Raw genomic sequence first — 144,179 nt, 5'->3', positions numbered from 1 at the left:
GAGAGAGAGAGAGAGAGAGAGAGAGAGGAGTCTCGTGGTATTACCATCTTGACATAAACAACCACCCACCCACCCAGCCTCTAAACTAAAACTATCCCCCATTCAGCCCCTCTTTTTAGCCTTCTCCAGAACCACTTCCTCAAACAGTCACAGGCTGATTTTGGGAATTTGTGAGCAATCACAGGAATTCTCAGCAACTCGGGGGTTCTTCCAGGAATTAAGATCCATTGAGCACACATACCTCCTCACACACTGACTCCCCCACACACCACTTGGCAGGCCCCACAGTAAGTAAGCGACCCACACACTAAGAACACAGCCGAGAGGCCTCATTGGCAGGAGGTGTGGAGGCGGGATTCTTCCTCTGTGCAGTCCACCAATCATGTCACAGAGTGTGATAAACATGCATGTAACTGGATCCCTGCAGCACATTGTGTTCCCTGCTCTACTGCGAAAATACCCACCCTCCTCCTCCTCCTCCTCTCCTCCCCCTCTCCTCTCTCTCTCTCCCTCCCTCCTTCTCCTCACTCCCCTCCTCTCCCCCTTCATCCTCTTCTCCCACCCATCTTGTCCTCCTCTCTCCCTCCTCTCTTCGCTACTCCTCACTCCCTCTCTGCAAACAGTTAATCTTCTTGTTTATTCAATTCCGAATTTACTGGAACTAAACATCTTCTTCTTCGAGCATAAATAAAATCCTGGATTCCTCTGTCCCATGTGTATGTGAAAGGAACAGTCTATAAATCCAACAACAACAGGACCAGAGAAAATTAGCTGAACAGAAGAGTGAGTCATATATATTGGGGACTGAGTACAAGGTCTTCAGGTCACCCATCCTACTTCCTTTAGCCAGACCAGGGACAGGCAACTTCGATGGGGGTGGGGGCAACAAAAAAATCGGAACTCATCATGAGGGGACACAGTGGCTCGCGGGTTTGCAAACACACATCCATACCCACACATGCAGTCAGGGCTGCACCTTTTGCCCACTTTGGCCTTTTGGGGGTCCAAAGTGAAATTCTGTTGGGCCCCACCTTGTGAGAAAAACACTTTAGCGTCCCCCCTCTTGACAGCGGAGAGAAAAAAATAAGTTTTAAAGTTAATTTCCTGCAATTCTACACAGTTTGCCATAGGGTGGAGAGAAACATTTGCAGTTTTTTTATATAATATCTTAGTGAGAGTGACTAACAAAATCAATGGGGGCCCCCCGGTCGGTAATCAGACCATGTTTACTACAAGTTTAGATAGCTTGCCACTAGACTGACTTACTAATATAAAAAATGTTAGCAGACATAGGCTAATTTGGTGACTGTCAGTGACTGACAGAAAATGTTGAAATTGTTGAAACTGTAGCTTGTGTATTCTACTATTCTAACTCTCAACAGTAAGTTGAGACCACGACTGAGTTTATTCGTGGGCCTACAAAAGGGGGGCTGCGGCGGCCGCCAGTTGCCCATCCCTGAGCTAGACGACTTAAGGGGGCCATTGGGCCAGACTAGGCCTACATTGGGTTATAGACTAGGCCTACATTACACTAACATACAGTACCAGTCAAAAGTTTGGACACACTTACTCATTAACTGGCTTTTCTTTATTTTTAATATTTTCTACATTGTAGAATAATAGCGAAGACATCACAACTATGAAATAACACATAAGGAATCATGTAATAACCAACAAAAAGTGTTAAACAAATCTAAATATATTTTATATTTGAGATTCTTCAAAGTAGCCACCCTTTGCCTTGACGAACTACAAAAATCTCTAAAACTGGAAACACTTATCTCCCTCACTAGCTTTAAGCACCAGCTGTCAGAGCAGCTCACAGATTACTGCACCTGTACATAGCCCATCTGTAATTTAGCCCAAACAACTACCTCTTCCCCTACTGTATTTATTTATTTATTTTGCTCCTTTGCACCCCATTATTTCTATTTCTACTTTGCACTTTCTTCCACTGCAAATCTACTATTCCAGTGTTTTACTTGCTATATTGTATTTACTTCGACACCGTGGCCTTTTTTGCCTTTACCTCCCTTATCTCACCTCATTTGCTCACTTTGTATATAGACTTATTTTTCTACTATATTATTGACTGTGTGTTTGTTTTACTCCATGTGTAACTCTGTGTTGTTGTATGTGTCAAACTGCTTTGCTTTATCTTGGCCAGGTCGCAATTGTAAATGAGAACTTGTTCTCAACTTGCCTACCTGTGTAACAAGGGTCGTCTAAAGGAGACCAAGGCGCAGCGTGTATAGTGCTCATTCTTTTCTTTAATGAAAAAAACACTTCAACAAAACAACAAACGACCGACAACAGTTCCGTAAGGTACAATTGACAAAACAGAAAACAACTACCCACACCCACACATGAAAAACAGGCTGCCTAAGTATGGCTTCCAATCAGAGACAACGATAGACAGCTGCCTCTGATTGGAAACCATACCTGGCCAAAACATAAGGAAACAAAAACATAGAAATAGAAATCTAGAAAACACATAGAAACAGAAAACCAAAACCACCCAAAACACCCACCTGTCACGCCCTGACGACTCTACTATGGAAAATGACCTCTTACAAGGGTCAGGACATGACAACCTGGTTAAATAAAGGTGAAATAAATAAATAAATAAAAATTACAGCTTTGCACACTTTTGGCATTCTCTCAACCAGCTTCACAAGGAATGCTTTTCCAACAGTCTGAAGGAGTTCCCACATATGCTGAGCACTTGTTGGCTGATTTTCCTTCACTCTGTGGTCCAACTCATCCCAAACCATATAAATTGGGTTGAGGTCGGGTGATTGTGGAGGCCAGGTCATCTGATGCAGCACTCCATCGCTCTCCTTGGTCAAATAGCCCTTACACAGCCTGGAGGTGTGTTTTGGGTCATTGTCCTGTTGAAAAACAAATGATATTCCTACTAAGCACAAACCAGATAGGATGGTGTATCGCTGTAGAAGACTGTGGTAGCCATGCTGGTTAAGTGTGCCTTGAATTCTAAATAAATCACTGACAGTGTCACCAGCAAAGCACCATCACACCTCCTCCTCCATGATTCACGGTGGGAACCACACATGCGGAGATCATCCGTTCACGTACTCTGCATCTCACAAAAACACTGCAGTTGGAACCAAAAATCTCAAATTTGGACTCATCAGACCATGGACAGATTTCCACCGGTCTAATGTCCATTGCTCGTGTTTCTTGAACCAAGCAAGTCTCTTCTTATTATTGGTGTCCTTTAGAAGTGGTTTCATTGCAGTATTTTGACCATGAAGGCCTGATTCACGCAGTCTCCTCTGAACAGTTGATGTTGAGATGTGCCTGTTACTTAAACTCCGTGAAGCATTTATTTGGACTGCAACCTGAGGTGCAGTTAACTCTAATGAACTTATCCTCTGCAGCAGAGGTAACTCTGGGTCTTCCTTTCCTGTGGCGGTCCTCATGAGAGCCAGTTTCATCGTAGTGCTGCATTGGTTTTTGCAACTGCACTTGAAGAAACTGTTACATTTCTTTAAATTTTCCAGATTGACTGACCTTCATGTGTTAAAGTAATGATGTGCTGTCGTTTCTCTTTGCTTATTTGTCCTGTTCTTGGTTTTTTATGAAATAGGGCTATCTTCTCTATACCATTCCTACCTTGTCACAACATAGCTGATAAGCTCAAACGCATTAAGAAGGAAAGAAATTCCACAAACTAACTTTTAACAAGGCACACCTGTTAATTGAAATGCATTCCAGGTGACTACCTTATGAAGCTGGTCGAGAGAATGCCAAGAGTGTGCAAAGCTGTCATCAAGGCAAAGGGTGGCTACTTTGAAGAATCTCAAATATAACATATATTTTGACTTGTTTAACACTTTTTTGGTTACTACATGATTCCATATGTGTTATTTCAAAGTGTTGATGTCTTCACTATTATTCTACAATGTAGAAAATAGTAAAAATAAAGAAAAACCCTTGAATGAGTAGGTGTGTCCAAACTTTTGACTGGTACTGTATATTAAAAAATATATATACTCCGCTCCCAATCCATCAATAACGATTTCTTAAAACAAACACTAAATAAAAAAACAGAACCAAGAGTCCTTCAAATATTGCATTACTACACCCAAAAAACACATGACAACATTATCATTTCAGTTGACCAAATGGAAACAATATTTTCAAATTGGGCAAATTCCTATTACTCAACACTGGACACTGGATAACAGGCTCAAGCAGAGAGGCAGACAGGCAGGGGTTTAATCTGAAATCCCAGACCTCAATGCCATATCCCATATCCTTGACCCCCCCACCTGAGCCAGCTCAATCTGGTTGTGGACTAGTGAGGCTGAAGCCTGTGCATTGTGTTCCAATATGTGCGTGCTTGTGCCTGTGTGTGTGTGTTTCCTTTGAGAGGAGGTGTTTGTTTATCAGCGGTAGCAGCATGGCAGGAGCAGAGGTGTCAAATTATTACTGCCGGTCAGGTGACAGCTTAGTCAGCTGACCGGGACTCTCCCCTTCCTTATACCCTAACATACCACTCCAGTCCTCACGTGTGCCTCACTGTGTTCCCAACGCACAGACACACAGACACCCCGCCCCAAAAACCACAGTCGTACTTTTCAGCAGCAGGATAGAACAAAAACAACAGGCCAGGGGAGGGCCAGGGAAGGGAACAAAAGGTCATATACTACATGCATGCGTAAGGCAGGCAGGCCAGGGTTGGGCTGAAGTGTGCTAGTGTGTTCATTAACCAACACGACAAGACTTTAAAGTCATTGGGAGTACTAAAAGTAATAAAGCATGGTAGCGATTCAACAATATGACTCCTAAACAAACATAATACTGCAAATGGCAGAAGCCATGCTCTCAAATCCCAGCACTTTATTCCTTCCAGTGCAATTTGTATATATATATACTGTAGATGTATGGTTTTTATGTTTGTTTTAAAACTGCTGCAAGCCATTTCCCATTGTGGGATAATAAAGTGAACTACAACTAGTACTTTTAACGACCATCCCTTCCATCTTGAGCTCCAGTCCAGGGTCCATATTCAGGCAACTGTCAAGCCTGCCTAAAATAAAACAATAAAAAGCTATCCCCTAAAGCAAATACCCATTGCTTTCTGAACAACGGAATTAAATGGACATATGGGGGAGTAATGAGATAGCCGATGTGTTAGACGATTCTCTTCTCATCACTCATCTTGAAAAAAAGTGTAATAAAATGTGGAAATCAATTAATCCACCATCATTAACACAATGGAAAAATCAAATTATTTATTATTTAAATATTGAAAGTGCCTGGACTACGAAGAGAAACAAAATGGTGCAGTTTCAGGCCATGTGGCAAACAATAATGCAGGCACTAGGGATGGGGGTGTGAGCCTGCGGGTCTGGGCAGATGAGAAGTAGTCGTGTGTATGCGTCTGTAAGTTGTTGTTTGTTTGTATTTGGTATGATTTAAAAAAAATAAAACCAAAAACAATAAAACATTATAAAAATCAATAAATGGAAATTGGTTTCATGTAGGCTGCCATTTAATCAAAGGTTAGAGTGGGCAATACTGGGCATCCCCTCCCTCATCTCTGGGATGCTGCAGCCCAGCCAGGCCTCAACGGGACCCTCCCTAGAGCTCCACAACACAGCATGCTGTCTTTAGTTCCAGAGAATTGGCCTGGTGGAGCACGACTCACAGCACAGCAGGGCTGGATTAAATTAGAAATGTTTGTGTCCTTTGTCAAGCAATGCCATATGGCTGGAGAGTGGAGACAGAGAGAGCCCTCTGTGGAGGGGGTCTGTTCAGCTAACAAAAGCTAGAAACTTAACTGGGGCACATGTTGCCACCAAGGAGAGGCAACTGTCAGAAGGCAGAGAAACTTGCTGCAGAAAATAATCATTGAGGGCAGGGTTACACATTTTGGGGAATATTCAGAGGTGGAAACTTTCCATAGGAATTAACGAGAATACATGGGAACATGTGGGAATTAACGGGAATATATGCAAATTAATATTATTACCATTTAAATGTAGATGTTTTTTGCATTGGATATATTTACCATATCATATGGAGACAGAAACATAAACCTTTTACCTTATCATAAGTAGACATAATTGCAAATGATTAAATCCTTCCAATATACATTTTAAAAACAATTTAGTTACAAATTGAACTTTAATTAAATGAGTTGACTCTTCACATGGGATGATTTCACTGAGCAATAAAAGAAAGGGAATATTGAATGATCCCCAATGATGCATCGCATCTCCCAAAAACGTTATCAACATACATCTGTAAAATGATAGTCTAGGAACTAAAGCTTTGGTTGTCTTCCTCTCAGGCTTCCATGTCTTCTCCCTGGACCTCCTCAATGTCCAACTCTTGAAAATCAGACTCTGAGGCCTCATCTTCACTGTCACTTTCCAACCTTGTTGAGGATGGCTCGTTGTCAGGCTAAAAAAGCCAAAAATTTGCCCGGATGGCCACCAATTTTTCAACCCTTGTATTGGTCAGCCTTTTGCGTGCTTTGGTGTGTGTGTGTTCCCAAACATGGACCAGTTGCACTCTGAAACAGCTGATGTTGGTGGGATTTGGAAGATGATGGAAGCAACAGGGGAAAGAGCCTCAGATCCACAAAGTCCCTTCCACCAGGTGGCTGATGAGATATGTTGGCACGACTGCCATTTTGCATCTCCATCCCAAAGCCCGTGCTTGGAAGTGTACTTCGCCAGACTGCCAAGAAAGTTGCCCTCATCCAGGCCAAGGTGGCGAGACACGGTAGTGATGACACCATAGGCCTTGTTGATCTCTGCACCAGACAGGATGCTCTTGCCAGCATAGTCGGGGTCCAACATGTACGCTGCGGCATGTATGGGCTTCAGGCAGAAGTCTTCACGCTTTTTGATGTACTTCAGAACTGCAGTTTCCTCTGCTTGGAGCAACAATGAAGTTGGCAGGGCAGTACGTATTTCTTCTCTTACATCTGCAAGCAGAGTCTGAACATCAGACAGGATGGCATTGTCTCCCTCAATCCGTGCAATGGCTACTGCTATACTGCCCTACCAAGCAAAAAGGCAGTAACTGCTCATTTGGTCGAAAATTTGTTAATGTTTAGTAGGGCAGTATAGGTTTCAGGAGTTTCAGGCTGCTTACCACTCTCTCCCAAAATACATCATCCTGGAGGATCCTCTTGATGAGGCTGTCCATATCGGCAGACTGTGATATGGCCATTTCTTGGAGAGACTCCTTCCCCTATATGAGACTGTCAAACATGACAACACCACCCCAACGGGTGTTGCTCGGCAGCTTCAATGTGGTGCTCTTATTCTTCTCACTTTGCTTTGGTGAGGTAGATTGCTGCTATAACTTGATTACTCTTCACATACTTAACCATTTCCTTGGCTCTCTTGTAGAGTGTATCCATTGTTTTCAGTGCCATGATGTCCTTGAGGAGCAGATTCAATGCATGAGCAGCACAGCCAATGGGTGTGATGTGAGGGTAGGACTCCTCCACTTTAGACCAAGCAGCCTTCATGTTCACAGCATTGTCTGTCACCAGTGCAAATATCTTCTGTGGTCCAAGGTAGAGGTCGACCGATTAATCGGACTGGCCGATTAATTAGGACCGATTTCAAGTTTTCATAACAATCGGTAATCGGTATTTTTGGCCACCGATTATTATTATTATTATTTTAACTAGGCAAGTCAGTTAATGACGGCCTAGGAACGGTGGGTTAACTGCCTTGTTCAGGGGCAGAACGACAGATTTGTACCTTGTCAGCTTGGTGATTCAATCTTGCAACCTTACGGTTAACTAGTCCAACGCTCTAACCACCTGCTTTACATTGCACTCCACGAGGAGCCTGCCTGTTACGCGAATGGAGTAAGAAGCCAAGGTAAGTTGCTAGCTAGCATTAAACTTATCTTATAAAAAACAATCAATCAATCAATCATAATCACTAGTTAACGACACATAGTTGATGATATTACTAGTTTATCTAGCCTGTCCTGCGTTGCATATAATCGATGCGGTGCGCATTCACGAAAAAGGACTGTCGTTGCTCCAACTTGTACTTAACCATAAACATCAATGTCTTTCTTAAAATCAATACACAAGTATATATTTTTAAACCTGCATATTTAGTTAATATTGCCTGCTAACATGTATTTCTTTTAACTAGGGAAAATGTGTCACCTCTGCAACAGAGTCAGGGTATATGCAGCAGTATGGGCCGCCTGGCTCGTTGTGAACTGTGTGAATACTATTTCTTCCTAACAAAGACAGCCAACTTCGCCAAACGGGGGATGATTTAACAAAAGCGCATTTGCGAAAAAAGCACAAACGTTGTACGACTGTACCTAACCATAAACATCAATGCCTTTCTTAAAATCAATACACAGAAGCATATATTTTTAAACCTGCATATTTAGCTAAAAGAAATCCAGGTTAGCAGGCAATATTAACCAGGTGAAATTGTGTCACTTCTCTTCCGTTCATTGCACGCAGTCAGGGTATATGCAACCGTTTGGGCCGCCTGGCTCGTTGCGAACTAATTTGCCAGAATTTTATGTAATTATGACATAACATTGAAGGTTGTGCAATGTAACAGGAATATTTAGACTTATGGATGCCACCCGTTAGATAAAATACGTAACGGTTTGTAACAACTGTCGATGAAGAGAGTGGACCAAGGTGCAGCGGAGTTAGTGTTCATCATATTTAATATTTAAACGGAACACTATACAACTACAAAACAAGAAACTGACAGCCAAACAGTCCTGTCAGGTGAAACACAATGACAGAAACAATTACCCACAAAACCCCAACGGAAAAATATGCACTTATGTGTGACTCCCAATCAACAACAACGAACTTCAGCTGTGCCTGATTGGGAGCCACACACGGCCCAAAATAAAGAAATACAAAAACATAGAAAAAGAACATAGAATGCCCACCCAATGTAATACCCTGGCCTAACCAAAATAAAGAACAAAAAACCCCTCTCTATGGCCAGGGCATTACAGTACCCCCCCCCCAAGGTGCGGACTCCGGCCGCAAAACCTGACACTGAAGGGGAGGGTTCGGGTGGGCCTTCTTACGGCGGCGGCTCAGGTGCGGGACGTGGTCTCTGCCACACCCTTGGCCTCGCCCTCTTAGGTGGCGCACCTGGCCGCGCCGAAGGTCTGGTGGGCGACCCTGACTTCGCCCGGCTGGCGGGCGACCCTTGTTGCGCCCGGCTGGCGGGCGGCGATGGCTGCGCCCGGCTGGCGGGTGTCCCTTGCTGCGCCCGGCTGGCGGGTGACCCTTGCTGCGCCTGACTGGCGGATGACCCTGGCTGCGCCCGGCTGGCGGGCGGTGATGGCTGCGCCCGGCTGGCGGGCGGCGATGGCAGATCCGGACAGGCGGGCTACTCTGGCAGATCCGGACCGGCGGGCCACTCTGGCAGATCCGGACCGGCGGGCCACTCTGGCAGCTTCGGGTAGACGGGCCACTCTGGCAGCTTCGGGCAGACGGGCAACTCTGGCAGCTCCGGGCATACGGGCCACTCTGGCAGCTCCGGTCAGACGGGCCACTCTGGCAGCTCCGGGCAGACGGGCCACTCTGGCAGCTCCGGGCAGACGGGCCTCTGGGCAGACGGGCCACTCTAGCAGCTCTGGGCAGACGGGCCACTCTGGCAGCTCTGGGCAGACGGGCCACTCTGGCAGCTCCTGACTAGCGGGCCACTCTGGCAGCTCCGGGCAGACGGGCCACTCTGGCAGCTCCTGACTAGCGGGCGGCTCTGGCAGCTCCTGACTAGCGGGCGGCTCTGGCAGCTCCTGACTAGCGGGCGGCTCTGGCAGCTCCTGACTGGCGGGCGGCTCTGGCGACTCCTGACTGGCGGGCGGCTCTGGCGACTCCTGACTGGCGGGCAGCTCTGGCAGCTCCTGACTGGCCGGCGGCTCTGGTGACTCCTGACTGGCGGGCGGCTCTGGCGACTCCTGACTGGCGGGCGGCTCTGGCAGCTCCTGACTGGCGGGCGGCTCTGGCAGCTCCTGACTGGCGGGCGGCTCTGGCGACTCCTGACTGGCGGGCGGCTCTGGCGGCACCATACTAGCGAGGCTGGGCTGACGCACTAGATGCCTGATGCGTGGGGCTGGTACAGGATGTGCCAGTCTGGGCACACGCACCTTAGGGCTAGTGCAGGGAGCGGGAACAGGCCGAGTCAGACTGGGCTGACGCACCTCAGGGCTAGTGCGGGGAGCTGGCCTGGGGCTCCATCCTCGCCCTGCAAAACTGCCCTTGTGCCCCCCCCAAAAAAATTATTGGAGCTGCCTCTCGGGTTTACTTAACTCATCCATAGCCCTGGAAATGCTCATCCTCATCTCCGCCCACGTCCATCCTTCTTCCTCGTTCCTCCGCTGCTTGGTCCGAGTTTGGTGGGTAGTTCTGTAACAGCTGTCGTGAGAGAGAGTGGACCAAGATGCAGCGGAGTTAGTGTTCATCATATTTAATATTTAAACGGAACACTATACAACTACAAAACAAGAAACTGACAGCCAAACAGTCCTGTCAGGTGAAACGCAATGACAGAAACAATTACCCACAAAACCCCAATGGAAAAACATGCACTTATGTGTGACTCCCAATCAACAACAACGAACTTCAGCTGTGCCTGATTGGGAGCCACACCCGGCCCAAAACAAAGAAATACAAAAACATAGAAAAAGAACATAGAACGCCCACCCAATGTAACACCCTGGCCTAACCAAAATAAAGAACAAAAAACCCCTCTCTATGGCCAGGGCGTTACACGGTTCCGTATTTCACTGAACGAATAAACATGATAGTTTCTGGATTCGACCATATTAATGACCTAAGGCTCGTGTTTCTGTGTGTTATTATGTTATAATTAAGTCTATGATTTGATAGAGCAGTCTGACTGAGCGATGGTAGACACCAGCAGGCTCGTAAGTATTCATTCAAACAGCACTTTCGTGCGTTTTGCCAGCAGCCCTCCGCAATGCATTGCGCTGTTTGACTTCAAGCCTGTCAACTCCCAAGATTAGGCTGGTGTAACCAATGTGAAATGGCTAGCTAGTTAGCGGGTGCGCAGTAATAGCGTTTCAAACGTCACTCGCTCTGAGACTTGGCGTAGTTGTTCCCCTTGCTCTGCATGGGTAACACCGCTTCGAGGGTGGCTGTTGTCGATGTGTTCCTGGTTTGAGCCCAGGTAGGAGCGAGGAGAGGGACGGAAGCTATACTGTTACACTGGCAATACTAAAATGCCCATAAGAACATCCAATAGTCAAAGGTATATGAAATACAAATCGTATAGAGAGAAATAGTCCTATAATTCCTATAATAACTACAACCTAAAACTTCTTACCTGGGAATATTGAAGACTCATGTTAAAAGGAACCACCAGCTTTCATATGTTCTCATGTTCTGAGCAAGGAACTTAAACATTAGCTTTCTTACATGGCACATATTGCACTTTTGCTTTCTTCTCCAACACTTTGTTTTTGCATTATTTAAACCAAATTGAACATGTTTCATTATTTATTTGAGGCTAAATAGATTTTATTGATGTATTATATTAAGTTAAAACAAGTGTTCATTCAGTATTGTTGTAATTGTCATTATTACAAATAAATAAAATAAAAAACGATTAATTGGTATCGGCTTTTTTTGGTCCTGCAATAATCGGTATCGGTATCGGCGTTGAAAAATCAAAATCGGTCGACCTCTAGTCCAAGGTCATTGATGACTGCCTTCAGCTCATCTGCAATATAGAGACCGGTGCGTATGTTGTCCCTTGTGTCTGTGCTCTTGTAGAATACTGGTTGAGGGGTGGAGATGATGTAGTTAATTATTCCTTGCCCATGAACATTCGACCACCCATCAGAGATGATTGCAATACAGTCTGCTTTCTCTATGATTTGCTTGACCTTCACTTGAACTCTGTTGAACTCTGCATCCAGCAAATTAGTAGCTAAACCATGTCTGGTTGGAGGGGTGTATGCTGGGCAAAGAACATTCAGAAATTTCTTCCAATACACATTGCCTGTGAGCATCAAAGGTGAACCAGTTGCATACACAGCTCGAGCAAGACATACATCAGCATTTCTCTGACTAGGTTCCTCCATTGAGTCAAAAAAACTTCTGATTCCAGGAGGACAATGAGCTGTTGCTATCGATAAGGTGTCTGATTCATCATTTTCACCTCGAATAGAAGTAGAGGGACTTTTGGCAGAGGTTGCTTGTTGTCAGCGCTGAGGGAACTTGGCACTTGGCCAGATGATTCTGCATCTTTGTTGCATTCTTCACATAGGATTTGGCACAGTATTTGCAAATGTACACAGCTTTTCCTTCTACATTAGCTCTACACATCATTAGCTCTACACATCAGATAGTGCCCGTGGTATTTTCCTGTAAAGATTAGAAAAAAATGAGTACAAATACAATTCCATGTACAGATAAATAATTAAGCAGTTAGATTAGACAACTCCTTTGTAAGATAAATGTTTTTAAATGAAACGTGTCACGTCTGCTCCCTCTCCAGCCCCTAGGTCACCAGGTTGCTCGTTATGGCGCACACCTGTCACCATCGTTACGCGCATCTGTGCATAATGACACTCACCCGGACTCCATCACCTCCTTGATTACCTGCCCTTTATATGTCACTCCCTTTGGTTCCTTCCCCAGGCGTCACTGTTTCTGTTTCATGTCTGTGCGTTGTTTGTGTTTCTTGTTTTGTATTATGTTTCATTTATTGATTAAATGATTCACTCCCTGAACTTGCTTCCCTACTCCCAGCGCACACGTTACAAAATGTATGGAAACAATTAACACTCCTCAGTTAGCAGGCTCAAGCAAGCTAAAACCCACATGATAGCAAAAACAAACTAGCAGAAATTGTTAACAAGTTAGAAATGATTTAAACACACTTTGCTGTAGGCTACTATTTACTAGTTAACAAAAAATCATGTATGTCATATAAAATACACTGCTCAAAAATATAAAGGGAACACTTAAACAACACAATGTAACTCCAAGTCAATCACACTTCTGTGAAATCAAACTGTCCACTTAGGAAGCAACACTGATTGACAATACATTTCACATGCTGTTGTGCAAATGGAATAGACAACAGGTGGAAATTATAGGCAATTAGCAAGACACCCCCAATAAAGGAGTGGTTCTGCAGGTGGGGACCACAGACCACTTCTCAGTTCCTTTGCTTCCTGGCTGATGTTTTGGTCACTTTTGAATGCTGGCGGTGCTTTCACTCTAGTGGTAGCATGAGACGGAGTCTACAACCCACACAAGTGGCTCAGGTAGTGCAGCTCATCCAGGATGGCACATCAATGCGAGCTGTGGCAAGAAGGTTTGCTGTGTCTGTCAGCGTAGTGTCCAGAGCATGGAGGCGCTACCAGGAGACAGCCCAGTACATCAGGAGACGTGGAGGAGGCCGTAGGAGGGCAACAACCCAGCAGCAGGACCGCTACCTCCTCCTTTGTGCAAGGAGGAGCAGGAGAAGCACTGCCAGAGCCCTGCAAAATGACCTCCAGCAGGCCACAAATGTGCATGTGTCTGCTCAAACGGTCAGAAACAGACTCCATGAGGGTGGTATGAGGGCCCGACGTCCACAGGTGGGGGTTGTGCTTACAGCCCAACACTGTGCAGGACGTTTGGCATTTGCCAGAGAACACCAAAATTGGCAAATTCGCCACTGGCGCCCTGTGCTCTTCAACGATGAAAGCAGGTTCACATTGAGCACGTGACAGACGTGACAGAGTCTGGAGACACCGTGGAGAACGTTCTGCTGCCTGCAACATCCTCCAGCATGACCGGTTTGGCGGTGGGTCAGTCATGGTGTGGGGTGGCATTTCTTTGGGGGGCTGCACAGCCCTCCATGTGCTCGCCAGAGGTAGCCTGACTGCCATTAGGTACCGAGATGAGATCCTCAGACCCCTTGTGAGACCATATGCTGGTGTGGTTGGCCCTGGGTTCCTCCTAATGCAAGACAATGCTAGACCTCATGTGGCTGGAGTGTGTCAGCAGTTCCTGCAAGAGGAAGGCATTGATGCTATGGACTGGCCCGCCCGTTCCCCAGACCTGAATCCAATTGAGCACATCTGGGACATCATGTCTCGCTCCATCCACCAACGCCACGTTGCACCACAGACTGTCCAGGAGTTGGCGGATGCTTTAGTCCAGGTCTGGGAGGAGATCCCTCAGGAGACCATCCGCCACCTCATCAGGAGCATGCCCAGGCGTTGTAGGGAGGTCATACAGGCACGTGGAGGCCACACACACTACTGAGCCTCATTTTGACTTGTTTTAAGGACATTACATCAAAGTTGGATCAGCCTGTAGTGTGGTTTTCCACTTTAATTTTGAGTGTGACTCCAAATCCAGACCTCCATGGGTTGATAAATTGGATTTCCATTGATTATTTTTGAGTGATTTTGTTGTCAGCACATTCAACTATGTAAAGAAAAAAGTATTTAATAAGATGATTTCTTTCATTCAGATCTAGGATGTGTTGTTTAAGTGTTCCCTTTATTTTTTTGAGCAGTATATATTCACCCCACCCAGTATTGTAATCAAAACTCACCAGAAAGCATGTAGTCCTTGGCTCAGACAGTGTAGTCGTGTGGGCTCAATAGCATCTCATTAGTGTGCAAGATCTTGATTATCAGCTGTACATGTGATGGAAGAATGCTCTGTGCATTCAGAGGGTTACAATTCCATTAAATGGGGATAGTTTAACCAAAATATGCCACAAGACCTAGAATTGCTTTATGTGTATCCCACAAAAAAGGTTCACTGTTGTAAGCTAAATTTTGATGAATTTAAGAAAAATTCCCGGGCTTAACTTTCCTTGGAAAATTTCCAGAAGGTTTCCGACCCTTTGCAACCCTACTTGAGGGCATAAACTTTGCATGTGATCGAAAACCAAACTGATATTATACAGTTAAATTCAATCAAATTCAGAGGAGGAAGTACATGGCCTTCATGGGTAACACACAGTTTGGTTCTTCAGTAACAAGAGCACCAGATCTCAAAAAAATAAAAGATCAGATGGGAGATCATTGGTTCAAATCCGTCTCAAAAGACCATTAAAAAGAGCTGGATGGGTTTTGTACAACAAGATAAGATGTGACGTCTATACTCTACCTGCTTTTGCCTTTATGGAGCGGGAACTGCCAGGGGTAACGTAAACCCTCTGGACTACCATCTGCACCAACCTAGCCTGGCCCTTCTATGGCCTCCAGGAGGGAGTCACACCCGATGCTTTGTGAAGTGCAGGGCAGACCATCAAAAGGATATGATAAATCAAACCTAGGTTCACAGCAATAGAATAGAAAATAATAGAACTGAATAGAACTTTATTGTCCATCCAAGGTCAGATATCTGCCAGTAAATGTAATGAAACCCAACCTACCTGGTTGACTGTGCTGTCTCCCTCTGGTGAGTTCTTGTTGATCTCCAGCTTGCCAAATGACCTGGTCAGACAGTATGGGATGCATCTCTCTCCACTGGGACCAGGGCCCTGGTGAGGGACATGCTGGCTTGTTTGGTGTCAGAGTAGACCTTCTGGCTGAAGTGTGTTTTGAGAATAACGGTATTAGGTTCACCCTCGATCATGAGACTTTGACTGCAAAGAGTGGAGGGGGGATCTGTTTGAAATACAGAACATAATTCCAAACTGACATAAAACTACAAAAGGAATTTAAGGTAGAGTATCTGTAAAATAAGCAATATTGAGGTTTTAAGGGGTGTGGAAAGGGTTGAGTAAACGTATAGAGGGGACTAGGGGAGTTCTGCTCTTGCATAAGACTGCAGGCAGAGGCAGGAAGCCTGAAGAAGATGTATGATATCAAATGTAGATAGATTGATAAGAAGGCAGCCACCTCCACCTCCATTGGCCTCCTCACTCTCTAAACACCCTCCCACAGGCACGTAGCAGGTTCAGGTGGGTTAAACGCCCTCATGCTCCATGGAAAAATACAACTGAACTGATAAGTTCGGGAATCTTTCACTGTATACAAAGGTGCCTTTTTATTTTTCAGAACAGTGAATTCAGACACGGGCTGCTCAGAATACTGTGAAAAGAAAAAGCCCGACCAAACGTACTTCACAGTACAATCCAAAACTCTCAGTCAGAGAAAGTCGAGCGCTGGTTCTTTGTTTCGCTGTTCTTTTGATAACACGTTCAATTCAAATTCTGAATAATAGCCTACAGTGCATTCGGAAAGTACTCAGACCCCTTGACTTTTTCCACTTTTTGTTACGTTAGAGCCTTATCCTAAAATTTATTTTAAAAATGTTTTCCACTTATCAATCTACACACAATACCCCATTTTTTAAAATGTCTTATTTATTTCACCTTTATTTAACCAGGTAGGCCAGTTTAGAACAAGTTCTCATTTACAACTGCGACCTGGCCAAGATAAAGCAAAGCAGTGTGACAAAAACAACAACACAGAGTTACACATGGGATAAACAAACGTACAGTCAATAACACAATAAAATATCGATGTACAGTGTGTGCAAATGTTGTAAAATTAGGGAGGTAAGGCAATAAATAGGTCATAGTGGTGAAATAATTACAATTTACCATTAACACTGGAGTGATAGATGTGCAGATGATGATGTGCAAGTAGAGATAGTGGGGTGCAAAAGAGCACAACAATTAAAATAACAATATGGGGATGAGGTAGTTGGGTGTGCTATATACAGATGGGCTGTGTACAGGTACAGTGATCGGTAAGCTGCTCTGACAGCTGATGCTTAAAGTTAGTGAGGGAGATATAAATCTCCAGCTTCAGTGATATTTGCAATTCGTTCCAGTCATTGGCAGCAGAGAACTGGATGGAAAGGCGGACAAAGGGGGTGTTGGCTTTGGGGATGACCAGTGAAATATACCTGCTGGAGCGCGTGCTATGGGTGGGTGTTGCTATGGTGACCAGTGAGCTGAGATAAGGCGGGGATTTACCTAGCAAAGAGTTATAGATTACCTGGAGCCAGTGGGTTTGGCGACGAATATATAGCGAGGGCCAGCCAACGAGAGCATTCAGGTCGCAGTGGTGGGTAGTATATGGGGCTTTGGTGACAAAACGGATGACCCGAGAATTGAACCCTGTGACACCCCCATAGAGACTGCCAGAGGTACGGACAACAGGCCCTCCGATTTGACACACTGAACTCTATCTGAGAAGTAGTTGGTGAACCAGGCAAGGCAGTCATTTGAGAAACTAAGGCTACTGAGTCTGCCGATAAGAATGCGGTGATTGACAGAGTCGAAAGCCTTGGCCAGGTCGATGAAGACGGCTGCACAGTACTGTCTTTTTTCTATGGCGGATATGATATCGTTTAGGACCTTGAGCATGTCTGAGGTGCACCCATGACCAGCTCGGAAACCAGATTGCATAGTGGAAAAGGTATTGGACAATTCAAAATGGTTATTGATATGTTTATTAATTTGGCTTTTGAAGATTTTAGAAAGGCAGGGCATGATATAGGATGGATATAGGTCTATAACAGTTTGGGTCTAGAGTGTCTCCCCCTTTGAAGAGGTGGATGATAGCGGCAGCTTTGCAATCTTTGGGGATCTCAGACGATACAAAAGAGAGGTTGAACAGGCTAGTAATAGGGGTTGCAACAATTTCGGTGGATCATTTTAGAAAGAGAGGGTCCAGATTGTTTAGCCCAGCTGATTTGTAGGGATCCAGATTTTGCAGCTCTTTCAGAATATCAGCTATCTGGATTTGGGTGAAGGAGAAGCGGGGGGTGCTTGGGGAAGTTGCTGCGGGGGGTGCAGAGTTGTTGGCCGGGGTAGGGGGAGCCAGGTAGAAATCATGGCCAGCTGTAGAAAAATGCTTATTGAAATTCTCGATTATCGTAGATTTATCGGTGGTGACAGTGTTTCCTAGCCTCAGTGCAGTAGGCAGCTGGGAGGAGGTGCTCTTATTCTCCATGGACTTTATAGTGTCCCAAAACCTTTTGGAATTAGTGTTACAGGATGCAAATTTCTGTTTGAAAAAACTAGCCTTAGCTTTCTTAACTGACTGTGTATATTGGTTCCTGATTTCCCTGTAAAGTTGCATATCGCGGGGGCTATTCGATGCTATTGCAGTACGCCACGGGATGCTTTTGTGCTGGTCAAGGGCAGTCAAGTCTAGGGTGAACCAGACTTTTTCTTAGTTCTACATTTTTTGAATGGGGCATGCTTATTTAAGATGGTGAGGAAAGCACTTTTAAAGAGCAACCAGGCATCCTCTACGGACGGGATGAGGTCAATATCCTTCCAGGATAGCCGGGCCAGGTCGATTAGAAAGGCCTGCTCGCTGAAGTGTTTTAGGGAGCATTTGACAGTGATGAGGGGTGGTCGTTTGACCCATTACGGATGCAGGCAATGAGGTAGTGATCGCTGAGATTCTGGTTGAAGACAGCAGAGGTGTATTTAGAGGGCAAGTTGGTCAGGATGATATCTATGAGGGTACCCATGTTTACGGATTTAGGGTTGTACCTGGTAGGTTCCTTGATACTTTGTGTGAGGTTGAGGGCATCTAGCTTAGATTGAGGATGGCCGCGGTGTTAAGCATATCCCAGTTTAGGTTACCTAACAGTACAAACTCTGAAGATAGATGGGGGGCAATTAATTCACATATGGTGTCCAGGGCACATCTGGGGGCTGAGGGGGGTCTATAACAAGTGGCAATGGTGAGAGACTTATTTCTGGAAAGGTGGATTTTTAAAAGTAGAAGCTCGAACTGTTTGGGCACAGACCTGGATACTATGACATTCTTCTCTGCAGATCCTCTCAAGCTCTGTAAGGTTGAATGGGGAGCCTCGCTGCACAGCTACTTTCAGGTCTCTCCAGAGATGTTCGATCGGGTTAAAGTCCGGGCTCTGTCTGGGCCACTCAAGGACATTCAGAGACTCATCCTGAAGCCACTCCTGCGTTGTCTTGGCTGTGTGCTTAGTTGTCCAGTTGGAAGGTGAATCTTCGCCCCCAGTCTGAGGTCCTGAGTGCTCTGGAGGAGGTTTTCATCAAGGATCGCTCTATGCTTTGCTCTGTTCATCTTTCCCTAGATCCTGACTAGTCTCCCAGTCCCTGCCGCTGAAAAACATTCCCACGGCATGATGCTGCTACCACCATGCTTCACCATAGGGATGGTGCCAGGTTTCCTCCAGACGTGACACATGGCATTCAGGCCAAAGAGTTCAATCTTGGTTTCATCAGACCAGAGAATATTGTTTCTCATGGTCTGAGAGTCCTTTAGGTGCCTTTTGGCAAACTCAAGCGGGCTGTCATGTGCCTTTTACTGAGGAGTGGCTTCCATCTGGCCACTCTACCATAAAGGCCTGATTGGTGGAGTGCTGCAGAGATGGTTGTCCTTCTGGAAGGTCCTCCAATCTCCACAGAGGAACTCTGGAGCTCTGTCAGTTTGGCCAGGCGGCCAGCTCTAAGAAGAGTCTTGGTGGTTCCAAACGTCTCCCATTTAAGAATGATGGAGGCCACTGAGTTCTTGGGGACCTTCAATGCTGCAGACATTTTTTCTACACAATCTACACAATCCTGTCTCGGAGCTCTACGGACAATTCCTTCGACCTCATGGCTTGGTTTTTGCTCTGACACCTTATATAGGCAGGTGTGTGCCTTTCCAAATCATGTCCAATCAATTTAATTTACCACAGGTGGACTCCAATCAAGTTGTAGAAACATCTCAACGGTGATCAATGGAAACAGGATGCATCTGAGCTCAATTTCGAGTCTCATAGCAAAGGGTCTGAATACTTATGGAAATAAGGTATTTCTGGTTTAATTGTTTAATGCATTTGCCAACATTTCTAAAATCCTGTTTTCACTTTGTCATTATGGGGTATTGTGTGTAGATTGATGAGGAAAACAACTCATTTCATCAATTTTAGGATAAGGTTATAACGTAACAAAATGTGGAAAAAGTCAAGGGGTCTGAATACTTTCCAAATGCACCATAGGTGCAATGATAGCTGCAGTGAAATGTAATTATTATATTTTTGGGGGAGGCTGATCATGGAGAAACTTGTGGTCTTGATTTTATACCAGGAGGACAAATACTCATATTAATCAAATACTGAGAGAATAAACTTTTTTTAAATCAACAGTCAAGCATTACAGCTTGTAAAGGAGATTCACTTTAAGCTTTCCTGAACGTTAATATACCAAGAAATATCCAGCCTTTAAAAACAAGCAATCTTATTTAGATCGCATCATCTCTATAATGTGGATAAGGCAATGTTCTAACTCAATATTTTTTTGGGATGTGGCACAGGTAATAACAACAATGCTTATAGTTGACTCAGAGACAACCACAGTTTCTGTGGATCCAGCTAGGCCTACATGTTCCAGCCTGCCTTTGACTGGTGATATGATAGAGGAGGCAGGATAATTAATCACACTTCATAAAAATGTAGGTTACAGTTGCTGTCAATATAACAAATTAGCAATTTCATGTAATCGAGTTCACTTAAAAAATAAGAATATGTTATCTGCTATTCAAAAGGTGTACATTTCTGTTGTGTCGAATCATCAGGAAATGATCAAGAATAGACTAATGTTTGAGATGTTGGCCGGAAGTGAACGAGTGCACACACTCTAGCTACACACGTGCAATGTTTTAGTTATAGTTTAGCCTAAGATTTCTCAATGTTAATAAACCCTCTTAATATAAAGGGTATATAGGGTGCCTCATCACACTCAATCAGTGTCAGTATTAAGGTTTCAAAGACTCCATATTCTAAATTGAATCTATACCTAAATCTCTCAACTATCAGTGATAAAGGCTTTCTTGGAGGAACAACAGTACAGGAAGTGTTACCCTGCACAGTGCAGGTGACTGTTGGGAACTAGCACATGTGTCATCAGACAGGTAGTTAGGTTAATTAAGGAGTGGCTGCTGTCATCAGAGCAAAGGTGAATAATGCTGGCAGGTATTTCCGCTCCACTGTCTCACAAGGAGTGGTAGGCGGCTAGGCGGGATGGAGGGGCCCAATCAGTGAAGGAGTATGGGGGTGGAAACCATTCACATCACACAGGAAGCTGGTAGATAAGAAATAGAAATTTAACCAGCATAGAGGATTCTATGAATTACGTGCGTTTTCCCCTTTGGACGTTCTAAATATCACTATATCTTTCTGCAATCAGCAAATAGGATATTTTGAGTAAAGTTGGGGGGGGGGGGGGTATTTAAGGAACATTTATAGGCCTATATTTTAATTTACAAAATAAGACAATGGCAAGGACAATGAGTAGAAAGAGCATTCAAATAAATAAATGAATTTGATTATAAATGCTGAAATTATTTTGCTTTCAATAACAGTCAGCGGGAGACTACTGTTCTCTACTGCTGGTGAAAATAAAACTGCTCTAATAATTCTAAATCAATGATACATTACACAGTGTGTGTGTGTGTGTGTGTGTGTGTGTGTATCTGTGTACGTGTGCGCACATTCGTTTGTGTGTGCAGCAGAGCAGCATGTGTTTTCAATCTGGTCCTTTTGGCTTCTTCTACATTGTTCCCAAATGCTCGAGAAAATAATCCCAGTGTGTTTTTTCCCAGGCCGGTTTGCTGGAAATGACCTAACTACTCTACTGCCAGGAAGAGGAATGCGAAGCGTCATTCCCTTGAGCAGCTGGTGACGTCAGAGCTTAGAGTAGGGCCCTGGGCTTCCAACAGGCCAGTCCCCAGCCTGGATATTCCAGAGCTGACAGTAGGCCCATGGGCTTCCGCCAGGCCAGGCCCCAGCCTGGATATTCCAGAGCTGACCGCTGCACTCCCAAAGTAAACCCTCAACAGCTGGAACCAGCCTCTGCCTTTCTCCTGTTCCAAAACAACCTCACACGCCCCAACTACTCTGTGTGTATAACACTACTGCACCGCACCAGAGGGCTATTGGGCCTCTCACTAGCCGAATAGTGCTTCCTGTTACGACACATTTTAAAACAGAAAAGTACTGGTAGGCCTATATAAAAACATATAAACTGGGTTCAACGTGAGATATGACCATAGCTTTACTGCATGAGGAGGATACGTGCTTGATGATAGATGACATAATGACTCTGGCATTTCCTGTGCCATTAAAATTATAACATGACACCATGGCTGTGCATTACCAATACAGTAACTACTGCAGACTGGTGCACTCTCACCATGGTGGGTACACATCGATGATGTCTCTAGGTTCAGGCATGAGCTGGGCAGCTGTCTCCTTAATAAACAGTACCAGGACCTGGGCTCTGCTGCTGGGAGTGGTGAAGGTGGAGGGAGGGGGTCTGTGGTGGTCCGTAGTGGGGGAGTGGTTCTGGTTAGCTCTGGTGGTGAGAGGGGGTCTGTGGTGGTCCGTAGTGGGGGAGTAGTTCTGGTTAGCTCTGGTGGTGAGAGGGGGTCTGTGGTGGTCCGTAGTGGGGGAGTGGTTCTGGTTAGCTCTGGCGGTGAGAGGGGGTCTGTGGTGGTCCGTAGTGGGGGAGTGGTTCTGGTTAGCTCTGGCGGTGAGAGGGGTCTGTGGTGGTCCGTAGTGGGGGAGTGGTTCTGGTTATCTCTGGTGGTGAGAGGGGGTCTGTGGTGGTCCGTAGTGGGGGAGTAGTTCTGGTTAGCTCTGGTGGTGAGAGGGGGTCTGTGGTGGTCCGTAGTGGGGGAGTGGTTCTGGTTAGCTCTGGCGGTGAGAGGGGTCTGTGGTGGTCCGTAGTGGGGGAGTGGTTCTGGTTAGCTCTGGTGGTGAGAGGGGGTCTGTGGTGGTCCGTAGTGGGGGAGTGGTTCTGGTTAGCTCTGGCGGTGAGAGGGGGTCTGTGGTGGTCCGTAGTGGGGGAGTGGTTTTAGTTAGCTCTGGCGGTGAGAGGGGGTCTGTGGTGGTCCGTAGTGGGGGAGTGGTTCTGGTTAGCTCTGGTGGTGAGAGGGGGTCTGTGGTGGTCCGTAGTGGGGGAGTGGTTCAGGTTAGCTCTGGTGGTGAGAGGGGGTCTGTGGTGGTCTGTAGTGGGGGAGTGGTTCTGGTTAGCGCTGGCGGTGAGAGGGGGTCTGTGGTGGTCCGTAGCGGGGGAGTGGTTCTGGTTAGCTCTGGTGGTGAGAGGGGATCTGTGGTGGTCCGTAGTGGGGGAGTGGTTCTGGTTAACTCTGGCTGTGAGAGGGGGTCTGCGGTGGTCCGTAGTGGGGGAGTGGTTCTGGTTAGCTCTGGCGGTGAGAGGGGGTCTGTGGTGGTCCGTAGTGGGGGAGTGGTTCTGGTTAGCTCTGGCGGTGAGAGGGGGTCTGTGGTGGTCCGTAGCAGGGGGCTGCATGCAGCTCTCCACCTGGACTGTCAGGACCTCCAGAATCCCAGGCAATGGAGGAAGGACAAGAACAGCACAGATGGTGTCAGTGTCTGTGTGGGGCACCTTGTATTGCAGGGTCGGGGTCAATTCAGTTTTCAACTGAGGAAGCTGAATAGCAATTCCAATTTCTGAATCAGAAAAATCAATTCATAACAGTTTCACTGTCAGTGTCACTCGTGATGTAATATCTCTTATGGCGAGAGATGTTGTGAATGAATAAAGTACACTACCGTTCAAAAGTTTTTGTTTTTGAAAGAAAATTAAAAAATATGTCCATTAAAATAACATCAAATTGATCAGAAATACTGTGTAGACATTGTTAATGTTGTAAATTACTATTGTAGCTGGAAACGGCTGATTTTTTAAGGAATATCTACATAGGCCTACAGAGGTCCATTATCAGCAACCATCACTCCTGTGTTCCAATGACACGCTGTGTTAGCTAATCCAAGTTTATCATTTTAAAAGGCTAATTGATCATTAGAAAACCCTTTTGCAATTATTTTAGCACAGCTGAAAACTGTTGTTCTAATTAAAGAAGGAATAAAACTGGCCTTTAGACTAGTTGAGTATCTGGAGCATCAGCATTTGTGGGTTCAATCAGAAGCACAAAACGTCCAGAAAAAAATTACTTTCTTCTGAAACTTGTCAGTCTATTCTTGTTCTGGGAAATTAAGGCTATTCCATGTGAGAAATTGCCAAGAAACTGAAGATCTGGTACAACGCTGTGTACTACTCCCTTCACAGAACAGCGCAAACTGGCCATAACCAGAATAGAAAGAGGAGTGGGAGGCCCCGGCGCACAACTGAGCAAGAGGACAAGTACATTAGAGTGTCTAGTTTGAGAAACAGACCCCTCACAAGTCCTCAACTGGCAGCTTAATTAAATAGTACCCGCAAAACACCAGTCTCAAAGTCAACAGTGAAGAGGCGACTCCGGGATGCTGGCCCTCTAGGCAGAGTTCCTCTGTCCAGTGTCTGTGTTCTTTTGCCCATCTTAATATTTTATTTTTATTGGCCAGTCTGAGATATGACTTTTTCTTTGCAACTCTGCCATTCCCCAATGTTGGAAGGTGGGCCCCGAGTGAAAAAGTTTGGGAACCCCTGCTTTATTAGACAGCAGGTCTAATACAGGAAAGAGTGAACTGAGTCCTCTTTCTGTAATGAACTAGTGAATCAATCTAATCAAGTGTGTGTGAAGAAATAACATAAATGACAGACACACACATACAGTTAATTCCTATGAGGATGAACACAAACAGGTGTCTTATAATTGCTCAAGCTAGTGGTGTTCTAATAACTGCCGGTATTATTGTTTACGAGAAGTTGCTCGTAAATCAATGCGAGAAAGTCAACAAACAAGTGCCAACAGTAGTATAGCATGATCCAGGAAGGCCAAATACTCACTAGATGTCACATGACTCTAAAAAACAGTGATGGGGGAAAAAAATCAATACAGTAACATATCGCAATATTATTTTTGTACAATATTATATTGATATGACTCCAAGCATCGATTTGTATAAAAAAATAATAGATAGCGTTAGCTAGCGCAATTTGGCTGTACCTGTGCCAAAACTCTGGTATTTGTCGTCCTATAGCTTGTTCTCCATCTTCTTTTTAAATAGTGAGCCAAAATGTTTTCAGCACTATTATTTCCCTGACTGATCGTATTCTCAGGCTCTCTTTTGTCTATCTGCAGCAGATATACATTGCATTCGGAAAGTATAAAGTGTACAGGATTATATAGAGCCATTATTGCATGGAACTCCATTCCATCTCATATTGCTCAAATGAACAGAAAACCTGGTTTAAAAAAAACAGATAAAGCAACACCTCTTCCCTATTTGAAGTAGATAGTTTGTGTGTATGTATTGGTATTGATATGTAGGCTACGTGTGCCTTTTGAAAATATTTTTAAATTGATGTAGTTCTGTCCTTGAGTGAATTGTTCTTGTCTATTAATGTTCTGTATTATGTCATGTTTCATGTTCTGTGTGGACCCCAGGAAGAGTAGCTGCTGCTTTTGCAACAGCCAATGGGGATCCTAATAAAATACCAAATACCAAGTTGGATGGGGTGCGTCGCTGCACCGCTATTTTCAGGTCTCTCCAGAGATGTTCGATCGGGTTCAAGTTTTTTATTTATTTTGTCTATCTTTATTTCAACAAGGAACACAGACTGAGACCAAGGTCTCTTTTACAGCTGGGCCCTGCGTATACATGTTTACACATACAGTTTAGGTACAATGATTAAGAAACTACACAAGACAAACAAAACGATCACAGATAACACCAAAAAATACAGCAACCGATTACATTTACACATAGGTTATTCCCCTAACAGCACAATAACTTTTATTACCCGAAACAGTTATTAGCAATACAAAAATAAAAATCCTCCAATAAATATTTAAAATGGGCAAGGGGGACAAGAGTCTCAAGTTTAAGTTTAGTCTGCAGGCTATTCCATAAGCAAAGAGCGTAACTGTCATGTTCTGACCATAGTAAGTTGTTATTTTCTATGGTAGAGTAGATCAGGGTGTGACAGGGGGTGTTTGTCTATGTTTTGTATTTCTATGTTCAGTTTCTAGTTTTGTATTTCTATGTTGGTTTTGTTTGGTATGATCTCCAATTAGAGGCAGCCGGTTGTCGTTGTCTCTAATTGGAGGTCATATTTAAGTTGATGTTTGTCCCACCTGTTTTTGTGTGTGATTAATTCTTGAGTAGTGTGTTTTCTCTCTGCATCACGGTTTGTTGTTTTGTGTATTCAAGTATTTAGTGTTGGCATTTTGTTTCACGGTAAATAAAATATGTGGAACTACGAACACGCTGCATTTTGGTCCGATCCTTTGAACAGCCGTGACAGTAACAGGAAAAGGCAGCCATACCCAACTCTGTGGAAATCGCATGGGCCTCAAGTGTAATCCATGCTTGAGACCTGGTTTTAGGAATTCTAATTCTAATATTGATGAGTGATGATAAATAAGATGGTAGCTTATTCAGAAGTGCTTTATAGACAAACACGAGAGCATGTTGTTCTCGTCTCACGGACAGCAAAGTCCAACCCACATTTTTATATAAAACACAGTGGTGAGTTCTGTAGCTAGCACCTGTAATAAACCTAAGTGCGCAATGATAAGTAGCATCCAGCGATTTAAGTGTTGATGCCGTAGCATGCATGTAAATAATATCCCCATAATCTATAACAGACATCAAAGTAGCTTGTACAATTTGTCTTCTATTTGTAGAGGACAAACATGTCCTGTTTCTATAGAGGAAGCCTAGCTTGATTTTTAGCCGTTTACAAAGTTCGTCAATATGCATTTTAAAAGACAGTTTATCATCCAACCATATCCCTAAGTATTTATATGCAGAGACCTGATTAATTTGAGAACCATCTAAGCTCGTAAGTGCAAGTGTATTTTCAACCAACTTTTTGAACCTTTTAAAAATCATAAAATGTGTTTTCTTTGCATTTAAAACAAGTTCCAGCTGTATAAAAGACCCTTGTGATATCTTAAAATCGGTCTCCAATAATGATAATGCTTGGTCAGCCGTTGAAGAGATAGAGTACATGACAGTGTCATCAGCATATAAATTAATTTGACACTTTCTTATCTCATCACTGATATTGTTTATGCGTAGAGTGAACAGTAATGGACCGAGTATAGAACCTTGTGGGACCCCTTTAACCAACTCCAATGGCTCCGACTGGATGTCGTCGAATCTAACAGCCTGACTTCTATCCTTTAGATAGTCATGAAACCAACGACAGGCATCCAATCCCAGTCCTATTGACGACAGCTTACCCAAAAGTATTGCATGGTCTACAGTGTCAAAAGCTTTCGATAAATCTATGAACAAGGCGGCACAGTACTTTCTATTATCTAGGGAATTAGTTATATAATTTACAACATGTACAGTGGCCGTAATAGTACTGTGTTTAGGTCTGAAGCCAGATCGATTACTAGAAAGAGTATTGTTAACAGTTAAAAAAGATTGTAGTTGCCTATTCACCAATGACTCTAGAATTTTAGCCAAACAGGAGAGCTTAGAGATGGGCCGATAATTATCCAATTCACTACCATAACCTCCCTTGAGGAGTGGTAAAACAAAAGCTGTTTTCCAAGATTTAGGAATCTTTCCTACGATAAATGTTTGATTAAAGATATGTTTCACTACACCAGCAATAATAAGTGCCGCACACTTGAGTAAATATGGATCCAGATTGTGAGCGCCTAATGATTACGGGGTCTGGCTGGGCCATTCAAGTACATTCAGAGACTTGTCCCGAAGCCGCTACTGCGTTGTCTTGGCTGTGTGCTTAGGGTCGTTGTCCTGTTGGAAGGTGAACCTTCGCCCCAGTCTGAGGCCCTGAGCACTCTGGAGCAGGTTTTCATCAACGATCTCTCTGTACTTTGCTCCGTTCATCTTTCCCTCGATCCTGACTAGTCTCCCAGTCCCTGCCGCTGAAAAACATTCCCACAGCTTGATGCTGTCACCACCATGCTTCACCGCAGGGATGGTGCCAGGTTTCCTCCAGACCTCATGCTTGGCATTCAGGCCAAAGAGTTCAATCTTGGTTTCATCAGACCAGAGAATCTTGTTTCTCATGGTCTGAGAGTCTTTAGGTGCCTTTTGGCAAACACCAAGCGGGCTGTCATGTGCCTTTTACTGAGGAGTGGCTTCCGTCTGGCCACTCTACCATAAAGGCCCATAGGGAAGCACAATTGGCTCAGCATTGTCCGGGTTAGGGGAGGGTTTGGCCGGAGTAGGCCATCATTGTAAATAAGAATTTGTTCTTAACTGACTTGCCTTGTTAAATAAAGGTTACATTTAAAAATGTTTAAAAAAGTGTGGAGTGCTACAGAAATGGTTGTTCTTCTGGAAGATTCTTCCATCTCCACAGAGAAACTCTGGAGCTCTGTCAGAGTGATCATTGGGTTCTTGGTCACCTCCCTGACGAAGCCCCTTCTCCGCCGATTGCTCAGTTTGGCCGGGCGGCCAGCTCTAGTAAGAGTCATGGTGGTTCCAAACTTCTTCCATTTAAGAATGATGGAGGACACTGTGTTATTGGGGACCTTCAATGCTGCAGAAATGTGTTGGTACCCTTCCCCAGATCTGTGCCTCGACACAATCCTGTCTCCGAGCTATACGGACAATTCCTTCCACCTCATGGCTTGGTTTTTGCTCTGACCTTCACTGTCAACTGTGGGAACTTATATAGATAGTTGTGTGCCTTTCCAAATCATGTCTAATCAATTGAATTTACCACAGGTGGACTCCAATCAAGGTGTAGAAACATCTCAAGGATGATCAATGGAAACAGGATGCACCTGAGCTCAATTTCGAGTCTCATAGCAAAGGATCTGAAAGTAAATAAGGTACTTCTGTTTTAGTTTTTTCTATAAATTTGCAAACATTTCTAAAACCGTCTTTCGCTTTGTCATTATGGGGTATTGTGTGTAGATTGATGGAAAAAAAATATTTAATCAATTTTAGAATAAGGCTGTAACGTAACAAAATGTGGTAAAATTCAAAGGGTCTGAATTCTTTCCGAATGCACTGTATAGTGAGCAATATGTTTGGAACATCAATCGAAGTATCAAATCCCAATACATATAGAATCGTAATACATATCGTAACAGCACCTAAGTATCGTGATAATATTGTATCGTGAAATCCCTGGCAACTCCCAGCCCTGCTAAAAACTCGGCGAAATTTGTGCAAACTCTTCACCTGAACATTCTATATTCATGTTCTTCTCTCACACTGTCAAAAGAAAACCAAGTCATCCATACTGACTGAACGTGAGTTGGAAAAGGTAGGCGTTTTTTGTGTTGTCTTTTTCCACGATCAACTGTCACGTTACAATAGTTGTTCAACCTAATTATCTAAGAGCCAATGACATTGAGTGACAAACTTGTGCTTCGGTTACACCATGGAAAGACAAAAAACAAGTCAGCAAGCAGAGCGTTTCCTGTCACCTACATACTGGCCGCGACCAAGTTCACTGTTGCCGCAACCAGCATTTCCTCCATGCGCCCTCATTCTTCATGAGACCACAGATCAGAGCAGAAAATCATGCCCGCTTGAGAGAGAGCATAAAATCAAAGTTCATTTTGAACCCTAAAAGGAGAGTAGCTACCGTATGTAGGAACGTGTGGTAAGAATGAGGACCAGTTCATAAGCACCACTAGGTTTCTTTCCCCACCCTGCACAAGGTTTTGTAATGGAAATTACAAATTGATCTCCACACTTAATGTTTGTGCTTATCTAATAACCAATTTCTGTGTTCTATTCATGTGCTGCTCTAATATCCAATTTCTGTGATCATGCAAGTGGCAAACAACAGTTTCATTTTACTTCTGTATGTTTGTTGTTTCCTTGTTTTTACATGCAAACTAAAGGTACAAAAATATTTGGGGGTTTGTCTATATTACATGTGGTTACAGTAAAGTCAGATGGACTGGTGCGTTTGGTTGGTTGTTTGTTTGTTCATTTGTTGCCTGTATTAACTGTGGCTGTAGTAGTAATGTCAGAGATGGACTGGTGCCTCCAGAAGCTGGAGCCTGTTCAGTCGCTCCGCCAGGCTGCCCCTGCAGGAAATGACACACAGCATCACACACAGACCCCACCTTCAGTATCCTCACCAATACTGTATAAATAGCACTCAATTCAGGTTGAGGTACTTTAAATGGATTTGTGAAAAGTCCACATACATGATTCTGTACATGGAACTGTAGAATTTTAAAAGAAAGTAAGTAGCTAGGCTAGTAGTCATACTCTGTGGAGAAAGGATGTCTTATCTAAGGGTCTTAACTAGGATAGTGACATTTGGCACTGACATGATGTCACCCAGGTAGCCGTTTGATCAGCAGCATCATCCTGGAAACATCTGCAGACGTTGTGTATGTTTGTGTGCGTGCCATGCAATGATGATTATTTCCCTCGCATTGTTTCTCAATATCCAAGATCTAGTTTATTATGAGAGAGATCATACAGTTGAAGTCGGAAGTTTACACACACCTTAGCCAAATACATTTAAACTCAGTTATTCACAATTCCTGACATTTAATCCTAGTAAGAATTCCCTGTCTTAGGTCAGTCAGGATCACCACTTTATTTTAAGAATGTGAAATGTCAGAATAATAGTAGAGAATGATTTATTTCAGCTTTTATTTCTTTCATCACATTCCCAGTGGGTCAGAAGTTTACATAGACTCAATTAGTATTTGGTAGCTTTGCCTTTAAATTGTTTAATTTGGGTCAAATGTTTCAGGTAGCCTTCATCAAGCTTCCCACAATAAGTTGGGTGAATTTTGGCCCATTCCTCCATGACAGAGTTGTTGTAACTGAGTCAGTTTGTAGGCCTCCTTGCTCACACATACTTTTTCAGTTCTTCCCACAAATGTTCTATAGGATTGAGGTCAGGGCTTTGTGATGGCCACTCCAGTACCTTGACTTTGTTGTCCTTACGCCATTTTGCCACAACTTTGGAAGTATGCTAGGGGTCATTGTCCATTTGGAAGACTCATTTGCGACCAAGCTTTGACTTCCTGACTGATGTCTTGAGATGTTGCTTCAATATATCCACATAATGTTCCTTCCTCATGATGCCATCTATTTTGTGAAGTGCACCAGGCCCTCCTGCAGCAAAGCACCCCCACAACATGATGCTGCCACTCCCGTGCTTCACGGTTGGGATGGTGTTCTTTGGCTTGCAAGCCTCCCTCTTTTTCCTCCAAACATATTGATGGTCATTATGGCCAAACAGTTGTATTGTTGTTTAATCAGACCAGAGGACATTTCTCCAAAAAGTATGATCTTTGTCCCCATGTGCAGTTGCAAACCGTAGTCTGGCTTTTTTATGGAGGTTTTGGACCAGTGGCTTCTTCCTTGCTGAGCGGCCTTTCAGGTTATGTCGATATAGGACTCGTTTTACTGCGGATGTAGATACTTTTGTACCTGTTTCCTCCAGCATCTTCACAAGGTCCTTTGCTGTTGTTCTGGGATTGATTTGCACTTTTCGCACCAAAGTACGTTCATCTCTACGAGACAGAACGCGTCTCCTTCCTGAGCGGAATGACAGCTGCGTGGTCCGATGGTGTTTATACTTGCTTACTATTGTTTGTACAGATGAACGTGGTACCTTCAGGCGTTTGGAAATTGCTCCCAAGGATGAACCAGACTTGTGGAGGTCTGCAGGCCTTGAAATACATCCACATGTACACCTCCAATTGACTCAAATTATGTCAATTAGCCTATCAGAAGCTTCTAAAGCCATGACATCATTTTCTGGAATTTTCCAAGCTGTTTAAAGGCACAGTCAACTTAGTGTATGTAAACTTCTGACCCACTGGAATTGTGATACAGTGAATTATAAGTGAAATAATCTGTCTGTAAACAATTGTATGAAAAATTACTTAGTTTGTTAATAAGAAATTTGTGCAGTGGTTGAAAAACTAGTTTTAATGACTCCAACCTAAGTGTATGTATGTAAAATATTAATTTTGTCTTTTTTCTCAAACCTTTGAAATGTCCTTTTCTTTTTGTTGGAGTCCTATGGGTCCTTGGAGTTCCTGTCAGTATGTTTCTGGGGTGTCTGCCGCACTGCCTGAGTGGACCTGACCCAGTCAGTGACTGACCATCTGCTGCCCTCTCCCTCACCAGTCTGCAGAGGACACTCAGCCATAACCTCAGCCTCCGGGTCTGCAGAGGACACTCAGCCATAACCTCAGCCTCCGGTCTGCATAGGACACTCAGCAACAACCCTAGCCTCCAGTCTGTATAGGACACTCAGCAACAATCCCAGCTTCCAGTCTGTATAGGACACTCAGCAACAATCCCAGCCTCCAGTCTGTATAGGACACTCAGCAACAATCCCAGCTTCCAGTCTGTATAGGACACTCAGCAACAATCCCAGCTTCCAGTCTGTATAGGACACTCAGCAACAACCCCAGTTTCCAGTCTGTATAGGACACTCAGCAACAATCCCAGCTTCCAGTCTGTATAGGACACTCAGCAACAATCCCAGCTTCCAGTCTGTATAGGACACTCAGCAACAATCCCAGCTTCCAGTCTGTATAGGACACTCAGCAACAATCCCAGCTTCCAGTCTGTATAGGACACTCAGCAACAATCCCAGCTTCCAGTCTGTATAGGACACTCAGCAACAATCCCAGCTTCCAGTCTGTATAGGACACTCAGCAACAACCCCAGCCTCCAGTCTGTATAGGACACTCAGCAACAATCCCAGCTTCCAGTCTGTATAGGACACTCAGTAACAACCCCAGCTTCCAGTCTGCTCTGGGTCAGGGTGTCATTGCTCTTTCCTTCTCCTTCCCCATCAGACGGGTAGTTGGAGATGTCAGTGTCTGCCATTAGTCTATTATTAAGAGCTTTACACATCATACCATGATATCAATGTAATATGTTCATTCCAACTGTCATTGTTTTGGCAGGTCTTTTCCTTCATTCAAATATTTGATCCAACACTTGGGTGCCTTTATGTGGCATATTATCACGTATCAAGTATTATGTACAATAGGATCAAAAACCTCTCTTAAACTGTCATCAATGAGGATTAAGGAACTCATATGGAATTATAAAGGATGGGCACAAAGGAACATGCTGTTACACTAACAATTACAGAACACTGTGTTTTACTACTGTTTTGTTGGGTACACACAGCACACCTGGATATAAGTTCTCATGTGGAAAAATCCAAGACACTCTCTCTCCACCCTGTCATGTGCAGACATGACCAGCATACCAGACCCCTTCCCTGTCAGCCACCCACCCCACCCCAGTCCAGCATACCAGCCCGCTTCCCTGTCAGCCAGCCACCCACCCCACCCCAGTCCAGCCTACCAGCCCCCTTCTCTGTCAGCCAGCCAGCCACCCCACCCCAGTCCAGCCTACCAGCCCCCTTCCCTGTCAGCCACCCACCCACCCCACCCCACCCCAGTGCAGCCTACCAGTCCCCTTCCCTGTCAGCCAGCCACCCCACCCCACCCCAGTGCAGCCTACCAGTCCCCTTCCCTGTCAGCCACCCACCCCAGTCCAGCCTTCCAGCCCCCTACCCTGTCAGCCACCCACCCCACCCCAGTGCAGCCTACCAGGCCCCTACCCTGTCAGCCACCCACCCTAGCCCACGCAGCAGCAGCCCAGCAGCACGCTTTCTTACTTGAATCAACTTGGCCCTGCTAGGCGGAGTGCCAGCAGACGTCACACTCTAACTAGCTACAGAGAGCAGGAACACGATGTTCCTGGCTTGTGCTAAAAAATGTGTTCATTTACCCTGTCTGCACTGAATGCATTGGAAGTAAGTACACAGCTCACACAGCTCTCCCTCTCTCTCGACCTATGAGCGCCAGGACCTGCCTCCTAGCTAGCATGTTGTTGCTGAACCAACAGTAGTAAAAGGCTGCTTTACAACCCTGCTGGCACGCCTAGATGTGGTACCGATAATCTTATTAACCCTGTTGGCTGCAGAAAGGCTGCAGCAGACCTGGGTTCAAATGCTATTTGAACTCTCTCTTTCAAATAGTTTGAGTGATTGCTTTAGTGCCTGGAGTGCCAGGTGGGCGGGGCTTGTACTTTTTGGACTTTTTTGGTTCCATTGCAACCGGTAAGCTCAATCAAGCAGTTATTTGAAATTATTTCAAATAGTTTTTGAACCTAGGTCTTGGCTTTGGACGATTAGGCTTGGGTGTGGATTTGCCTTCATCTGGCAAGTGGCTAACTCTCTGGCCTTGAAATACATTGTCACCATGCATGCTCCTCCTCTTATCTACCCACCACAGACTTCCAGAACAATAATACAAATGAAAGAGCACTACACTGTCATGGCAAACACAGATAAAGTGAGTCAGCCAAGTCGTGTGTTTTGTTTCAGCTTGAAATTAAACAATGAATTTGAGATCTCAAAATCTGTATCCTGTTAGATCCAATTTGATTTACTATCGGCAGTAACCATCCCATCCTCCGCAGAGAGTAGAAAACGACTAACTCTTACCCTACTGACCCAAGCTGTATTCAAAGGAAAGGGAAACTGATAGCCACTGAGTAGAGTAGGATATGGAAACACTTACTTTTAGTTTATAAATGATGGCCATAGTTATGTCTGCATCCATTCATGTCAAAAGTAGTAGTTTTCACACTAATAGAGTGCCTTCAGAAAGTAGTGACACTCCTTGACTTTTTCCACATTTTGTTGTGTTACAGCCTGAATTTAAATTGAGGTTTGTGTCACTGGACAACACACACACAATAACCCATAATGTAAAAGTGGAATTATGTTTTTAGATATTTTTACCAATTATTTAAAAATGAAAAGCTGAAATACCTTGAGTCAATAAGTATTCAACCACTTTGTTCTGAGCAAGCCTAAATAAGTTCAGGAGTAAACATTTGATTAACAAGTCACGTAATAAGTTGCATGGACTCACTCAGTGTGCAACAATAGTGTTTATTTAACATGATTTTTAATGACTACCTCATCTCTGTACCCCACACATACAATTATCTTTAAGGTCCCTCAGTCGAGCAGTGAATTTCAAACACAGATTCAACCACAAAGACCAGGGAGGTTTTCCAATGCCTTGCAAAGAATGGCACCCATTTGTAGATGTGTAAAAATGAAAAAATTCTGACAATGAATATCCCTTAGAGCAGCGGTTCCCAAACTTTTTATAGTTCCGTATAGTCCCTTCAAACATTCAACCTCCAGCTGCATACCCCCTCTAGCACCAGGGTCAGCGCACTCTCATATGTTGTTTTTTGCCATCATTGTAAGCCTTCCACACACACTATACGATACATTTATTAAACATAAGAATGAGTGTGAATTTTTGTCACAACCCGGATCGTGGGAAGTGACAAAGAGCTCTTATAGGACCATGGCACAAATAATAATATAATAATCAATAATTTTTCTCTTTATTTAACCATCTTACATATAAGACCTTATTTTTTCATCGGAAATTGTGAATAACTCACCCCAGGTTAGTGAGAAGGGTGTGCTTGAAAGGATGCACATACCTCTGCAATGTTGGGTTGTATTGGAGAGAGTCTCAATCTTAAATCATTTTACACACACAGTCTGTGCCTGTATTTAGTTTTCATGCTAGTGAGGGCCGATAATCCACTCTCACATAGGTATGTGGTTGCAAATGGCATTAGTGTCTTAACAGCGTGATTTGCCAAGGCAGGATACTCTGAACGCAGCCTAATCCAGAAATCTGGCAGTGGCTTCTGATTAAATAAAATGTTCACAGAACCGCTTGTTGCAATTTCGATGAGGGTCTTTTGTTCAGATATCGGTAAGTGGACTGGAGGCAGGGGATGAAAGAGATAACGAATCCAGTTGTTTGTGTCATCCGTTTCGGGAAAGTACCTGCGTAATTGCGCACCCAACTCACTCGCTATATCACATTTGACATTGTCCGTAAGCTTGAGTTCATTTGCACACAAAAAATCATACAATTATGGAAAGACCTGTGTGTTGTCCTTGTTAATGCAGACAGAGAAGAGCTCCAACTTCTTAATCATAGCCTCAATTCTGTCCCGCACACTGAATATATTTCCGGAGAGTCCCTGTAATTGTCATGACTTCCGCCGAAGTCGGTTCCTCTCCTTCGGGCGGCGCTCGGCAGTCGGCGTCGCCGGTCTTCTAGCCATAATCGATCCACCTTTCATTTTCCATTTGTTTTGCCTTGTCTTCTCACACACCTGGTCTCAATTCCCCTCATTACATGTTGTGTATTTAACCCTCTGTTCCCCCCATGTCTTTGTGCGGAATTGTTTATTGTAAGTGCATGTGCACGTTTTCTCTGGTGCACGACGGGTTTTGTACCCATTTGTTTGTGGTTCTAGTTACCAGTGGTTTTATGAATAAAACTGCTCCGTTGATTACCAAGTTTTGCTCTCCTGCGCCTGACTTCCCTGCTGCCAGTTAAACACTCCCTTACACTAATCCTAGATTCAGATCATTCAGGCGCGAAAAAACATCACCCAGATAGGCCAGTCGTGTGAGAAATTCATCATCATGCAAGCGGTCAGAAAAGTGAAAATTATGGTCGGTAAAGAAAACTTTAAGCTTGTCTCTCAATTTAAAAAAAACATGTCAATACTTTGCCCCTTGATAACCAGCGCACTTCTGTATGTTGTAAAAGCATTACATGGTCGCTGCCCATATCATTGCATAGTGCAGAAAATACACAACAGTTCAGGGGCCTTGCTTTAACAAAGTTAACCATTTTCACTGTAGTGACCAAAACTTCTTTCAAGCTGTCAGGCATTCCCTTGGCAGCAAGAGCCTCTCGGTGGATGCTGCAGTGTACCCAAGTGGCGTCGGGAGCAACTGCCTGTCATGGCTTTTGAGCCATCAGTACAGATACCAACATGAGCAGCAGCTATGTTTGGCTACATACGGACAGTTAGTGGAATTCCCGCGAGAGAGTAACAGTTAATGTGATTGGATGTTAATTATTTTACAAGGCTACCTGTATTTGACATTGTGTTGTTAATTCGCTGAACACTAGATGGTTTAATTTTATTTTTGTCAGTGAAACGAGGCTACTCATGCGAGAAAAAAAACTCACCCAAATGTATAGCCCTGTTGGAAAATATAAATAGATTTTTCATTTCATTTTTTAAATGTGAATCACTTTTTTATTTGGCGTACCCCCGATGGCATTGCGCATACCCCTGGGGGATGGTGTATCAATACACCCAGTCATTACAAAGATACAGGCGTCCTTCCTAACTCAGTTGCCGGAGAGGAAGGAAACCACTTAGGTGAGGCCAATGGTGACTTTAAAACAGTTCCAGAGTTTAATGGCTGTGATAGGAGAAAATTGAGGATGGATCAACAACATTAAAGTTACTCCACAATACTAACCTAAATGACAGTGAAAAGAAGGAAGCCTGTACATAATACAAATATTCCAAAACATGCATCCTGTTTGCAATAAGGCACAAAAGTAAAACTGCAAAAAATGTGGTAAAGAAATCAACTTAATGTACTGAATACAAAGTATTATGTTTGTGGAAAATCCAACACAACACTTCACTGAGTACCACTCTTCATATATTCAAGCATGGTGGTGGCTGCTTCATGTTATGGGTGTGCTTGTCATCGGCAAAGATTAGGGAGTTTTTTAGGATAAAAAGAAACGGAATAGAGCTAAGCACATGCAAAATCCTAGAGGAAAACCTGGTTCAGTCTGCTATCCAACAGACACTGGGAGACAAATTCACCTTTCAGCAGGACAATAACCTACAACACAAGGCCAAATATACACTGAATTTGCTTACCAAGATGGTTTTCTGATCCAAGCCCCTACATTTGTTTTCAAGGTATCTGTAACCAACAGATGCATATCTGTATTCCCAGTCATGTGAAATCGATAGATTAGGGTTTAATAAATGTATTTCAATTGACTGATTTCCTTAATAAATTAACTGTAAATCAGTAAAATCTTTGAAATTATTGCATTTACATTTTCTTCAGTATACTTACAGAGAGCGCCTCAAGAGGCTTGGCACATTTTGACTTGTCAACACTGTAACTGAACATACCCAAAGCCAAATAGTAGAATATTGTAACGCCCTGGCCATAGAAAGGGGTTTTTGTTCTTTATTTTGGTTAGGCCAGGGTGTTACATTGGGTGGGCGTTCTATGTTCATTTTTCTATGTTTTTGTATTTCTTTGTTTTGGGACGTGTGTGGCTCCCAATCAGGCACAGCTGTAGTTCGTTGTTGCTGATTGGGAGTCACACATAAGTAGCCTGGTTTTCCTTTGGGTTTTTGTGGGTGATTGTTTCTGTTTAGAGTATTTCCTAACAGGACTGTTTTGCTGTCGTCTTTTGTTCATTTTTGTAGTGTTCTCTTTTGTATTAAAATTCATTCACCATGAACACATCCTCCGCTGCACCTGGGTCTTTCTCTAACGACGGCCGTTACAAATATTCTAGAACTTTAGAAAACAATGGATTAGGGATTAACACCGGTAAGCATCCTGTCCCATGCCCATTCTTCACATTTTCCCCCAAAATGAAATGTCAAGACCCGGGAAATTACAAAGTTAACCCCCTAATGTCAGACTAATGCAATTTCACAAAATACACAACATGCATAGCAGCATTGTGAAAAAATAAAACAGCATATTATCCAAAAAGGTTGTTGGAAGCCTTTAGCCTACCTTATTTACTTTACACAAAGTTGCCATAAATTCAAACCACACGCATAATTGACACTGCAAGACTGCACATGAAACCCGAATGCAGTTCTTCCCACGGGGGGGGGGTATATGAGGGGTATATGGAGGGGTATTTTGAAAACACAGTATACAGTGCATTTGGAAAATATTCAGACCGTTGACATTTTCCACATTTTGTTACATTACATTCATCATCAATCCACACATAATACCCCATAACGACAAAACAAAAACAGGGTATTAAAAATTGTTGACAATTTATAAAATAAAAAAAACGGAAATATCACATTTACATAAGTATTCAGACCTTTTACTTTGTACGTTGTTGAAGCACATTTTGCAGCGATTACAGCCTCGAGTCTTCTTGGGTATGACGCTACAAGCTTGGCACACCTGTATTCAGGGAGTTTCTCCCATTCTTCTCTGCAGATCCTCTCAAACTCTGTCAGGTTGGATGGGGAGCGTTGCTGCACAGCTATTTTCAGGTCACTCCAGAGATTTTAGATCAGGTTCAAGTCCGGGCTCTGGCTGGGCCACTCAAGGACATTCAGAGACTTGTCCCGAAGCCACTACTGCGTTGTCTTGGCTGTGTGCTTAGGGCCGTTGTCCTGTTGGAAGGTGAACCTTCACCCCAGTCTGAGGTCCTGAGCACTCTGGAGCAGGTTTTCATCAAGGATCTCTCTGTACTTTGCACCATTCATCTTTTCCTCGATCCTGACTAGTCTCCCAGTCCCTGCCGCTGAAAAACATCCCCACAGCATGATACTGCCACCACTATGTTTCACTGTAGGGATGGTGCCAGGTTTCCTCCAGACATGAAGCTTGGCATTCAGGCCAAAGAGTTCAATCTTGGTTTCATTAGACCAAAGAATCTTGTTTCTCATGGTCTGAGAGTCCTTTAGGTGCCGTTTGGCAAACTCCAAGCGGGCTGTCATGTGCCTTTTACTGAGGAGTGGCTTCCGTCTGGCCACTCTACCATAAAGGCCTGATTGGTGGAGTGCTGCAAAGAAGGTTGTCCTTCTGGAAGGTTCTCCTATCTCCACAGAGGAACTCTGGAGCTCTGTCAGAGTGACCATCGGGTTTTTGGTCACCTTCTCCCCCGATTGCTCAGTTTAGCCAGGCAGCCAGCTCTAGGAAGAGTCTTGGTGGTTCCAAACTTATTCCATTTAAGAATGATGGAGGCCACTGTGTTCTTGGGGGCCTTCAATGCTGCAGAAATGTTTTGGTACCCTTCCCCAGATCTGTGCCTCAACACAATCCTGTCTCGGAGCTCTACGGAGAATTCTTTCAACCTCATGGCTTGGTTTTTGCTCTGACCTGCACTGTCAACTGTGGGACCTTATATAGACAGTGGTGAGCTTTTCCAAATCATGTCCAATGAATTGAATTTACCTGGGTTGTTCTGAATAGAATTAGCCTATTTTTGTTTATTGTGAAGAAAATGTGTCGGGCCACACACACCTGAACGCACACGACTCCTTTCTATGTGCACCAAAATGACATTATGTTTCTCTGAAATGCCTTGTGGAAGCCTAACACTGTAAGATCGTATTTTATAAATTAGCTAGTCATGTTGGCAATAGAACATGCTTTCAAATGATGCCCACCTGACCCAGATAGCGATTTATAATGGACTGTTTTTTGGATTGCGTAAACAACAACAGTAATTGTGTGATGGCAGGGATGCAGGGTTGTGTTCCAAAGGAAACAACTACAAGTGTGCTTGCTCTAGTTCCTCAACGGCACAGCTAGGAGAGGTCAAAAAGTACCTTTTAGTTGAAGACTGTTCTTTGAGTAAATAAGTGCATTGAAATGTCTTAGGAACTGTGAACACTTTGGAGAGGTGTGTGTCCACTTGGAGAGACCTGTTAGTCCTTTCACACAAATAGAAAATGATTTGTCTTGTAATTTAGTACTTTTTAAAAAAGCATTATTTGTTATGTTGCACCTACCCAAACATTTTCCAGGAATAGTCTTATCATGTTACTTAATGTATCCAGAGTATTTTCAGATTCCGTTATCAACAAATGCGACGATAAGTACAGTAAATGTAAAATGCACATAAAATGTACAGTGTAATGTTTGGATTCAGTCTTGTGTCAGGTGAACTTTTGTGTCCTCACCTTTGGTCTAATAATTTTCACATTATCTCCAAACTGTTCCCTTTCAATTGCTACCATGGTTATGCATATGCTTTTCTTAATTATTCTTTACGGAACATTTCAATGTAGCCCTATCCATATAGGCCAATTCCCACGAGTGTAAAGGGTTAAGTGGCTGGTTGCTATTTTGGAATGTGCCCTACCCTCTCCCCACATAGACAGTGCTCCATTCAGAAACACCACTGGGACAATTTAGAGCATGACCTAAAGATATAATATACAGTATGCCATTTAGCAGATGCTTTTATCCAAAGCTACATATAGTCATGCGTGCATACATTTTACGTCCAGGTGGTCCGGGGAATTGAACCCACTATCCTGGTGTTGCAAGAGCCATGCACTCCCAACTAAGCTACAAAGGAAAGTGCACTATGTTGTACTGTGTTGGTACTGGCCTGCCAGACTACGACTGCCAGTTTGTTTTTGAATAATCCACCCAATGGTAGAATATCTAAAAAGGTCTACCTCGACCCTGTTGATGTTAAGATTACAAAGTCATGTTGCCTTAAAGGTATATAACAGTGTTGTGTTGTTGTGTACATCCTTGTTTACATGTGTCTTGATATGAGCTGTGCAGGGCATATGCCAAAACTGTATCAGTTATAGCCTAATGGGGAAACCATGTGGTCTGCTGACATCTGACATGTGTTACGGGAAACCACCATGACACTAATTACATGTTGCTATACACGTGCACATGTTTACCATTACGCTCATACTGAGTGAAGGAAGGATATTTAGAAATAGATTCAACTGGGATAGATAATGATAAATCTAGCACTGTCACACTGTTATATAAACGCAGAAGGAAGAAAACAATGCACTGGAAGGTGCATAGCACCACCTAGTGTCATTGAACATGACTGAAACTTAGAATGCCATGCCTCTTCATTCACCTCTGGACATTTTTGTAGTCTGTACTGTAAAGTTTGTGTACTGTATTGTTTGTGTATCATTATGGATTTTTTGCAATAGTATATTTGTCTTAAACCACTATGTGAAATGTCTGCGTTTTTATTTATTGAAATAAACATGATTTCAAAAAAATCTAGATGTGTTTATATTTATTTTGTCTTACTGTTTTATGTAGCATTGGTAAGGTTTTTTAAGTAAAGCTCTAGTTTACTCACCGTCATAGGTTTAAGTGATGATTATTTCGGTTCCTCAGCGTAGGACTCCGACTCACAGTCAGAGATTTTCCCCACACTGTCCTCCTCCTTCTCTCTCATCTTTATCTTCAGCCTCATCACTATCCACGATAAGACTGGTGTTTTGCGGGTACTATTTAATGAAGCTGTCAGTTGAGGACTTGTGAGGCATCTGTTTCTTAAACTAGACACTCTAATGTACTTGTCCTCTTGCTCAGTTGTGCACCTGGGCCTCCCACTCATCTTTCTATTCTGGTTAGAGCCAGTGTGCGCCTTTTCTGTGAAGGGAGTAGTACACAGCGTTGTACCAGATCTTCAGTTTCTTGGCAATTTCTCGCATGGAATTGCCTTCATTTCTCAGAACAAGAATAGACGGACGAGTTTCAGAAGAAGGTTATTTGTTTCTGGCCATTTTGAGCCTGTAATCGAACGCACAAATGCTGATGCTCCAGATACTCAACTAGTCTAAAGAAGGACAGTTTTATTGCTTCTTTAATCAGAACAACAGTTTTCAGCTGTGCTAACATAATTGCAAAAGGGTTTTCTAATGATCAATTAGCCTTTTAAAATGATAAACTTGGATTAGCTAACACAACTCGCCATTGGAACACAGGAATGATGGTTGCTGACAATGGGCCTCTGTACACCTATGTAGATATTCCATACCAAATCTGCCGTTTCCAGCTACAATAGTCATAAACAACATTAACAATGTCTACACTGTATTTCTGATCAATTGTATGTTATTTTAATGGACAAAATTTGCTTTTCTTTCAATAACAAGGACATTTGTAAGTGACCCCAAACTTTTGAATGGTAGTGTATGTGAGAATGCTATTGATTGACTACAGCTCAACACCATAGTGCCCTCAAAGCTCATCAATAAGCTAAGGACCCTGGGACTAAACACCTTCCTCTGCAACTGGATCCTGGACTGCCTGACGGGCCGCCCCAGGTCGTAAGGTTAGGTAACAACACATCCGCCACGCTGATCCTCAACACAGGGGCCCCTCAGCGGTGCGTGCTCAGTCCCCTCCTGTACTCCCTGTTCACTCATTACTGCACGGCCAGGCACGACTCCAACACCATCATTAAGTTTGCCGATGACACAACAGTTGTAGGCCTGATCACCGACAACGACGAGACAGCGTATAGGGAGGAGGTCAGAGATCTGGCCATGTGGTGCCAGGACAACAGCCTCTCCTTCAACGTGATCAAGACAAAGGAGATGATTGTGGACTACAGGAAAAAGAGGACCGAGCACGCCCCCATTCTCATCGACGGGGCTGCAGTGGAGCAGGTTGAGAGCTTCCAGTTCCTCGGTGTCCACATCACCAACAAACTAACATGGTCCAAGCACACCGATGACAGTCGTGAAGAGGGCACGACAAAACCTAATCCCCCTCAGGCGAGTGATAAGATTTGGCATGGGTCCTCAGATCCTCAAAAGGTTCCACAGCTGCACCATCGAGAGCATCCTGACTGGTTGCATCAGTGCCTGGTATGGCAACTGCTCGGCCTCTGACTGCAAGGCACTACAGAGAGTAGTGCATACGGCCCAGTACATCACTGGGGCCAAGCTTCCTGCCATCCAGGACCTCTATACCAGGTGGTGTTTTCAAAGACTCCTGCCACCCTAGTCATAGACTGTTCTCTCTACTACCGCATGTCAAGCGGTACCGGAGCGCCAAGTCTAGTTCCAAAAGGCTTCTTAACAGCTTCTACTCCCAAGCCATAAGACTCCTGAACAGCTAATCAAATGGCTACCCAGACTATTCGCATTGCCCCCTCCCCCTCTTCAACACTGCTGCTACTCTCTGTTTATTATCTATGCATAGTCACTTGAACTCTACCTACATGTACATATTACCTCAATTACCTTGACTAACACTTTAGAAACTTCTTCACTTTGGTGATATAATGTCACTAAACAAAATTGATTCTCTATGAAAGAATCAGTGGAGCTTTGTTGTCGCTGCGCGATGGAACCAGAGCAAGATAAAGTTAGCTAACAGCTAGCTAGAAAGAAAGCAGAATAGTCAGAGAAAATGACCTTTCCTTGAAAAGTAATGTTGGCAAATAGCTACATGCCGTTTTGTGTGAGTGGTATAGGACATGATAGGTCTAATCATACCTCAATTTTGTGAGATACGACAGTTTAGCCAGTAGGATTATATGAAATAGTGCTGAGCGATTAATGCTTTTTGAGGTCGGTTTGGTTTCGGTTAGTTTATTAAAAAAATAAAAAATAAAGATTTCCGTATCAATTATTTGAGTTGAATGCTGTAACACAGAATAAAACAATTAATAAAAGTCCCATGATGGTTGTGACTGGCCATTACTGCTTATTACTTATTAACCATTATTTATTCACATTACTTTAATAAAATATTTCTGTCATTGTGTATATTGCATTTGTTTTATTTGATGACTTCATTATTTCATTCCAAATAATCTCATATCTACTGAGCTACTGCTTATGCTTTCTGACAAAATCCCTATTTTGTAGTTTTTCTAAATAAATAAGGCATATTTTTATGATTGCTGAATACCAACTATCAATCACTTAGATAATGTATTTTCAAGTAGGGATACAACAGAAAAAAACTATGAGATTTGTGGGGATACCTCGCAAAGCAACAGCTGTTCCCTCATGATTGCGCATTCTTCTGGCTCTTCCTATGCTGGCATAAAATAAAAACAGAAAAAGTAGATGCGCAATGGATTAAGGTCATTGTCGTTAATAACCACGTTTACTGCCCTAAACTATGTACAATATTGGTCTGTTGGAAACTACAACTCCCTACTAAATCGCAGAGTTCATGATGGATTAGATTTTTCTCTAGAGAAACCAAACTGTGCAATATGCGCATTAAATTTACATTTTTTTTTAAAAACGAACGAAACGGAATTCAAATAATTGAACCGACATCGGTCAATTAGTTGTTTAAAAACAAAAAAATAACGACAATTCGGTTAATCGCCCAGCACTAATATGAAATGACCAGCTGACGGTCCACAACTTTTCTTATTGGCGCACTGCTTTCAGGAAATGGTTACATTTCCCATCAAAGATATTTATAACTAACCCAAGACAGTTCATCTGTGTCGTTTACAGTGGGAGCAAATTAAGCATAGTGGGCAAAACAGGCATGGCAAGTTTGCGAGAACCTATTGGCGCGTTGTAGCATGTCTTTGCATATTTCCGTTAGGGAACGCCTCCTTTGTGAAGTGCGCGTGTCCACAAACGCAATTCGACCTCGCTCTCTTTCTAAACCGCGCAATTTAAAAAAAAACTTTGGCAAAGCGTCAAGTCTATAACACTTTTTACACTGTGCTGTAAATAGAAACATTTATTAAGATAAGATGTTTAATCGATGGGAAAATTCGCAGACTTTCTCTCACTACCACATTTGGTGGTGAGAAAACGTTCTGAACAGATGCGTCAGCTTTATAGCCCCTGTGACTTGTCTGGGTTACCCCTTCTGTTTGTGGTCCCACAGCCATAAACCATGGCAATTATACAGTTTCTCTTCTTAAACCTAACCTTAAACATACCCCTAACCTTATGCCTAACCTTAAATGAAGACCAATAAGCACAATTTTGTTTTCATGAATTTTTACGATATAATTATTGACTTATTGTTGACTTCTGGGAAATGTAGTACTTAAGGTTGGTGACGCACCTTGCACTCCAGTCATTTGCTTGTAGTACAGTGCTTACGTTCATTAAATAGAAAATGCTGGAAGCAGTTCGACACTGAAAAACTCCATTATTTGTTGATTTATGTTTAATTACTTAGGTAAATAGCAAGAGGCTATATATCTACCACTTGTCAGGCCTCTGAGTTTGCAGCAGAGAACTTGGTTCTAAGCTGACAAATGTTAGAGGATTCATTGAGGAAATGTAATTTCAATGACTCCAATCAACTCTACAGTGCCCTACTGTTACTGCAATACATAATTGTAAATAAGAATGTGTTAACTGCCTTGCCTAGTTAAATAAAGGTTAAATAAATAGACGAACAGAAACACTAGCCAAAGTGTACTATTTTGGTGCAAAGCAAACCCAAATGGAGTCGGTTCCTTCAGTAAACACATCAAATAGACATAGCCTGTTTTGGGCATCAATGCCTCTTCATTGACCACTGCACTGCCAAATCCAAATGAACAGTTTTCGTTCCTTACATTTAAAAAAAAAAAAATCTCAACTGTCGCAGTGAATAATATTGAAGGTTGGTTGATACAACATAATGAAAAACTCAATTTGACTGAAAAGGTGAAAGGTTTTATTACAGTAAATCCATCCAAATCTCAACAGCTTTCAAAACGCAGGTTAAACATACAAAAACACATCTCACTTAACATAGTTCTTTTTTATTATTAAATATTTAAAAAGCAGGTCAAGTTATTCACAAATAAAATGCAAACATGCAACACGTTTTGGGGAATGCATGAGTGGGACGTCAGAAAAAAATATATAATTATTGACAGCACATGTTTACATTCCTTTTCATTTACACAATATATGACTAAAGCATTATGGTGCACTGCCAAGTTCAATAAGAATAAATGCAACATTAAAAAAAGGTATACAATGTACGTACTTGGAATATAGTATGTCAAATTACTCAGTGAACTGACTCACAACTTTCCCTAAGACATGTGGTTCAAAAGTCATATGAAAACATCTGAAATATACCTGACTTCCACTGAATACGAAGGTGGTTAGTTGCTGTTAAAACTAAAGTTGAAAATAATGTTCATACTAGTCTACACTAAAATGAGCTCCCTTCCCTTATGATGAAGCCATACTGAAACAACCTTGTTTCTGTCACTGAAGCACCAAATCTGGTGCAAATTAGACATTTTTGAGTACACTGATTAATTTATCAGAATTCTTAGAATTCATGAAGATAGACAAATTATGAGTAGTATGTGACTAACTCACTACTGCTTTTCATTCATGATTCTCATGGACCGTACTGCCTCACTTCATGTAGAGGCAATATCGAGTCTTCTAAGCTTTAATTATTGTTATAGTAATTAATTTGTAATTGTGTGGACATACAGTATTATCCATTCCAGAGTCAAATGTCAGTGCAACATATGGAGGAAGGTTAAATAGGAGATACTACGAGCCCTTCAAGGCTTTTTCTTATTGCATTCTCATGATTAATATGGTTGATATGTAATAAAAAATAAAATAAACAATAACTTTGAAACAACGTACATAATGGAAGGATCACGGGACCGACCGAAGCTGGCAACATAACACTTGCTGACAGATAAAAACACTATCTGTCCACTCCATACTACAACATTTTGTCACATCTAGAATTTTGGATGACTTGTTTTTTTTCCCACTGTCCTTGGAAACTTCTGTGATGTTCTGAGCTTGTCTGCATGTGGCGGTATGTAATAACAGCCACCTGCCCACAGCATTTCGCAACAGTCACAATAACACACAGAATGTAGAACGGCAGAGGAAATAATATATATATATATATATATATATATATAAAAACTAGGGTCATGTTTCTTTGCATGAGGTTGTTTCATGTGCTCAGTCTTCAGGAGAACCAAAAAATAAACAAACCATGAGGGAAAAAATACAAATGAGAAAATAAAAAAAATAAAACCTGTAACAAAATTCTCACAAAACAAAAGGGCATGGTGTTGTGGTGGGGCCAGGGCTGTGGCCAGGGGCAAGGACAGGGAGTGATGGCAGTCAGTACTCATCCTGCTGATCATCAGGAACATCCTCTTCATGGACCCCTGGATCCACATCTTCTCCATCCACCTCTCCTGCACCTTCCTGAAGGGACACAAGCAGTAATAGCAAAATGTCAGGGCCAGAGCCACCATAGGTCTCTTCAGGTAATTAACAGCACCAACAACCTAAATCAATTGATCAATCAAACAAAGGCCTGTGATTAAAAAGAAAATTAGGTCCTTGAACGATTAGAAAAACATTTGCTATCCAATCCAGCACCAACCTTCTAGAACCTAAAACAAATGTTGCACAACAGCAACCCACACCCAATCGCCTCTGGGAAATTCCTATGAATGATCAATCAATGAAGAGCCAATCAAATACAGCCGACTGACCTGTTCGTCTGCAGAGTACAGAATCTCCATTAGCCGCTCCACGAACTGGGCGCTCTCCTGACCTTGTTCCTGTGCCAGCACTTCCACATCCCGCAACTTTCCAAAGTAAAAGTCCCTCTCCTTCTCCACACCCTCAAGTGCAAGTTTTAATGTGTTCACCTGTACACAAAATGAGGCAAAGTAGTATCAGTATTGTACAGACAAATTGATATTCCTATCATCTATTTGTTTTACTTCACACACACCACAATTCTCTTTGTGTGGAAACTTTTGTATAATGATGTGCAGTATTAATGATTTTTCCATTGTCAATAAAATACAAAATGGTCACAAAGTTGGACAGCGCACCATCTTAAAAATCTAGCTGTAATACACCACTGTTCCTCTGATCCCCAACTGCTTATTACTTGGATCGTTTTCATGTTTAGGGTTTAACAGTAATCTAATCCTTGTAAAATCAGAATTATGGAATGATCATTCAATGCAGTTTGTAATTACTTGTCATTTTGGTTTTGCCAAAAACAATAGACACTGTTTAGATTCGTAAGAAGGATGTGTGAGTCCAACTTAGATATATTAAATTGTAATGACGCTGTTGTAGTAACTTACATATATTAAATTGTAATTATGCTGTAGTAGTGACTTTATACCTGGTCGTTGAGCCCTGTGACCTGTGCTTCCAGTTCCCGCTCTCCTTTGGCCGGAGTTGTTGTTGGAGTTGCAACTGGGATTCTTTTCGCTGAAGAGGGTCTGGAGGATGGATGGGGGCTGCAGGGGTTTTGTTTCGGGGTTGTTGCACTTGCCCTGGTGGCTCCTGAACACAAAGATAGGTTAGAAAATGTAAATAATCTGGTCATGTCAGGGTGTTCACACTTGGTCCCTTTCAGCCAATTCTTATGAACTCAACGCGGTTTGTTAATTTTTTGTTCAGTGTGAACACTGACTTGCCTAGATGAATAAAGGTAAAATAAAAAAAAGGAACTCCGACCCTCAAAAGAGCCCCCGAAGCGAACCAAACTGAGACCATCGAGAGGTGGTCTGAGTTCGGTTCGCTTGAATTCCGTGGTCCGGTTCCCATTTTTAGGGCAATGCGAACACAAAGCTTCCCAGGTTCGCTTGCCATTATTACTGTACTACACTAATACAACACCGTTTCACCTGCCATAATCCCTCACATTGGTGCCACAAAAGAGAAAAAATGATAAGGTTAATGGGAAAAAAACGTGTCGTTTTTTGGATATTGATTAGCGATTGTCAAGAACGCACAAAAATTCCAAATTATGTGTGGAGTTTTGTACTGACACGACGTTCAGATTATTTGTTTGCACTATGTGATCTATAGGCTAAGAAAGTTTCATACGCTGTTTATTTCGTTTGTGGGGTTTGAATACTGTGAGAAGACAACATATTTGGCGATAATCACAACATAGGATACAAACTCAAGAGACGTGCTATCCGGGATCGTTGGGACGTTCCAACTCTGATGTTACCCCATGGAAGTTCACATTTAAAATAGTTAAGGGTTAAGGAAAGGTAATGGTTAAGTTTAGATAAGGGTTAAGGTTAGGATTTAGGGTAGGAACGTCCCAAAGAGCCTCGATAGCACTAACCATAAAATCAACGCTAGCTCTTTTTATTTATTTAACCTTTATTTAACTAGGAAAGTCACTCGTAAAGGGCCAGTGGCCTATATTGGGTGTAAAATGTTCAATTACAGCAATATTTAATATGCAGTATTCTTCTGATATTTATTCTGTTACCAATCATTTTTACATGTTAATATTATCTTCAAATTATAATTATACGTCTCATCTTTTAACTAAATAGAATCTATTAGCTTCCAAAAAGTATATCTAGATGTCCAATAACATGATCTGATAGAATTGCTTTGTAAAAACCCAGAGTGCATTGAGTGAATGTTGGAAAAAGATCTTGGTTCCTTTATAAACATAGCAATGTGAATGCAAAGAGGACTCCGACCAGGTCAAGTGAACTGGCAAAAGAGTTGAGTCCTTATTCAAAGACAAGGGCAGTGTGAATACAAAGAGAACATAGTTATTTTTCTTTTCCTTTACTCCAGAGTAAAGAGGACTGATATAGGTTCATTAAAGAGGACCCTATGTGAAAACACCCCCAGTCAGTTTCTTAATCTACATAAACAATGTCTGCTGTCCAGAGGGGTGTCCTACAAAACAGGATCAATGAGTTAGCAGGCTAACTTTGATAAACAACCAGAATTAACAAATGTTCTGGTTCATTAAGAAAGCTAAACTTATGTGTTTTTGGTTGTTGAGTCAGTTAGACCATGCTCATTTCAAGCACATCTTTAAAAAAAATAAAACATTATTTCCTAATATTTAGGCACGTTATCTGCCTAACTCATTGATCCTGCTTTCTATTAGACCCCTCAGGTAGCTGGTCTTACCTGCAGTGGGGGAGCTGGCTGCGTGGTGTTGGGACTTTTTTGGCAGGTTGAAGATCTGCTCACCGGGGTCAGGTGGGGGGATGGCATCCTGACCCTGTCTGGCCTGAAGTGGGTCGTAATCTTTACCGTCATAGTTGGCATCAAAGAACCTCTTAAACCACTGGATGAAGTCAAGGTTGTCCTGAAATCTGGCTTTCACAAGCTTCTCCACAGGAATAATCTTTAAAGAGGAGAAGTGGAAATAAATTATCAAGATGAAATAGTTGGGGTAATTGTTTAATAATCTGGACTTCATGTGACATGACAAATTAGAATAAATTTTTTTTAGGAACGTTGTGTGTGTGTGTTCTATCTAATATAGCCTTGCCAATGCAACTAACTCATTAGCAACTACGGTAGGTCCCGTCAGGACACTTTGCCTCATCCTCTCACCTTGTCCACATTCATTCTCTTGAAAGAGGCCTGCAGCAGCTTGAAGTTATGAATGTACTCATGCTCGAATTTAGCCTGGAACTTAACCTTCTTAAGATGGACGCAGCCAGGGAATAGCAAATCCATGAACTGGCAGTAGGCCGCTCCTAGAAGGGAATGAAGATGTGTGACAAAAATTACTGCTCGTTTCTCTTCTGATACAAGTGCAAACTAATTATATTTTTCAGGCATATGCTTGATGGAAGTGTTTCACGGTACTGCCATTAGCAAACCTGCGCACAACACATCCTTTCAATTAAAAGACAGACTAGAGACCATGGAATTAGTACCATTAGCACACCTTGCGACAGGACTGTGTGTGGTTCAGGAGAGATTGGATTACTTGGGGTAGCCATGGCATGGTAGGCACAGCAAGTGTGCAAACTAGTTTTATTAATAGCACAGTCCGTCTTCTCTGTCAGAGCAAGGTTAGGTTAGGAGCAAGGTTGGGGTTACACCAGGTTTCTTTGATTATACATACCACTATGCCTATTAGAGGGTCATCAGCAGAAGTTGGGCATATAAGAGAGGAAAAGTATGGCCAGGTGTTTCTCATCCAATACCTATAGTATCATCCTGCATCTCCCTTCTTATGCTAGGCCTATATCCTGAGGTCCTTGGTTCTGGGAGGAAGCACAGTTTGCAGCAGAGTTTACAGGGTAATTATTCTTACCTGAGGAGAGCTGCTCCACTTTAGTGTAGTTCAGACCGAGAAGATCGTTAACCCAGGCAGTGATATCATGCCTGCTCATAGTCTCCTGGGTTATTGAGGTAGAATATACGTTGACCGCCATCCCCCAACTGCAAAAGACAGGAAGGCATATCTCAGTCAGTTATAATTCACTTTCTACAAAACATTACCATCTCAAACTAAGGACATTGTTTTGTATCCCTTTTACATAATGGTTAGCCAACATTCTGTACACACAATGGTTGACCAACAGATAAAAACCTGCATATCATTTTCAACTACTGCCATTAAACAGAGAGATGCAGTAGCAAAGATTAAGCAAGGCAGACAACAACAATACAAACCATCAAGTGGAAACTCACTGATTTGACAGCAAGCAAGTAAACCTAGGCATATAACCACAGCCACTAGATACTGTAGGAAATTAAGCCAGACATATCCCATGTTAGGTCCGGTAATGTGATAACATGTTAGTAACGCAAATATAAAGATAAAGGATGTCCAATTTAACAGCAATGGATACACACTATCAACACTAAACATGCAAATACACCCATAACAGAAGAGGGCTCAAACATATGGAAAAAGCATTCAGGAGAGTATTGAATTTGAGCGAAGTTTGAGTATAGTTGTACTACAAAATCTACATGTGATGAGGAGACATTGCATGAGGATAAAAAAAAAATGCATCTTCATGAGGCTGGCTGTTGAGAGTGTTAAGAAACATCAATGGAGCAAAGTGAAATGAAAGTGGTGTAAGCTCTCACAGTGCAAACAAATATCATGAATAGTATAACGTGTGAAACTGTTGATCACCATAGTGATCACAGTAACTTCAAACATGGTCTTTGACGAGTGTAGCCTACATTATGCAAGAACATTGTAAAGTGCAACAAAATAGCGCTTTTCACCGCTTTGGTATTTTGAATTATTTCATTCTAAATGATGAGGCTGGAGCCCATAATGTCAAAATGTAAGACCCGAGTTGTTACTGCACCATTTCATATTCTCAGATGGGTATCAGAAATAATAAACGGGCCTACAAATGTCTAGTGGTCTATCGCTCCACCATACCAAACACTTAGCTAATAATCTTACATCCCACTGTCACAGATAACAAGGAGGGCTGGCCACTTAGCGGCAGGCGGACAATGCATTTCCATTACGGTAACAGCTAACGTTAGGCAACAATTACATCAAGCGCGTAATTTATTCAAATGACCCAAACTGACCAAATTTGGACTGAAGTTTCGGTTTCGAACTATCCTCTTTCATTGATTGCGCACTGATAAAAAGGATAGCCGTTCCCGTGTCAACAAAACGGGTGTACTGCTAGCTTTGTTAGCCAGTTAGCTCATTGGCTATACTTGACCCAGACAGAAGAGCTTATCATTTGAACAGACTGGTTTTAAAACCATGTTATATAATACAAGGAATAACTAAGACAGTAAAGGTGCCCGTTTTCCCAGAACACACGATTAGGTAGGGTAGGACCAACAAAAATATTATGGCAGCTACTTGCAATCATTAACGTTATAGTCAAGACAGTGACTGTGTATTTGATAATGAAGCAAGCTAACGGGGTAGTCGGTTTGACAACGGTCTTACTTCCAACTAGCCACATAATTTGTGCCGTTTTATCACTGTAAATGTCACGTATTTCGCTTTGGCAGAATTGTTAACTTGCAGAGGCCTCCTCAAAACGATTTAACCCATGGTTAAGAAACAGCACGTACATGTTGGATTTGATAATGACAAGTCACCAAGAAGGCAATACATGCACTATTGCACGAGCCGATTCATTGTAACGGAATCGAAATAGCGCTAGACCGTGGCATGGAAAACATTCAATGCTCGTGAAACAAATGTTCAGGGTTTTGCAGCAACCTTGTGCTCAAAGCCTTGTTATGAAACCACGCCAAATGCGGCATTTGCACTGATTTACCTGTAGGCGCGCTCTCCTCGCACTGTATTTTTTCTGTAAGGAATGCAGTTGGATCCGTCCGTTGGGATGATGTCGTTGTTATTCTCTCCATTTGGGGACAGTGCTTGGGTGGGACCAGGCATTGGGTCTCTAAAATATTGAACAGATTATCTGCTCTCTCTCTATGAAAGGACGATGCAATATAAAGTGACGCACCTCGGCTCGTTCTCTAGTCTGCTTATTCTTCACAAATCTGTCTCTGGTGACGTCACTGCACCCTAACCAACCACGTGACTGATGGGGTGGCGGTGCGCTTCTTGGAAGGTGGACGGCGAATTCCACTAATAGAAATGAAGGGACATAGGGACCCTTACTCACTCAAACGCAAAAGGTTTCGTTTATTTCGTGCCTCGTAGTCAATAGCAATAGTTGGCCTACTTGTAGACATATTTAAATGCCAGGCCTTTATTATAAAATGATGCATCTATTGTGCTTCTTGGTTTTCTATCTTCTCATTATTTGGGCAAGTGAGAATTCTATTGCTTGTTGGATTTCATTTACATAGGGTTATTATATTGCTGAAATGCAGAAGAATAATAGTGAATCTGTGACCGGGACATATGGGACCAATTCTGAACTGGAACCCGAGTTCATTTTTTATTTTGCATACTGGTAAGCAGTTTCATTAATGTTGCACTGAAAACCCAACCCTCTTCCAGTGATGGCTAGTGTTGACCATTAACCAATTCTTTTTTTTTTAATCTTTTTTTTTTTTTTAAAACAACTAATTGATTGATGTTGGTTCAATTACTTCAATTCCATTTTGTTCTTTTTTTCTGTGAGGTCAATGCTTTAGATAACAGGCCACATAATTACCACATTTTCTGAGCTGAACTAACTACAATGACCATCATCTATTGCACGCCTACTTGTCCAGTCTGTTTATTTTATGCCTGCTACATTAAGTGGGACAGACACTGAGAAGAGAAAAATGCGCGATGGGGAGGGATAGTGAGCAGTTGTTTCACGAGGTCTCTCCCTGAAAATACATTATCTAAGTATTTGATAGTTGGTATTCAGCAGTCATAAAAGTATGCCTTATTTACTTTGAAAAACTACTAAAATAGTGTTGTCAGACAGCATAGGCGGTAGCTCTATAGAGATGAGATGACTTGCAATAAAATAAAGTAATTGACAAAAACAAATGCAATATGCAGAACTGAAATATTTTATAAAGGTAATGATGGTTAATAAGCGATACGCAGAAATGGGCAGTCACTACCATCATGGGACTTGTATTAACTGTTTTATTCTGTGTTGTTACAGCATTCAACCACAATGCATAGCGCATTTCATGTTAAAAAAATAATTTAAACCAAAAACCTGATTCTTTTTTATTTTGATAATCGAACCAAAACCGAACTGACCTCAAAAAAGGACTAATCGCTCCGCACTATGGCTTAAAAGGATTGCCTTCTAAAGTGCTGTACTGCAACCACAAGTAGCAGAACAAAAGCCTTTGTTGTTAGCCATACTATAAGGTCACCATTCACCAACCTTGGTCCTGGAGAGCTACTGAGCATATGCTGGCTTCCGTTCCAACCCAGCACTAACTCTGATTCAACAAATGGTAATAAATAGATTAGTTGAAACAGAATACCTGTATATAGGCCAGTTTATCAATTATCTCAACTGAAACTTGTCATTTTGCTGAGACAGTGCACTGGCCCACTAACACACCACATGGCAGGCTGTACCCCTACTTCCGCCAGATGCCTCTTAATTCTTACGTCATTTGTAAAGTTGGTCCCCTACTGTAATCTGTCGAGACGGTGATACACTCGTGTCCCCCGGCGACCAGTTTGTTCATAAAACATCCTCCATTCAGGTTGCAAATGCGTCGGTTACTTGGTTTCCTCCTTGACTTGATTTAATGGTGCGCCGGTCTAAAAACAAAACTGGAAAAATATACATACTCTTAATAAAACCCCTTTCTCCACCACCATGCTATTGGCTAATGCCACTTCCTGATGTTGCGTACACTGTTCAGCCAGGGGTAAACAGACTGCTAGAACCTGATTAGCTGAATGCAGTACACAATATCCGGAAGCAGCATTAATCACTAACATGGTGGTGGAAATAGTGTTTTATTAAGACAGAACACATATTTTCTTTTTTTTGGGCTGGTGGCCCATTAAATCGACTTGAAGTGGAAACCGACGCCTTTCCAACCTGGTTTAAGATATGCCTTGCTCTAGGGCACAACGGTTGTACCAGAGATAGCGATGCCAGCAACCTCTGGTTGCCAGTTGACTGATTACTGTGAATCCCGCAAGATTCTCCCAGTGTCAGACATAAGCTATGATTGCAACCCTCAGATTACCAGCCATCCTCCAACTGCCGCCCTGCCAAACCCTCAGGTGTTAGTGCTGGGCTAGAACAAAAGCCTGCAAGCAGAATTTATATACCTCAGGGAATAATAGACCTTTTTATTTTTTTTGTATACAGTACCAGTCAAAAGTTTGGACACATACTCATTCAAGGGTTTCTTTATTTTTACTATTTTCTACATTGTAGAATAAAATGAAGACATCAAAACTATTAAATAACACATTTGGAATCATGTAGTAACCAAAGAAAGTGTTATTTGAGATTCTTCAAAGTAGCCACCCTTTCTTTGCCTTGACAGCTTTGCACACTCTTGGCATTCTCTCAACCAGCTTCATGAGGTAGTCACCTGGAATGCATTTCAATTAACAGGTGTGCCTTGTTAAAAGTTACATTTGTGGAATTTCTTTCGTTCCTTTAATGCATTTGAGCCAATCAGTTGTGACAAGGTAGGGGTGGTATACAGAATATAGCCCGATTTGGTAAAAGACCAAGTCCATATTATGGCAAGAACAGCTCAAATAAGCAAAGACAAACAACAGTCAATCATTACTTTAAGACATGAAGGTCAGTCAATCTGGAACATTTCAAGAACTTTTAAAGTTTATTCAAGTGCAGTCGCAAAAACCATCAAGTGCTATGATGAGAATGCCACAGGAAAGGAAGACCCATAGTTACCTCTGCTGCAGAGAAGTTCATTAAAGTTACTAGCCTCAGAAATTGCAGCCCAAATAAATGCTTCACACAGAGTTCAAGTAACAGACACATCTCAACATCAACTGTTCAGAGGAGACTGCGTGAATCAGGCCTTCATGGTCAAATTGCTGCAAATAAACCACTACTAAATGACACCAATAATAAGAAGAGACTTGCTTGTGCCAAGAAACACAAGCAATGGACATCAGACCAGTGGAAATCCGTCCATGGTCTGATGAATCCAAATTTTATAATTTTGGTTCCATCCACCGTGTGTTTGTGAGACGCAGAGTAGGTGAACGGATGATCTCCACATGTGTAGTTCCCACCGTGAAGCATGGAGGAGGAGATTTGATGGTGTGGGGGTGCTTTGCTGGTGACACTGTGTGATTTATTTAGAATTAAAGGCACACTTAACCAGCATGGCTACCATAACATTCTGCAGCGATACGCCATCCCATCTGGTTTGTGCTTAGTGGGACTATCATTTGTTTTCAACAGGACAATAACCCAACACACCTCCAGGCTGTGTAAGGGCTATTTGACCAAGAAAGAGAGTGATGAAGTGCTGCATCAGATGACCTGGCCTCCACAGTCACCTGACCTCAACCCAATTGAGATGTTTGGGATGAGTTGGACTGCAGAGTGAAGGAAAAGCAGCCAACAAGTTCTCAGCATATGTGGGAACTCCTTCAAGACTGATGGAAAAGCATTCCATGTGAAGCTGGTTGGGAGAATGCCAAGCGTGTGCAAAGCTGTCATCAAGGCAAAGGGTGGCTACTTTGAAGAATCTAAAATATATTTTGATTTGTTTAACACTTTATTGGTTACTACATGATTCCATGTGTGTTATTTCATAGTGTCTTCACTAATAATAGTCTTCACTATTATTCTACAATGTAGAAAATAGTAAAAATAAAGAAAAACCCTTGAATGAACAAGTGTGTCCAAACTGGTACTGTATATGGATGAAATATAAGCCAGCCTGAGTAGTAATCCTCTGACAGTGCACACACTGTTTATTCTTGGTACAACTAGAACACAGTGTACTCATCTGTGCACTGACTGAATAAATATTCAGTCAGTGCACATATGCCCTCAAGAAAAGCAGGAATGAAAACATTGCCAAATACACAACATGAAAACGTTCTGATGATTAAACACGTAGCTGTTCTCCATCTCAAATCAACACCGGGCAAATATGGATAATGATGACTGCAGAAATCATAACATAAGGAAAAAATGCCAAGTTGAATTGGCCATTTCAGATCTCATTTGCAGCTGCTTTGGGGCATCAGCTTTCTTGGACACCTAGCTGGCTGGTACTGAATTACTGTATTGATTTGCACTGTACCATTGTGGTGCCATGCTGTTCAATGTTGTGTTAAACCCGAGCAGCAGTCAGCACAGTGCACAAATGAAGAAGTTTCTCTCTGGTGGCTGAGACTTGTCAAAGGACTTCATAGCTGAATATTTTTTTTACAAGCATTATCTTGTTTTTTGATATCCACGTTGTTGTATAGAGTTTTGGTTGCAATTTGCTGTCCCCTTTCACGCGGGAAGTGGTTCAAATGTGCAAAATGTCACATGCTAAAAAGACACACACAAACCAAAGTGAAAGTGGAGTAGTGAGTGAAACTTCTAAACTAGGTGGTGGCTAGCTGTCAAACCAAACATAGTTAGCATGCTAGCTAGCTAGCTGGCTAATCAATGTATACCGGTAGCTAGCACCACCACGGTAACGTAGACTGCTGGACTAGCAAGCTAGCAATAATTACAAGCCCACTTTGACAGAAACCGGTAGCCAACATATACAGTTTTAACCACATTACATCGAGTACAATTCAACAAAATACTGAGGTGTACAGCCCGCCATACATGTCCTAAAACATGTTCTACAAGTTTGACAAAAAATGACACATTGCAACCGTAGATTTTTTGACTCACCAGTGAACTCAGATTTCAGGTTATTCGGTGTTCAAAAGCTGCTATTTTCCTGAGTCACCCCACCCTCTTTCCACTCATTGTAGGAGCTGATGACGCCGACAACGTACACATGCTTCATTCGACAAGGAACCAGCGTTGCTGAAGCCGATTGGCTTGATTGTAACATCTGGTGTGATTTCGACCAGTCATAACTTGATGCGTTGCTCATTGAGTACAACTGACAGCTACTGTACGTGGGCATTGAAGTTGCCTCTGCACTCTCCTTTTTTAGTAACATGATAATGCATTCCTGCATTCCTTTTAGTATTACACAATAAGACAATATGCAATGTATACAGAGAAAATGCAGTATGTCATTGAATTTCTTAATTCTTATTTTTTATATATTTCATTTTCTTTTAAATTATCCAACTAGTACTTTTGTACTTCAAATGAAGGGTTTCACCTTCAAGATTCCTAACCACATTGGATATGATAAGACTTATCTTGTTTCCAAATGTGAAAAATCAAGCTCTAAGACAAACAACTTTCATGTGCTTGTTTAAAATGTATAGTGTGAGGTTAGGAATACCATATATAGATTTTTCTCATCATAAATCAATCTCTTTGGAGAGAGAAGCTGTGGTCCAGAGCAAGAGGGCTTTCAGACACATTTAGTAGGAATCTATATTTTGAGGCTTGTAAGGAATTTGGTTTCAGGCCAAAAAGAAAACATTCACCAGAGCTGACTTGGTCAACTAATTTAATATAATATCAAAATATGTCAAACAAAACAAATGAGATATTCCCACAAGTGTGTGCAAGACGTAAGGTCCACAGTTCCTTGGTTGAGATCTTATCTACAAACTATTTCCATTATATGTGTAGGTTAATAAGCAGACTTGCTAGAGATTTGAGTCATAGAGCATATTTCATCATTCAGCATTGACTGTGCTTGACTGCAATAAGTTGTCTGCATACTGAGCTCCTTGATTTGTTTGTAAGAAGTTAACAGTTTAGCAGTTCAGATTTCCCCTTAGCATTTCCCTTAGCACACAGCAATTATATAAAGGGGCACTAAAAATATATCTCAGATATTTGGCAAGTCATGATGTATCATTATCAAAATTATGTACTCTTGGTGCCAGTTCCTAGGCACAAATTAAGCTCAATTAATCATCTCCATTAAGAATGCTTTTTAGTTGTTTTTAGAGTTTGTATTGGACCCAACAACTGGTTGGACCACTGCTTGTAGGAACAGCCTGGTCTCAAGACTAGATGAAACATAGTAAATGTAAATCCGGGACACTCAAATTAGTATGATTTGTTATGTTTGGTATGGTTAAATAAGACAGAAGGTTAAGGCAAAAACAAAAATGTTGGGTAATTAGCAACTTTGGAACTAGCAACTAAACTCAAGACCCTGTCTTTCAAAGATAATTCGTAAAAATCCAAATTACTTCACAGATCTTCATTGTAAAGGGTTTAAACACTGATTCCCATGCTTGTTCAATGAACCATAAACAATGAATGAACATGCACCTGTGGAACGGTCATTAAGACACTAACAGCTTACAGACGGTAGGCAATTAAGGTCACAGTTATGAAAACTTAGGACACTAAAGAGGCCTTTCTATGGACTCTCAAAAACATCAAAAGAAAGATGCAGAGGGTCCCTGCTCATCTGCGTGAACGTGCCTTAGGTGTGCTGGAAGGAGGCATGAGGACTGCAGATGTGGCCAGGGCAATAAATTGCAATGTCCGTACTGTGAGACGCCTAAGATAGCACTACAGGGAGAAAGGACGGACAGCTGATCGTCCTCGCAGTGGCAGACCACATGTAACAACACCTGCACAGGATCGGTACATCCGAACATCACACCTGCGGGACAGGTACAGGATGGCAACAACAACTGCCCGAGTTACACCAGGAACGCACAATCCCTCCTCAGTGCTTAGACTGTCCGCAATAAGCTGAGAAAGCCTGGACTGAGGGCTTGTAGGCCTGTTGTAAGGCAGGTCCTCACCAGACATCACCAGCAACAACGTCGCCTATGGGCACAAACCCACCATTGCTGGACCAGACAGGACTGTCAAAAAGTGCTCTCAAGTGACAAGTCGTGGTTTTGTCTCACAAGGGGTGATGGTCGGATTTGCGTTTATCGTCGAAGGAATGAGCGTTGACACCGAGGCCTGTATTCTGGAGCGGAATCGATTTGGAGGTGGAGGGTCCGTCATGGTCTGGGGCAGTGTGTCACAGCATCATCGGACTGAGCTTGTTGTCATTGTAGGCAATCTCAACGCTGTGCGTTACAGGGAAGACATCCTCCTCCCTCATGTGGTACCCTTCCTGCAGGCTCATCCTGACATGACCCTCCAGCATAACAATGCCACCAGCCATACTGCTCATTCTGTGCATGATTTCCTGCAAGACAGGAAGGTCAGTGTTCTGCCATGGCCAGCGAAAAGCCCGGATCTCAATCCCATTGAGCACATCTGGGACCTGTTGGATCGGAGGGTGAGGGCTAGGGCCATTCCCCCCAGAAATATCCGGGAACTTGCAGGTGCCTGGTGGAAGAGTGGGGTAACATCTCACAGCAAGAACTGGCAAATCTGGTGCAGTCCATGAGGAGGAGATGACCTGCAGTACTTAATGCATCTGGTGGCCACACCAGATACTGATTGTTACTTTTGATTTTGACCCCCCCTTTGTTCAGGGACACATTATTCCATTTCTGGTAGTCACATGTCTGTGGAACTTGTAAAGTTTATGTCTCACTTGTTGAATCTTGTTATGTTCATACAAATATTATAAGTTAAGTTTGCTGAAAAGAAACGCAGTTGACAGTGAGAGGACATTTCTTTTTTCGCTGAGTTTACTTAGCATGTTAGCTAACCCTTTAACCTAACTCCTAACCCTATAACCTTAAGCCGAACCTAGGCACCTAGCTAACGTTAGCAACAACACATTGGAATTCGTAGCATATCATACATTTAGCAAATTCGTAACATATTGTACAAACTGCAATTTGAATATGTTGTATGAATTGCAATTCGTAACATATATGAATTGTAATTTTTGTAAACATATACAAATTGTAATTCATAACATATCATATGAAATGAATGATGGACACCCACAAATTAATATATACCATATGGTGTATCCTGCCTGTTTGGCCCTGTCCGGGGGTATCATCGGATGGGGCCACAGTGTCTCCTGACCCCTCCTGTCTCAGCCTCCAGTATTTATGCAGCAGTAGTTTATGTGTCGGGGGCTAGGGTCAGTCTGTTGTATCTGGAGTATCTGTCTTATCCAGTGTCCTGTGTGAATTTAAGTATGCTCTCTCTAATTCTCTCTCTCTCTCTTTCTCTCTTTCTTTCTTTCTCTCTCTCGGAGGACCATGCCTCAGGACTACCTGGTATGATGACTCCTTGTTGTCCCCAGTCCACCTGGCCGTGCTGCTGCTCCAGTTTCAACTGTTCTGCCTGCGGCTATGGAACCCTGACCTGTTCACTGTGATTACTATTATTTGACCATGCTGATCATTTATGAACATTTGAACATCTTGGCCATATTCTGTTATAATCTCCACCCGGCACAGCCAGAAGAGGACTGGCCACCCCTCATAGCCTGGTTCCTCTCTAGGTTTCTTCCTAGGTCTTGGCCTTTCTAGGGAGTTTTTCCTAGCCACCGTGCTTCTACACCTGCATTGCTTGCTGTTTGGGGTTTTAGGCTGGGTTTCTGTACAGCACTTTGATATATCAGCTGATGTAAGAAGGGCTATATAAATACATTTGATTTGATTTGATATGAAACGTAACATATCATACCAATTGAAGTCCATTTCCCACTCGTAACTTAGCCTACTGTTCTGACTTGGTGGTGCACCTGTAGTCTATAGCCTGTTCTAGAGAAATGTCATCATCAAATATTATAAGAGCTTGCATTGTCTTCTTATATGCCCCCTTTATTTATCCTACAGGTCTGACATGGTGTTCATGCAGAATACTGTAAGAATGGCCCATGTTCCCATGTTCTGAAATCAGATTTACCAAATTTCTATCAGCATGTTAAATGTGCAACCAGAGGGAAAAATATATCTTGACCACCTTTACTCCACACAGAGATATGTGTACAAAACTCTTCCTCGCCCTCCATTTGGAAAATCTGACCATAATTCTATCCTCCCAATTCCTGTTCACAAGCAAAAATTTAAGCAGGAAGCACCAGTGACTTGGTCAATAAAAAAGTGGTCAGATGAAGCAGATGCTAAGCTACAGGACTGATTTGCTAGCACAGAGTGGAATATGTTCCGGGATTCTTCCGATGGCATTGAGGAGTACACCACATCAGTCATTGGCTTCATCAATAAGTGCATCGATGACGTCGCCCCCAAAGTGAACGTAAGTACATACCCCAACAAGAAGCCATGGATTACAGGCAACATCCACACTGAGCTAAAGGCTAGAGCTGCCGCTTTCAAGGAGCGGAACTCTAACCCGGAAGCTTATAAATAATCCCGCTATGCCCTCCGACGAATCATCAAACAGGCAAACATCAATACAGGACTAAGATCGAATCGTACTACACCGGCCTCGGCGCTCGTTGGATGTGGCAGTTCTTGCAAACCATTACAGACTACAAAGGGAAGCACAGCAGAGAGCTGCCCAGTGACACGAGCATATCAGACGAGCTAAACTACTTCTATGCCTGCATCGAGGCAATTAACACTGAAACATGCATGAGAGCACCAGCTGTTCCGGAGAGCTGTGTGATCACGCTCTCCACAGTCGATGTGAGTAAGACCCTAAACAGGTCAACATTCACAAGGCCGCAGGGCCAGACGGATTACCATGTACTGCGAGCATGCGCTGACCAACTGGCAAGTGTCTTTACTGACATTTTCAACCTCTCTCTGTCCAAGTCTGTAATATCAAAATGTTTTAAGCAGACCAACATAGTTCCTGTGCCCAAGAACACAAAGGTAACCTGCCTAAATGACTACCGACCCGTAGCACCCACGTCTGTAGCCATGAAGTGCTTTGAAATGCTGGTCATGGCTCACATCAACACCATCATCCCAGAAACATTAGACCCACTCCAATTTGCAGATCCACAGATGATGCAATCTCTATTGCACTCCACACTGCTCTTTCCCACCTGGACAAAAGGAACACATATGTGTGGATGCTATTCATTCATTACAGCTCAGCGTTCAACACCATAGTGCCCTCAAAGCTCATCGATAAGCTAAGGACCCTGTGACTAAACACCTCCCTCTGCAACTGGATCCTGGACTGCCTGATGGGCCGCTCCCAGGAGCTAAGGGCAGGTAACAACACATCCGCCACGCTGATCCTCAACACAGGGGACCCTCAGGGGTGTGTGCTCAGTCCCCTCCTGTACTCCCTGTTCACTCATGACTGCATGGCCAGGCACGACTCCAACACCATCATTAAGTTTGCCAATGATGCAACAGTGGTAGGCCTGATCACCTACAGCGACGAGACAGCCTATAGGGAGGAGGTCAGAGACCTGGCCGTGTGGTGCCAGGACAACAGCCTCTCCCTCAATCAAGACAAAGGAGATTATTGTGGACTACAAGAAAAGGAGGACCGAGCACGCCCCCATTCTCATCGACAGGGCTGTAGTGGAGCAGGTTGAGAGCTTCGAGTTCCTTGGTGTCCACATCACCAACAAACTAACATGGTCCCAGCACACCAAGACAGTCGTGAATAGGGCACAACACAACCTATTCCCCCTCAGGAGACTGAAAAGATTTGGCATGGGTCCTCAGATCCTCAAAAGGTTCTACAGCTGCACCATCGAGAGCATCCTGACTGGTTGCATCACTGCTTGGTATGGCAACTGCTCGGCCTCCAACCGCAAGGCACTACAGAGGGTAGTGCGTACGGCCCAGTGCATCACTGGGGTCTATTTTCCTGCTATCCAGGACCTCTATACCAGGCGGTGTCAGAGGAAGACCCTAAAAATTGTCAAAGACCCCAGTCACCGTAGTCATAGACTGCTCTCTCTGCTACTGCATGGCAAGCAGTGCCGGAGAGCCAAGTCTAGGTCCATGAGGCTTCTAAACAGCTTCTATCCCCAAGCCATAAAACTCATGAACATCTAATCAAATGGCTACCCAGACTACTTGCACTGCCCCCCCCCCCCCTCTTTTACACCGCTGCTACTCTCTGTTATTATCTATGCATAGTCACTTTAATAACTCTACCTACATGTACATATTACCTCAACTACCTGGACTAACCGGTACACCCTGTATATAGTCTCGCTATTGTTATTTTACTGCTGCTCTTTAATTACTTGTACCTTTTATTTCTTATTCTTATTCACATTTTTTAAACTGCATTGTTGGTTTAGGGCTTGTAAGTAAGCATTTCACTGTAAGGTCTATATTCGGTGCATATGACTAATAAAATTTGATTTGATTTGAATTCTGTCGCTGTACATTTCAAAAGTGCTGAACGTATAGTTATTGACTATGTCCATCCTAGCTCGCTCATTAATGTCTTAATGGAAATTACAGATTGTCTCTTATTCGCTCGTCATCCCCTTATGCCATAGTTTTACATCTCAATTGTCAGTAGAAACCACATTTGTTTAAGCAAGTCAGCCATATCAGCTATGTTTTTTTAAAAGGCAGTAAATGAGGCTGAATGAACTGTTTCGCTGCCAGACAAGGCTCCGCTGATAGTCAGGTGAAGAAGTGGTAAGGGTTAATTCAAAGGTGCTGAAAAGAAAGCTCTGCTGTTGGGACAGCTTTATGTAGGCCCTAACAGTTTGTGAGCACCATTTGTCACCATTATAGTGCAATTAATGTATTGTTCAGTGTTGTGTTGTGTAGTGGCTTTGCTGGCATGCATCTAAAAACAATTTGGGGAGTTTGCCCCACCAAGATTTACATGCTAAAATCGCTACTGTTTAGGGTAAGGGTTAAGGCTAGGGTTAGGATTTAGGGTAGGTACGTCCCAAGGATTGTAGATAACACTAACATGACCTCCGATATAAACAGAGAGGAAGAGGAAGAGAGGCCCAACTCTGGGTAAAATCTGTCTCCCTCCAGCAGGTGACTCATTGTTTCGGCCAAGCAAGAAGTATGTATGGCTTATTTGCTACATGATATTTATTTGATTGAATGGAAGTTTCGTAATGCTTAAATTGTTGCTAGTGTACTAATATAAGTAGGACACGTGATGTCCCAGAAAGTCTGATAAACATAATTTAATGTGGGAGTTGTCTAGTGATGGCTATGCATATTCATGGTATGAGGCTAGTAGCATAGCATCTCTCTCCATTGAATACAGGCGGTTGAATTGAATATTCATTGAATATTCAAAAAAGGGAGGAGAGACATGCATCTTGTCAGTATGTCCATAATCTTCGATATAAAGTGTTTCTTTCTCAAAGTCTCCAGGATGTCACGTGTCCTACTTATATCAGTACACGCATAACAACCTAAGCATTAGAAAAAGTATATTCGAGCAAATAAGCCATTACATACATAATCTCCTCGCTTGGTGAGCTAACGCTAACCCTTTTTCTAACTTTAACCTAATTGTCCTAACCTGCAAGGTAAGTAAGTACTCCTAACTTGCTACAAAAAGTCAAATCTGACTAAACCTGTATCCCATCTTGTTAAAACCCTGTTGGTCTCTCGTGGCAGACAATATTTGGTTCTGGGGGCTGAGATACTTGTTAAAAAAAATGTTTGTCCCTCTTTGGGTCTTGTCATTAAACCCACGTAATGGAGAGGCGTGGTTGACAAGATGGCAGGTACGTCCCCGAATGGTTGTCGGACTTGGGGACGGAGTCAGGGGAACCCATAGAGGTCGGTAAGAAGGCAGGCAGAAAAAAATTAAAAAAGACTACGGAGCATATTAAGAATAAATATGGAGTCCTGCAGAAAGAAATTTAACATGACAAGAGTGAGGATGAATTAACTATGGTGGCAGGTGCAGTGAAGACCGCCAAGTTCGAGCCTCGTCCCGATGGTGATAAAGATGTTTTTTTGCCTAGTGCGAGTGAGATTTTTGGAGAATATGGATCCTTGCCTTCTGGCTGATCCATATGTGGTGTCAGGTTGGGTGGAGAAGAGGTTGGGCAATGTTGGGTCAGTGAAAGTGACTCGAAGTTGAATCGGGTAGAATTTTGCATTTCTGCCATCCAGAGGGAGCAAAAAAAATTGTATTTTCTACATAATGCTTCTTATAAAAGAAGTTATGCAGTCAGTCTCTCCTCAACTCTTAGCCAATAAAGACTGGCATGCATCGTATTTATATCAGCCCTCTGATTACAATGAAGAGCAAGACATGCTGCTCTGTTCGGGCCAGCTGCAGATTAACTAGGACAGACCTCTCCCCATCTTTACAACCATTGAATCTGTATGTTTTGACCATGACAGCTTACAATCTAAGGTAACGCCAAGTAATTAAGTCTCTTCAACTTGTTCAACAGCCACACCATTCATTACCAGATTCAGCTGAGGTCTAGAACTTAGGGAATGATTTGTACCAAATACAATTATCTTAGTTTTAGAGATGTTCAGGACCAGTTTATTACTGGCCACCCATTTCAAAACAGACTGCAACTCTTTGTTAAGGGTTTCAGCGACTTTATTAGTTGTGGTTGCTGATGCGTATATGGTTAAATCATCAGCATACATGGACACACATGCTTTGTTCAATGCCAGTGGAAGGTCATTGGTAAAAATAGAAAAGAGTAGAGGGCCTAAGAGCTAATGTTTGACATTAGAGAAGCTTCCATTAAAGAAAACCCTATGAATTCTATTAGATAGATAGTTCTGGATCCACAATATGGTAGAAGTTGAAAAGCCATAACACATACATTTTTTTCAACAACAGGTTATGGTCAATAAAATCAAAGGGTGCACTGAAATCTAACAATACAGCTCCCACAATCTTCTTATTATACATTTCTTTCAACCAATTATCAGTCATTTGTGACAGTGCTGAACAAGTTGAGTGCCCTTCTCTATAAGCATGCTGAAAGTCTGTTGTTAATTTGTTTACAGAGAAAGAACAAAAAAATCCAACAGTTTGCTAAGAGCTGGTACCACGCTTATAGGTCTGCTGTTAAAATCAGTAAAGGCCTCTTTACCACTCTTGGGTAGGAATTACGTTGGCTCCCTCCAGGCCTGAGGACAAAGACTTTCCTCTAGGCTCAGATTAAAGATATGACAGATAGGAGTGGCTATAGAGTCAGCTACCATCCTCAGTCGCTTTCCATCTAAGTTGTCAATGCCAGGAGGTTTGTCATTATTGTTCGATAACAATAATTTTTCCACCTCTCCCACACTAACTTTACAAAAGTCAAACTTGCAATGCTTTTCTTTCTTATTTGTTTTTCTATGCATGAATACGACGGCCAACTGTTCATTGTTGGAATTTCCTGCCTAAGTTTGCCCACTTGAAGTAATCATTAAAATAATTGGCAACATCAAATGGTTTTGTGATGAATAAGCCATCTGATTCGATGAAAGATGGAGTTGAATTTGTCTTTCTGACCATAATTTAATTGAAATACTCCAAAGTTTTTTTCCAGCATTCATTATATCATTGATCATGGCCTCAAAATACAGTTTCTTGTTCTTTTTGTTGAGTTTAGTCACATCATTTCTCAATTTGCAGTAAGTCAGCTAGTCAGATGTGCAGCCAGACTTATTAGCCACTCTTCTTACCCCATCTCTTTCCACCATACAGTTTTTCAATTCCTCATCAATCCATGGAGCCTTAACAGTTCTAACAGTCAGTTTCTTAATAGGTGCATGTTTATCAATAATTGGAAGAAGCAATTTCATAAATACATCAAGTGCAGCGTCTGGATGCTCCTTATTAATCACATTAGACCAACAAATATTTTTAACATCATCCATGTAAGAGTCACAGCAAAATTGACTGGGGACAAGAACTGTGACATGTTTTTCTCTCCTGAGCAGCGCGCCTCTGTTGAAAGGAGTGATAACTGGACTGGTATTAAGTGTTGAGGAGGGTTTGGTGAAGTTGAAGATGAAGTTGAAGATTCCCGGTGTCCGTGACGACCACCGTTTGGTGCAACACAGACTCGGTGGAGAGCGTGGTGAAACAGAGAAGACAATGCCTGTACAACTGAATTTTGATGGTAAGTTTTTATCAGATAAAGTCAAGTTACGATGTGCGAGTTATCCCGTGAGAGCTTTTGTCCCAAACCCATTACGGTGTTTTAGATGTCAAGCTTATGGTGTTGGCGGCAGTCTGTAGGAGGGAGATTTCTAGATGTGAGAAGTGTGCAGGAGGACATGAGGCAAAGGAATTTGTAGTATCGGTGGAAAAAGTTGTGTGTGTAAACTGTAGGGTTACGCATGGTGTTGGAGATCAGAGGTGTTCGGTGAGACAAAAACATGTTGAGGTTACCAGGATCAAAGTAGTGCAGAAGGTGTCGTATGCTGAGGCAGTGATGAGAGTAGTAGAGGAAAATGGGTCCAGGGTGAGAGATCCTAAGAGGATCCCCTGTGAGTAGGCAGAGGTCAATAGAGAGTGAGAGTGATAGGAATAAAATATGCTTCAGTAAGGTTCGTATTTTTGGCTTTCATGGTTGTCAACTGTACAGCAGGAATGGAAAGTAAATCACATAGGATAGATGTTGTGATGGCAGCTGCGGAGAAGTACTTGGGTGTATGAGATTTTACTGCAGAAGAGTTACAAGGTGTTTGAACGATAGTGTCCCGTCCTCCCAGGCTGTTGGCCTGATGTAGGATCAGATAGAGCCAAAGTAGTGGAATAGTGATGAGGTTTTAATGGGTGTAGGGTTAGTCGGTAGGGCAACTTTTTCACAAAGTGTAATGAATTCATTCTCCAGAATAGTAGGCTGATATACAGCCAAGAAAGTAGGCGGAGTGACGCACCGCCTGCTTTCGGACCGCCATAATACCAAAGAAGAAGATACTTGTTGAACAGCAGGGGGCACTCAAGTCCTACGTAGAGGGAGGAAGACAGAACAATGGAGTGGCCTGTCAAGCAAGAGCAGGAGAGCAGAAACAGAGGACAGAGCAGGCAAAGCAATGAAACGATGGTGTCAGTTTCATAAATAAGTTAGGAGCAAGAAAGCATGAAATGTCATTAGCATTTAAGATTACCTTGGCTGAAATGCTTCGGCGAAGGCCTTTTCTTTGGCCCAAGGGGTTATTTGACATACTTTCAGACGTTCAGTACCCAGCTGCTGCGTGCAATTGTTCTACTGATTTAAATTCTTAGGGAATCATGTCAACTTGAAGGCTACTTCTGAATTCAACAGAGACCCTATATTATTGACAGTTGCCAAGGGATACACCTACAGTCTGTGTGAGGTTATACACAAGTAGTGATCTTATCTAGCAATGGTTGTCTGCTCTTTTGTTCTAACTGGGAGGGTGTGTGATGAATTAAATGCAGTGAGCTGGGTGCATTGAACTAGTGACAGATAATAAATTGTGGGGCAGTAAAGCAAACCTATGGGAATTCATAGTGCTATCCTGGAATCCAAACTGATATTCTCAGTTTCATCATTGCTTCAAACAGATATCAGTTTGGATTCCAGGCTATGCAGGTGCCTTTTATAAGTGATGGATAAAAAGAAGAGAAAGAGCTCATAGGCAACAACATTATCATGTTGTGTCAAATCTTTATTATGCATCATCACCACCATGCAAAATCACTTATACGAATTAGTTTGAAAATCATACTAGATATATTTCACACATTTATTGGCTTGCACCACATATTTTAAAGTGACTGGGTAACATTTACACACAATGAGCTTGGTTACCAAGTGTGTGACTGTGAGTGTCTTTGAGTGTATGTTTGTGAGAGATTTGTGTGTGAGTGAGTATAAGAACGCTAATAATTTGGTCAGAACATTTAAATGACAATGCAACTTCAAAATCTCTGGTAAAACAGAAGATATTGATTCTGAAACATGGTAAACAAACAATGTCCTCTGTTCTTGCAAGTGTAAACCTTAGAATCTGGAGTGTTATGAACAATGTTGTCCATTATATGTACTGTACTGTCCATTCTATCTACTATGTACTGTCTACGTACTGTACTCCCTACTCCAATTTCATTTATGTCGTCACATCTTCAAATCTCAAGCAGCTATAATAAAATAAACTCAACTATAACTCTTAATCAATGTATAGCTATTAGGTAACAAAATCCTTCAGTAGACAATATTACTTTCCAGCATTAGATGTATCATAGGTTCAGCTTCTTTGTCTTATACTGTCTCATTCTCTTAGTATCACCTAACGGCTTAATACTCCAGGTGGAATTAAATAAAATTTGCAATGTGGCAAACACAACATGCAGAAGGCAAATAACATTGTTCCTCGGCTGCAAAGTTGTCTTACGTAATACAGTACTATTAACTACTAGGCAATACTTGTGGGTGAAATAAACAAATTGATTTTGACAGTGAATTTATCAGTGGCTGGAACAATGTTAGCTACAGTACATGCTGCATTGAAGGTCTGACTGTACCCCATCCAAAGGTGAGCTAGACTAACCAGCTAAGGCAAATAAAATAAACTATCTGACAAGCCACTCTTTCAATAGGTCAATCAAAAAGCTAAAAGGTCAAACAACAAATACAAAAGCGATACAACACCAGTATCATTCGACTGGTGGGCCAACCAGGTCATAGCGTCAGACATACTGTAGCTACCCTCTGGATTATACAGTTGTGCCTCAGTTTACACATATACCAAGTTTACTATTTGGTTTAAAAAGCAATCTCACCAGCAATACACCTACAGCAGGGGTATCAAACATACGACCCGCAGGTCAGAGGGCGTCCAATCTGGCCCGTGGGTGGTTTGAGTAAAAATACACTTTAAAATGAAAAAAAAAGGACTAAAATCTAATCAAAACTGTGTAGAAATGATATTGGACCTATACTCATACAGTTTCTTGACAGTCCAGCTCGCTACTAAACAGTCAGAGATCATAGGCAATTCCCAAAATGATGGATAGAGGACAATTTTTTGCAAATTTTGACAGCAAGGAAATATTTTAAACAATTCAGTGCGACACTCCGGACCTCGTTGAAGACCGAATGCGGCCTCAGGGAAAAATTAACTACAGCATATATTTGCACAATTCTTCAACAACTCATACCCAAAAATAATATGATTAAATATCAAATAATTGTCAACAAAGCTATTCGATTTTATGGCACCGGTGGTATAATAGACAGCTGCTTTGTTTAATAATCCCTCCATATCGGTTCACAGTATTCACTTAGAAATGCTGTTGGTTTAAAAAATAGATCTTTACATAATATAACTATGTATTCTATTGTTGGATTTAGCAGTGTAATAACTTTGATCCTTCCTCCTTGTCACTTCTTTTTTAGCTTGACTTGCATGCATGTGGACCATCATCTCTTCACAGCCTTCTCTATATGCCTTCTCTTCTCATCCATCTTCCAGTGTTTTTCTACTTTTGTGGCTTTTCATATTGCTTACCTGTTGAGAGGACAGGGAGTTAAATACTCTGCCCATTTGTACTGGAATATAGCGTAGTGAGAAAAAATATATTCCAGGCAGTGAATCAAATAGACACAGAAGATGAATAGTTATTATTTTTGCGCAGTGAACATCAAATGGTAAGAACATGTAAAATAAATACATTCGTCTTCTTACCAGGAGACTTGTTAAACAAGGTCATTGCTGCAAAGTCACCTGTACCGCACCAAGAAAACAACCAAAATGAAGAGAGAAGAATTCAAGGAATATGTAAGGAATGTGTTTTGAAATGCACTTATTTTCCATTATAATAACTCAAACCATAGGTCACCATATGGGTTTTCTCTTGCTCCCGTCTGTGTTTTAGTTGTTCCCCCATCTTCAGCTCATCCTCCAGCACCTGAACCAAGTCATTCTCATAGCACTCCTCCTCAACTCCACCAGGGTTCCTGCCACCAACACTATGGAGGTAAATCCAACATTACCATACTGCAATCTTCTATATATGATTTGGAGCTTTTATAGAGATTCATACAGCATATCTACACACTGTGCATACTACATACTGTAGTTACCGTGGTTTAGTGCTCATCTGTGCTAGAAGATCGGAAGTGGGAGAGGAGACCAGTTCATCTGTCTGAGAGTCCATGTTGCTCCCTGATTGACTTCCAGCCTCTGGAGAAGACAAAACACACACAGCTTTAAAATGCTCGGAGGATATGAAAGGTATATTTTCAAAAGTCAGAGACACAATGAGACCATAGTATTACCTGAATTGAGCTCTTTAACCAATGAAGACATGGTGTTGGTGATGGAGTCAGCAGCAACAAGGAGGTCATTTCTCAAGTTCCTTCTGGGGCCTGGAGATAGAACAGAGGCTGGTACATAAGCCTACACACACTGTGGCATTCCAGAACCTGAGGAGGCTACTGCACTCCTAACTGTAAAGGTGTGTGAGTGTGTGTATTACCCTGAGCGAAGGCCTCCTGCACGTCCCCTCCCACACCCATGAGTGAGTCCTGAGGGGTGTGAGTGGGTGTGGTGCCGGCAGATTCTGACTGGGTTGGCATGGGGATGGGCCGACTGACTGTGTGGCTGGGAGACGAGCGGGGGGAGCCAGGTCCCTGAGTCTGAAACAGGAAACAGGAAGCATGGGTTTAGCGTGACTCTAGGTGTCACTTCCTGTCACTGTGTCAGTAGTTGCAGTAGTACACCAGTGCAGTAACAACCAGTGATCATCCACAATGATCTATCTAATGTTTGTGGAGCTATTTCTATACTGAATGACTCAGTTATTAGGATTCTCATTAGCTACAGCAGCTACTCTTCCTGGGGTACAAATACATGACGAAGTACAGAACAGTAACAGACAAGAACAACATAAGATATTACATTAAATATAAAATAAGGGGCCTCCCGAGTGGTGCAGTGGTCTAAGGCACTACATCGCAGTGTTGTGAGTCCTATAGGGCGGCGCACAATTGGCCCAGTGTCATCCAGGTTAGAGGAGGGTTTGGCCGGGGGGGCTTTACTTGGCTCATCGTACTCTAGCGACGCCTTGTGGCAGGCCGGGCTACTGCGAGCTGACAGCAGTCATCGGTTGAACGGTGTTTCCTCCGACACATTGGTGCAGCTGGCTTCTGGGTTAAGCGAGCGGGTGTTAAGAAGCGCGGCTTGGCGGGTCATGTTTTGGAGGACGCATAACTCGACCTTCGCCTCTCCCGAGCCCGTTGGGGAGTTGCAGCGATGAGACAAGATCGTAATTTGACCCCCCCAAAAAAATATGAGTTATATATAGGAAAGACAACAAGAGACAACAAACATGCTATCATATATATTAATATTATTATATACAGTACAGTTAAATTAGATCTTTAGAAAGAGGCCAGGCGCTATGGTACAATATGTTTTGTATCTGTTTTTTAAAGATAAACATCTGGTGGCAGAATATTACATGATGACATGGCTCTATATAAAACTAAATCTGTTTTTGGTTTGGTTTGGGTACCGTGAAGAAACCCATAGTGGCATGTCTGGTAGGGTATGTATGTCTGTTCAAAGTGTATGCAAATAGATTATTTAAGTGGTTAGCCATTTTCAACACACAAATGATTCTTAAAAAGACTAGAAGTGAGGTCGTCAATTTCTCCTCAACCATGAAAGACTATCATGCATGTTGTTGATGTTAGTTCAGTGTGTGCAGTTATAGGGCAAGGCGTGTTGCTTTGTTTTGAACCAGCTGCAGCTTTGCTAGGTCTTTCTTTGCTGCACCTGACCATATTACCGGACAGTAATCAAGATCGGACAAGATCAAAGCCTGAACAACTAGTACAGTTGATCTTTGTGTCAAAAACTCAAAACATCTTTTAATAACAGACATACCTCTACCATCTTCACAATAACTTTGTCAATATGACTTGATCCTGATAACTGACCATCCAATGGTACTCCTAGGAGTTCAGCTGCTTTGAACCAAATACAATGCTTTTGGTTTTAGATGTATGTAAGACCAGTTTATTGTTAATTACCCATTCTGACACTGACTATAACTCCTAAGAGTCTCATTGAGCTCACTGGCTGTAGGTGCTGATGTGTAGAGTGTGCAATCATCAGCATATATAGTAATTTTGGCTTCTTGTAAGACAAGTGGCAAATCATTTGTAAAAATAGAGTAGAGTAACGGCCCAAGGCAACTGCCCTGAGGGATACCACACTGTACATATCTGATGTTCGAGAAGCTTCCATTGAAGAATACTCTCAGAGTTCTATTGGATAAGTAACTCTCCAACCATGTGATCGCAGGTGATGTAAAGCCATAACAAGTGAGTTTTTTCAATAACAAATTATGATCAATAACATCAAAGGCTGCACTGAAATCTTACACTACAGCTCCAACTATAATCTTATTATCAGAGTCAGTGCAGTACTAGTTGAGTGCACTTCCTTATATGCATGCTGAAAGTCAGTAGTTAACTTAAAAAAAAACACAATTCTCTCCATCAGTTTACTAAGAACAGGAAGCAAACTGATTGGGCGGCTGTAAGAGACAGCAAAGTGCGCTTTACTATTGTTAGGCAGTGGAATTACTTAAGCTTCTTTTCACGCCTGTGGGCACACACTCCGTTAGGCTTTGGCAAAAGAAAGGGGTAGTAATACAGTCTGCTACCATTCTCAATATTTTCCCATTTAGATTATTTATACCTGGTGGCTTATCATTATTGATGGATAACAACCGTTTTTCCACCTCTTTCACACAAACTTGACCAAATTCAAAACAGCAATCATTATTAGATCTTCAGTAGACAAATATGATGGCTCACTGTTCAATATTGTCATTTCACTTCTCAGTTTGTCCACTTTACCGGTTAAATAGTAACTGAAATGATTGTCTATATCAAAAGGTTTTGTGATAAATGACCCATCAACTTCAACAAACGATTATTTGGGTTTTCTGCCCATAATGTCATGTTTTTTATTTGTATCATTTATTTTGTTTTGGTAAAATATACAGTACCAGTCAAAAGTTTGAACACACCTACTGATTTAAGGGTTTTTCTTAATTTTTTACTATTTTCTACATGGTAGAATGATAGTGAATAAATAAAAACTATGAAATAACACATTTAGACTCATGTTGTAACCAAAAAAGTGTAAAACAAATTACATTTTAGATTCTTCAAAGTAGCCACCCTTTGCCTTGATGACAGCTTTGCACACTCTTGACATTCTCTCAACCAGCTTCACCTGGAATGCTGGGATGGGATGGCATATTGCTTCAGAATGCTGTGGTAGCCATGCTGGTAAAATGTGCCTTGAATTCTAAATAAATTACATACAATCTCACCAGCAAAGCACCCCCACACCATCACACCTCCTGCTCCATGCTTCACGGTGGGAACGACATATGCGGAGATCATCCATTGACCTACTCTGCGTCTCACAAAGACACGGCGGATGGAACCAAAAATCTCAAATTTGGACTCATCAGACCAAAGGACAGATTTCCACCGGTCTAATGTCCATTGCTCGTGTTTCTTGGCCCAAGCAAGTCTCTTCATATTATTGGTGTCCTTTAGTAGTGGTTTCTTTGCAGCAATTCAACCATAAAGGCCTGATTCACGCAGTCTCCTCTGAACAGTTGATGTTGAGATGTGTCTGTTACTTGAACTCTGTGAAGCATTTATTTGGCCTACAATTTCTGAGGCTAGTAACTCTAATGAACTTATCCTCTGCAGCAGAGGTAACTCTGGGTCTTCCTTTCCTGTGGCGGTCCTCATGAGAGCCAGTTTCATCATAGCGCTGCAATGGTTTTTGCGACTGCACTTTCAAAGTTCTTTGAATGTTCTGCATTGACTGACCTTCATGTCTTAAAGTAATGACTGACTGTCGTTTCCTTTTGCTTATTTGAGCTGTTCTTGTGGCCTTGGTCTTTTGCAAAATAGGGCTATCTTCTGTATACCACCCCTACCTTGTCACAACACAACTGATTGGCTCAAACACATTAAGAAGGAAATTCCACAAATTAACATTTAACAAGGCACACTTGTTAATTGAAATTCATTCCAGGTGACTACCTCATGAAGCTGGTTGAGAGAATGCCAAAAGTGTGCAAAGCTGCCATCAAGTCAAAGGGTGGCTACTTTGAAGAATCTTGTCACGCCCTGACCTGAGAGAGACGGTTTATTTCTATATTTTGTTAGGACAGGGTGTGGGGTGGGCATTCTATGTTTTATATTTCTATGTTTTGGCCAGGTATGGTTTCCAATCAGAGGCAGCTGCCTATCGTTGTCTCTGATTGGGAACCATACTTAGGCAGCCCTTTTTCCCTCCTTGAGTTGTGGGATGTTATTTTTGTACTGCTCGGTAAGCCTGCAAGACGTGACGGTCGTTTACCATTGTTTATTATTTTGTTTAAGTATTCTGAGTAACAATAAATATCAAGATGAACACTTACAACGCTGCACCTTGGTCTACTCCTTTGGACAACCGTTACAAATCTAAAATATATTTTGATTTGTTTAACACTTTTTTGGTTACTACATGATTCAATGTGTTATTTCATAGTTTTCATGGCTTCACTATTATTCTACAATGTTGAAAATAGTAAAAATAAAGAAAAACCTATGAATGTGTAGGTGTGTCCACATTTTTTTTACCCCTTTTCTCCCCAATTTCGTGGTATCCAATTGGTAGTGACAGTCTTGTCCCATGGCTGCAACTCCCGAACGGACTCGGGAGAGGCAAAGGTCGAGAGCCGTGCGTTCTCTGAAACACAACCCAGCCAAGCTGCACTGCTTCTAGACACACTGCTCGCTTAACCCGGAAGCCAGCTGCACCAATGTGACGGAGAAAACACTGTACACCTGGCGACCGTACACGTCAGCATGCATTGTACCCAGCCCACCACAGGAGTCGCTAGTGCACGATGGGACAAGAACATCCCTGCTGGCCAAACCCTCCCCTAACCCGGACGACGCTGGGCCAATTGTGCGCCGACCCATGGGTCTCCCTGGCACGGCCGGCTGCGACAGAGCCTGGACTCGAACCAGGATCTCTAGTGGCACAGCTAGCACTGCGATGCAGTGCCTTTGACCACTGCGCCACTCGGGAGGTCCGTGTCCAAACTTTTGACTGGTACTGTATATACAGTTGAAGTCGGAAGTTTACATATACTTAGGTTGGAGTCATTAAAACTCATTTTTCAACCACTCCACAAATTTCTTGTTAACAAACTATAGTTTTGGTAAGTCGGTTAGGACATCTACATTGTGCATGACACAAGTCATTTTACTAACAATTGTTTACAGACAGATTATTTCACTTATAATTCACTGTATCACAATTCCAGTGGGTCAGAAGTGTACATACACTAAGTTGACTGTGCCTTTAAACAGCTTGGAAAATTCCATAAAATAATGTCATGGCTCTAGAAGCTTCTGATAGGCTAATTGATATCATTTGAGTCAATTGGAGGTGTACCTGTGCATGTATTTCAATGCCTACCTTCAAACTCAGTGCCTCTTTGCTTGACATCATGGGAAAATCAAAAGAAATAAGCCAAGACCTCAGAAAAATATTGTAGACCTCCACAAGTCTGATTCATCCTTGGGAGCAATTTCAAAACACCAGAAGGTACCACGTTCATCTGTAAAAACAATAGTACGCAAGTATATACACCATGGGACCACGCAGCCGTCATACCACTCAGGAAGGAGACGCGTTCTGTCTCCTAGATGAACGTACTTTGGTGCGAAAAGTGCAAATCAATCCCAGAACAACAGCAAAGGACCTTGTGAAGATGATGGAGGAAACAGGTACAGAAGTATCTATCCACAGTAAAACAAGTCATATATCGTCATAACCTGAAAGGCCGCTCAGCAAGGAAGAAGCCACTGCTTCAAAACCGCCATAAAAAAGCCACATTATGGGTTGCAACTGCACATGGGGACAAAGATTGTACTTTTTGTAGGAATATCCTCTGATCTGATGAAACAAAAATATGTTTTGAGGAAAAAGGGGGAGGCTTGCAAGCCAAAGAACACCATCCCAACCGTGAAGCATGGGGGTGGCAGCATCATGTTGTGGGGGTGCTTTGCTGCAGGAGGGACTGGTGCACTTCACAAAATAGATGGCATCATGAGGTAGGAACATTATGTGGACATATTGAAGCAACATCTCAAGACATCAGGAAGTTAAAGCTTAGTCGCAAATGGGTCTTCCAAATGGAAAATGACCCCAAGCATACTTCCAAAGTTGTGGCAAAATGGCTTAAGGACAACAAAGTCAAGGTATTGGAGTAGCCATCACAAAGCCCTGACCTCAATCGTATAGAAAATATGTGGGCAGAACTGAAAAAGTGTGTGCGAGCAAGGAAGCCTACAAACCTGACTCAGTTACACCAGCTCTGTCAGGAGGAATGGGCCAAAATTCACCCAACTTATTGTGGGAAGCTTGTGGAAGGCTACCCGAAACGTTTGACCCAAGTTAAACAATTTAAAGGCAATGCTACCAAATACTAATTGAATGTATGTAAACTTCTGACCCACTGGGAATGCAATGAAAGAAATAAAAGCTGAAATAAATCATTCTCTCTACTATTATTCTGACATTTCACACTCTTAAAATAAAGTGGTGATCCTGACTGACCTAAGACAGGACATTTTTACTAAGATTAAATGTCAGGAATTGTGAAAAACTCAGTTTAAATGTATTTGGCTAAGGTGTATGTAAACGTCCGACTTCAACTGTATATATTTAGTCACAACATTTCTCAATTGACAGTATAAAAAACCAATCAGCTGAGCAGCCAGACTTGTTTGCCACCTTTTTTGCATCATTTCTTTGAACCATAACATTTTCAATTCACCATCTTTCCAGAGGGCTCTAACAGTTCTCATAGTTAGTTTCTTAACAGTTGCATGTTTGTCAACAATTGGCAAGAACAATATAACAAATACTGCAAGTGCTGTATCTGGATTCTCTTCCTTATACACATCAGACCAACATACCAACATACACTACTGTTCAAAAGTTTGGGGTCACTTAGAAATGTCCTTGTTTTTGAAAGAAAAGCACATTTTTTGGCCATTAAAATAACATCAAATTGATCAGACATACAGTGTAGACATTGTTAATGCTGTAAATGACAATTGTAGCCGGAAACGGCAGATGTTTTAATGGAATATCTACATAGGTGTACAGAGGCCCATTATCAGCAACCATCACTCCTGTGATCCAATGGCACGCTGTGTTAGCTAATCGAAGTTTATAATTTTAAAAGGCTAATTGATCATTAGAAAACCCTTTTGCAATTATGTTAGCACCGCTGAAAAACTGGCCTTCTTTAGACTAGTTGAGTATCTGGAGCATCAGCATTTGTGGGTTCGATTACAGGCTCAAAATGGCCAGAAACAAAGACCTTTCTTCTGAAACTTGTCAGTCTTTTCTTGTTCTGAGAAATGAAGGCAATTCCATGTGAGAAATTGGCAAGAAACTGAAGATCTCGTACAATGCTGTGTACTACTACCTTCACAGAACAGCGCAAACTGGCCCTAACCAGAATAGAAAGATTGAGAGGCCCCGGTGCACAACTGAGCAAGAGGACAAGTATATTAGAGTGCCTAGATTGAGAAACAGACGCCTCACAAGTCTTCAACTGGCAGCTTCATTAAATAGTACCCGCAAAACACCAGTCTCAATGTCAATAGTGAAGAGGCGACTCCGGGATGCTGGCCTTCTAGGCAGAGTTCCTCCTGAGAAAACATTTTGTATGATCTCTTATAAATAACTTTAGGCCCTTCCTTGTTATTGCCACAATGTTATGGTCACTACAGCCAATGGGAACTTATATTGCTTTGGACCAAATCTCTGCAGCATTGGTGAAGATATATTCAATGCAAGTGGATGTCACAGATCCACCACTATTGGACAACACTCTAGTTGGTTGAGTGATAACCTGGGTTATGTTACAGTCATTACTCACAGTAAGAAGCTTCCTCTTGAGAGGACAACTAGATGATTACCAGTCAATGTTCAGGTCACCAGTAAAATACATTTCTCTGATAGCATCAGGGTCCTTATCTAACATCACACACATATTCTCCAGATACTTACAGTTTGCATTTGGTGACCTATAGCAGCACCTTAAAAGAAGAGGCTTCAGATGAGGCAGGTGAACCTGCAACCACAGCACTTCTACTTCACATGTCATGAGATCCTCTCTGAGCTCCCCCGTAGACATTCCTGTCTTTTCAATAGATGTTATATCATTGTATTCCTACTGCTGTATCAAAGGTGTGTTCTAAGCGAGCCTCAGAAATTGCTAATATATTCATATTATCTAAGATAAGTAAATTACTAATGTCATGAACTTTGTTACTGAGGTTACATATATTTATAAGAGCTAACTTTAACCCTTTTCCTGGGTATCTTATGTAAAACTCATAATGATAATAGGTTGTATTTTTAATTATTCTATGTCTGATAATAAGAAAGAAGTAATTCATGGATTCTTTTGCAGATTATGTTCAGCAGATGCCTTGTCTGGTTTAGCTCGGCTGCAGCAGGGTGCTCTATTCTTTGTGTCGCTTCTGCATAGCTGTCTTGCTGGACTGTTGGTCTCTTCTGATTGGGGTGTTGTCCTGTTAGCATGGGAGGGTAGTTGGAATTCATGAAGTTATGAATATCCATAGGTCTGTATGGGGAACGTAAAGTAGGGATTGTAGTTTTGGTCAGGAAAAGCTCATGGCCCTACTCCTCATCACTGCGTGAAACCTCCAAGAGTTGTGTCAGTAATAGCATAATTCCCATATTGTTAATTATAATGTTATAAGACCCAGTAATGGATCAAAAATTGCTAAAGTTCAGGCCAGCAGAGTTTTCTGCTGAAAACACATCCATGGTTGGTGAGCAACAAACATTGAGCACGTGCCATAATGCATTTTAGGCCCATTTAGCAGCACTTTACATTAAGTCAATATTATTTAAATATCTAACATGCTGTTAGTTCATCTGACTGACGCATTTTCAGTTCCCATGAGAACTGATAAAATATTGTCAGCAAAACCACAAACATCACATTCAGAAGTTTCTTTGTAAGAAGCATTAGTTATTTTAGGTTTCACAGACGAACTTACAGCTTGCTTCCTTTCCTCCTCCTGTTGAGAAAAACGTTATTCATGTACTGTCCCAAAAGCACACAATAGTATAATCAATCAATGAAGACAATTTCTTTCATATGTAAAAACTTATTGGGATTTTCTCCCATATAGTAGGCTTTAGCAAGTCTGATGCTAGCATAGTTATGCTAGGTAGGGCTAACTGGATTAGCATTGATCCCTTCATTGGAGTAATTAGATTGATAGCCTTACCACTTAATTCAGTACAGTAAGCAGTTTATGTGAGGCTTCTTAAACCCCTTTCCCCATTGACTGTTGTTGTGTCCGACTAACTGAATTGTATCCTATATATCCATTATGTGAGTTATGTTGTTTGTATGTTGCCAGTGGTCATAACATATGATCAAAACACTGTTCTTAGTAGAATGACCAGTAGAAGGTCTGGAAAAGGTTATATCTCAAACATTTTAACATGAAGAAACTGGGGAACACAAACACCTTTTTTTGTAAAGAGACGTTTGGATTATGGTAAGAAGATGAGAAAGGAAGACTTGTCAAACAAGAGCAACTCAGGATTTACTGAAGATATGGAAACTTCCTTATGATGAAGCCCCAGTGAGATTTGAAGAAGTGCTCTCTCTAGTGGTGGGATAATGAAAAGTGTGTTGGATTTTCTACCCGTCTCATTAGCAGGCCTACATTACAGTAGAAATGAAACTGTATGGCTTTCTCACGCACCTTCAGCAGCAGCATCAGCTGCTCCAGCTGTACCATGAGTTCCCTGCGACTCTCCTGCAGAGCAGACATCCTCTGCTCCAGCTCATCTTTGCGTTGCCTGGTAGAGGAAAAACAACCATAATAAACTCAGCAAAAAAATAAATGTCCCTTTTTCAGGACCCTATCTTTCAAAGATAATTCGTAAAAAACTAAAATAACTTCACAGATCTTCATTGTAAAGGGTTTAAACACCGTTTCCCATGCTTGTTCAATGAACCATAAACAATTCATGAACATGCACCTGTGGAACGGTCGTTAAGACACTAACAGCTTACAGACGGTAGGCAATTAATGTCACAGTTATGGAAACTTAGGACACTAAAGAGGCCTTTCCACTGACTCTCAAAAACACCAAAAGAAAGATACCCAGGGTCCCTGCTCATCTGCATGAACATGCCTTAGGCATGCTGCAAGGAGGCACGAGGACTGCAGATGTGGCCAGGGCAATAAATTGCAATGTCCGTACTGTGAGACGCCTAAGACAGCGCTACAGGGAGACAGGACGGACAGCTGATCGTCCTCGCAGTGGCAGAGCACGTGTAACAACACCTGCACAGGATCGGTACATCCGAACACCTGTGGGACAGGTACAGGATGGCAACAACAACTGCCCGAGTTACACCAGGAACGCACAATCCCTCCATCAGTGTTCAGACTGTCTACAAGACTGTCAGACTGTCTACAGGCTGAGAGAGGCTGGACTGAGGGCTTGTAGGCCTGTTGTAAGGCAGGTCCTCACCAGACATCACCAGAAACAACGTCGCCTATGGGCACAAACCCACCGTTGCTGGACCAGACAGGACTGGCAAAAGGTGCTCTTCACTGACGACTCGCGGTTTTGTCTCACCAGGGGTGATGGTCGGATTTGCGTTTATTGTCGAAGGAATGAGCATTACACCGAGGCCTGTACTCTGGAGTGGGATCGATTTGGAGGTGGAGGGTCCGTCATGGTCTGGGGCGGTGTTTCACAGCATCATCGGACTGAGCTTGTTGTCATTGCAGGCAATCTCAACGCTGTGCGTTACAGGGAAGACATCCTCCTCCCTCATGTGGTACCCTGGTGGCATGACAATGCCATACTGCTTGTTCTGTGCGTGATTTCCTGCAAGACAGGAATGTCAGTGTTCTGCCATGGCCAGTGAAGAGCCCGGATCTCAATCCCATTGAGCACATCTGGGACCTGTGGGATCGGAGGGTGAGGGCTAGGGCCATTCCCCCAGAAATGTCCGGGAACTTGCAGATGCCTCGGTGGAAGAGTGGGGTAACATCTCACAGCATGAACTGGCAAATCTGGTGCAGTCCATGAGGAGGAGATGCACTGCAGTACTTAATGTAGCTAGTGGCCACACCAGATACTGACTGTTATTTTTGATTTTGACCCTCCCTTTGTTCAGGGACACATTATTCCATTTCTGTTTGTCACATGTCTGTGGAACTTGTTCAGTTTATGTCTCAGTTGTTGAATCTTGTTATGTTCATACAAATATTTACACATGTTAAGTTTTCTGAAAATAAACGCAGTTGACAGTGAGAGGACGTTTCTTTTTTTGCTGAGTTTATATACAAATGTAATTGTCCATTTAAATGGTCACAGATTGTTTTGTAGAAGAATTTGAGATGGGTCGGTCTACCTGAGAAGCCGTAACTCGGCCAGCAGAGTGGGGTTCTGTTGGGACGTGCATGTGGGAGGCTGGGAGGCCTGCTCGTGCTGCACTTTCAGACGCTGGATCTCCTGCAAGATCTCTCTGTGACACACATAAACACAGGCCAGTTGAAGCTAGTATGTCACATATGTAGGCTTTCTGAAGTAGTTTTGTTTGTGTGATTTAGATGGTGTGATGGATTACAGGGGGTTCTACCAGCTAGCTTGACGACATTAAGACTTGAGTTGCTTTTGTATTTTTCTGGTACTACCATGCAAACAGGGCTACAGCCCATTTGAATAACTACCAACCACAGTTGTGTGGGAAGCACATTAAGTACCACATTAAATAACCTATCACATTCCTTTCATGTAATTTGGCACGATGGCAGGGCTGGAAAGAATAGGTGAACAGAGAGAGAAAAGCAAATTCAGATGGAAACCATCCCTGACCTGTTTTTGCTCTCTAGCTCAGCAATAAGCTGCCTCTGCTGCTTGTTGGCATCCAGAGAGAAAGAGATATCGTTGGGGACCCTCTGCTGCTGTTGCTGTAAGACACATGACATTATCATTACACACAGGGACACATGATATTATCATTACACACAGGGACACATACCATTATCATTACAAATGGGGACATTATGACATCATCATTACACACAGGGACACATGACATCATTACACACAGAGACACATTACATTATCTACAGTACTGATGTCATCTGGCTGATGTTATTTCCTTATACACTACTACATAGCAGTGACATAATCAGCCACAGCGAACACTGATGGGTCAAGATTACAGGCACAAGCTCTTCCTGAATGGGAAACCTGACTAAGGAAAACAGGCATTTGCAATCAATGTGAATTCGTGCTGAGCACATGTCAGGATGCTATTCATGGTATTTCCTACTACTATGACCACCGATAGCATGTGTGTCTCACCGCGGCGTCTGCGTCAGAGGCCAGTCTAGCAGCGTAGTGGGCGATGAGACTGTGCTCTTCCTCCTGGTGGTAACTGCTCTCCAGCAAACTAAACAGGTGGAGAGAGGAGGGGAGACAGTCATCTGTCATCTACATATCTACATATTTACTGCAGTTAGGTAACTAGACACACAGACACAAAATACTGCTGCCAAATATAAAGAGTAGTTCTGCACTTACTTACATTACTGTACATCAATTTCAAATGATAATTGCAACAGTATCTGTATGATTGGTTAGTTAATTATAATGTATTTACATGCAAACACTGGAGAGTAGTTTGTATTGACTTCCATGTCAATTGTTGACGCTATTTTACAGATAAAACTATTAAAAGGTTCTCGGCTGCACATTTTTGGGACAAAATCAAAGCCATTTTGCTGAAGCCTTATAGCAGCTACATACCAATGCGCGCGCGCACACACACACACACACACACACACACACACACACACACACACACACACACACACACACACACACACACACACTATAAGCACTAAGGAACAACATTCAGCTTATACAAATGCTAAGGAAAGTTACATGCAGTTGAATCTGTAAGTATTTTCCATCTGCAGAAAGATCTCTAAGATGATGCTACTACAGAGTCCACAGAGGCGGAGCGAAGCAGGAGAGAAGAACAGCAAGGACCGAAGCAGATGATTCCTACTAATCTTAGCACCCTCACAAAATAGTCCTTTCAGATGGATACTTCAGGAAACGGTCAGTAGCTTCCATTGGATAATTTTGTAAGGATCTGAGTTTCCTTTCAGCGAAATGAACAACATTACAGGTAGAAATAGTTGAGATTTATCATACAGCATTTATTGAAACTTATAAAGACGCATTAAAGTCCAAGAAACAAAATCCAATCAAAGTACTTACTGTAACAGTCCAAGATGTTATAATAAAGGACAAACATAAACACAGATATTCTCTACAAATAACTGATTACTGCCACAGCAAAGAAGTAAACGCAGCAAAGTCTAATCTGTCATCATAAGCACATTAAAATGACAATTCTAGGGCAAGAAACTAGGTTTTTACTATATGAAGAGCAAAACAAATGCAAATTTGTACAGCCCTGTAACAACTTCATAAGCAAAACAGCATTGATTTAGCCTTCAAAACCTATTGCTTAGTAACAGCTGGTGAAAGCAGTATGGTTTATGAAAAGTGTTTAGCTACATTACTGTATGCCAACTTTTAAAAAACAAGTCAATGGTTTGTGAATGCACATACAGTGGCTTGCGAAAGTATTCACCCCCTTGGCATTTTTCCTATTTTGTTTCCTTACAACATGGAATTAAAATGAATATTTGGGGGTTTTCACCCCCCTCCCCACCTTTTGCAGCATTTATAGCTGCAAGTCTCTTGGGGTATGTCTCTATAAGCTTGGCATATCTAGCCACTGGGATTTTTGCCCATTCTACAAGGCAAAACTGCTCCAGCTCCTTCAAGTTGGATGGGTTACGCTGGTGTACAGCAATCTTTAAGTCATACCACATATTCTCAATTGGATTGAGGTCTGGGCTTTGACTAGGCCATTCCATGACATTTAAATGTTTCGCCTTAAATCACTCAAGTGTTGCTTTCGCAGTCTGCTTAGGGTCATTGTCCTGCTGGAAGGTGAACCTCCGTCCCAGTCTCAAATCTCTGGAAAACTGAAACAGGTTTCCCTCAAGAATCTCCCTGTATTTAGCTCCATCCATCATTCCTTCATTTCTGACCAGTTTCCCAGTCCCTGTCGATGAAAAACATCCCCACAGCAGGATGCTGCTGTTCTCGGGGTGATGAGAGGTGTTGGGTTTGAGCCAGAAATAGCGTTTTCCTTGATGGCCAAAAAGCTATATTTTTGTCTTATCTGACCAGAGTACCTTCTTCCATATGTTTGGGGAGTCTCCCACATGCCTTTTAGCGAACACCAAACGTATTTGCTTATTTTTTTTATTCAAAAAAGCAATGGCTTTTTTCTGGCCACTCTTCTGTAAAGCCCAGCTCTGTGGCGTGTACAGCTTATGTCCTATGGACAGATACTCCAATCTCCGCTGTGGAGCTTTGCAGCTCCTTCAGGGATATCTTTGGTCTCTTTGTTGCCTCTCTGATTAATGCACTCCTTGCCTGGTCCGTGAGTTTTGGTGGGCGGCCCTCTCCTTGAAGGTTTGTTGTGGTGCCATATTCTTTCCATTTATAATAATGGATTTAATGGTGCTCCGTGGGATGTTCAAAGTTTCTGATATTTTTTTATAACCCAACCCTGATCTGTACTTCTCCACAACTTTGTCCCTGACCTGTTTGGAGAGCTCCTTGCTCTTCATGGTGCCGCTTGCTTAGTGGTGCCCCTTGCTTAGTGGTGTTGCAGACTCTGGGGCCTTTCAGAACAGGTGTATATATACTGAGATCATGTGACAGATCATGTGCGCACAGGTGGACTTTATTTAACTAATTATGTGACTTCTGAAGGTAATCATCAAGGCTGTAGTTTAACCTGGAACAGTGTAGGGTTTCAGAACACAAATGACACACATGATGAGAACAGGGAGGGGAAGAGAGTACTGGGCAAGGACAGGCAATATGCCTTGTCTCAGTCATTGAACAAGTCAAAAGATGAAAACAAAGTTGTGTTATGCTATCCCTTTGGGATACGTCTTTTGAATTCTCCTATGAAACAAATAGTATAGATATGAATGTGATACTGAACCTGTACTGCAGTTTCAAATAGTCTACAGTACACAGACAGAAAAAAATATGCATTTATATCTTGTATCATAATCTCCTTATGGGAATTTGATCTAAATAGTCAGTGTTTGGGTTTTCAACAGTGAAAGTATTGTAAGTAAATTAATGTCAAAACTTTAATATGTCATTGGTTTGACATTTAGAAAAATTCCCAAGTAACCTAGATACAAAGCCTAGTCATGCACTAACTGCCACTCTGTCTAATAAGGCTAATGATTTCAATAAGCATTTCAAGATTGATTGAGTGATTTTTGCTAAGTACTGTTTGCTTTCTAGAGACTCCCAAGACCAAAACCCAACGTTAACCACGTTGTCAATAGCCCTGAAATGCCAGAAGAAGAGAACATGCCCCCATTCAACCTCTAGTAATCATCACATCCACGCAAGGTACTATGGATCAGCATGATTAGGGCTGTGGCGGTCATGACATTTTTTCAGTCGGTGATTGTCAAGCAAATAACTGTCGGTCTCATGGTAATTTCCGTTAATTAACATAAACACATTCAGCATCTTCTGTCTTCCACACACAGCCTACAAGCCTCTGATGATGACCTTTGGAACATCTACATTTTTAAAAGGATAATAAATCCATGTAATATAGCCTACACCATCACAATAAATCTATTATTCATTTTAGACAGGTCTAAAGAAACATCATATGAAGAAAATGTAGTCTGTTTCAGAAGAACAGAATAGCATACCCTGCATTGTCCTTATGTTAGGCCTGATCTGGCTATGCCAAATGGCTGTGGGCTACACTAGTTCATTTAGCAGACAAGATTTGCTTAGAATTCTGTAGCATTATTTTATTGTATGAAGAATACAACTGAACATAGCTGAATAAAATAGAAAGTATATTTTTTCCAAACGATTTGAGGGAGTGCTCACATGCGGCTGTTCTGTGTTTAGCGGTTAACAAAGAAACAGGTACTCCTATATGCTTAATTTAGAGTTTTTTATGTAACTTTAGTTGTTCTACAAACATTGGGTTATATGTTTAGATTAGTAATACATTCTAAGGCTGCATGATGCGACTAATGATGATTTGAAAAAAGTTGCATGAAAGGCATGAGCTCTGCTTTGTTTTTTTACGCCGGCTTTACACACTTCAACAGTCTCTCATTCACAATTTGAAAAGCACTTAATAATGCCTCGAATTTCCCAGCTGCATCCCCTTTGTGTGGCCATAACCCCCCTAAAAAAAACATGCCTTTTGCAGCCAGTAGCTGTTATGCCCTTGGGCTGAATATATTAATTGTAATTCCCTTCTCCCTGCTGTGTGCCGAAGCACATCTCACTCACATGGCTCTCAGTCATGTGATCAGGTCTTTCTCACAGGCTACAAGTGAAGACAGACACATCAGGGACGCAACTGCGCGCGTCCTTATCTAATACCGAGGCGCCTATTGAAGATGTTGGAAGAACTGTCCACATTTACTTTTCGTCAGCCAACAAGATGAGTAGTCCTAACGAACAGCAAAAGCACTAGCCTATGTCAATCTATTATCCCCCATAGTACAACAGTTGACCTATTCTATTCTGTGCGAGAAATAAATATTCGAAACTTAGTCCGGGACAGTTGTGGGATGCGATAGATCCCAAATTAATACAACCACTAGCATAAAAAAACTGTTTTAAGCAATGAGCCTGACACAACAGATGAGAACGTTTAGCTTAAAATGTTGATAAACTATTAGGCTATTTCTTCACATTATAAGCGTAGCAATGCGCACAAGGCAGTAGCCTATAAGCGTGAATGTTCCATTAGCAGGAAAACACCATTCTCAAAAGTGACCACAAATGCGATTATACATGTAATACTTTTATTAAAATTAGCATTTTTATGGTGAAAATTAACTTCCCCAAACTTGAAACTCACACGCTGTATATGTATGCCAGTTAGGCTCTACACCCATTGTAAAGTGGATTAATGTGCTTCATTTTAAGAAGTTATTTGGACACTTTAGTTGTGATACAAACCTTATCAAAACGTATAGGTCTATGGGCTAGGCTACATGAGGTGTATGACTATGATTTGAAAAAGTAGAGAGAAAAAAGCATGCGCTGTTTGCCTGTGATAATATATAATTCACAAGTGATAGGCTAATATTGCCACCCATCACACTATTCTTAATTTAATCTTGTCTTTACATATACTAAATAATATATGTGTGAAATTTGTTTTGATTTAGAATGGACCATTATCATGGACCTGTCTCCTGCCAGCCAGGTAGGCTATACTCCTGTTTTAAAGAGAAGCAATGTGCTTAATATTAGGAAGGTTGATAAATAAATATAGTAGGCCTAGCCTATAGAAAGCTGATGGGATCCTCCTCTTTTTAATAGAGGCCATCACTCTGTTTCCTCACACAATTGCATAGACTATAGAAATGTTGCGCATCAGGAGCTCATCGGCTCTCATGAAGTGTTTGATTCGATTTTCGATTACTTTGCATTGATGTCAGAGTGATTAGAGGGACAAGAGTGCCGAGTACCAGTGGTGATTAGTACTTAAGTAAAAATACTTTAAAGTACTACTTTTTGGGGGTACCTGTACTTTACTATTTATATATTTGACTACTTTTACTTCACTACATTCCTTAAGAAAATATTGTACTTTTTACTCCCTATCACCCAAAATTACTCGTTACATTTTCAATGCTTAGCAAGACAGGAAATTGTCAAATTCACACACTTATCAACTGGTCATCCCTATGGCCTCTTATCTGGTGGACTCACTAAACCGACATGCTTTGTTTGTAAATGATGTTGCAGTGTGCCCCTGGCTTTCCGTAAATAAATAAAAAACTAGAAAATGGTGCCATCTGGTTTGCTTAATATAAGGAATTTGAAATTATTTATACTTTTACTTTTGTTATTTAAGTATATTTTAAACCAAATACTTTTAGACTTTTACACAAGTAGAATTTTACTGGGTGACTTTTACTTGAGTCATTTTCTATTAAGGTATCTTTACTTTTACTCAAGTATGACAGTTGGGTACTTTTTCCACCACTGCTGAGTACCAGGCAGTTAGCAAGTTTGGTATGCTACTAATGACCATCAGCAGCATCAGAGCTTGGAGAAACCTAATTACCATGACTAAACGGTCACATGGAATTTGACTGCCATTATGACTTGTGACCGCCGGTGTGGCGGTAATACGGTCACCGTAACAGCCCTAGGAATGAGTACTCGAGTATTCGAACGGACGTCAAAGCTCCATCTTTAACCAGAGATCACGTTTTTGTACTGTAAAACTATTTTTTATAAAAAAAATATTTAACTAGGCAAGTCAGGTAAGAATACATTCTTATTTACAATGACGTCCTACACCGGCCAAACTCGGACGACACTGGGCCAATTGTGCGCTGCCCTATGGGACTCTCAATCATGGCCAGTTGTGATATAGCCTGGATTCAAACAAGGGTGTCTGTAGTGACGCCTCAAGCACTAAGATGCAGTACCTTAGACCGCTGCGCCACTGGTGGAATGTGCTTTGTGGCAGCCTGAACTGGTAAGTACAATTTGGTCCAGATATTTTTTTTTTTTGTAGAACTGCAAAAGTGTGGCTCCCACTTTCTGGAGGACCGAGTTTTGCAATCAATCGAATGCCTGGTGTAATTAAAGTATGATAGCTAAGGAGATTAAGAAAAGTCTGCCGTTTGATTGCAAATATGCAGAGGGAGTCGAAAAGAGAACACACTGAAGAATGGTTGTATAAAACAACTGTCTCCGGATTACATCTTCAAACATCCGTGACTGAGAGGGAGAAGCCTCCATCCATGTATACGGGTAAGAAAGTCTAGCTAGCTACATTTTCAGATATTATACATTTCTAATTTTGTCAGAAAGTCATTTTAATTTAAAGTTAAATAATTGGTTAGCCTAGGCTATAACCCCCCTAAACATAGAGAGGTTCTGCAAAAGCATTAGCTTGATAAAGACATAAAAAATTATTAAAACTAGGCCTATACACGAAAAAGATGTAGATGTAATTCATCACCAATGCAGTATTCAATGTGGAACTGTTAATCCATTTATTAAATTCCTAAGAACAGGCAAAATAAACTAATTTGAAAGTTTGTATATCGAAAAGAAGACAGATTTAGTTTTGTAACCCTGAAAAAATTTGTCTTTCAACTTCGCAAATTGAGCCCCGTTTCAAATGATCACTCTTTGAGAATAACTTTTCCAGACGGGAGATGCGCATCACTTCGCAGTGGCATCTTTTTTCCCTTTGAAAAATATATGTTCTATTACATCAAGTTTTTTTTACTATAAAATAGGTGTGTTGACTGTGATAAGGGCTCGGGAAATAAAGCAAGGCTATGCCATTGCACGGTCACAGGCTTCTACATGCAAGCGCCCCTGCTGCGCTTACTGCCTTTTTGCATATTGTGTTCAACGATATAATATAACTAGTTGATATCAAGGATTCAATAAATGTATTTTAAATGGCACTTGCTTTTTTATTGACTGAATATATAAGGAGCAATTTAGCAAGTAGGATTTGATATTTGTAATGGTCATGATAAATTTGGCATCGTCGAGCACTATTGGCATAGGCCTACATGAATTATGTGTGTAACTTCTCCTGTAACTTTCCTTGGTTCTACCTGGCTCGCTCAGTCAAATCAAATCTAATCAAATGTTATTGGTCACATACACATATTTAGCAGATGTTATTGCGGGTGTAGCAATATGCTTGTGTTCCTAGCTCCAAAAGTGCAGTAATATCTAACAATTCACAACAATACACCCAAATCTAAAGTGTGTGTGTGTGTATATCTACCGTGTACTTATATTATTCCTGAGTCCAAAGCTGACATTACGAGCCAGCAAAACAGAAAATTAAAGAACTTACAAGTATGTAAAAAAGGACTGTAGTTGTATGTCAATCATTGTCCCATGTGGCTCAGTTGGTAGAGCATGGTGTTTGCAATGCCAGGGTTGTGGGTTCGATTCCCACGGGGGACCAGTACGGAGAAAAAATGTATGAAATGTATGCATTCACTGTAAGTTGCTCTGGATAAGAGTGTCTGCTAAATGACTAAAATGTAAAAATTACAGAGAGTGATTAAGTTAAGTACATGTTCAGTACACTGAGAACAGAAAAAAGGAACTTGAGAGAGACTCAAAGCTAATATTAGTGTCTTGCAGCAGTTAGTTTAACTCTCCCAGGTAATGTGGGACGCCTATGAAAAGTATTGTAATAGATACTCTACCCTAATGAACGGTTAATGGTCTTTACTATGCATGCACCATCTAGCATATTTCAGATATATCCTTGAGTATCACTTTGTATACACATAGGAAATCAGAAGAGTGACTGCTTCCACTGCAGTGTATGCTCTATAATGACTCTGTCTGCATCTGAAGAAGCACCATATTCCCTACAATAGAGCACTACTTGAGACCATTTACATTTACGTCATTTAGCAGACGCTCTTATCCACAGCGACTTACAAATTGGTGCATTCACCTTATGATATCCAGTGGAACAACCACTTTACAATAGTACATCTATATCTTTCTTGGGGGGGAGGGTAGGGGGGGAGGGTTAGAAGGATTACTTAATCCTATCCCAGGTATTCCTTAAAGAGGTGGGGTTTCAGGTGTCTCCGGAATGTGGTGATTGACTCCGCTGTCCTGGCGTCGTGAGGGAGCTTGTTCCACCATTGGGGTGCCAGAGCAGCGAACAGTTTTGACTGGGCTGAGCGGGAACTGTGCTTCCGCAGAGGTAGGGAGGCGAGCAGGCCAGAGGTGGATGAACGCAGTGCCCTTCTTTGGGCGTAGGGACTGATCAGAGCCTGAAGGTACGGAGGTACTGAGGAGACCAGTCCTGGCCATGGTCAAAAGTAGTGCACTATATGTAGGGAATAGCATGTCATTTCGGACCCAGCCTCTATCCATTTGAATTAGTTCACGTACGCATTTGAGCCACCTGTCACGCCCTGATCTGTTTCACCTGTCCTTGTGCTTGTCTCCACCCCCTCAGGTGTCGCCCATCTCTCCCACTTATCCTCTGGGTATTTATACCTGTGTTTTCTGTCTGTCTGTGCCAGTTCGTCTTGTTTGTCAAGCTTACCAGCATTTGTCCTGTCAGCTCCTGTCTTTCCCAGCCTATATTTTTCTCGTCCTCCTGGTTGTTGACCCTTGCCTGTCCTAACCCTGTACCCGCCCGCCTGACCACTCTGCCTGTCCCTGACCCTGCCTGCCGTCCTGTACCTTTGTTCCTACTCTGGATTATCGACCCCTGCCTGCCTTGACCTGTCGTTTGCCTGCCCCTGTTGTTACAATAAACATTGTTACCTCACACAGTCTGCACTTGGTCTTACCTTGATCCCTGATACCACCAAACCATTCTCCAAGGCAGTACGCCCACTTGGGTCACTTACCCCCTTTCCTTTGAACAGATCTGAAGCAGCCCTAGCCAATGTTTTTTTTCTGCTCAACTTCATTATTCTTGGTACTATAAGGCAAGCTATTTACACCAGACAAAAGAGTGAGACAACACAAACCTCCACAAGTTAGCTGCATACATCCAAACACGTTTAGAAAAATAAAGATTGCTTAGTAGGATTCATACTGACGTGTGGATTTTAAGGGGGCTTAGAGGTGTTCATTTTCATGACAAATGAATCTGTCTTTGAAAATTCTGCATACCCGGCATTATTGCAGTCTTTCTGACTGATTTCATATCAGATACTCACTTCTTAGTGGAGTAAGGGTTCCCTGACGTGGGCATGGAGTGGGAGAGCATGAAGTCATTGGTGCTATTCATTGGTCTGGGAGGCCTGTAGTGCAGGAGACAAACATGATCATGTTCAAACAGCCATCATCATATGGAAGAGAAGCAACTGTCGCATAACTCTGTGTGTGTGTGTGTGTGTGTGTGTGTGTGTGTGTGTGTGTGTGTGTGTGTGTGTGTGTGTGTGTGTGTGTGTGTGTGTGTGTGTGTGTGTGTGTGTGTGTGTGTGTGTGTGTGTGTCGAGATCTTAGAGGGCCGAAAGAGCATTGAATGGGGCTGGGGAGTCGGGACACAATAGCTGCAGTTTCTGATTGTGACACGTCACATAAAGAATGTGTGGGTGTGGATTTCCTCCTCACTCATCCGAAGGTCATTAACTCCTCATAATCTTATTGTTTACATGACCTAAAAAGGTATTCACATGTGGCGCAAAGGAGGGACGGGATAATTGATGCAGAAACCTGTAGTGAACTGCACACAAGTTGGTTGTACTAAAATTAAGGTGCCACTTTGAGGAACTACAGGGCATAGTATATAAGGCTTGACCCTGGAGGATTAACATGATCTGATTAAACAACAGACAAAAGAATATGGCACTAGCTACTAGTAATATAATACTGTCACGTCCTGACCAGGTAAAAGGGTCATTTGCCATAGTAGAATGGTCAGGGCGTGGCAGGGGGGTTGTTTTGTGTGTTTTGGGGTTTGTTGGTTTCTAGGGGAATGTGTTCTAGTTTTCGTTTTCTATGTTTCGTTTTCCAGGTTTGGCCGAGTATGGTTTCCAATCAGAGGCAGGTGTCTTTCGTTGTCTCTGATTGGAAGCCATACTTAGGCAGCCTGTTTTTCTTTGGGTTTTGTGGGTGGTTGTTTTCCGTATTAGTCTGTGTACCTTACGGAACTGTTTTGTCGTTTGGTTATTTTGTTCAAGTGTTCTCTTTAAATAAACGACGATGAGCACTATACACGCTGTGCCTTGGTCTGTTCAAAACGACGCCTGTGACAAATACACTACCTTCTATAGTACTTGAGTTGATCTAATTAAAAGGAATAGCAGCATATTCTACATATTCTAGCAAGTATTCAAAGCAAACTTACCAAGTGTCTCTATTTTGCAGCAAGAAAAGAACAAAGAGATTTGTTACAATCACCCATGCATGCACTTCAACGGCCACAGTGAGTGGTACAACTGAATTCACTTTCACATGAAAATAATCTACGTAGGTGTCAAAATCAATATTTGTCTCAGATTCTCAGCCCTTAGAATGCATTGCCACTCTTTTCCACACTACAGATTAGACATCTGACTAGGGTTGCTAAATTCTTGGAACTTTCAATAAATTCCCTGGTTTTACAGAAATCCTGGTTGGAGGCTTACATTTCCTGCTTATTCTCTCCTGATTCCGGGTATCTTCAAACAGGGATTTCGGGAAAACCAGGACATTTACTGAAAGTTCCCGGAATTTAGCAACCCTACATTTGACTTGGCTTAGCTGTTAAGGGTTGGAAAAGTAATGCATCAAAGATATACTGTAGCACTACAAGACCTTGGCTTCATATTGTCATTGTTGATTTCCAGAACACACACAAAGAAAAATGGAGCAAAGATGAAACATCTGTTTTACCAATTGTGGTTATTACTTTGGGGATACAGGGCTGTAGTATGGGATTATGGGATGGATCTGAAATTGACTGGAATTTAAAAGGATGACTGTGGTCTTGAATACAAGTGATACTGTATGAATAGAATAGCCCCATACTTACACAATGTGGGCTAGGTTCAGAGGTTTTTCTGGCATGTCAGGAAACATGGGGTGTAAAGGTTCTCTGCTGGATGCACAGCTCAGTGACTTGCTGAGAGCATTAGATAACTTCTTAGCAGGCGATTTCTGGGAGAAACACAAACATATGCTATGTATGATTTCAGAGGGCAAGAAGAGGTACTTAAAGCAGAGTAATTACTTTCAAAATATAATATAGGATGAGATGCCACTGACCAAAATGTCACAGCACAAACAGTACAATCCATATCTAAAATGCATTTCTCCACTGCCCATCCATATCATTTAAATGTATCTGGCCACATGTAGAACATCAGAGATCAAGGGAAATACACTGCATGTAATATTCATTGCCACAGGTAAGGGAATCAAATCACCATCTCATCATCATCCCCATAGTACTGTATTGTGTTGGGTGAAGCTGAGCAGAAATCGCTGGCTGGCTGGCGTCCCCCTTACCCATGACGTGTACTCCTTCATTTGGTGTTGGTTGCTATGGGAACCGCTGGCATGCCCCCTCCAGAAGCAGTCCTGACAGAGCTGGTAATTATGACATTGTTGGCAGCGGTAGCGGAAGCCCATTATACTCTCACTGTGGCAGTAGGAGCACTCGACCGGGTGGAACACTGCAGGGGCGGAGGGGGCAAGGTGGGGGGGCACACACACCAACATGTGCATGCATGTCCACATACACACATACCACAAAAGTTGTTAATACAAACACAAATTGGTTTGCAACTGATATCTTCATATAGGACAACAGCACTGGGATGTTTTGCAGGTCTCTCAGACAGCGTTCTTCAAATAAAGGAGGGTGTTCTGTGAATATCAGTGTGTGTGTGTGAGACTAATGACTAATTCTGTACCTTGTCAATCACGAGGGATTGGGCAGGGTGATGTGATGGTGGAAGTGAGTGTATGTATGTGTGTGTGTGTTTGAGCAAGTGTGTCTACTGTGTGGTGACTCAATGTGATGGTGTGAGACAAAATTCATACCCAGTGCTACCCAAGAACGTGTTAAATATGCCGTGGTAGCGGTGGTGGCTCACCATTCTCCACATTAGCCAAGCGATGCATGAGTGGTAACCACACCAGACACTGAGGAGGAGGATCTGACATCATCGTGTCCAGGAATGTGTTGAGGGAGACCTTTTTCTGTCGACATGCAGTAGAGGACAGGGTTACACATCACATACAGGTTATGCATATGGGGTAGCTAGTACTACAAAGAAATATAGTTTTATAAAGGATGTTTTATACACAATTACAACAGCCATCCAGTCTCTATACCTATAGTGTGTTATTCATTCATTCATTCATTGATTTACTTGAAAATGTATGTTAATTTTCAGTGTAGTTGGGGACTCTTACCTGCTGTGCAAAGCAGGTTCTTGTGGCTTGCTCAGTATAGCCAAAGGAAGGCCCCTCAAAAACAGTCATTGGCAATTTGAGAACCTCCCTCAGAAACTGGTCGAATTGGGAGTACACCATTATGCCACCAGGGTCTGATATCTGTGAAAAAATATCTGGGCAGAAAATGGGAGGGGAGGCATTACTGCAAAATATATATAAATAATTTATCAAATTAATTGTCAGCTGTCACCATTGTTAGCTAATTGCAGCATTAGACAGTGCAATCATGCTGTGTATTGCATTTACAAAGAACAAAAACAAATTAAAGCTGTGTAGCAATACACAGTAATTACCACAAAACATAAGCTAAAATACCCTAACCTTCCATTTACTTTCCCCATGAGTTGCTGCGGCTGTCTGATGCACTAGATTTGGCGGATTATGTAATAAACCCTATCCTTCAGATTATAAACAATGACTTCTCCCAGCAGTGGAGAGTTAAGGGCCACTGTTCTCTTTTTCATCTAGGAACAATAGTGCAGGCAGACAGACTTCAAGGAAAAAACCCACTGGAACCAAAATGTGTTGTATCACTAAATTCCTCGATAGAGAGACTTCACTGACTAAACACATTTTAAATTGTGCAGGATAACTATTAAGAAGTTAACAAAAAGCTAACATTGACAATTAACTCTCTGCAAATGGTTAATTCTCTCTCTAATGTATTATTCTTAACAAAGATGAACGGGTGAGCTTACATCTTAATTTATCCAAAATCTTTCCTCCGCAGATGGTTGCCAGGGCCATCTTCACAACAAAGACAGACATTTTTCCGAGGCCTTCCCTAAAAGAGGAAATGTGTTTAGTATTTGTATACTTGTATAATTTGAACAGGTCAAGAATATACAGTTTGAGAATAATACTTGCAATGATTTAAACATTTTAACATTAAAATGATACTTCAGGATTTTATCTAGTTCCCCAGAGTCAGATTAACTCGTCAATACCATTTTTATATCTCTGCGTGCAGTTTGGATGAAGTTGCTAACTAGCGTTAGCATAATTGCTAACTACAATATATAAACAAAAGTACGTGGACAACCCTTCAAATTTGTGGATTCAGCTATATCAGCCACACCCGTTGCTGACAGGTGTATAAAATCGAGCACACAGCCATGCAATATCTATAGACAAACATACTGAAGAGCGCAGTAACTTTCAACCTGGCACAGTTTTAGGATTATATATATATATATATATATATATATATATATATATATATATATATATATATATATATATATATATATATATTAAATCGTCTGTCCTTGGTTCCAAACTTCCTCTGGAAGCAACATCAGCACAAGAACTGTTCGTCGGGAGCTTCATGAAATGGGTTTCCATGGCAGAGCACCCCACACAAGCCTAAGATCACCATGCGCAATGCCAAGCGAAGGGCTGGAGTGGTGTAAAGCTCGCAGCCATTGGACTCTGGAGCAGTGGAAACGTGTTCTATGAAGTGATGAATTACGCTTCACAATCTGACAGTCCAATGACAAATCTGGGTTAGGCAGATGCCAGGAGAACACTACCTGCCCCAATGCATAGTGGCAACTGTAAAGTTTGGTGGGAGGAGGAATAATGGTCTGGGATTGTTTTTCATGGTTTGGGCTAGGCCCCTTAGTTCCAGTGAAGGGAAATCTTAACGCTACAGCATAAAATGACATTCTAGATGATTCTATGCTTCCAACTTTGTGGCAACAGTTTGGGAAAGGCCCTTTCCTGTTTCAGCATGACAATGCCCCCGTGCACAAAGTCCATACAGAAATGGTTTATCGAGATCGGTGTGGAAGAACTTGACTGGCCTGTACAGAGCCCTGACCTCAACCCCATCGAACACCTTTGGGATGAATTGGAACGCTGACTGTGAGCCAGGCCTAATCACCCAGCATCATTGCCTGACCTCACTAATGCTCTTGTGGCTGAATGGAAGCAAGTCTCTATAGCAATGTTCCAACATCTAGTGGAAAGCCTTCCCAGAAGAGTGGAGGCTGTTATAGCAGCAAAGGGGGACCAACTCCATATTAATGCCCATCATTTTGGAATGAGATATTCGACGAGCAGCTGTCCACAAACTTTTGGTCATGTAGTGTAGCATTAGAGCAATGACTGGAAGTCTATGGTAACTGCTAGCATGCTAGTACATACCATAGACTTCCAGTCATTGCACTAACCGTAGTTAGCATTGGTTCACAAAACGATATTTAACTTCCTTCATACTGGATTCAGAGACATAAACATGGTATCCATGAGTTCATCTGACTCTGGGGAAGTAAATAAAGGGCTTCATTGCCAAAATCCTGAAGTATCCCTTTAAGTTGCTCTTATACCTGTGCAACCTGCCTGGGGCGGCAGGTAGCATAGTGGTTAGAGTGTTGGGCTGGTAACTGAAAGGTTGCTACATCAAATCCCTGAGCTGACAAGGTAAAAATCTGTTGTTCTGCCCCTGAACAAGGCAATTAACCCACTGTCCTAGGCTGTAAATAAGACTTTGTTCTTAACTGACTTGCTTAGTTAAATAAATAAAAAATAATGCTTAAAACAAGCAAAAAGGGCCCAATTGGATTTATCTTCACTATATAATTTTTATTGTTTACTTTCTCTTGTCTTTCATCAGAAGTAAAGATGAACCAATGGCACAAGAACATTGTAAGACCATTGCATCGTTATAACATCAGTCAGTCTGGACTTCCATTCTCCCATGAAAGACTGTGTGTACTGCTCTTTCGGCCCTCTGAGATCTCGAGACACACACACACACACACACACACACACACACACACACACACACACACACACACACACACACACACACACACACACACACACACACACACACACACACAGAAAAAAAACGTCCCATCATCATGCTCAGTGAACGTCCCACAGTAATGAGGGGATGGTGGATACTCACGGGTCATAGGCAGCCAGGAGAAAGTTGAGTAGCAGACTGATGGACTGTTCCACATTGATCTGGTGTGTGGTGGGCATGCGCTTGTTGAGCTGGTAGAAGATGGTCGATAGTATTGCTTCCAGGCGAGCCACAGTGAACTCTGTGTTGAGGTCCATGGTGTTCAGGCCGTTCTCTCTGAACGCCTCGATCACGTTCCAGATGTCCACCAAATGGACTGTAAAATAACAGAATGGAATAGAATCCAATAGAAATGCATGGACACTGTTCTCTTTTAGCAGTCATTTTTTAAAGACAACTTTATTAATATTACTATCAAACTATCAACTTTATTACTATCAAACACAGGATATCACACCATACTCACGACTATTACTATCAAACACAGGATATGACACCATACTCACTACTATAACTATCAAACACAGGATATGACACCATACTCACTACTATAACTATCAAACACAGGATATGACACCATACTCACTACTATAACTATCAAACACAGGATATCACACCATACTCACGACTATAACTATCAAACACAGGATATTCTACCATACTCACGACTATTACTATCAAACACAGGATATTCTACCATACTCACGACTATAACTATCAAACACAGGATATTCTACCATACTCACGACTATAACTATCAAACACAGGATATTCTACCATACTCACGACTATTACTATCAAACACAGGATATCACACCATACTCACGACTATTACTATCAAACATAGGATATTCTACCATACTCACGACTATAACCATCAAACACAGGATATTCTACCATACTCACGACTATTACTATCAAACACAGGATATCACACCATACTCACGACTATTACTATCAAACACAGGATATTCTACCATACTCACGACTATAACTATCAAACACAGGATATTCTACCATACTCACGACTATTACTATCAAACACAGGATATTCTACCATACTCACGACTATAACTATCAAACACAGGATATTCTACCATACTCACGACTATAACTATCAAACACAGGATATTCTACCATACTCACGACTATTACTATCAAACACAGGATATCACACCATACTCACGACTATTACTATCAAACATAGGATATTCTACCATACTCACGACTATAACTATCAAACACAGGATATTCTACCATACTCACGACTATTACTATCAAACACAGGATATCACACCATACTCACGACTATTACTATCAAACATAGGATATCACACCATACTCACGATTGCATTTCTTCTGAACGAATCTGAGTTTGGAAGCAGTTCTATACGTGGACAATCTTATGGAATCCAACTCTTGCGCCCCTGTAGGAAAAATACATTAATTGTGAAAGGCAATATGACAGACAGTAACACAGGAATGCTGCTGAGGATAGACTGTGCGGAGCTCTTGGGAGAAAAGTGTTGCTCATAGGCTATTCATGTGGACATTAACACTAGATGTCTGTCTAGTTTTCCCAATGAACGCTGTTCTTCTGTATAGGCCTATACTGGATGCTAACGATATTAATATTTTGTAGAAGTAGCCTAGTAAATGACTTGGTAAATGTCATTAATAACATTATTATGTATACTATAGTTATAATAGTTTGAATGTGTGTCTCTCTTTAGAGATGGCCCTGGACACTTACGCATCTCTGCGAACAGTTGTCGTCTCTCCGCCATGATGTCGCCACTCCTCCCACGATCTTCAATCATTCTGATCAGAAGGAGAGGAAAACAGACTGACTATTCATTAGTAATGACTTAGCAGGATTACACCTACTGGGCCATGACAGTTTACTTTCTAATAGTGATACCTTTGTAATGAATGAATGTGTGCAGCAAAAAATTGTGTGCAGCAAAATATAGTGCTTCCCAGGTAATCAATTTGCCACTAGAATACATGAATGTGACACTACTAACTCAACAACTTGTTAGTAGTTGTAGTATTATTCACATAGTAGTGCTACTGCTCAGCTGCAACTTCTATCATGTAATGTACGTCCTACGGTCCTACTGACTCGATGCATTTAGTGAGCTCTCAGTACAGAGTTAAACACACTATTCAACAAGCGCAACACTATCCCCTTGGCTATCACCACCATTACACTCTACATACTGTATCATCATCCACTTGATGTCACTATCCACACACTATTTTCTAAATTCACTTCCTTGCCTGAATCCGCACAGGATACTGTATCAGTAGTTCCTAGAGGCCATCACCAAACATCATCTGTAAAATTACTGACACTTAGGGTCATTCTTTTCATCAATGCTGAGCATTTTTGACCTCCTCACACTGCCCATCTTCACTTGAATAAATGGTGGCATGCATGACCAGTGTTTCCTCTATATTTATTTAAATTGTGGCCGCCACTCCAAAAAAAGATGATGTAAAATGTTTTCATTGTAAACTTAAACAACTAAAACCAGATATACTGTACAGTATGTAGAAAAAAGTATGGAGCTATGCATTTTTAAATAAGGTCATCTTTGAGAACTAACAAAACTGTCCAGTGTTTCCAGATTCCTATGAAATATGACCTATAATTACCTACAATATGAGTGAAATAGTTTTCCTTCCAAAAACTGGTAAAGTATGTTAAAAAGCAGATTTTCTATGTCGGAATGGTATGGGTGTACCCCAACAACAGAATGGTGTGGGCATATATTGGTCATTAAAAATATTAACACAGTAGACCACTGATTGGCCAGCTCATTCTCCCCAAGACCACTGATTGGCCAGTTTATCTTCCTCAGGAGTATGACATCATATTCTATAGCCTTAGTCACACTGCAGGACTTAATGCTCAAATCCGTTTTGTTTTTCAAATCCATTTTGGAATATCGACTGTCCAAATGGCAAATTACAAGTGACAAATGGGATTTGTGTGTGTTCAGACAACAGTTATTTGCTGACATGGCTACGCTAGTTGTCAGAGTAATGGCGGGTGTGTGCGCAGTGTTGTAAGCTGATTGGTGGTGGTGCTCGTGTTTCCTATCACTCAGAAGTTCTGTAGCAAACTAAGGTGACGACAATGCCTGCCATGGACGAGTCCCAGTTGCTTGAATGTTCAAAATCAAAGTATAAGAACACTTTTAAAGCCTCAAAGCATAAGATGATCCAACTTTCAAAATGAGTCATTTTTGTCTAGCCACAGCAGTCAAGTAGCTAGCTAGGTAGCTGTTTAGCTTTCTAGCACATTAACTAATTTGTTTGTAAACAATGAACAAGCTAGTTAGCTACCACATGTTCTTGTCAAACTGTCAACAGAGTAACTAGCAAGCAACAAGATATGCCAAATAACAGTCTAAAACCCACTTTAGGGCAAATAAATCAGATTTGACCATTCAGACACAAGCCGTATGGCCAAGAATCAAATTTGTATCTGATTTCAAAAGAACCTATGAAAGTGGTTTGAAATGTGGCTTGAAATATACAATTCCATGTGCTTTTTGGTTGTTCGGAATGCAGGAAAAAGAACAGATTCAAGTCGGATATGCCAAAAAATTGGATTTGAGTCACTTTAAACTGCCAATGTGAACAAGGCTTAAGAGGAAATAGCATGCATTTTTTAAACGGTCTGTTTGAGATACAAGTTTGAGATGGGGTTCGTCTCCAAGTTATGCTTTGGCCACAAATGCGAGTATAGGTCAACAACGTTATTTGGATATGAGTTAACAGAATATTAACTTTTAAAAGTTAGATTTTCACTGGACAGTTACTTCAAAAGTCCAAATGTGTAGAATTGCAGGAAATTAGCTTTAACTGAAAATGTTCTCTCAGCACCATGATTTTTTGTTGTTGTAGAATTACAGGAAACTAGCTTTAAAACTGTAAAATATTATCTCTGCCCCATGGTAATATGTGTAGAATTGCAGGAAATTAGCTTTAAAACAGCAAAAAACAGTCTGTGCAGCCAAGAGGGACTAGGGGAAATCCTAGGGGAAACACTGATGACAGATAAGTTCTTACTGGTTGACCTTCAGGACACAAAACAAATGTAAGTATGTAAACATAAGTCAGGCCATTGAAAAACTTGAGTGAGACAAGGAAGAGTGTTTCACAGGGGCAGGGGCAGAGTGGCAGAGCTAGCGAACGCTCACACCATGCCTCGCTGCACTGTCCAAGGCTGCACTGTCCAAGGGGTCCAAGTTTGTGGAGCAATGTTTTTCACCACCCTCTCGTCATGCATCTTCTCTTGAAGATCTAACAGGCACCATTCATGTTTGAATCAGGATTTGAATACATTGGAATTACAAATCGAATAAAACTAGAATAGAACTTGTCAATTATAAAATGAGAACAGAAATTATAAACAACTTTGACTCATTACACTCGTTCTACTAAAACTGGCCACTTTTCAACAAATAAGGCTTTAGAATTTATATAATTGAAAGGGATAAATATGCAAATATTATGCAGTGGCCTCAGGTTACATGCAGGAACTTCCAAATGTTTCATTACAAATTCTAATTCAAGGTACTGTATACAAACAAAAATGACAACAATTTTTCTGCACACAGATCCTTTTCTGCAGAGTTACGCCCTCTATGGTAACACTGGGTAAACTTGGTTAAAAAAATACTGCATTCACTAGACACTATATTTATACAATAAAGATGACTGTAAACAAAAATGATCTGTCTGTAATGTAGTTTTAGTTGAAGTAAGATACAACAATGTAAAACACTTTTCAGTTAATAATTAATGAATCATCCAAGAACAATCTACTGTAGATGTCTCATATACAGTAGTGCAGAAACACATAACTAACTAATAATAACATGTTAACATACTCAAACTCCCTTTTCATATCACAAAAGTAACAGAGACAAGTTCTTGTGCCAAGTATTTGACCTTACAAAGGCTATTTTTAAACTGTGAAATAAATAGCTAAGATTGACACAAACTACTATTCCCCTGGTGAAGATTGAAAACTACAAGCAACACAAATCAGGAGATGACAAACTTGTCAACGTTGAACGTACCCTTCAGAATGTACCATGTTCCTCTGTTTCCTTCTCCTTGTCTGTCTGTGTGCTACTCCAAAGGTTTGTCCTTCTTAACAACTGTAGAGTATAAAGCCCTCTCTACCAGGCAAGCACGACAACAAAAGCAGCCAGCCTCAGTTGGACGGTGGTTAGCTTAGCTACAGTCAGATATCTGAAATTAGAAACTGTCAGGACACAGCTTGTGCTGCTGCCTCTATCTTTAACTTCAAATGAGCAGGCTCCACATTCTTGTACAGATTTTCTGGCTCTCCAGTTGCAGTCCCTTCCAACCTCTCGCTTGGCGCCTGCCCAGCAAGCATTACTCTTGCTCTGTGCCAGTGTCAAATACACTCGCAGTATTAGAAAATAACTGCCCTGAAACGAGCAAATCATCGTACACCATAAACTAAACATTGCAGATGACTTGTAACTCTCCACCTCTGCCAGAATCAAACTGAGGCTATAAAGTCAGTTTCTCTCAGTGTTATTAAAATGATCACAATTATTGCTGCAGTGGATAGATAGACTCTCTTGCCCAGTTATTAACTGAGTTCCAGGCCCACTGAACCATTCCCTTATAAGTCCCTTATTTATATTATGGCTCTATTTTTACCACAGCCGAAGAAAGAAAAGCACAGGAGACTGTGGTGTTTTTCATTTATAGTCTTAAACTACTTGGATCAGGTTGTCATACAGTATTTCCGGGACACGAGCAGTTGCTTGAGTTGTGACCCTGCATTTCCCCATTGCAGACTGAGTCATAAGCTACATATTGCAGCTGTTCATGTATTTACTTTCATCCACTGATTGCCCAGTGTTATTTTTACATCATTAGAATATAATTGATGTTGGCATCTGATTTCCAACCACAGTGTAGAGCTGGGTGTAGAGCTGTCTACTTTGTTCAGTTATGAAGTTAACTGTATAGAAATCACCAATAACAACACCCATCACATATTGAAATTGTGTATTTATAGCAGCCTATATAGTCAGTTAATAAGAAGTCTAAACAGTCTTATGTTGTCTGTCTGGGAGTCTATTACACTGGACAGTGTACTGTCTCTGAGTTGCACCAGTCAGTTATCTGCTTATGGGGCCTCTGGCCTGGGCAGACAGCACTGAACTGGTACAACTCAGAGACATTGCAAAGAGGCCATGGGTCATTGCTCCACAAGACAAAAACTCATGAGTGTTCTTGACGTGTTTATGGTTGTTGTTCCTGAATAGAACTGTGTGGTTCCTGAACTGACACTGTGTTCCAACGTGAACTCCTTGGTGGAGGAAAAAAAAAAACTCTGATACTGGCAGCTTTACAGTGGTGATTAGTGAAGCTGCTTCAGGTAATCTCCGCAACAACAGAAACAACTGGATGGGTAGGAAATGTATGCGCTATATACCAAACTGTTGGTTAATGATGCCATTACAGTTTTACAACAAGCCATGATGGCCATGTCAATGACTAGATTATTTTATCTAGAATGGATCATGCTCAGCACTAGTGTATTTCAGAAAGAATTGAGAAACAGTATGATATTTCATTGTTTTTTGTCAAACACACATGGTGAGTGAAGAAAGGCAACAGATGACAGATTTATATGCACAACGATTGCAAAATAACCTGTATCCCTGTAACGACAGAAGCATCTCTACAAATGAGCGATATAACGGTGTCATTTTTACAACATCCAAATAGTCAATAGTTTAACCCTATTAATTGGCATGCATTTTGCCTCGTGATACATTTTTTTCTCGATCTCACTAGTTCCCACTACACAGTAACTTGGATTTTAAACGAGTGATAATGTCGTTTCACTACCGATGTAGCAGTGCATTTGTGCTGTCTATACTTACCAGGACATCGAGGCATGGTCATAAAACTGCATTGTTTACATCCAGGAATTGAACTGTCAGCCGTATCTATATATATGATTACGATTCATTTAGATCAATTCACCATTACACCTAGAACGCTGCTAATCCTGTTATTACTAACGCTTTTTGCAGTGGTGCTGTATTAGAAATGTTCGCGTAACGTTAGCACTACCCAACATTTGCTTCGAGTATGTGGCCTCTGCCGATGACGTAATGCGGAATCTCTTAACTTGCGTCAGTGTACTCTTAACAAATGTTGAAGTTGACAAAAGAAACATATAAACACGTAATGATTCAATCCACCATGACTACAATGCACAGGAAGTATACGTGCGTGTCTGGAAACAATCCCCATCAAATTGTTTTATTATTATCATTATAAATACACCAAACTAAAAGTTTGGGGAGACATAGAAATGTCCTTGTTTTTTAAATGAAAGCGCAATTTTTGTCCATTAAAATAACATCAAATTGATCAGAAATACAGACATTGTTAATGTTGTAAATGACTATTGTAGCCGGAAACGGCAGATTTTTTTATGGAATATATATGCTTACAGAGGCCCATTATCAGCAACCATCACTCCTGTGTTCCAATGGCACGTTGTGTTAGCTAATCCAAGTTTCTAATTTTAAAAGGCTAATTGATCATTTGAAAACCCTTTTGCAATTATGTTAGCACAGCTGAAAACTGTTGTTCTGATTAAAGAAGCAATAAAATTGCCCTTTTTTAAACTGGTTGAGTATCTGGAGCATCAGCATTTGTGGGTTCGATTACAGGCTCAAAACGGCCAGAAACAAAGACCTTTCTTCTGAACCTAGTCAGTTTATTCTTGTTCTGAGTTATGAAGGCTATTCCATGTGAGAAATTGCCAAGAAACTGAAGATCTCGAACAACGCTGTGTACTACTCCCTTCACAGAACAGCATAAACAGCGTAAACTGGCTCTAACCAGAATAGAAAGAGGAGTGGGAGGCCCCGGTGCACAACTGAGCAAGAGGACAAGTACATTAGAGTGTCTAGTTTGAGAAACAGACACCTCACAAATTCTCATCTGGCAGCTTCATTAAATAGTACACGCAAAACACCAGTCTCAACGTCAACAGTGATGAGGCAACTCCGGGATGCTGGCCTTCTAGGCAGAGTTGCAAATAAAAATCCATATCTCAGACTGGCCAATATAAATAAAAGATTAAGATGGGCAAAATAACACAGACACTGGACAGAAGAACTCTTCTCAAACTAGACACTCTAATGTACTTGTCCTCTTGCTCAGTTGTGCACTGGGGCCTCCCACTGACTGCTTCTTTAATCAGAACAACAGTTTTCAGCTGTGCTAACCTAACTGCAAAAGGGTTTTCTAATGATCAATTAGCGTTTAAAATGATAAACTTGGATTAGCTAACACAACGTGCCATTGGAACACAGGAGTGATGGTTGCTGGTAATGGGCCTCTGTACGCCTATGTAGATATAAACATAAAAAATCAGCCGTTTCCAGCTACACTAGTCATTTACAACATTAACGATGTCTACACTGTATGTCTGATCAATTTTATGTTATTTTAATGGACAATAAATGTGCTTTTCTTTCAAAAACAAGGACATTTCTATGTCAAGGGCATTGAAGATGAAACGTGGCTGGGTCTTTCAGCTTGACAATGATCCCAAACACACCGCCCGGGCAACGAAGGAGTGGCTTCGTAAGAAGCATTTCAAGGTCCTGGAGTGGCCTAGCCAGTCTCCAGATCTCAACCCCATAGAAAATCTTTGGAGGGAGTTGAAAGTCCGTGTTGCCCAGCAACAGCCCCAAAACATCACTGCTCTAGAGGAGATCTGCATGGAGGAATGGGCCAAAATACCAGCAACAGTGTGTGAAAACCTTGTGAAGACTTACAGAAAACGTTTGACCTGGTCATTGCCAACAAAGGGTATATAACAAAGTATTGAGATAAACTTTTGTTATTGACCAAATACTTATTTTCCACCATAATTTGCAAATAAATTCATAAAAAATCCTACAATGTGATTTTCTGGAATTTTTTCTCATTTTGTCTGTCATAGTTGACGTGTACCTATGATGAAAATTACAGGCCTCTCTCATCTTTTTAAGTGGGAGAACTTGCACAATATTGGTGGCTGACTAAATACTTTTTTGCCCCACTGTTGTCACGCCCTGACCAGGTGAACTCGGGTATTTTGGGTCAGGGTGTGTCATGTTGGGTATTTTTCCTTGGTTTGCTTTCTATGTTTGCGTTATAGCCTTGTGTTAGCTCTATGTGGGTTATTTCTATGTTGGGTTCTGTCGATTCCCAATCAGAGACAGCTGTCGCTAGTTGTCTCTGATTGGGATCACATTTAAGTTCCTTTTTCCCCACGCTGTTTGTGGGGTGTTGTCTCTTTGTTTGAGCAAGTTAACGTATCGGCCTTGTCTTGTTTTTGTGTACGTGTTTATTTCGGTGTAAGAATAAACATGTGTTCGCTCCCAGCTGCGTTTTGGTCCGCTTCCTCAGCACCCGACGACGATCGTTACAACTGTATATATATATAAATATATATACATGTAATGCTTTTCTTAGAGAAGTGGAGGAGTCAGGCGCAGGACACAGGGATAAAGGTAAACAAAACGTGTTTACTAAAATTATCCATTAATCTTCTCATCAAAATACATAGTTTGGAAAAAACACCTCCAACTACATAAAACAGACAAACAATCACCGACAAGACAAACAGGAAATGCAGAGGTTTAAATAATGAACATAATTAGGGAAAATCAAAACAGGTGTACACAATAAAGACAAAACCAAACAAACAGTGAAACATCGATCGGTGGCAACTAGTAAGCCGGTGAAGTCGACCGCCGAACGCCGCCCGAACAAGGAGAGGGGTCGACTTCGGCGGGAGTCGTGACAGTACCCCCCCCCCGACGCGCGGCTCCAGCAGCGCGCCGACACCGGCCTCGGGGACGACCCGGAGGACGAGGAGCAGGGCGATCCGGACGGAAGCGGTGAAAATCCTGGATTAACGACGGATCCAGGATGTCTTCCGCCGATACCCAGCTTCGCTCCTCCGGGCCGTACCCCTCCCACTCCACGAGGTACTGAAGGCCCCCCGCCCGACGTCTGGAGTCCATAATGGCTCGTACGGTATATGCCGGGGCCCCCTCGATGTCCAGAGGGGGCGGAGGAACCTCCCGTACCTCCGACTGCTGGAGCGGACCAGTCACCACCGGCCTGAGGAGAGACACATGGAACGAGGGGTTAATATGATAATCAGGGGGAAGTTGTAACCTATAACAAACCTCGTTCAATCTCCTCAGGACTTTAAATGGCCCCACAAACCGCGGACCCAGCTTCCAGCAGGGCAGGTGAAGGGGCAGGTTTCGGGTCGAGAGCCAGACCCGATCCCCCGGTGCATAAACCGGGGCCTCACTGCGGTGGCTGTCGGCACTCGCCTTTTGCCGCCTGATGGCTCGTTGAAGACGTACATGGGCAGCGTTCCATGTCTCCTCCGAGTGCCGAAACCATTCATCCACCGCAGGAGCCTCGATCTGGCTCTGATGCCATGGTGCCAGGACCGGCTGATACCCTAGCACACGCTGAAAAGGGGTAAGGTTAGTGGAAGAGTGGCGTAGGGAATTTTGGGCCATCCACGCCCAAGGGATAAATGATGCCCACTCTCCCGGCCGGTCCTGGCAATAGGACCGCAGAAACCTACCCACCTCTTGGTTGACTCTTTCCACATGCCCGTTACTCTCGGGGTGGAACCCTGAGGTAAGACTGACCGAGACCCCCAGGCGTTCCATAAACGCCCTCCAGACTCTAGACGTAAATTGGGGACCCCGATCAGACTATATCCTCAGGCACCCCGTAGTGCCGGAATACATGGGTGAATAGGGCCTCCGCAGTCTGTAGGGCCGTAGGGAGACCGGGCAAAGGAAGGAGACGGCAGGACTTAGAAAACCGATCCACAACGACCAGGATCGTGGTGTTACCCCGTGACGGGGGAAGATCCGTCACGAAATCCACCGATAGGTGTGACCACGGTCATTGCGGAACGGGAAGGGGTTGTAATTTCCCTCTGGGCAGATGTCTAGGTGCCTTGCACTGTGCGCATACCGAACAGGAGGAGACATAAACCCTCATGTCCTTGGCTAACGTGGGCCACCAGTACTTCCCCGTAAGGCAGCGCACCGTCCGACCTATACCAGGATGACCAGAGGAGGGTGATGTGTGGGCCCAACAGATCAAACGATCGCGAACATCAAACGGCACGTACACGCGCCCAACGGGACACTGGGAGGGAGTGGGTTCTGCACGTGACGCCCGTTCGATGTCCGCGTCCACCTCCCATACCACCGGTGCCACCAGGCATGAGGCTGGAATTATGGGAGTGGGCTCTGTGGACCGCTCCTCTGTATCATACAGCCGGGACAGTGCGTCTGCCTTGACGTTCTGGGAACCTGGTTTATAGGAAAGAGTGAAAGAAAAGCGTGTGAAAAACATAGCCCACCTAGCCTGGCGAGGGTTCAGTCTCCTCGCTGCCCGAATATACTCCAGATTTCGGTGGTCAGTCCAAATGAGGAAAGGGTGTCTAGCCCCCTCAAGCCAATGTCTCCACGCTTTCAGAGCCCCGACAACAGCTAACAACTCCCTATCCCCCACGTCATAGTTTCGCTCCGCCGGGCTGAGCTTCTTCGAAAAGAAAGCACAGGGGCGGAGTTTTGGTGGGTTACCCGAGCGCTGAGATAGCACAGCCCCTATTCCAGCCCCTATTCCAGCCTCGGATGCATCCACCTCAACTATGAACGCTAAGGAGGGATCAGGATGCGCCAGCACTGGAGCCGTGGTAAACAGAGCCTTCAGGTTACCAAAAGCTCTGTCCGCCTCAGCCGACCACCGCAACCGCACCGGTCCCCCCTTCAGTAAGGAGGTAATGGGAGCTGGCACCTGGCCAAAGCCCCGGATAAACCTCCAGTACTAGTTGGTAAACCCTAAAAACCGCTGCACCTCCTTTACCGTGGTTGGAGTTGGCCAATTACGCACGGCTGAAATGCGGTCAGTCTCCATCTCCACCCCTGACGCAGACAAACGGTACCCAAGGAAGGAGACGGACTGTTGAAAGAACAGACATTTCTCCGCCTTGACATAAAGGTCATGCTCCAACAGTCGACCAAGCACCGTACGCACAAGGGACACATGCTCAGTGCGGGTGGTGGAGTATATGAGAATATCATCTATATACACCACTACACCCCGCCCGTGCAGGTCCCTGAAGATCTCATCCACAAATGATTGGAAGACGGATGGAGCATTCATTAACCCATACGGCATGACGAGGTACTCATAGTGCCCAGATGTAGTGCTAAATGCCGTCTTCCACTCATCCCCTACCCTGATACGCACCAGGTTGTACGCGCTCCTGAGGTCCAATTTTGTGAAGAAGCGCGCCCCAAGCAATGACTCTGTCATACTGGCGATCAGAGGTAGCGGGTAACTGTATTTCACAGTAATCTGGTTCAAACCTCGATAGTCAATGCACGGGCGTAAACCTCCATCCTTTTTCTTCACAAAAAATAAGCTCGAGGAGACAGGTGAAATGGAGGGCCGAATGTATCCCTGTCCCAGAGATTCAGCGACATATGTTTCCATAGCCGCCGTCTCCTCCTGTGACAGAGGATACACGTGACTCCTGGGAAGTGCAGCACCCTCCAGGAGATTTATCGCACAATCCCCCGGTCGATGGGGTGGTAATTGAGTCGCCTTGATTTTACAGAAGGCGATTGCCAAATCGGCATATTCGGGAGGAATGTGCATGGTGGAAACCTGGTTTGGACTTTCCACCGTAGTGGCACCTAAGGAAACACCTAAACACCTCCCTGAACACTGACAGGACCATCCCTTGAGAACCCTCTGTTGCCACGAAATAATAGGATCATGAGAAGCCAACCAGGGAAGCCCCAACACAACGGGAAACGCAGGAGCGTCAATCAGAAAGAGACTAATACTCTCTTCATGACTCTCCTGCGTCACCATAGCAATGGGAACTGTGACCTCCCTAATCAGCCCAGACCCCAAAGGACGACTATCTATGGCATGTATAGGGAAGGGAACATCAACGGGAACAATAGGAATCCCTAATCTATTGGCCAAAGACCGATCTATAAAGTTCCCAGCTGCGCCTGAATCTACTAGCGCCTTATGCTGGGAATGCGGGGAAAACCCGGAAAGCTTATAGATAACCACGTAAGCAACAGGGGGGTCTGGGTGAGTCGTGTGCCTACTCACCTGAGATGAACCACCAGTGTTCCGCCTACCACCTCGACTACCTGGAAAACCTCCCCAGCACCGACCAGCAGTGTGTCCTCTGCGGTCACCTCTGGTGCATGGAACGGTTTCCCCTCCGGTCTCCCTAGTACCAGCCCCGCCCAACTCCATCGGTGTTGGGTCTAAGGGACTGGAGGATGGAACCAACGGACCCCGATCCGGACGTCCGCGGGAGGCCAGCAGGTTATCCAGCTGGATCGATAAGTCCACCAGCTGGTCCAGGTGGAGGGTGGTGTCCCTGCATGCTAGCTCCCTACGAACATCCTCTCGCAAACCACACTTGTAGTGATCGATCAGGGCCCGCTCATTCCATCCTGCACCAGCCGCCAGAGTTCTAAAATCCAGTGCAAACTCCCGAGCGCTCCTCATCTCCTGCTTTAAATGGAACAAGCGCTCTCCCGCCGCTTTTCCTTCTGGTGGATGATCAACTACTGCCCGAAAGCGGCGGTAGAAGTCCTCGTAGTTATCCCGAGTCGGGTCTTCCACCTCCCAGATGGCGTTGGCCCACTCTAGGGCTTTACCAGTCAAACAGGAGATGAGGGCGCTCACTCTCTCGCGTCCCGAGGGCGGCGGCCGGACAGCCGCCAGGTAGAGCTCCAGCTGGAGTAGGAACCCCTGACACCCGGCAGCTGCTCCGTCATACGCTCCCGGGAGCGAGAGCCGAATCCCACCGGATCCAGACGGCGGTTGGATAGTTAAGATCCAGAGGTGTGCTGGGCGGTGGTGTGGCTGGGTCGACGGGACATGCTTTCCTCTCCACTCTCTCCATGGTCAGCAGCACGCAATCCATGGCAGTCATTAGATCCTGGATCATATTCGCCTGCTGCTGAACGCGCTCCTCTATATGACTAGGAGAACTGGCTGCTCCTGCTGACTCCATTTCAGGTCGGTGATTCTGTAATGCTTTTCTTAGAGAAGTGGAGGAGTCAGGCGCAGGACACAGGGATAAAGGTAAACAAAACGTGTTTACTAAAATTATCCATTAATCTTCTCATCAAAATACATAGTTTGGAAAAAACACCTCCAACTACATAAAACAGACAAACAATCACCGACAAGACAAACAGGAAATGCAGAGGTTTAAATAATGAACATAATTAGGGAAAATCAAAACAGGTGTACACAATAAAGACAAAACCAAACGAACAGTGAAACATCGATCGGTGGCAACTAGTAAGCCGGTGAAGTCGACCGCCGAACGCCGCCCGAACAAGGAGAGGGGTCGACTTCGGCAGGAGTCGTGACAATACAGTACCAGTCAAAAGTTTGGACACACCTACTCATTCAAGGGTTTTTCTTTATTTTTACTATTTTCTACATTGTAGAATAATAGTGAAGACATCAAAACTATGAAATAACACATATAGAATCAGGGAGTAACCAAAAAAAGTGTTAAACAAATCAAAAAATATTTTATATTTGAGATTCTTCAAAGTAGCCTCCCTTTGCCTTGATGGCAGCTTTGCACACTCTTGGCACACTCTTTTGTTGTTGTTGTTGTTGAAATGGTGAGTACTGATGAGAGAAATCTGCATATCACATCAAAATCAGATAAGAACAGAAATAGCAGCTTGGTTTATGTTCATCAGTGGCCACTGTCAGAGTAAGCTTTGCCTCTTTTTTAAAAGACAGAACATCCCCCTCAGATACACAGATAGAGAGGATGCAAAGGACAACAACATTGTGTTTTCCTCTGAAAGACCTGGTTATAGTGGTTCTGTTTGTCTTCTTTGATTGGTTGCAGGTGTGACTCTGGATGCACCTCCACCTGGGGTGTATTCACTAGAACCCTAATCCTAATTCTTACCCTGACCATAACCCTTACCTAACTTCACCCTAACCTTAACCCTTACCTTAACCGTTTAAAATCAAATCAAAATCAAATCAAATCAAATTGTATTTGTCACATACACATGGTTAGCAGATGTTTATGCGAGTGTAGCTAAATGCTTGTGCTTCTAGTTCCGACAATGCAGTAATATCTAACGAGTAATCTAACCTAACAATTTCAAAACAATTACCTTATACACACAAGTGTAAAGGAATGAATAAGAATATGTACATAAAAAAATATATGAATGAGTGATGGTATAAAACGGCATAGGCAAGATGCAGTGGGCATAGGCAATTTGCAGTTTACATTATAACTTCAATAGGGTGATGTCAGAGTTGGGTCCACGTATAGACTTTTCTGTATTCATTAGGAACCAAACGAAAGCCAACAGAAGCAAACAGAATCAAACAAGGAAACAAGGAGGGACCTACCTGAATTTGTCCAATAGAAACTCTCGTTTTCGTTGCAAAACGTTTTCCGTTTGGAGTAAACAATTTCCATTGCAAAACGTTTTGCAACTGTTTTGTTGGCTTGCAACTGTTTGCTATGGTGTTCTTCTAAATGAAGTTTGCTCCTTGAGATAGTGGCAAACTTCAGTCACATTTGATAATCCTTTTCCAGTCTCTCTGCTTGTAAAGTGGTAATTGTATGTATTCTCAGTACAACTTGTAGTACAGAACACAGTGTGTATTTACTGATGTGTTTAATCAGGTTTTCTGGACATGACACTGGGATCAATTTTTGGTCCGGTTCTTTTCACTATTTACATCAACAATATTGGTTTATCTGTACAAAATAAATACAAATGAACCTGTATGCAGATGACACTGTGATGTATGCTAGTGCCCCCGCAGCTGACCAGGCTCTGTCAGAGCGTGAATCTGCCTTTATTACCTTACAGAAAGCCTTTGTTGAACTGAAATTGGTACTTAGTGCAGGTAAAACCAAGTATATGTTATTTTCCAAATCAAGTAAACATGTATCTGATGATTTATGCATGGGTACTTTGGATGGTGCCTTCATTGATCGCCCTGCTTATAAATATCTGGGTATCTGGATTGACGAAAAGCTATCTTTTAAAAAGCATGTTGATGAGTTAGTTAAGAAATTAATCATTAAAATAGGCTTCTTCTATAGTAACAGGTCCTGTCTTTTCTTAAATAGTAGGAAACAAATAATTTAGTCAACATTAATTCTGGTTATTATTATATGGCGATATCGTCTATATGAATGCTATATTGAAGCCATTTGAAGCATTTTATTATAACGCATTGCGCTTTATTACGGCCGATAGGTTCAGTGCACATAATTATGTTTTGTATCAGAAAGTAGGCTGGTCCTCCTTGAAGTCTCGTAGATCGATGCATTGCAGTATTCTTGTCTATAAAGCCCTCTTGCATAAACTTCTACCATATCTTACCTCATTGTTAACCTTCAAACATAAGTTACCAGACTCAGGGATGGAAAACCCTGGAGATCCTTTCAATCTCCACTGAGTTAGGTATATCTGCTTTTAGTTTTTTTGCGCCCCTCATATGGAATGAACTCCAAAAGTCCTTAAAGTTGGTGGAGTTGGTGCCTGTAGGTCAATTCCAGCTTGGTCTTATAGACCAGACATAACATAGTAAATGTACATCCGGGATACTCAAAATAGTATGATATTTTAAGTTTGGTATGGTTACATAAGACAATTGGTTACTTAAGCCAAAACCTAAAGTAGGGTGGTTGGGTGGATGTATAACACAAATGTCTAGTTACCCAAAGGTTGTGAGTTCGAATCTCATCATGGACAACTTTTGCATTTGAGCTAATTAACAACTGGGTGGGCGTATAACACAAACGTCTAACAACCCAAAGGTTGTGAGTTCAAATCTCATCATGGACAACTTTTGCATTCGAGCTAATTAGCAACTGGGTGGGCGTATAACACAAACGTCTAACAACCCAAAGGTTGTGAGTTTGAATCTCATCACGGACAACTTTAGCATTTTAGCTAATTAGCTACTTTTCAACTACTTACTACTCTTTAGCTACTTTGCAACTACTTAGCATGTTAGCTAACCCTTCCCCTAACCCTAACCTTAACCCTTTTAGCTAATCCTTCCCCTAACCCTAACCTTAACCTTTTAGCTAACCCTAACCCTTTAACCTAACTCCTAAACTTAGCCCAAATGTCTAAGATTTACGTACAGAATAACACAAAATGCTCTGAGACCAGGTTTCCAATTTAGGCAGATGTTAGAGGGCCTCTGCTTCAGCACAGGAACCGGTACATCAAGTCACCAACAGGCTCCTGAACAGCTTCTATCCCCAAGCCATAAGACTGCTAAATAGCTAACAAAATGGCTACACGAACTTTTTTCACCTTTATTTAACCAGGTAGGTCAATTGAGAACAAGTTCTCATTTACAACTGCAGCCTGGTCAAGATAAAGCAAAGCAGTGCGACACACAATAGAGTTACACGTGGGATTGTTGACCCTTGTATTTTATTCTCTATGCACACTCACAGGACTCTACACACTCATGCACACTGACACTCCAACACACACACAAAACACACTTAATTTGCTCACGTGCATGTTACCCACACACACACTTCATTTGCTCACACACACGCACACACACTCACATACAATCATCATAAACGCTGCTGCTACTTTGTTTATCATATATCCTGATGTCTATTACTCCAGTATCCCTGCAATGGGATTGGAACTGACCCTGTATATAGCTTACTTACTTATTGTGTTCTTCTTATTTCTTTGTATGTGTGTGTTTTTGTTCTGCCTTATGTTATTTTTAGTACTACATTGATTGTTACGTGCCTCCTAAGAGAGGTAGGTGCAAGAGTCAGGAGCAGGGGTGCAAGGATTTCCAGAAGCACAAACGTTTATTAGAACGTCCCAAACACGACAACAACAGGTGGGGAAACACACCCAACGAAGTCGCCACACACAGGGAAATAAACGTAGCACATGGAGGAGAAACCTCTACTCCTAAATAAACTACAACGGTACAACACGACCGTGAGGAAAAAAAACCTGTGGCGCAAACACGCACCCCTAGCAGAGCAACAACAGCACATAATCCCGCACAAAGAATAGCAGGCAGAGGGGGTTAATAAACCCACCGAAATTAACTAATAGGACACAGGTGTAAAACAAAACAGACAGACACAAACGAAAAGGAAAAATGAATCGGTGGCAGCTAGTAGGCCGGCGACGACGACCGCCGAGCACCGCCCGAACAGGGAGAGGAGCCACCTTCGGTGGAAGTCGATTGATTACTGCATTGTTGGGTTTAGAAAGGCATTTCATTGTACTTGAGCACGACAACTTGAAACTTTACTGAAGAATGTGTTTGTTTCATATGGTTGTTTTGCTTTTCATCTTTTGTCCCACTGGGCACACACTGGTTGAATCAACGTTGTTTCCACGTCATTTCAAGGAAATTATGTTGAACCAACGTGGAATAGACGTTGAATTGACATCTGTGCCAGTGAGGTGTAATTGATGTGTTTATAGATATGTATAGTGTAATTGTTGTTTATTGATGTGTTCATGCAGAGCTCATGTGCGAAAGAGACCGCGGTCTCAGCATGACTCCCTGCTTAAATGAAGGTTAAAAAACAACCTAAATAATAAATGGTGGCTGTGTCGAGTGGAGTGGACTTGAGACAGCTGAGGCAGCAGGGGTATGTATTGTGTTTAATAGCTTACTGTTTTTTGGGGGGGAGATTGAGAGAGAGTGCAGTTTTATGCACGTAACACTTTAATCTATTAGACCTTTGATATTGAATCCCTGTTGAATATTGTGTTTGCTGTGTTGCACTGAAAATCAGTTTGCTGAGCTTCAACTTAAAATTTGCTGTGTTTTGTTTCAGGCCTTTGTTAAACTGTAAATTACCTTTGGTGACATCCAAATTACGCCTGCCCAGTAACTGGCGTACTGTACCATATTTGTAATAAAATCTATATATTTTGTGATAGTCCTGTCTTCCATACCAGTATCCAGTTAAGGTCTTATTGACCCTGCCCTATCCTAGAACCTGTCTCACAGATCTAAGAATAGTAGGCATATAATGTCTGCTCCTTATTTTGTTTAACTTCTAGAGCATTCAATTGTGCTTTAAGTGGAAATGGCATTGATTGCCAGTAGGAAGTGACATTTATTGTGTTGGTATCTCATCAATTAATGATCAACAAACAGATCATTTTTATGTTGTACTTGTAATGAATGCATGTGCAATTGCTTCTTAAGCACAAATGTGATGCCCCATTGTCCTTTCATTCATAGGCCAACTTGTTTCATGACTCATTTCTACAACAAGCCTTACTTACCCTAGTATAATTACATTTGCTATTCCTCTAGTCAGACACACAGTTTTACTGGGAAACTTCCTGCAACGTATCATCCTAAAATGTTGTTATAGTGTCTCAAAATGTCTAGACTTTAGCCTAACCTTGGTGAAAACGTTCCTCTGAATTAATACAATGCATAATATGTCCCTCTAACTTAGATGGCAGACGAGCAATGCCTGTGCCATGCAAACGGCCTCGAGAAGCCGTGAAAAACTACAAAAGGGGTTATTATTTGTCATTTTATAAAGTACAGTGAACAAACCTCTGCTACTGCTCTTGAATGCAGCCCTTTGCTTGTTGCTTAGCAACCATGTGACACGGGTAGTTTACGCAGCCATTCAAGACGGAATAGAGTCATACGGGGCATTACAACTACTTTTTTGTAACTTTCTGGTCATAAAATAAAGTTTTTTGAAAATTTCACCGGATATATTGTTTCCAGATAACGTATCGGTGGTAGTTACAGTAGCGCCGGAATCAGGATGTTATAATTTTAAAAGAACGAAGGCCTATCCATTCTGGGAACAAGTAAGTTGATAGCCAACTCGCTCACGCTTCGACTTTCTTCCATGGCATAACATAAGACATGACACACAGCTAGCCTGCTTTTTGCCATTAGTTTGCACAGTGGCAAGATGTAAAGGTAGCAAATAAGTGATTTAATTTCACCAACATTGATCTAACTAACAATAATTGGTTTTTTTGCACAGTATTGTGGAGATTGCATATTGCGACAATGCCTGAAGTTGAACCACTCAGATTTCCATCAAGGGAGGACGGGCCAAGTTTACAAGGTTTGAATGAAATTTTGCACAAATAATAAGCCCCTCACACACCTAAACACTTGAAAGACAATTGAAACAGAACAGAGATACAGGTGGTAGCATTGTTATACAATGGGGATACTGTCTGTCATCACACATTGTCTTGCTTCTAAAGAGACACATGAGACAGATTTCCACAACAAGCAGGTAATGTACTCTCACATTACAGTCCATGACAAAAGGTGAAAGTCGCCAACTTGCTTAATCATATTTCGTATGAGCGCTCCAGCTGCAGCATCATCTTACATAGAGTAGGCTATGTTGTGCCTTGAAAGCACTGGCCTAAAGTGTATGTTAGCCTGGGTAGGATATCTGTTTCAATATTGTGCATTTAGGCCAGGAGCCATACTGCAGCCAGATGGCACCCTTCCACCGCTAAGCCTATATTGCCCTTGAGTCTGCCACAGGAGCCTCAAATTAGGCTTCCCTGGCCCTTGGCCTATTCACTGATGCTTACAATATAGTGATTGGTTATATGGACATTTATGGGTGATAGTGAAAATGACATAAGATCATTGTCGTATTGTCATAACACTGTGTACAGTAAGTCTCTTTCACACAAAGTGGAATACGTGTCCGATATACTATATCTTTGTGTCGGATTTTAAGGGATACAAATGTCATATTAATTATTCCTTATGTTATACTGTCATACTGTTGTTTGTATGTATCATATTTATGGAAAGCAGTTATGTGTTTTTGGCTTTTCATCAAGCCAACACAAAATTATCATGAATCGGGGCATATGTCTAACACTTAATTTTGATTTACGGCTGGTCATTTCTGATATCTTTTAAGATCAGGTAGATCTTCAAGCAGTGTGCCCCAGCAGACGTCGCAGTTGTGCCCTGGTTAACACCCCCTCACCGTGCGTCAACAAAGCTGTTTGCCATATTCAGGAGCTGAAGAGGAAAGTGGAGAACTGGTGTCAACAGGTAAGATTCTGATGTCAAAGTGTGATCATGCAAAAAAGCTTTTTGAGTTAATTATTATGGGCCAAAAATATGAAAAAATAAATAAATACATTTCTGTCATTTGTCTGCCTGTCTCCTCTACCAGTCAGGAAATGTTCAGCATCAGATGTCTCATGAAGAACAGCAAAAAAGAAAAACTTTTAGGCAAGATGTATCTTTTTGTCCTATGTTATGTCCTATGTGTCACCTCCAACCCTTACACACACACACACACACACACAATCTTGTTTAACTAACCTTATGGGGACAAACAATTGATTCCCATTCAAAGTCCTATTTTCCCTAACCCCAAAATCTAACCTTAACCCTAACTCCTAACCCTAACCTTTAACCCCTAACCCTAATTCTAACCCCAGCACTAATTCTAACCTAAATGCCCTAGAAATAGCCTTTTTACTTGTGGGGACCAAAAAAATGTCCCCTGTTGGTCACATTTTTGTTAGTTTACTATTCTTGTGGGGTATAGTTTAACACGTCCACAACCACCCATAAACAAACCATTGACTCACACACAAATATACACACACAACCACACACACACAGTCAACGCTGGTGTTCTATTATATACTATTGTCAACTGCGTGACCAAGACACGATATTTGTAAGTACAGACATACTGGACATAGCACATTCATGATCTATACTGATCTATGCATACAACCTCTTCTATTACTTGCTATTTTTGACTTGACTCTTATTATTGATATTTATTATTGATTATTGTACTGCAATGTTGGGGGAGTTAGCACACAAGCATTTCGCTGCACCTTTCAAACCTTCTTTAAACTGTGTACCTGATGAATACAATTTGATTCCATTTTTTTTATTAGTCATCATTTAAAGCTTTACATTTACAGAAATGAATGTTCCTATTTCTTCAGGTATGTGAAGAAATGTGTTCCATGTTTTCCAGATTGAATTCCAGTGAATCTGTGTCTTCAATGATACCTACAGAGTTATACATCGAAGGCATTGGACTAAGTGCAAGAGGTGAAAGAGGTGAATATTTTATTTATTATTTTTTTTATTTTCTCAAATGAGAGGGATACAGTGCACAGCCTTGTGTCACATGATGAAGTCCATGAACACAACAGAATGTGTCTAGGAACAAAGATGTAGTGTAATGGCATCTATAACATGCGCACTATTTTGAATCAACCATATACAGTACTGCCCCTATTGTTTACAGATGCTTTCTGTACTATGAGTCCACTTGTAGTTTATTTTATTTTAGCTTAGGTCATCTGACAATAACCAATATTTTTCTATAGATAAGGCTACTGGTATACTATACGAGCATCTCTCTTCCTTCATACAGAGGGTGACCTGTTGTCTCCGCTGCGTAAGGAAACCACGGACGTCCTGGTAGAAGTAGTGTATCTGATTGAACGTCTGGAAGCTGATCGCCAGGATGCAGAGGAGGCTCTACAGTCGGAGAAGAAGAGAAGGAGAACTTTAGGGAGGAAAATGTATAGTATTTCACTGTGGAAGCAGCAGGAGTTCCCTGTAGCTGTCCAGAAAGGTCAGTCAGTGACATAAAGACAAAGATCCCTTGTTATTATCACTCTTTTATTAAGAGTATTATTCTGTAACACTTGTTGTTGAAGACAAAATAAACTGTAATCTAGTAGGTTTGGTAAGTTCTTTATATATTGCTTACAGTGCAACTTTACTTGAAACCTGGATATGTGCTGTTTCTCTCCAGAGCATGAGGCCTGTACCAGAGACATCAGTGAATTGAAATGGCATCTGAAATTGAGAAGAGATAAACTTCACCAAGTGACAGATAGAATGATCAAGACAGAGGTTCTGAATCAGCGGTTAAATGAGGACATTGATTTCATCAAGAAAAATGGGCCTCTTGTGAAGGAAAAACTGCAGCTGGAGAGCGATTTCATGATCCAAATTAATACGGCTCAACATAAGGTACTGTTCACAATGAATTTTGTTTAAGTTTTTTTTCTACACTGTTATTGTCACATATATATTGCATATAATATATTGCATATATTTATATATTTTTTTATTTTAGGCCCTTGAGACATTTTCGAAGACCTTCAGTGAACTGAAGAGTTGTCAAGAAGAGATGAGAAAGGAAGAACTGAAAGCAGATGAGGATAGAGGTTTGATGTTCAATAAGCTTAAGGGCATCAGGAATCTGCTAAATGACAGACTGTGAGTACAGTATACAGCATATTAAATAGTATTACAGTGTCACGCCTGCTCCCACTCCCCCTCTCTGGCACTCAAGGGCGCCAGGCTGCCCATCATTACGCACACCTATCACCATCATTACGCACATCAGCGCTTCATTGGACTCACCTGGACTCCTTACTTTGTTGATTGCTTCCTCTATATCTACAGTTGAAGTCGGAAGTTTACATACACCTTAGCCAAATACATTTAAACTCAGTTTTTCACAATTCCTGACATTTAATCCTAGTACAAATTCCCTGTCTTAGGTCAGTTAGATCACCACTTTATTTTAAGAATGTGAAATGTCAGAATAATCGTGGAGAGAATGATTTATTTCAGCATTTATTTTTTTCATCAGATTCCCAAGTTTACATACACTCAATTAGTATTTGGTAGCATTGCCTTTAAATTGTTTATCTTGGGTCAAACATTTTGGGTAGCCTTCCACAAGTTTCCCACAATAAATTGGGTGAATTTTGGCCCATTCCTCCTGATAGAGCTGGTGTAACTGAGTCAGGTTTATAGGCCTCCTTGCTCGCACACGCTTTTTCAGTTTTGCCAACAAAACGTCTTACATCAGCTGATATCTCAAAGTGCTGTACAGAAACCCAGCCTAAAACCCCAAACAGCAAGCAATGCAGGTGTAGAAGCACGGTGGCTAGGAAAAGCTCCCTAGAAAGGCCAAAACCTAGGAAGAAACCTAGAGAGGAACCAGGCTATGAGGGGTGGCCAGTCCTCTTCTGGCTGTGCCGGGTGGAGATTATAACAGAACATGGCCAAGATGTTCAAATGTTCATAAATGACCAGCATGGTCAAATAATAATAATCACAGTAGTTGTTGAGGGTGCAACAAGTCAGCACCTCAAGAGTAAATGTCAGTTGGCTTTTCATAGCCGATCATTGAGATCAACAGATTTTCTATAGGATGAGGTCAGGGCTTTGTGATGGCCACTCCAATAGCTTGACTTTGTTGTCCTTAAGCCATTTTCCCACAACTTTGGAAGTATGCTTGGGGTCATTGTCCAGTTGGAAGACCCATTTGCGACCGAGCTTTAACTTCCTGACTGATGTCTTGAGATGTTGCTTCAATATATCCACATAATTTTCCTACCTCATGATACCATCTATTTTGTGAAGTGCACCAGTCCCTCCTGCAGCAAAACACCCCCACAACATGATGCTGTCACCCCCGTGCTTCACGGTTGGGATGGTGTTCTTTGGCTTGCAAGCCTCCCCCATTTTCCTCGAAACATAACGATGATCATTATGGCCAAACAGTTCTATTTTTGTTTCAACAGACCAGAGGACAATTCTCCAAAAAGGCTTTTTTATGGTGGTTTTGGAGCAGTGGCTTCTTCCTTGCTGAGCGGCCTTTCAGGTTATGTTGATAGAGTACTCATTTTACTGTGGACATAGATACTTTCGTACCTGTTTCCACTAGCATCTTCACAAGGTCCTTTGCTGTTGTTCTGGGATTGATTTGCACTTTTCGCACCAAAGTACGTTCATCTCTAGGAGACAAAACGTGTCTCCTTCCTGAGCGGTATGACTGCTATGTGGTCCCATGGTGTTTATACTTGCGTACTATTGTTTGTATAGATGAACGTGGTACCTTCAGGCGTTTGGAAATTGCTCCCAAGGATGAACCAGACTTGTGGAGGTCTACAATTTGCTTTCTGAGGTTTGGGCTGATTACTATTGATGTTCCCATGATGTCAAACAAAGAAGCACTGAGTTTGAAGGTAGGCCTTGAAATACATCCACAGGTACACCTCCAATTCACTCAAATGATGTCAATTAGCCTATCAGAAGCCTCTAAAGCCATAACATCATTTTCTGGAATTTTCCAAGCTGTAACTTCCGGTGAAACTGGAGGGCGCGCACTTCAAATAAATAATCATAAAAATGATTGATATTAAACATTTAGGTACATTTAAGTGTCTTCTATCAGTTGAAAGCTTAAATTCTTGTTAATCTAACTGCACTATCCAATTTACAGTAGCTATTACAGAGAAAACATGCCATGCGATTGTTTGTGGATGGCGCCCCACATCAAAATATTTTTCCACTGGCACAGGTTTCATAAATTCACAAATAGCGATTAAATATTCACTTACTTTTTGAAAATCTTCCTCTGATTTGTCATCCAAAGGGTCCCGGCTATAACATGTAGTATCGTTTTGTTAGATAAAATTCTTCTTTATATCACAAAAAGGCAGTTTAGTTGGCGCCATCGATTTGAGTAATCCACTCGTTCAACGTGCAGAGAAAGGAATCCGAAAATCTACCCCTAAACTTTGTTTCAACAAGTCAAAGTACGTTTCTATTTACTCCTCAGGTACCCTAAAATGTAATCAAACTATAATATTTCTACGGAAAGAAGTATGTTCAATAGGAAACCGATTTTAGCAGGTGCGTCCTGTCTTCATGGCACGCCCAAACACACATTTCCAAGACTGTGTCCCTGTCCTAAAACTGATATTTCTTATTCGTTTTTGAAGTTACAAGCCTGAAACCTTGAACATAGACTGCTGACACCCTGTGGAAGCCATAGGAATTGTATCCAAGGAGCTAATTGTCAGTATGACCTTATACTTGCCTTTGTAAGAGGATGGTCTCTCAAAAAACAAAAATTCTGTTTGGTTTTTCTTTGGATTTTCTCCTACCATATCTATTGTGTTATATTCTCCTACATTATTTTAACATTTCTACAAACTTCAAAGTGTTTTCTTTCCAATGGTACCAATTATATCCATATCCTGGCTTCAGGGCCTGAGCATCAGGCAGTTTACTATGGGCACGTCATTCAGGTAGAAATTGAGAAAAAAGGGGCCTAGCCCTAATTAAAGACACAGTCAACTTAGTGTATGTAAACTTCTGACCCACTAGAATTGTGATAAAGTGAAAAAGTGAAATAATCTGTCTGTAAACAATTGTTTGAAAAATTACTTGTGTCATGCACAAAGTATATGTCCTAACCGACTTGCCAAAACTATAGTTTGTTAACAAGACATTTGTGGACTGGTTGAAAAACAAGTTTTAATGACTCCAACATAAGTGTATGTAAACTTCCGACTTCAACTGTGTCTGTTCCTCAGTTTGATCCCTGTGTCAGCATTAATGTCGTTATGTTTCACCTATCCAGACGCTGTTCGTGTTTTGTTTCATGTCCGTTATTTATTAAATGTTCACTCCCTGTACCTTCTTCTCATCTCCCAGCGTCTGTCCTCACATAAAGTATCTGATAGTTAAGTTTTTTTTGGTAAAGGTTAGAAGGAACCAAAGGAATAATTGTCCAAGTAATCTGTCCTGTTAAATCTCAAATATCTCTGTAGTCACGTGGTAACTTAACCTGACAGTGTTGTTATAAAGTACTAACAACTGTTGCGCCATGCTTGCAGTTTGCGCAATTAGACATACATGCAAAGTTTATTCATAATTTCACTTCAAAAGATGATTGTATTATTTTGTCCAGAACTGAGTTCCAGCAGCTGATAGATTATTGGGATGGCTACTGCATTACATTGAAGGAGACAGAGGAGAGGGTGGCTTTGAAGGAGGAGGAGTGGGGAGACATGTCACAACGCATCCCTGTGCTAGAGGTGCAGGAGGCTGCAGTCAATGATCTGGTGAGTACTGTACTGTGCTAACTGTGTACTGTATGTTACGTCAGCACATGTGAGCCAGTCTGTAACTTAAATTATTTTCATCACTGTGAACAACTGCATTTATCATAATTTAATGAATGAACGAATGAATGAGGAATTTTACTTAAGGAATATGCTGAAACATGCACCAATGTTCCTTCCACATTGAGAATACAATGTCTAGTTATTCTTTGGCAACAGGTTGTGGAGTTGAACATATTTATTGAAGATGAAGGTAGAAAAATTGCACAATTAAAGGAAGAGATTTCAGAGCTGCAGAAAGAAGTCCATGCAACTGTAAGTGATCTCATGATAGTTATTGTTGGCATTGAATATTTCTCACAATACTTTATTTATTGCATACAACTTATTGCATATTTATTGCTTCCTAACGTTGCATCCGGGGCATATTCCAGAGACTTGCAGGTGAAGCATCGGTCTCTCACTCCGAGGAGGTGTTCTGTAAGAAACATCAGGACATCTTGGCTCTCCACGAGGAAAACAAAGAGTATGAACTAGAGACTGAGGACTACAGTAACATGATCTATGAGAGGTACTGTATGTCATTTGTGTGTGTGTGTGCATACTTACGTAGCTCTGTGTGTGTGTGTGCATACTTACGTATGTGTCTGTGTATGTCCATCAGTGAGCAGGCAGTGAAGCAGCTTCAGAAGGAGAGGAAGCGCATGCTACAGAAGATCAGTGTGAACGAGGAACAGAGAGAAGAGGCCAAGGAGGAGTTGTCCCAGGTGGCAGCAATGCACGCTAATACCAAGGTCAACCTGGAGGAGCTGGAGCAGCAGACCTTCATGGAGGAGCAGAGGATGAGGGTCCGTGTGGAAAGGGACATGCACTTAACTTGTCATCCATACACTCTTACCTGTAGTATGATCAAGGCTACAGATGTAAGATCTTAATTTGCAATGCAGGACATTTAAAACGTGTGGTGTATTTGAGGTTTAAAAAGGCTTGTGAGGTTTGTAATTTCCACTTTGAGATTTCAGACTTGATTTTCCTTATGAAAAATGTATCAAGCACTACAAAAATGTCCATGAATTATAATCCACATAATATTTACATTTCTTGTTGCTGTAGGATTAATTTCCTGCTGTAGCAAACTGGCTCAAATTAAGATCTTACATCTGTAGAGATCCATGCACTCTTACCTGTAGTACCATACACATAACTAGAGATCCATTTTATCAGAATTTATGAGGGTAAGTTAGAGAGACACTCATTTATAAATTAATCCTACATAAAGAGAAGGTTGCATCTCCTCATTGACACAAGTGTCTGATGTTTAGATTCAAATTCCGTTAGATATTGTCAATCACATAATCTGCATTAGTTGTCGGTGAGAGAAGCTCATGCTTTTAGAGATTCATCCATGCTTGGAGTCTCTATCAAGGTGGGTTTGTGAAAAGAGCCCTTGCAGATAGACATTCAGATATGCACTAGTAGATTCATGTACCATGATGAAGTGGGCTTCTTTACTAGTGTTACTGATGCAACACATACATATATCTCCTCAGAAAGTGATTGAGAATCTGAAGAAAGACATGATGAGCGAGATGAAAGCCAAAGCCATTCTGAAGGTAAATCTCTTCTGTCTGTCTTCTGTAGGTTTCGACTTTTACGGTTGGTTCTGTCAAGCATCTTTTTACAGTCAGCTGTGTTCTAAAACCAGTCATCTCGTAAGACTGATCTTGGAAGGTGATATGATTCCTTGTGTACAACAGTTTTGTTACGTTTTTAAACTGTATTTCAGGAAACATTAACAACATTTAAAGCAGAATTACACCAGGAGCAAACCAACACAGAAAACGCCAGATGGGAACTTCATAAGGAATTTGAAGAGGTGTCATCAGCAACAAAACAACTGGAAATTGAAATGGAAAAACTGAGAAAGATTTACAATGATAAATCTGAGGTAATCTAACATTTTATGTTCAGTTTACTGTATTACAAACGTTTTAGTGAGATATGTTGAGTGTTTTAAATTCAATTGATTATTAATTTCTCTGTTTCAGAAAATTGAACGTTTAAGGGAGAAACTCTGTGATATTCTAAACGAACACAAAAACACTGCAAATTGTCTGAAAAAGGAAAGGAACCTGAAACTTGACCATCTAAATACAGCCAAGGTAAGATAAAGCAAGGATTTACACACAGTCACCATATTTAAAAAATGGTGAGAAATGTAATAGATATTAGCACAACACATTTCATAATATAATGTATTACACCTAATACACACGCATGATTTACAAGTGATAGTGTAATGTATTTGAAATCACAAGGTGGGTGGTGGGACTTAATAAAAGTTCTTGATGTTGAAATCAAGCTGCCAAGTTTCATTGTGGCGCATGGTTCATTCATTTCAATCTTGTTTATCGTTGACAGGAATTACACCAAGATGTTACCAAGAGGTTTGACCACGCCTTGAGCAGAATCACAGTCCTCACTGCTAAGTCCAAAGAATACAGAACAGGGTCTGACAGGATGGAGGAAACAGCAGCCACAATGCCAGATGTCATTGAGGAACTACAGTAAGAATCTGTCCTCTCCTCAGAACCACCCTCTGCTCTGCCAATATAATATAATAGGCCTTCTACCCTATCTAGATTATTTAGAATGTATTATCATTGTAAGCCTGCTGCACCAGAGACCCTGGAAAGCTTGAATGTATTAGTTTGATTCATGCTGTGCTCAGAGCATGAAGCGTCACCATTAACTTTGAAGCCTTGGCTTTTCCATCATTGATATTAGCACAGGAATCAGCTTGGTATTATTCCAAATCAATTGATTGTCGTTCACCTGTATTTATCAGGTCCGTCTTTGACGCCGTAGAGTTCAAAAACCAAACAGCTACGTTGATCATGAACACCTTAGAACGTGATATCACCAACTGTCAACAACGGATTGAGCAAGCAGTGCAAACTCACACTTCTCTATTCACAACCAGACAGCAAAAAATGGAGGAAACCAAGGTAAAACACTGGGTAATTTGGTTAATACAAGGTGGTTTGGTTTATGTTGTACTCACTGTATTTGATGTTAGTGTTACTGGTATTCCTCATACAGCTAATCTTACTGGAATTGAGACCATTTAGGTAGGCTAAAAACAGGTAGGCTAAAAATATTTGTTAGTTTTCAAACATGCCCATTGGCAATTGTCTTCAAAGTGGTATATTGGTAACAAACACGAGAGAAAGTCTGAAAGGGTCCTCAGCTTATTGTGTAGTTATTTGTGGATTAGTGTCACTGGAATTACTCGCTACAATCCGTTGTGAGAAGACCACAACAGCGTCCTAAGCAATTAGAATTACAAGCCAAGGTCAATCGTGTTGTGTTTTTTAAAGTAGTGACAACTAACTGTTGGAAAGTATTTTTCCAAACTCATAACCGACTGAGCACAGACGTCAATTCAACATGTATCCCACGTTGGTTCAATGTAATTTCATTGAAATGATGTGAAAACAACGTTGATTCACCCAGTTTGTGCCCAGTGGGAAGGCCTCTCCTGTATTGGTGAATCTTCCTTGGTTGGACATTTGCTGTATTCAGTTACCTATATGTTTAATAATCATATTAATTTAAACACAAGCCTATTCTTCCCAACCTCACACCATTGACAACACAGTGATAAAACACATTTTTACCAATGTAATATGTTTTGTATTCACCTCAAAAAGGAGTGTAAAAAATGTCTGTGGTATACATTATTTTATATTTAAGCTTTGTTTTAAAGTGGCAATCAGCAGTTGAAAGAATAACCAGGGGTGTCCCCGCTCCTGTTTCGGTAAAAAGGTGAGGGATGGGACTGGAGAAATGTTACCACTCTCAAATTCATAGACAGAGCTATGGATGCAAGGAGTGACCGTCAATGATATCATCATTATAGTTTTAACCATGTTTAGAGGCTATAGAGTTTGTTTACATTTACTTTGTTTAGAAACATTGCAGTAAAACAAGCTTATATTTTGGGTTCTGATGGAGTAAGACAGTTGAATTAAGCTCATGAGGCATTTCTAAGTTATATTCTTCAAGAAACGTATAGGTATATATCATTAATTTACGAGTCCAAAAATTGATATAGCAACTGCAGATTGCCCCTTTAATGGGAGAGCCCAATTTATTGTAAGGTTTTCATCTGCAGCATGCAGGATTATCAGCCCAGCCACCGCCTCGTGGCTGATGGGAGTCTCACATGGCTTATCTAATGTGAAATCGCCATGTGGTATAGAGTTTCATTAAACGGTGATCAAGAATGCATTAGTTCAAAACAAGAAAAGGCAATGGAGCTAGGCCGCCATGCATCCGCGAGTGCAGCAACTTTAAAGAAGTTGTTGGCGTGAGACAATTTAAGAATTAGGAAGTCTTCCTCATAGACACAAGTCCCATTAGCCTGATAAAAGGCAATCATGCAAAAATAGCTTTAGCCTTTTTCACTTGAAAAAAATGTAATGGAAACAACAATAGGCCTATCGCCCCTCTCACCAAATAAAAAGATCAAGAGTTAGAGCGAGTGTTAAGTTATAAGGAAATTGGTTAATTTGATCATTATGTTCATTAGGTCCTATATAACTACTGATGTACACAGTTTCTATTGATATACTGTCCATACTTTCTATACGCGTTCTGAAATGTATTAACGTCTTTCTTTTTACTTTTTGGATTATGTGCGTATTGTTTTGTATTGCTAGGTATTATTACTGCACTGTTGGAGCTAGAAACACAAGCTGCAAATCGCACCTGCAATAACATCTGCAAATCTGTGTACGAGACCAATACGCTTCGATTTGATTTGAATATAAAGCACACACATAATGTCCACATTAGCATAACATAATAAGCACACTAAGCATTTGGAACCCGCCGTGCGTGACTCAGAGAACGAATAAACACAGTAATGACTGGACACATTGAGATATAAAATTACACAGGAGAAAGATGCTGACCTCATATTATCATTGGAAGGCCCCAGAGGTCACCATGGATGTTGACTGTTGGGATGTTAAATGCATTCCGTGGGCATACAGACCTCCATGCCCACTATGGGAGCACGCTACTACGGACCCAAGTTAATGGGGGCCGGAATCAGTGATTTATGAAGGTTTTGAAAAAAACATAGGTTGTCAGTGTCCACATACTTTTGTTGGCCTGGTGATTGAATGGGAACAAAACATTCAAAAAGGTTTTAAATGCATTCAGGGGGCATCTAGACCTCCATGCCCACTATTTGAACAGCATACTACGGACCCACTCAAAAACATTTTAAATGCATTCGGTAGGAATACAGACCTCAATGCCCACTATGGGAGCACCCTACTATGGACCAAAGTCAATGGGTGCCGGCATGCGTAAATTATGGAGGTTTGAAAAAAAACATACTTTTGTCGGCCTGGTGATTGAATGGGAACAAAACACTCAAAAACGTTTTAAATGCATTAAGGGGGCGTCTAGACCTCCATGCCCACCATGGGACCACCCTACTACGGACCCAAGTTAATGGGGGCCGGCATGAGTGATTTATGGATGTTTTGAAAAAAACATAGTCTGTCAGTGTCAACATACTTTTGTCGGCCTGGTGATTGAATGGGAACAAAACACTCATAAACATTTTAAATGCATTAACTGTCAGGTAGAGCACATTAGTATTGCTAACAGCTCAGAGGAGGCTTGTGTTTGTGTGTGGGGAGTCATTAAGGGGACTTTTCTGACCTGCATCCCATTGACAGTCCAACTAGCCAAAATCTATAACTAACCCTTACCTTAACACTAACCTTAACAAAACCCTTAACCCTAATCTTAACCTAATTCTCACCAAAACACTGTTGTTTGTCCACAAACAGTTCCATTCAACTCATGAAGTCGCCCCATACACTGAGTCAATTGAAATTAAATGAATCAAAATCAGCTGGAGTCCAGTTATTCAGCAGGTACAGTGCCTTCAGAAAGTATTCACTTTTCCCACATTTTGTTGTGTGACAGCCTGAATTTAAAATATAATTAATTTAGATTTTGTGTCACTGGCCTACACACAATACCGCATAATGTCAATGTGGAATTATGGTTTTCAAAATTGTTACAAATTAATTAAAATGAAAAGCTGAAATGTCTTGAGTCAATAAGTATTCAACACCTTTCTTATGGCAAGCCTAAATAAGTTCAGGAGTAAAAATGTGCTTAACAAGTCACATAATAAGTTGCATGGACTCACTCTGTTTACAATAATAGTGTTTAACATTATTTTTGAATTACTACCTCATCTCTGTACCCCACACATACAATTAACTGTAAGTGTAAGGACAGACGCTGGGAGACTAGAAGCAAGTACAGGGAGTGAACATTTAATAAATAACGGACATGAAACAGAACACGGACAGCGTCTGGACAGGGGAAACAAAACGACATTAATGCTGACATGGGGATCATACTGAGGAACAGACAGATATAGAGGGGGCAATCAACAAAGTGAAGGAGTCCAGGTGAGTCCAATGAAGTGCTAATGTGCGTAATGATGACGACAGGTGTGCGTAATGATGGGCAGCCTGGCGCCTTCGATCGCCAGAGAGGAGGAGCGGGAGCAGGCGTGACAGTAAGGTCCCTCAGTCGAGCAGTGAATTTCGAACACAGATTCAACCATAAAGACCAGGGAGGTTTTCCAATGCCTCGCAAAGAAAGGCACCTATTGGTAGATGTGTAAAAAATAAACAAATAAAAAAGCAGACATTGAATATTGCTTTGAGCATGATGAAGTTATTAATTTCACTTTAGATGGTGTATCAATACACCCAGTCAGTACAAAGATACAGACGTCCTTCCTAACTTAGTTGCTGGAGAGGAAGGAAACAGCTTAGGGATTTCACCATGAGGCCAATGGTGACTATAAAACAGTTACAGAGTTTAACGGCTGTGATAGGAGAAAACTGAGGATGGATCAACAACATTTTATTTACTCCACAATACTAACCTAATTAACAGAGTGAAAAGAAGGAAGCCTGTACAGAATACAAATATTCCAGAACATGCACTCTGTTTACAACAAGAAACTAAAGTAATACTGCAAAAATGTGGCAAAGCAATTCACGTTTTGTCCTAACTAAAAAGTGTTATGTTTGGGGCAAATTCAATACAACACATTACTGAGTACCACTCTCCATGTTTTCAAGCATAGTGGTGGCTGCATCATGTCATCGGTATGCTTGTAATCAAGGACTGAGGAGTTTTTCAGGATTAAAAAAAATACAGAATGGAGTTAAGCACAGGCAAAATCCAAGAGGAAACCCTGGTTCAGTCTGCTTTCCACCAGACACAGCAGGACATTAACCTACAACAAGGCCAAATCTACACTGGAGTTGCTTGCCAAGAAGACAGTAAATCAAAAAATATATACAGTGTATATGGGGGATTGGAAATTATGAAATTTTATAGCCGAGTTACAGTTTTGACATAAATCTGCTTTGACATCTATTGTCACACCCTGATCTGTTTCACCTGTCCTTGTGCTTGTCTCCACCCCCCTCCAGGTGTCGCCCATCTTCCCCATTATCCCCTGTGTATTTATACCTGTGTTTTCTGTCTGTCTATGCCAGTTCGTCTTGTTTGCCAAGTCAACCAGCGTTTTTCTACTAGCTCCTGTTTTTTTCCCAGTCTCTGTTTTTCTCGTCCTCCTGGTTCTGACCTTTGCCTGTCCTGACTCTGAGCCCACCTGCCTAACCATTCTGCCTGCCCCTGACCTCGAGCCTGCCTGCCGCCCTGTACCGTTATGGACTCTGACCTGGTTATGAACTCTTGCCTGTCCCCGACCTGCCTTTTGCCTACCCCTTGGACTATAATAAATATCAGAACTCAAACCATCTGCCTCTTGTGTCTGCATCTGGGTCTCGCCTTGTGTCGTTATATTTATGCCAAGACTCTAGCAATGATCAACAACCAATTTGACAGAACTTTAAGAATTTTGAAAATAATAATGAGCAAATATTGTACAATCCCAGTGTGCAAAGCTCTTAGAGACTTATCCAGAAAGGCTCACAGCTATAATCAGTGCCAAAAGTGATTCTAACATATATTGACTCTTTGTGTGAATACTCTAAATGAGATAATTCTGTATTTAATATTCAATAAATTAGCTAAAATTCTAAAAACACGTTTTCACTTTGTCATTATGTGGTATTGTGTGCAGATGGATGAGAATTCTTTATTTATTTAATCCATTTTGAATTCAGGCTGTAACACGACAAAATGTGGAATGAGTCAATGGGTATGAATATTTTCGGAAGGCACTGTAAATGTCTGTCATGATCTCCAAACCCAAACGTTTCCAAAGCGTTTCCACCATCAACATAGTGTCTTCCTTCATTAATGTAATCAAGCAGCTAGCTGGTGTTCTGTGTAGTTGTCACCGTGGATAAAGTAAACAACGCAACCAAACTACAGACTCCATAAGTTTCTTATGGGCAATGAAGTGTAATTCGTTCCATTTACACTTCAGATAACAGCAGCCATCAGATGGGCTTAGTCAGTAGTGCTGCATGCCTTGCCTGCTGTAATTAAAACTGGAATCAATAGAAAGCATTTGTCATGTTTACAGCCCCCCCCCCCTCTTTCTTCTGGGTTAAACTCATCACCTTAGTGCTGCTGCTGTTGTGTTTTACTGCAGACACACTTCATTATGTTCCTTCGTTCTGCAGGTACAGCACAGTACAGTCGAGACCACCAGGATACAGCAGCACAATGGATACAGCAGCACAGTGATCAAATACTCTGGGAATGAATGGGTTGAGACTTGAGAAGAGGGCAGGCAGAGAGAGAGAGTTACCCAGTCATTGTTATTTATTTGATTTCCAGAATAGTGTCCAGTCAGTGTTTGTCTGTATTTGTCCCTGTGTGCCCTAGATTATAAGACTCACACATCCAGTAGTATGCACACACAAGCACACACATATAGTCTCACACACGTGTACTTGTTCCCCCTACTAAATAACCTATGACAAAATATGTTATTGGAAATTCATTTTAAGCCTGTCATAATTCTGAGTATACAGTATGCCCTAAATACATACTGTACATCCATGGATTCACTCCCAGGCCTATTGGTTCATGAGAATGTTTATCTCTCCTTTCTATAGCCGTAGCCTGGGACAGTGATCCACAGTAGCTGACATTCAACATGTACTGTATACAGTGCAGTATAACTGCTGCTTCAGCATGTATTGTTCCTTGGTAGGACTGTAGCAGCTCTTCTCCACTAGGGGTTGATGGAACCAACCACCATGATGGACCTCCTCAGTCATACTGTGCTGCAACCTGCCATGTCTCCTCAATATTTTCTGACTGTGGACCACGCTCATAAGTCCTGTCAAGTGCTTAAAATTGTCAGGACACCTTGTTATCAATATATGTGAAACCGTGTAACTGAACGTGTGTTTGTATGTGTATGTGTTGTAGTCCGACCTAAAGGTAGCCCTAAGAGAGAACGTTGAGTTGGCCCACGAGTACAGAGCCCTTCAGAAAGTCCTGATGATCGCCAAGCAGGGGGCTGTAGGGGTGTTTGACGAGAGGAATCGAGCAGAGGCATCTTTTTATGATCACAAACAGGTAGGCTCTCTACTGAACATGTCTACTTCCTAATGTTATACAATTATAGAGCTTTACATATTGAATCATAATCACTATCATTGAATCATACATTTAAATCATTATATGATATTATGTTAAATTATATTTGATTGGAATGTTTCTTAGCATGGTCAGTAATTTTCAGATTGTTTTAGTTGGGTAACCAATGAGGAGATGACTGCAGTAATCTGATCTTGATGAGATAACCTTAGTGTAGGAGGATGATGGATGTGATATAGTAGTATTTCTGCCCAGGGGGAGATTAGAGAGAGGATAGGTGGATGTAATTCATGCAAACGCATAAAGACTAAGCTCACTATACAGGTGTTCCAAGGTGACATGTTTCATTATGTTTGCTTCTGTTCACTAGGTTGGCCAATGGGCTAGGTTGGCCAATGGGCTAGGTTGGCCAATGGGCTAGGTGTCCAATGGGCTAGCAGGTACAGGTCAATAATAGAAAAAGAGAATACACTCTCAATGCTAATACTCCCAAAGGTCTTAAATGAAAACTACAGAACAACGTATACTCCTAAAGGTGTTGAATAGTTGTGAGAGAGGCTACAGAAAACAACATTTAAACCGTTTCGGTTTTTATGGTCCAGGACGCAATTTAACTTTGATCTTAAAAGGAATTGCAGATGAAGACGATATTCAATAGCCTAAACAGGAAATAAAACATGCACTGCTTCAGGCAATAAGCAATAGACATGATTTGTTTCTCCAAAATGACTAATACCTTTACTTGAGCAATTCCTCATCTGACTGAATGAATGTTATCAAGTGAAAAATGCAGAAATAAAATCCTGTGGGCAGGATTCTCCACGCTCATGATCAAAGCCTGTTTTTCTTTTACTCTGTATTTAGCCTTCCTTAACCATTTGTGTTTGTTTCAGCTCTAGACATAGACATTTAGTACAGAACCACCTACCAACATCTCTCATTTTCTCATTCTAAATAGAAACAGATTTCATGTAATTCATTCCTTTTAGTTTTTGTTGTTGCTGATTTTCATATCCCTCTGACAATCTAATTTCCATCAGTTGTTTTTTTCTCAATACCCAATGTTACAGGGTTTTATTCATAGTGGCTAACTAACCTGCTTCTGTCCCAGAGAAGAAAGACTAGCTTCAAAGGACCCAGCACACTGGTGGGATCATATCATAGCACACATGTTTTGACAGCCCATAGCAATACTGTGTACTGGAATGACTTGGTTCACTCCAAACATGGAAGAAGCTCTCAGTTGTTTAAAGAGCCTGTAAAATGTTTGATATTCAGCAGAGGGAGCCAATGGAAGCTCCTGCTAAGGCGCTCTACTGGCCTGACTCATCAAGCCAAGGTTTACAGGTTTTGGCCTGTTATAATACAAACGTAGTTAGCACCATAGTAATAAGACATTCTACACAAAGATACATTCTGAATTTATGGCATTTGTTATTAGTTGACATTATACAGTAAGTTCCTGTTACAATTGGTACATTTGTTTATCACCTGCACATAGCTGAAATGCTTCAATGATCCAACCCAACACTTTCCTCAAATGTTAGGCAATATCAAAATACCCTTTTGGTATAATGGTTACCTACTATACCTACCCCCATCTACTAGGATAGCACTAACCTAAAAGTGGTTTTCAATGGTGATGTGTTATTTCTCCTCCAGTAGCATCAGTTACCTTATGGTTCATTTAAGTGGCCTCATCACTGCATGTAAGCATTGTTTTGTTTATGTGGATGGAGCTCTCAGCACAGGTTTTTAACAGGGCACGCTATGAAGAGAATTCCTGTTATTGTCTTTCCTTCAGCAGTAGATGGCTGAGCTAATTCGCTTTAGTTTCTCTATGCACTGGGGAACACATTGCCAAGCAATGATAAGCTTTGCAGGAAGAAAACCGAGTTGGAGGGAGAAAAAGCAATGGCATCTATCAGAATTGAAAGAAACCCCTTTGCTTGAAACTGTGTTCAAATAATAAAGCAAGCGAGCATCATGTCTTTCCAATAGACTAGGAATAATTTCTAGTTTCGGTGGGGGGTTCATGACTCTGTGTGTATGTGTAAAATATGTCTTGAGGGGATTGATATAAAGTTAAACTGGGTGAAGTAGAAATATTTTACTCATCAGCTTTGCAGTCACAGAGTTTGCCTCAGCTAGAACAAAACTGCTGAAGCATTTAGAGAAAATTAACCCCCCATCCTGGCAGCCAGATGTGACTCGATTCTGATGACTGCACACGAGTGGGCAGAGAAACCAAGAGACTGTGAAATTCCTGTCAGGCCTGTGTACTGCAGAATGGGCTATTGACTGCTTTCTCTATTCCCCTCCATCATTCTTCTTGAACACTGCCATTAATTTCCTCTCCTGCCTTACCAATTCCTTTTTCTCTCTTCTCTCTTCCCTTCCTTCTTTCTCCCTGTCTGCCCCCTCCTAGATTTCTTTGTTGCAGAAGAGGATGCACAAAGCTGTGGTGAAATACTTCAGACAACGCAACCTCTATAGCCAGGCTGAACTGGCCCGCTTCCAGACCCTCAATAACGAGAACAACCAGAAAATAAAAACTGTCCAGGTATGCATGTTTCACAGGATTTTTCCTTGTGAATCCACACACATACAACATTATAACCATTCCAGTTCAATGGGGTTTCTTCAATTCTTCAATCCGCCTGCCTAGTCCTGCAGTATATCACAATAATATTTTTAAGCGTTGGGAGGATTCATGGGATGAGTAGATTTTATTAATTTAATAAGAGTATAATAATTTATGACAGTATAATGACTTCATGTAATGACTTCATGTAATGCTGAGCATGTGTGGCATCCCAAAGTTAAAACATGTTGAGCTGAGCGTCATGCCTCCATTGGCAGGGAACTAACCAGTCCACTAACCCACAGGAAAACATTCCCCAGTCACCACACCCGTCTGTAGCGTCATCACACTAGAGTTAAAGACGCCACCATCACCCTTCCTCCATATATCCAGTCGTCACAACGCCGGCGCAGTGACGTGATTGACGATGTTTCGGTGCGAGTGCCTATGGCATGCTGCGACCCGGCATCTGAAGCTTTGCCCTTTCTCCTCTCCAGAGAACTATACATTCACTCTATTAGGGCGCATATTTATTCACTACATTACGTTTGGCTGTGTGTCTGCCTTATGTTTATTGTGTTGGGTGTTACTACTGGATAACTATCTATGGTACAACTACAACCCCTCCTGTGTTCCTAGGTTGAATAACCCCTAGCTACCTTTCTCATGTTTTGCTGAAAAAGTAGTAGGCACGTATTCTGAATCTGCAGGGGTGCATGGAGAAGTGGAGATCTTCAATTACTGGATAATGGGTGGCTAATATGTGGTGAGATGTGAGAGGAGGTCAAAGCGGACAGAAGGAGAGTGATGAATCTTTATCAAATGTTCTGTCCTGTAGCACCCTCACTGACCATCATAGTGTAGCAGGCAGGTGCCATTCAACCATGGAACCATTCACATTCTCTCACCCATTATATTTTTTATACAGAGGTGTTTACATTCAGCATTGTTTCCTTGCCCCTGCTCTCTATCCAGGTGTGACAGCCAGCCATGTCTATCAGCTTTTTCCAAGCTAGCACTACCATTACCTATGTCACAGTCCCACAGACTTAGACAATACAAGTTTTGTTTAGGTCTTCATTGCGATTCAAATTATAATTCAACTGATTTGATTCGATCAGACTTCTTCCCAGATAGAATTGATTTGACATAATTTCAGACCCTCTGTGTCTAGTCTTCTCTACACAGTGAGCAATAACACATTCAGTCATTATTTCCCTATCCATCCATTCCTTCCCCCTTTGTATTGCCGACATGCTTTTTGATTGGTCTTATCCAGCCAGACATTACAGCCAGTCAGTCAGGGAGGGAGGGAGCAGTCATGTCTCCCAGGTCTAGCCCCGAAGAGAGGAGGGGAGGCCCTAGGCAGCTGAACACAGAGCAGAGGGTAGAGCAGAGCAGGGAGGAGTGGAGCATGGAGATGGAGGAGGAGGAGGAGGAGGAGGAGGGAGGAGCTATCAGGGAGCTGCAGAGTGTGAAGGACAAAAGAGCTGGTGTATTGAAGCGCAGCGCACCGTCACCCGTCACAGCCCAGCACAGGGTCCCTCAGAGCAGAGCAGCTACTCACATTAAACCCCCAACCCGGCTCCTGCAGACTAAAGCAGGCTTTACTACGCACTACGCACAGCTTCCTTACTAAGCTTCCTTACTAAGCTTCCTTACTAAGCTTCCTTACTCAGGGTCCTTACTAAGAGTAGTGCACACCCCTTAGAAAGACCCCTTAGAGTAGTGCACACATTAAGCAAAACGACCCTCAGAGTAGTACACACTTAAAAATCAAAGACCCTCTAAGTAGTGCACACTTACAAATAAAGCAGTGCATACTTTTAACAGAAAGACCCTCCGAGTAACGTTCATGTTAAAACCAAAGCCCCTCAGTGATGCACTGCATGTTTTATATACTGATGGTGATGGCCTCATAACAGTTCCCACTTCGCACCAACAGAACAAACCATAATGAAACAAATGTACCAAAATGGAGTCTTCATGGACTGAATCCTGCTGGGTACTATACTAATCCATCATGTCCACTTAACCTATTTGGCAGAAGATCAGAAAGGTCAGCTCTGCACTTCCACCACCAAGGCACACTAGCATTATGAAGCCAAATGTAACTTATTTTCTTGCTTTGCAGTAGCTTCAGAGGAGGAGGCAATGGGCGGTGTGGGATGGTGGGTGTGTGTGGTGGTGGGGGCGCTGTCATCCTGTAACACCGCTGCCAGAACTGGCAGTTGAGTTTTTGTGTTCTGCCAGTTTACACCAGGGATGGCATAATTGACAATGGCTAACAGCGGTGAGGCTCACAGTGCAGAGTGCTTGTTGAATGGCCAGTAATGATAGTAGCAGACGCCCACTAGCCCCAGTCTCCAGGGACAGTAATCCAAGATCCTGTTTCTGATATAATTGTTAGTCAGAGAATTTCTGCATGGCTAGGCCGGTTCAGATTCCCAAGTTGGTTGACAGTGCCAGGCAGTTTAATAGAAAAACTGGATGCTGAGATTTTTAAAACACAGGCGCACTGAACCTGCGCCATGGTTCAACCAGGAGCCTCTCTCTCTTGTTCTCGCTCTCTCCTTCTACAAAATAAAGAACAAGACGCTGGGCGTAACTTACTCTCACTATCTCTAGACAGCACATCGAGCAAGCAGCAAGTAGTGAAACAGACAGAGAACGGAGAAAGCATCACATCAACACTAGAGTTGTTTTTGTCTACTGTATGTCTGTCGTCAAAGCTGCTGCTCTCCCTCTAATCTCCCCGACTCAACGTCGTCTGACGACTGTCGTCACTCTGTTTTCTTAATTAGAATGTATTCATTGATTCTATTTGCTCCCTTATTCAAACAGGAGGAGTTGTCAGAAGCAATCCGGCGCATTTCTGCATTTCTGCACTCTCTGGCAGATGACTCAACAACCAGTGATGATGCTGCGACGATGGAGACAGCAGCAGTGAACAAACAAGCGGGTCTGGATGCCATTGGGTTGAACAAGAAGAAGATGCCTACAGTTCAGATAACAGTGTAATTGGACATTCACCTGGTGCCAGACAACTTACTTACCCCAGCACGCTTCACTCACTCACTATCCCCCTCTCTCTCTCTCTCTCTCTCTTACCAGCAGGAGATCCATAACAATGAAACAGGTGACTTTCATGCTGCTGCCAGGACTGATCTAATTTTAGCAGGGTGAATGATTGCAATTGGCTTTGCCTCATCAGATAATTAATCTATGTCACCATTAATTGGAAAAGAGAATAATTACAGGCAGTGTTGACAGAAATTCTAAGCTTCTCCAGATTTGGAGATCTAATCAGGACTACTAAAACCCACCGTGACCTTAACTACCACTTAGTACACTACCTCGACCACCCGGACCAATGCCCGAGCAAAACACTTCCTCTCAGGAGACAAGCACACTTGTTTTTGTTGTTTCATTTTTTTTCTCCCTCTCTCATTTTCTCTCCCTCTTCTAGAAAGCTGTCTCCCTCAATCACTTTTCAATATTCAATCTTAATTTTGTGGAAGTTTAGCATTTTCAATGAGCTGGAGATGAATGATTAATGAATAAATTTAAATGCTTCATTTTGTCCATGGATCATTAGTTAAGTCCTTTGTGTGAAGGACCTGAGAAAGGAGTGAACGTTATTGAGACATTAGCCTGGAGCAATCCAGGGGTAAATAGTGTGCACATTACAAAAGGATGTTGTGTAGCGGGGTGCAGTAGCCTACTGGCTTTCTAACGGAAGAACCCCCAGGTAACGCTGCTTTCAATTTGCCACATCTCACCTGAATCACACATAGTATTAATTTGGAAGAGAAAAAATATGATTATTATTTCATCAAGCATGTTCCCATTGCTTCATAGGCCTAATAATGATGTGGCACATTAATATTTATTAAACACACTTCAAAAGTTTTTATTTTCCTCTTTCATAAACATTAGTGATACAAGTATTTTTACCACAGCATTGTTTATATTTTGATTATTGTGATGGGACAATTTCAGACTATGGCTGAAATGGGCTATTAAGCTATGGAGATGGCCATTGGATTCATGTAAGATCTGTTCTCGCCAAGATGTTCTTGAACTCACCTCAAGTAGTGACAGTGATTTCCTATCAGGTCACTCAGCCAGGTGATGGATATTGTTGGTCCTGGTCTGCAGTCTTCTGGTTGATAGAGATGTTTGTATGTTGATGACACCGAGGCCTATCCCCTCCCTGCCAGCCAGCCAGGGCAGAGGGGGCAGTATGAAACAACAAGCTGAGAGAGGGAGACAGTAGCTCGGTTTCCATCCAATTGGCG

At 42.0% G+C, this 144,179-nt stretch overlaps 4 protein-coding genes and 1 long non-coding RNA gene across 17 annotated transcripts; 3 read left to right on the top strand and 2 right to left on the bottom strand.

Annotated features, from left to right (window-relative positions):
- The first annotated feature begins 33,072 nt into the window (after positions 1-33,072).
- LOC106569262 (classical arabinogalactan protein 9-like) lies at positions 33,073-33,513 on the top strand. The gene has a single exon (XM_014140454.2). The coding sequence runs from the start codon at positions 33,073-33,075 to the stop codon at positions 33,511-33,513; it is 441 nt and encodes a 146-aa protein (XP_013995929.2).
- A 12,609-nt stretch (positions 33,514-46,122) lies between these two features.
- On the bottom strand, positions 46,123-58,638 carry LOC106569130 (microtubule-associated protein RP/EB family member 2). Of its 4 annotated transcripts, none has more exons than XM_045694192.1 (8): positions 58,510-58,628; positions 55,294-55,436; positions 51,537-51,664; positions 50,825-50,970; positions 50,393-50,612; positions 48,618-48,781; positions 47,968-48,126; positions 46,123-47,674 (listed from the first exon to the last, which is right to left on the bottom strand). In XM_045694192.1, the coding sequence occupies exons 2-8, from the start codon at positions 55,353-55,355 to the stop codon at positions 47,588-47,590; spliced, it is 966 nt and encodes a 321-aa protein (XP_045550148.1). In that variant the 5' UTR covers positions 55,356-55,436; positions 58,510-58,628; the 3' UTR covers positions 46,123-47,587. The 4 variants fall into 4 exon arrangements, with proteins under 4 accessions (XP_045550148.1, XP_013995605.1, XP_013995606.1 ...); XM_014140130.2 differs by having other exon boundaries at positions 55,269-55,436; positions 58,510-58,525; XM_014140131.2 differs by lacking the exon at positions 55,294-55,436 and having other exon boundaries at positions 58,510-58,638.
- Positions 58,639-70,136: 11,498 nt separating this feature from the next.
- Positions 70,137-107,722, bottom strand: LOC106569131 (dystrobrevin alpha). Of its 7 annotated transcripts, XM_014140132.2 has the most exons (22): positions 105,633-105,915; positions 102,287-102,354; positions 101,880-101,960; positions 100,636-100,849; positions 98,420-98,505; positions 97,680-97,834; positions 97,358-97,463; positions 96,768-96,934; positions 96,292-96,416; positions 95,626-95,634; positions 94,493-94,576; positions 84,999-85,086; positions 84,504-84,598; positions 84,040-84,153; positions 82,370-82,466; positions 81,650-81,670; positions 72,985-73,144; positions 72,785-72,874; positions 72,590-72,689; positions 72,346-72,475; positions 72,192-72,230; positions 70,137-72,014 (listed from the first exon to the last, which is right to left on the bottom strand). In XM_014140132.2, exons 1-21 carry the CDS (start codon positions 105,647-105,649, stop codon positions 72,213-72,215), a joined length of 2,025 nt encoding a protein of 674 aa, XP_013995607.1. In that variant the 5' UTR covers positions 105,650-105,915; the 3' UTR covers positions 70,137-72,014; positions 72,192-72,212. The 7 variants fall into 7 exon arrangements, 2 of the variants coding, with proteins under 2 accessions (XP_013995607.1, XP_013995608.1); XR_001320444.2 differs by lacking the exon at positions 105,633-105,915 and adding an exon at positions 107,487-107,722 and having other exon boundaries at positions 72,192-72,475; XR_001320442.2 differs by having other exon boundaries at positions 72,192-72,475.
- Positions 85,072-88,136, top strand: LOC123726681 (uncharacterized). The gene is made up of 3 exons (XR_006758789.1): positions 85,072-85,156; positions 85,616-85,760; positions 88,053-88,136. It is a non-coding gene; the product is annotated as an uncharacterized lncRNA (long non-coding RNA).
- Positions 107,723-120,343: 12,621 nt separating the features above from the next.
- On the top strand, positions 120,344-143,790 carry ccdc178 (coiled-coil domain containing 178). Of its 4 annotated transcripts, none has more exons than XM_014140135.2 (20): positions 120,344-120,557; positions 120,740-120,823; positions 121,652-121,788; positions 121,913-121,971; positions 122,741-122,826; positions 123,146-123,349; positions 123,533-123,753; positions 123,860-124,002; positions 127,499-127,652; positions 127,872-127,967; positions 128,087-128,223; positions 128,317-128,500; positions 129,203-129,265; positions 129,439-129,600; positions 129,701-129,814; positions 130,074-130,219; positions 130,501-130,660; positions 137,124-137,273; positions 139,723-139,857; positions 142,723-143,790. In XM_014140135.2, the coding sequence occupies exons 2-20, from the start codon at positions 120,766-120,768 to the stop codon at positions 142,897-142,899; spliced, it is 2,586 nt and encodes an 861-aa protein (XP_013995610.2). In that variant the 5' UTR covers positions 120,344-120,557; positions 120,740-120,765; the 3' UTR covers positions 142,900-143,790. The 4 variants fall into 4 exon arrangements, with proteins under 4 accessions (XP_013995610.2, XP_045550146.1, XP_045550147.1 ...); XM_045694189.1 differs by having other exon boundaries at positions 120,350-120,557; positions 121,657-121,788; XM_045694190.1 differs by lacking the exons at positions 137,124-137,273; positions 139,723-139,857; positions 142,723-143,790 and adding an exon at positions 136,367-137,087.
- Positions 143,791-144,179: the final 389 nt, after the last annotated feature.

The sequence above is a fragment of the Salmo salar genome, chromosome ssa14, assembly GCF_905237065.1.
Source record: "Salmo salar chromosome ssa14, Ssal_v3.1, whole genome shotgun sequence".
NCBI lineage: Eukaryota > Metazoa > Chordata > Actinopteri > Salmoniformes > Salmonidae > Salmo > Salmo salar.
This window is presented reverse-complemented; position numbering and strand designations above follow the sequence as displayed.

What these genes read in the sequence shown, in the direction of transcription:
- LOC106569262 (XM_014140454.2), top strand. Translation starts at nt 33,073, where the DNA reads ATGTGCAGACATGACCAGCATACCAGACCCCTTCCCTGTCAGCCACCC.
- LOC106569130 (XM_014140129.2), bottom strand. Translation starts at nt 53,621, where the DNA reads ATGCCTGGTCCCACCCAAGCACTGTCCCCAAATGGAGAGAATAACAAC. An exon ending in AGAGAATGAATGTGGACAAG is followed by an intron (nt 50,613 to 50,824) that starts GTGAGAGGATGA and finishes TCCTCTTTAAAG; the next exon opens with ATTATTCCTGTGGAGAAGCT. An exon ending in AGCCAGCTCCCCCACTGCAG is followed by an intron (nt 48,782 to 50,392) that starts GTAAGACCAGCT and finishes CTTTGTGTTCAG; the next exon opens with GAGCCACCAGGGCAAGTGCA.
- LOC106569131 (XM_014140132.2), bottom strand. An exon ending in GATTTTGGATAAATTAAGAT is followed by an intron (nt 97,835 to 98,419) that starts GTAAGCTCACCC and finishes TTTTCTGCCCAG; the next exon opens with ATATTTTTTCACAGATATCA. An exon ending in GGTTAAAGAGCTCAATTCAG is followed by an intron (nt 72,690 to 72,784) that starts GTAATACTATGG and finishes TGTCTTCTCCAG; the next exon opens with AGGCTGGAAGTCAATCAGGG.
- ccdc178 (XM_014140135.2), top strand. Translation starts at nt 120,766, where the DNA reads ATGCCTGAAGTTGAACCACTCAGATTTCCATCAAGGGAGGACGGGCCA. An exon ending in AGTAACATGATCTATGAGAG is followed by an intron (nt 128,224 to 128,316) that starts GTACTGTATGTC and finishes TATGTCCATCAG; the next exon opens with TGAGCAGGCAGTGAAGCAGC. An exon ending in TTTACAATGATAAATCTGAG is followed by an intron (nt 129,601 to 129,700) that starts GTAATCTAACAT and finishes TCTCTGTTTCAG; the next exon opens with AAAATTGAACGTTTAAGGGA.